Raw genomic sequence first — 144179 nt, 5'->3', positions numbered from 1 at the left:
AATCAATTTCAAAAACTGCCACATTGGGGATCAAATTTCCACAAGAGTTCTGGGAGGACAAAACATCCAAACTCCATCACACATTTTTTTTTCTTTTTTAATTTGGGCTTGCTTTTGGTTTGTTTGGCCTAAGTCCCCATTGTCACTCTAACTTGCCAGAATTTAAACCTGGAAAACTGGCATTTGAGATTAGACATACAATTTTGAGATTGCATTCACCTCCAAATTATTTCATGCACTTCGGATAGTCTCAGTTCCAATGTTCTTTTACACCAATAATGAGCATGTGTTGAGATGCAGTGCAGGTCATTAAAAGTGCTAGCCAAATGCACTTCTAAAGCTAACCCCATTAGGGGAAGAAAAAGAAATAGCATTACAGCACATTGGCCCAAGAGCCATTTCTAACGGTTGGCCCTCAAATGTCTCTCATTAAGAATCTTCCTTTTCCAAGGGCAGGCCTGGGACTCATTTGCTCCTCAGCTTTCAGTCCCTAGTTCAGTGCCAGGTGGTGTGAGGCGCTTCACTGATGTCAGCTAAATGGATTTTTTTGAAAATGTTTGCCCTGAAGAGGTTTGTTAGATCAGTGAGTTCCCAGAAGTCAGATCGATGCCTGAGGACAAAGGATGCTGAACTGGATTTTTACTTTCAAAATGGAATTTTTAAACTATGAGCAGAGACATTGCCTTGAAATTCAAGAAGATGCTCGGTCTGGAGGGTGAGATTTCTGAAAGGGAAGGAAGTGAGCTTTGAGTTCTTGGGTAAGATCTGCACGGTGCTCCCTAGTCCTCCCCCAGAATACTTGGGCCCACGTCACAGTTGGGTGAGGGCTGTGGGGTGAAGGTCAATGCAGAGAGGACCTGCTGATGTCTTCTTACTGGGACATCATTCTCTCTTGCCTAGGTAATTCTTACCTGTTCTTCTGGACTCTGGTCAGATATTCCCTCTTTGGAAAGACTTGAGCCCCAGTCTGGGTTATATGTCTCCTCTCCTCTGAGTTTCCTTGTTCCCCTGCATGTCCATCTGTCAAAAGTAATCACACAGTATTTCAGTCCTCTATTTCCTTCTGATGGAGTTGGATGTGTTGTCCCCACCAAAACTCATGTGGAAATTTGATCCCCAATGTGGCAATGCTGGAAACTGATTGAGTCATGGGGGCAGAACCCTCATGAATGGATTAATGCTCTCCCTGGGGTAGGGGGGAGTAACGAGTGAGTTCTCCCTCTATTAGTTCCTGCCGGAGCTTGGTGTTTAAAAGATCCTGGCACCTCCTCTCCCTCTCTCTTGCTTCCTGTCGCCATGTGATCTGCTTGTACCCACTGGCTGCTGGCCACTTTCTGTCCCAGAATCGTAAGCCAACTAAATCTCTTTTCATTATAAATTACCCAGGCTCAAGTTTTTCTGTTATAGCAACACAAAATGGACTAAAACAGAAAATTGGTACTGAGGAGTGGGGTGTTGCTAAACAGTTAACTGAAAATGTGGATGCAGCTTTGGAACTGGGTAATGGGCAAATTTTGGAGGAGTTTGGAGGACTGAGAAGAAGAGAAAAAGGCAAGGGAAAGTTTGGAATGTCTTAGAGACTTCTGTGGTTGCAAGCAGAATGCTGATAAGAAAGGTGGACAGTATAGGCCATGCGGATGATGAGGTCTCAGATAGAAATGAGGAACTTATTGGGAACTGGGCACAAGATAACCCTTGCTACACCATAGCAAGGAAACTGGCTGCATTGTGTCCATGCCCTTGGACTTTGTGGAAGTTGGAACTTAAGAGTTGTGAACCAGAGCATTTGGCCAAAGAAATTCCTAAGCAGCAAAGCATTAAGGAAGCTGTATGGTTGCTTTTAAGAGCCTGCTCTGAGTTATGGCAGCAGAATCATGATGTAAAGCCTGAATTTAAAAGGGAATCAGAGCATAAAGATTTGGAAAATTTGCAGCCTAGCCATGCGGTAAAGAAGCGGAGAGCTGGCGAACAATGCAAGGGTGAAGCAGGTAAACTAGTTGCTAAAGACATTATCTTGGCAGTGAGGCAGCCAGATGCTAATAGCAGAGAAAATGGGAGGAAAGCCCTGCAGGCATTTCAGAAGTCTGGAAGGGTGCCCCACCCATCACAGACCCTGAGGTACAGAAGGACTGAGTTGTCCCAGAGGACAGACATAGGGCACAGCTGCTCTCGGGAACCTGCTCCTTGCATCCCAGCTACTCCAGCTGGAGTGGCCTCAAGTGTGGTTCATGCAGCAGCCCTGGAGAATAGAAGCCTGAAACCTCAGTGGCGTCCACGTAGTGTTAAGTCTGCAGGCAGGCAGGATGTGAGAGCAGTGGGGGTGTGACAGCCTCCTCCCAGATTCCACAGGATGTATGGAAAAGCCTATGGGCCCAGTCAGAGACCTGCTGCTGGGGCAGAGCCACTGCAGAGGCCATCTACTAAAGCAATGCCAAGCAGGAAAGTGGGGTCAGAGCCCCAACAGAGAGCCCCCACCAGGGCAATGTCTAGTAGAGCCAATGCAGCTGGGCTGCCACCAGGACCCCAGAACTTTGGGGCCACTGGTAACGTGCAACACAGGCCAGGAAAAGCCAAAGGTACCAGCGTGGCCCACTGGGCTGTGCCTGGCAGAGCTGTGGGAACAAGGTAGCCTGATGCGTTGGGGGCCCAGATGCCCAGTTGTGCCCAGGATGCAGGACTTGGAGTCAAAGAGCATTATTTTGGAGCTTTAAGACATAATGTCTGCCCTGCTGGGTTTAAGACTTGTTTGGGACCTGTTTTTTCCTTTTTCTGGCCTATTCCTCCCTTTTGGAATGGAAACGTGTACCCAATGTCTGTTCCACCATTGGATCTTGGCAGTAGGTAAATTTGTTTTTTGTTTTTTTTTTTTTTTTCAAGTTCACAGCTGGAAGGACTTTTGCTTTTGGTCTCAGATGAGACTTTGGCCTTTTAAGTTGGTGCTGGAGCAAGCTAAGACTTTTGGGACTGTTGGGATGGAATGATTGTATTTTTTATGTGAGAGTGACATGAGTTTTGGGGAGCCAGGGTCAGAATGATTGGTTTTAGATGTGTTTTCCCCGCCAAAACTCATGTGGAAATTTGGTCCCTAATGTGGTAGTGTTGGAAACTGATTGAGTCATGGGGGTGGATCCTTTATGAATGGATTAATGCTCTCCCTGGGGGAGGGGGGATTAATAAGTGAGTTCTCACTCTATTAGTTCCTGTGAGAGCTCGTTGTTTATAGGACCCTGGCACCTTCTCTCTCTCTCTTGCCTCCTCTCACCATGTGATCTGCTTGTACCCGCCGCTGCCTGCCACTTTCTGCCATGAATAGAAGCAGCCTCAGGCCCGTGCCAGATGCAGCTGTCCCAGAATCGTAAGCCAGATAAACCTCTTTTCTTTACAAATTACCCAGTCTCATGTATTCTGTTATAGCAACACAAAACGGACTAAAACACCTTCCTAGCCTGTGAGTTCCTTTGAAAAGGACCATGTGTGGTGCACTTTTGTGTCTTTGTGGTCAGCCCAGGATATTCTTGTGCACCTCAGTGTCCCTCCCTCTGCCTCCCCAATTTGCCAATGCTTTTTGAAGACAATGTACTTCTCTGCCCCCACCTCCACCTGCAGTTGCTATTAAGATTTTTTCTTTCTGTTTGTTTCTCAGCAGTTTGACTCTGCTGTGTCTAGAATATGTTTTTCTTGGTATTTATCCTGTCTGGAATCAATTGAACTTTTTGAATATGTAGGTTGGCTTCTTTTATTGTTTTCGGACATTCTTGGCCATAATCTGAGTATTGCTACTGTCCCTTTCTTTATCTCCTCTTTTTCTGGGGCTATAATTACATGTTAGACCTTTTGACAATGTCCATTCATCTTCTTATTTTCTGTTTTGTTTTATCCATTCTTCTTTCTATGCTTCAATTCATGTATTTTTTATTGGCTTGTCCCCGTTCACTTTTCTCGTGTCCTGCTATATCTAACCTGTTGTTAACCTTTCCATTAAGTTCTTAATTTTCAGTTGCAGAATATTAATTTGATTCTTTTTCTTCAAAGATTCTAATTTCCCCTTGAAAATCTACCATTTACTATTCTGCTACTTTTCCCTCTATTTTATTTGACATATGACTCGTTATTATATTAAAGTCCCTGTCTGCTAACTTCAATATCTGCATCCACTCTGGTTCTGCATCATTTGCCTATCTTTTCTCTTCATTACTTGTCATATTTTCTTGACTCTTTACATGTCTAGTAATTTTAAGGGAATGCTGGACATTGTGTATCAAAAGCAAGGATGATCTAGGTGATGTCATTCTCTCTAGGGATGTTGCCTCCTCACCTAAAAATATTCATGCTTAAGTGAAAAAAGCTAAATACAAAACTATCCCTATTAACAAATAGTATGAGGGGATTTTCCCCTCAATCCAATCAGAATTTGAGCAGGACAGGGCTGTCTGGGTTACAGATTTAGTCATACTCAACCTATCTCTGGGGTGTCCCTGTTCCCAGATAATTCCCTCATAGTCTTTTTATTGAGCATTAGGTGGGACTTTGTCTCCTCAGCCCTGAAAGACTACAAGACAGCCAGCTCTGTCCTTCAGAGGTTCCAGCCTAGCTCCCCCACTTCTACCCAAGTAGCTTTAAAACGTGGCAAGTGTCTGGAGCAGGGACACTGGCAGTGTGCTTGAGGCAGGTCTCCTCCCAGTTTGGTCTTCTGTTCCCTAAGCTAAATTCTGCCCTCTAGAAGATTTCCTTCCAGGCCCCCAGCTTCCTGAACAGCATTAGAACTTAGCAAATGTGCCCCAGGAAAAGCAGGCTATGCATCTGAATCCCCTCACGTTTCCTTGGCACACTCTCTTAGTGACAACTCAAATATTTGCTGGTTTCTCTTTCCCCTTACAGAGAAGCCTGATCCTCAGCCCTCAAAAATAAGCAATGGCTGGAGATGGTCAGCACACCCCAGGGTCTCCCAACACTTGAATTTAATCTAATCTAAACCTCATTGCTTCCACAGCTCTTTGATGCCTTTCAAAGTAGAATTTTTGTAATTTATTTAGCTTTTTCCAGGTGCTGCAGTGGGAGCATTGGCCTGCGGTGATCTACTATTTACTCCCAATTAAAAAGTAGAAAAAAGTCTCCTATATAGCTTAGTCATACACTTGTTTTAAAAAAAAATCATATGCCCTAAATGGACAGCTGTGTCTACACTGTGATTACAGCCATAGAATTCCTCAGTGTGAGTGAAGAAGAGCTAGAGAGAAACATGGAAAATTAAGCCTCGTGGGTTGGGGTAGTGGAATGCGGGCCAGTTTTTCCCTGTTTTTGATTTACTTTGATATGATTATAATGTAGTTTAGGGAATTTGATATGATTATAACATAGTTTATGGAATTTCCCAAAGTATCATTTTGGAAACCCAGGCTTGGCTCTTGTAATGCTACCTGAGGTCTGCTTGCAAGACTGTGTCCCAGGTTCCTGTAGATGGGCCACGGCCCTGCCACTCTACCTATTCTGAGTCACCCCAGGTGATTCTCCCCACATCTCATCTGGCTCCCGTTTTCTCCTGATCAGGACTCTTAGAAAGGTGAAGTCTGGGGAGAAGTAACCACATTGATCCATGTGAGTCTCCTGTTCACCCTCTGATGCTTTAGTGGTTCAAGCTCTGGAGTTGGAGCCAGATGTGCTGGAGAAAGGAGAGCACCAGGCCCAGCCTCTCACTGGCCATGTGATACCTGGAAAGCCACTGGCCTTTCTGAGCCCCAGCTTCTTCATCTGCAAAATGGGCATGATACACCTACCTCTCAGGGTTGTTGGAGGACCCAGGGCCATGCCATGTGCAGCTTGCTGGATCTTGGCTGAGTCCACACTAGAACCTTGGAGTCCAGCTGAGTGGCAGCTTCTCATTGCTCAGGGGCATGAGCACATGGCAGCTGCGCAGCTCAGGGCCACTGCTGGAGGGGTGCACACATGGCCCGGAGGATGCTGGGATGATCTGATCAGACACATTGACGTCAGGCCCTTCCACACTCACACGGAACACTAAATGTGGGCAAATGCAGGACAAATGTGCACATTCTCTTGGCGAGTCCAGACCTGGGGACCCTGAGATGAACAAAGGGCATCCCCCCCAGTGGTGAGAGAGGGGTAAACCATCAATGCCAGCATGGACTGGCATGTGCTGGGACCCAGGGGAGGGCTGACACGAGAGGAAGCACACGTGCCACATGCTCCCACAGACCACCCAACCTGCATCCCACGTCCACACACTGGTGCACATCGCACCTGTAAACCCCAGAATTCCGGATGGAGTTTAAGGCATTTGGTGGTCTGAAACCCAAGAGCACGTGAAATATGGTCATAAATGAAGTCAGCCTTGTATATTGTGAAGCCCAAGACACAGGCTGACGTTTTCCTTTATGAGAGTAAACACTGCATACTTTACATTAAGAAGGAAACTGAAACCAAAGATAAAGTAGGAGCCCCATTCTGTGTTGAGATCTACCACATGTCTGAAGTCCTGGATGTAGTTGCTGCAGACAGCGGGGAGTCCACCACGATGCAGCAAGACCATTTCCTATGGCCCAACTGTCTCAGGTGCTATGGAAGGGTGGGGCGGGCTTGGGAGTAGATGGATCTGGACAGTGCCAAGGCCACAACCACAAACACACAGCCTTCCAGGACAGCCCAGGGTCTTGTCTCAGCTTCTTGATGTAAAGCTTTTCTAGTGGTGCCTGCAAGTCTTGTCCAGGCCACCCCCATCCACAAGGCCATGAGGCCAGAGAAAGCATTAAACAAAGAAGAACAAAGCCAAGTGACAGGAAGGAAGGTGAGGAGCAAGCCCAAGCAGAAGAAGCCAAGCCCAGCTGACAAGGTTTGTGACATCAAGAGGAAGCCGCCATGGCACCCTGGGTGGAGGATGCACCTGGACTCGGGGGGACAGACTCACTGCATGATGCCCTGGAGATATGGGACCCCCAGTGTCTCCCTCTGTACAATGGCACAGATTTCCAGTGCATGGGCTATATGAGAACCAAGTGACTGACAATGTGCTAACACATGGCTCCATGAAGACATATCTGTATGTATGTAGCTAAAAATAGTGATGGAAACGCCTGGCCCACCTGCAGAGGCCAAGGCCTCCCTCCCAACCTTTGCTTTCTTTCCGCTGCAGGCACCTCTCCCATCCCATCTCTTCCCAGACAACCCTCCACACTATTTCCAGCTCAAGTTTCAAGCTGTCGGGGAACTCTTCCAAGGTCAGTTCTCCCACCACATCCCCCTCCCACATCCGCTGCCTCCACTTCCTCATCCGTCATAGCTAACACTTATCAAACATGCCAAGCACAGGGCTAGAAGCTTCACATGTGTTATCTAATTTAATCCTCCCAACCCGAGCATGAGGATGACATCATTATTTCTTTTTTACAAAGAAGCCACTGCGGCTCAGAGCAGGTAAGTGACTTGCTGAAGGTCAACCAGCAAATGAGAGGTGGAGCTCATGTCCAAATTCAGGTCTGGGAGGGCAAAGTTGACTCTTAACGATCAATCGGGACACATTTGCCAGCTGTGAGCCAGTGGATGTGGCCTCCAACATCATCCCTTGGCACTCTGTCCTGAGCTTTTTCCTTTAGGGTTTGTTTTACACACTTGTCTCCACCCAGGAAACAGGAGATGAGTTTCTTGAGAGCCATGGCCATACCCAACTGCCGCAGTGCACCCACGCCCTCCTCTCGTGCTCTGCATCCCTGTCCCCCTGGCAAACTCCTGCTGGCTCCAGGCACACATGAGCTCCTGTGAGGGCCCTCCCTGCTCCCCACAGGCCGTTCTCCTTGGGGTTCCCACAGTTCTCCCTGGTCCTGAAATGGCCAGTGCAGGAATCTGTCTCTCCCAGACTGTGAGCTCCTTGAGGGAGCTGAGCCTGACACCTCAGGTTTCCAGTGCCCAGCGGAGAACCTGGCACAGGTTTTTGCTCAGCGTTTGTTGAAGGAATGAATCCAATCCAATGAGGATTGATCCTGAAGTGGCCCTGGAGTTGGAGGGATGAGACCCAGTATTGGTTTTGCTACTTAATAATTGTGTGATTTCAGGCAAGTCCTTTCACCCATTGCAGCCTCAGTTTTCTCATTGGGAGAATGGGGACAATTTGAGACAAAGATAATTGAAGCACTTCATAAACTCTGAGCTGCTGCATAGCTGTGAGGTGAGAGGACCAAGGATCCCAAGCGCAGGGTCCAGGGAGGGCCTCTGGCCTGCTCCTTGTTAAGCAAAACAGGCAATTTTTAATGCTCACGGCAATCATAGATTCTCCTAAGACATGAGTCAATGCAAAAGATTATTAATTTCCTCTAGAAAAACACTATAACAAAGACTCCCTGCACTGACAATTTAGCTTAGCAAGTTTGGTCTGGTTGTACAGGCCCCAGAGACTCCCCTGTACCTGCAGCTGGAAACCATAGGGAAACTTTGGGGCTTTAATGAGAACCATTTATCCTTCCAGTGAAAGGCAGGTGGCTGGGCCAACCTAGACAGAATCTCTTGGTTTCAATGAGTAGAAAGCTACCTTAAGCAGAAAGGGGATTAATGGAAGGATTGTAAAGTGGGGGGCAGGGGGTAGGTGTCTCAAACTTGGCCACATAGTAGCAATTATCTGACGCCCACTGCTGGAGATTCTGACTTAATTGGTTAGGCTCCAGCCTGAGCATCAGGATTTTTGAAAGCTCCCTAGATTATTCTAATGTACAGCCAGATTTGAAACCCCTGGATTCGAGGATCTCACAGAGTCCAGGAATCCAATTAGCTAGGGCTGGGGGTGGGGGCAGGAGCCACAGAGGTCATGGAATATAAACACTTCTTCCAGGGACCAACCCTGCGGTCAGTGAGAAGACTGCAGTTCTCAGAGAAGAGGAAGTCACGGGCTGGGCACAGTCTCCCAAAGGTACCTGCCACGTCCTGCCCCTTGGCGGCTCAGTACCCTCAGCCAGCCTTTTCCCTATGTGTACAAACCTGCTCTGACTTAACTCCTCCTAACTGAGCTTAACTCACATACAACTTCGAAGTTATTAACTTTCCCCCACCAGAGGCAACCAGTCATGTCCAGCTATTGCATCCAAGGCAGTGAAATTGGGACAATGTTCTTTGTGTCCACTGTCTTTATGGGGTGTCTATTTCTCTTCTAGTTCTGTAACCATCCCAATGTCAATCCAGACTCGTAGTTACAAGCAAAGGAAACCTGTCACTATCCTCTCAGTGACAGAGACACAAGGATTACTCAAAGCCCTAACACTTGAAAGCAGTGAGAGGCCCAGAGGGACTCCACCAAGCTAACTCCCACAAGAAAGGAGAGAGTCAGTGCAGCCCTGGGCTCAGGCTTGTCTGTCTTTTATTGTAGTAACAATACCTTGGCCAGGTAACAAGCTGAGTACATATCAAAAGAAGTACAGAAAGGGGTGTGTGAATAGGACAGAAAATGATCTCAGTATTCCCTACTAATGAATCAGAACATCGTCACTGTGTTCAGCGTGTGCTGTTTTCAGCACATCATGCTCTGATTCTGTGCACTTAAAGCTTTTGCCGTCTGTGCACTCCCTACACTAAACAGGCCCTTGCATTCCCCAGAAACCCACTCTGGCTGATGTAAGTAGAATTTATTGAGATGATATTTGGAAGCTCATACAACCATCAGGAGCACTGCAGACCAAGCCTAGGAGCTGGGCCAAAATAGGGACATCTGGAGTAAAGTCAGGACTGCAAGGCCAGTTGGGTAATAACATGGCCACCATGCCACAGCTCCTTGATGCTGGGTGCCACAGCTTACCCCACTGACAGTGCTGGCCCTGGAAAGCCCACGTCCTCGCTGCTGCTGCTGCCACCACCCAACAAAACAGCTTCTCCACCAGCCCAGCTTCTCCCCATCACTGGCTCCCACGTCAGAGTCCAGGGCGGCTCCATCCCGCTGGCTGGCCTGGGTCACAGGGCCAGCACCTCGGCATTACAGGAGGCTGCTGGGGGATAACTGAGATTTTTGTTTCTGCAGTGGTGAGGAAACTGGGCCTCCCAATGAGGTTCTTGAGGAGGGAATTCCTCAAACTTAGGGGAAAAGTTCTGTTATGATTCCATTTCACTGTTCTGCAACCTGGACCAATTGGAACCCCCCCCCCTTTATTTCATATTTAAACTTTCAATTGATATTATCAAACTAGCCTTTAAAAATGTAGTATCAACTCTACCAACAGTGTATTAGAATGCCTGTTCCTTTGTCTTATTTTATCAGTATACAGTGTAGTTGATTTTCATGTCCTTTTACCAATTCCTCCCTCCCCTCTCCCTCTCCCCACTCCATCAACATCGTATCTGTTCACTTATCTTAACAAGTTCAAGGAATTGTGATTTTTGTATCTTCTTCCCGCCACCCACTTGTGTATTTATTTATTTATTTTTAGCTCTCACAAATAAGTGAGAACATGTGGTATTTCTCTTTCTGTGCCTGACTTATTTCACTTAATGTAATGTTTTCTAAGTCCATCCATGTTACTGGGAATGGCAGCATTTCATTCTCTTTTTATAGCAGAGTAGAATTCCATTGTGTGGATATACCACAGTTTCTGTATCCACTCACCTGAGGTTGGACATTTGGGCTGGTTCCAACTCTTGGCTATTGTAAATAGCACTGCAATAAACATTGGAGTACAGGTATCCCTTCGGCAGGATGATTTCCGTTCCTCCGGTTTATTATCAGCAGTAGAATAGCTGGGTCTTATGGTAGATCTATCTGTAATTGTTTGAGGAACCGCCAAACCATGTTCCACAAAGGCTGCACCTACAGCCGTCTGATCTTTGACAAAGGCCCCAAGTCTACACACTGGGGAAGAGACCGCGTCATCAGCAAACGGCGCTGAGAAAACTGGATATCCATAAGCAGGAGAAGGAAACTAGACCCACACCTCTCACCATATCCCCAAATCACCTCAAAATGGATTAAGGAATTAAATATACACCCTGAAACAGTAAAACTCCTCAAAAAATCATAGGGGAAACACTCCAGGAAGTGGGATTGGGTACAGAAGTCAGGAACCCCTTTTAATCACTATTCCTAAGCAGGAGATACGGCCACAGACAGAAGAAACACAATCTGTCCTGAGACAGACAAAAGCCCCTGGCTTCAGCCACTTGATGGTTTTGTTTTCCGTTTTTGTTTTTACCGCAGCAGCACCAATGCTTTACTCTTTTTGACACCGGCTTTTTCTAGTTCCACTTAACTACTATTAGGATGGCCCAAGTACCATGCTGTCTTCCCAGCATTATGATGTCATCCAGCTTTTCTGCTTTCTGGGCTGCTGTCCCTGTGGCATAGGAGCTTGAGTCTGCAAAGCAGAGTGCAACACCTCAAGAGCTACGTTGTAACATGAAAATCAAGGTGTTGGCAGGGCTGGTTTCTTCTGGGGTCTCTCTCTTAGACTTGTAGATGCCGTCTTCTCCCCGAGTCCTCACATGGTCTTCTCTGTATGTGTGTCCGTGTCCTGATCTCCTCTCCTTGTAAAGACACCAGTCCTGTTGGACTAGGGCCCACCCACTGACCTCATTTTATCGTAACTACCTCGGTACAGGCCATATCTCCAAACACAGTCACATTCTGAGGTACCGGGGTAAGGACTTCAACATTTGAATTTGGGGATCGGGGACACAGTACAACTCATAACACTAAGCAATTACTTGGCACTGTGCTGCGTGGGCACTGTGGGGTGGTGAGAAATGGCTCAGGACCCAGACATGCCTGGGTTGCATCCTGGCCCTGCCACTGGTCCATGTGAAACTGGAAGTTTCCTCCAAGATCTGCCTCCCTGGCTGTGAAACAGGGAGACAGACAGGCCTTCCTCATGGGCTGGCTGTGTGAGGGAAATGAGACCAAAGGCCTGGCACACGTGAGGTCCAGGACACATGGAAATCCACATTCTCAGACAGAAGTGTAAGACGGGCCCCCAGTCAGGGAGCTGAGTGCAGCTGGCTTCTGCCAAATTCTTAAGCCCTTGTCACTGCTTTGGGAGAAGTAGCACCCTGTCCACCATCCACCCTTCCTGTGGCAGCCCTGCTCACCTCCCAGCCCCTCCTCTGACCACCCCTGTCCCCACTCCTGCTGAACAACACAACAGCTTGAATTCAAAACTCCTTGTCCAGACCTGTACACTGTCTGCTCCCTTATCTGGGATGTCTGTCACACTCCCTGAGGCCCCGTCCCCTGGCCCTGAACCTGCTTCAGTCCTATTCATCCTCAAGATGGAGTTGGTGCTAGTTTCAGGTCACCTTCTCCAAGAAGTCTTCTTTGACCACTTCCTCAGTGCTTCCTCAGCCCCCAAGATTTCCCCATCACTGTCTGCTCTGATGACAGCAGGGGGTTGTCACTGGATGTGGAGGAGCCCCATGAAGGCTAAGAGTATGTCTGAGGTGCCCAGCATGGGCCTGTCACAGAGGGGTCACTCTTTGCCCACTTCCCGTGAGAATGAACATGGCATTTAGGAGAGCCTTGAACTGGGGTAAGTGCTGTGTGGGAGGCACGGGTGCGAGGGCGTGGGAATTTAAGGAGGGAGCATCTGCTGGTCCTTCAGGACAGCCCAGTAGTTCTATGTATTTTGTGAACATGGAATAACTTGGAATCTCTAATTTTGGGAATTTTCTGCATGGATTGCCCTAGTCATGCAATTGCCCTAGGACCTTCCCAGTGGGGAAAAGACTCTCATGGAGGAGCAGAGGAGGGACTCAGAAGGGACTGTGAGTGGACCCAGGAGTGGAAGAGGGCAGCCCATAGCATGGGGCCAGCTGCCCTGCCAGCACGGACACTATGTGTGCAGCCACACTGGTGGCCATGGCCTCTGTCCCCTCCCTCAACCACAGTCTCCTCGGCATCATCTCAGAAGTGGCTGTGAGGTCACGCATGGCTCTGTCTCAAAGCTGTGTTTCTTACACTCTGCATGGCCAGCTGCTAAGAACGCACCTTCCTCCATTCACCCACGGAACGAGGGCTTAGTGAGCGTCGAAGGTGTGCGCCATAAACGAGGGGGCCATGTCCCGTCCTGCGGGACAGGTAAGAACGTGGGCTCGAGGAGGACTACCTGTAGCTGGTGAAAAGAGGAAGAGACAGGAGACACACAGAATGGAGGCAAGACAAGATTCTGATCAAGCCTCAAAATTTTATTATCAGGCGATTGCTTATATACATAGTGAAGAAGGGGCGGGCTGTCACAGAGTGTGGCAGCTTATGATAGGCAAAAAGGCAGGGGGGTGATAGTGGCGTGGTATGAGAAGAGGAGGTGGGAGGGGTGTTGGCTTGGCGAGCGCGAAATTTTCTGAGGAGGAAGAGAAAGGCTTACATAAAATGGCTGTTATTTGTTAAAAATGGCGGCTATTGTTAAATATGGCTCCCGACATCTCTTCCCTTTCTGTTCAAAGACAGAAGGGAAGGCGAGCATTAACCGGGCGAGGGAGTAGGGTCCTGGCTCCCCCGTGGATTGATTTTTTGAATCCACCATCGTTGGCTCTTAGTATCTTTTGGGGGGAGGGGCAGAGCCGAAATTGATTTTTGATAGATTAGATACCAACCCCTATGCAAGCCAGGCGTGCTCACAGGGAAACCCAGAGGAGGTCGGAGTTCTGTGACCTTCCCTTGTAATATTTTGTTTTACACTCACCCCGGTGCTCATACCCTGTCCTCCCTAAAGGGAGAGGGTAGACATGCCTCTGGTTATCATGTCGTCCCCGTAGGGAGGGAGCCATAGTAGTCTTCTCCCGCGTCCTTTGATGCCAGCCGTTGATAATGAATTTGGATAGGTTTAGAAAGGACGGCATCAACTTGTTTCTTAATTAGGTTGGTGAGATGGCGAAACGCCCAGGGACCGAAGGTTATAAGTAAAAGGAGGCAAAGAAGGGGGCCCAAGACAGGGAGGAGGTAAAGGAGGAGTCCATTAAGTCCAGTCCAGAGCAGGTTTTCGAACAATTCTTTTCTTCGCTTGATGAGGTCTTCTTGGAATTTCTTGATTTTGTTTCAAACAATGCCAGACTTGTTGGCATAGAAACAGCACCGTTCCTGTAAAGCTAAACAGATCCCTCCCTGTTCTGCAGTTAATAGGTCTAATCCTCTGCGATTTTGTAAAACTACCTCAGCTAAAGAATCAATTTGATCTTGTAAATCATTAACAGTTCCAGAGAGGGTTTGAACATCATCAATTAACTGACGAGATAACTTATTATAGGTGTCAACAGCGACTCCTATCCCCGCCCCGCCGGAGGCCACAGCGGTTGTAATCCCCAAGCCTATAAGCAAAGGAATGACTTGGAGAGCACGCCGGTGGCATCCTGTTATAAGGTCAAGGCTAGGAAGAGGGACAGGCTCATCTCCGGGGATGATAGAAATGTCAGGGAGAAGGCTCGCTGGAGCGCAGAGGCCTGTCCAATTAATAGGGAGAAAGGTATGGGCAAGGTTGCCTCCACAAATGAATACCTGTCCTGGAGAAGGGCAGATGGGGGTGGAAATGTTAGTTATGGAATGACAATGGGAAAAGGTGACAAATCCGACATCAACGTCATAGGAATTATTTTGTGAAGGTCCCTGGAGGCAATTAAAGAGATTGAAACTCGAGGGCTGCACTTTGAAAGGGGATGATAGTGAGCACTTGGCAGTTTCATTAAAGGGGACATACGAGGCATTGAACATAGGAATGGCAGTAGGTAGAGGCCTACCAACGGTTAAACATAGCCAGCAGTCTTGTGCAAGGGAGGGGTTAGTGGAGTTTAGTAGAGAGTGGGTAGCGCTGAGGATGTCTTGTATACGTGGACCTAAAGGAATGGCTTTGTTTTTGTTTTTGGCCTGGAAGCGGGACCAGGGACCCAAACCCTTTTGACCTTTATAAGGCCATAAGGGTCTTTCCTGGTGCCATCAATTTTTATGCCTGCAGGGCGCTCAGAAGCCCAAAACGGGTCCCCAGGGTTGTTAACGTGGTACTTGACTGGATTGCAGCTTCCAGAGGAGCATGGAGACTCTGAGGGCCTAAGCAGTTGTAGGGGGGAGGTTGAAGAGGAGGTATGACTGTGGGGACAGCTCCAGTAAGGGCAGTAGCCCTCTGCCGAATTAATACAGCTGCCTGTTTGGTTATGTTTCCAACATAGGTATTTATGAACAGTAGTATAAGATTGTTCCCAGGAACCACAGGAGCCCCAGCCAGTAGCTGGCTTGCAGGCATCAAAGTACACGTCAACAGAGGATTGGTTTGTGGGGTGAAAGAGGGAGGAATTAAGGAGGAAAGGAGCAGGGGCGTGGGGAGGGTTGAGGCCCTCAGCCCAAACTTGGAACTCCCAGTGGCCGTTTTTTGAAGTAGCGGAGGCCTTCAGAGGGTCGAGGAGGAGCAGCAGTATCTTGAGCAGGAGAAGACTGAAGGACATGCTCTGTGGAAAAAGGAGAGAGGTTTCTCAGGGATCCTTCCCTGGGTTGGGTGAGTTATTTTCTTTGGGGGGGTTTACTGGTTTGATTAGACGTTCGGGCAGCCATCGAGGCCCCCCTTCTTGAGTGTCATAGATACAGGCCGAGCCACGTCCCCATATGAGGACCGGGTTGGGGCCCTGCCATTTAAGTGTTGAGGGATTTTTCCACATGACCTGTGCGTACTGGTCATTTGTTTTTTGGTGCCAATGACGATCGGCTGCTGATTTTCCCTGTGCATCAAGTTGTAAGAAATTTAGAGTGAATAGAGCATGGTTAAGGATATTACGCGGTGAGCCTTTGGTGGGGTAGAGACCTGTGGTTTTAAGCTTGTTAATGGTATTTTTTAAGGTTTGATTTGTTCTTTCAACAATGCCTTGGCCCTGTGGATTATATGGGATTCCTGTGATGTGTTTGATGTGCATTTGAAGGCAAAAGGTTTTGAAGGCTTGAGAAGTATATCCAGGGCCATTGTCTGTCTTTAGGACATTAGGTTTACCCAGAACTGTAAAGCAGTGGAGAACATGAGCAATTACATTTTTTGTGGCTTCACCACTTTGGAGGGTGGCGAGGATGAAGCCACTGAAGGTATCTACTGTGACATGGATGTATTTTAGGTTGCCAAATTCTGGAACGTGTGTAACATCCATTTGCCATACTTCATTTGGAAGCAAGCCTCTGGGGTTAACTCCAAGGTGTGGCAAAGATAAAAAGACTACACAAAGGGGACAGTTTCTAACGATGTCTCTGGCTTGCTCTCTGGTGATTTTGAAACGGAGGCGCAGCGTTTGGGCATTTACATGGTGTAGGTTGTGAAATTGTTGGGCACCTTTAAAGGGGTCCTGTAGTAAGGAGAAACAGGCCCGGGTTAGAGTATCGGCCTGTGTATTACCATGAGAGAGGGGGCCTGGAAGATCCGAATGGGCTCTTAAATGTCCAATAAAGAAAGGTTTTTGTCGTGATAAAATTAACAGTTGTAATTGTTGGAACAGAGGTACTGCATTTGTAGAAGGTTTTATGTAGGGAACAGTCTCTAATAATGGGACAGAGAAGGCAATATATGCACTATCAGTATATAGATTAAAGGCCTCATTTTTTAAGAGCTTGAATACTTGTATGATAGCAAATAATTCAACAAGTTGAGCTGATTGATATGGGGATTTTGTAATATATTGTTGGTTATTTACGATATAAGCAGCTGTACCTGAGGAGGAGCCAACAGAGAAAACTAATGTCGCTCCTTTTAGGGGCTTTTGAGAGGTAATTTTTGGGAATGTAAAAGGGTGTAGCCGAGAGAATTGGAGAAGTTTATCAGCAGGGTAGTGGTTGTCAATTTGTCCCTGAAATAGGATCAGGGGAATAGCCCAAGAGTCATCGTTTTGTATTAGCCATTGTACTTGTTCTCTGGTGTAGGGGAGAACAAGATGGTCAGGGTCCCTTCCAAAATGTAGGCAGCTCTTCTCCCTTCCTATTTTGATTAGTTTAGAAACGAGGGTGGTATATGTTGTTAAAACCTTGTTTGGAGATGAAGATAAGTGTACCCATAATAGGGGGCTATGTTGCCAAATAACCCCGGTAGGGGTGCGTGGCGTGGCACAGATTATGAAGGAGAAATGTTGGCTGTAATCTAAGAATGTAACTTGTTGTTTTTGTATAGCAGTTTCTAAAAGTTGGAGTGATTTATGTGCCTCGAAGGTAAGAGCACGTGGCGACAGGGGATCAGGGTCACCCTGTAATATGTCAAAGAGAGGTTTAAGTTCTCCTGTGGTTAACTTTAGATAAGGCCGTAGCCAATTGACATCCCCTAGAAATTTTTGAAAATCATTGAGTGTGTGTAAATGATTAGTTTTTAATTGAACCTTTTGAGTAGTGATGACAGTCAAATTGAGCTCAAAGCCTAAGTAATAATAGGGGTCTTTTAACTGAATTTTATTGGGTGCAATTTGTAACCCAAGGGTGGTGAGTGCCTCCTGTAATTGGGCACAACAATTGAGTACCTCAGGGGTGGTTTTTCCTGCCAAGAGAATATCATCCATGTAATGAATAATATAAATATGAGGCCATTTGTCCCGAAGGGGATCTATAGCTCGTGCCACATATTTTTGGCATAGTGTGGGGCTGTTGGCCATTCCTTGTGGAAGAACTTTCCACTGGAACCTTTGCATTGGCCCTTTCAAGTTGGTTACCGGGAGGCTAAATGCAAAACATTCTCTGTCCTGGGGGTGTAAGGGAATGGTAAAAAAAACAATCCTTAACGTCAATAATGATTATGGAATAATTGGAGGGAATAGCTACAGGGGAGGGGAGCCCAGATTGTAAGGCTCCCATAGAGAACATGGTTTTATTGATCTCTCGTAAGTCCTGGAGTAATCTCCATGTGCCTGATTTTTTCTTAATGACAAATATAGGAGTGTTCCATGGTGACGTGGTAGGTTCAATGTGGCTAGCATTAAGTTGTTCCTGCACTAACATAGTGGCCGCAGTTAATTTAGTTTCAGTTAGTGGCCATTGGTCTACCCAAACGGGGGTGTCTGTTTTCCATTTTATTTTTTCTGCGTGGGGTGCAGGAAGATCAATGGCCATTAGAATAAATTTTGATTTCCTAACCCTTGTCGGTTGGTATTGGGTGTAACTGAAATAGGCTCTTTAATGCCCTGGCTATTTTTTCCTAGTCCCTTGCCAGGGAGAAACCCTTGATTTAGCATTTGACTGGTTACTATTTCGTTTGGGCTACACATGATGACTTTCAATTATGACAGTATGTCTCTCCCCCAAAGATTAACGGGTATTCCTGAGATAATATAGGGTTGTACTTTTCCTGAATTTCCTTCCATATCTGTCCAAGTTAAGATTTTAGAACTTTGTTTTGGGTTGGTACACTGTCCTATACCCTGGAGGTGGGTATAAGAGACTTTAGAAGGCCAAGAAGAAGGCCAATGTTTTTCAGAGATAACAGTAGCGTCAGCCCCCGTGTCTACTAGTCCCTCAAATTTTTTTCCTTCTAAATGTAAGGTTAGTAAGGACCGTTCAGGAGTAATTTGTTGGATCCAGTAGGCATCCGAAGAGCCAAAGGCAGAATCTGACCGGGGATGGGATGAATTGTGGTGATTTTGTGTATTTAGGGGTAATATAAGTAATTGAGCTAGGCGCTGGCCTGTTTTAATAGGGACTGGTCCCGAGATTGTTGACACTAGGATTTTGATTTGTCCTGTAAAATCATTGTCTATAACTCCGGGGACTACGGTTAGACCAGCGAGGGAAGAACTCCCTCTCCCAAGGACGAGTCCAAAGGTACCAGGGGGCATGGGGCCATAAACAGTTGTGGAGAGCATTTGCACACCATGTTCAGGAATTAGTATTGTGTCGGTGGTGGAACAGAGGTCCAATCCTGCGCTTCCAGGGGTGGCTCGTTGGAGGGAGCTAACTCCTGGGCGGGGAGAACCTGTTTCGGGGGGATGAACCATACAGACCCTAGGTTCTGTCCCGAGGATGGGGCCAGGGGTTGGCCCCTTTGGGAGTTTCCCTGTTTCTTAGGTAGGGAATTCCCGTCAATGTCAGTCTTGGAATAGCAATCAGATTCCCAATGTTTTCCCCATCTGCAGCGAGGGCAGACAGTGGAGGGGGGAGGTCGAGGCGGTTTGGCATCAGTCTGTGGAGCAGTGTGAGCCTTAGCTGGACATTCTCGCGAGAAGTGACCGGGCTGTTTGCATGTAAAACAAGTCTTGGATTGTTGTCCCTTGTTGGTCGTTGCGGCAACAAAGGGTTTTAGAGCAGCTCCAATAGCAAGGCCGAGGGTGTGGGAGGCCCCAACCCCAGAGAAAAGCTTAATATAATCAGCAAGAGAACTGCCGCGGTGTGGGTGGATAGTTTCCTGACAGGTGGGGTTGGCATTTTCGTAAGCTAGATGTTTAATGAAGGCGCTTTCGTTTTCGCCTTCCCCAACCAATTGTTCTGCTGCATCAGTTAGTCTGCTAATAAAATCACAATATGGTTCATCTGGTTTTTGACGAACTTTAGCCAAGGAAGTGGTGGCGGGCCCTTTGGGTGGGAGTTGGCGCCAGGCTTTTAGGCCAGTGACCTGAATTTGGGACAACAATCCTGGGGGAAAAGCAGCCTGAATTTCATTAGTTTGATAAGGAGGTCTCCCTAACATCTTGTCCCTAGTCCAAGTTTTAGAAGTTTTATTCTCTGTATTACGCTGTGCCGTTTCCCAGCAGTTTTCAACAAAGTCTGTGCGCCAGAGAACAAAGTCACCCCTGGAGAGTGTAGCCCTAGCTAGGGAAAACCAATCATTTGGTGTTAGCCACCGATCGCTGAGGCCCTCGAGAAGTGCTAGGGTGTAGGGTGCAGTGGGTCCGTATAAACCAACTGCAGCTTTTAAATCTTTAAGATGTTTAAGATAGAGTCTATAATATTTTTGTCCTTGGGAGAAGTTACTCAGGGTTTCAACCTCAGGTTCCTCCGTATCGGAGGCCTCCTCGGTGGAGAGGGGGTCTTGGGTGTCAGGATCATTTTGGTCTTTGGTTTCGCCCTCATCTTGACTGGAATTTATGAGGGCGCAACTGCGAGTGATGGGAAAAGTTAAGACTGGTGGACTGGGTGTCTTCCGTTTTTTGGGTGTGGCATCTTTTAGAAGGAGCAAACTAAGTTCATGGTCAAGGGCTTTTATTTCTTTGACTAATTGGACGTGTTGTCGTTTTTGTTGAAGCGTGGATTTGAGGGAGGAAATTTGTTGGGTCAGGGAAGAATTTATTTGTTGTAGGGGGTTGTTTTGAAGGAGTTTCTCAGGCACAGGGCATCGGGGGCCCACAAAAGGAGGAAATGGTTGAGGGAGGGGATAAGGGGGGGGTTGGTGGGGAGCAGAGGGCGGCAGATGAAGAACTGGCGCAGTAAGCTGCCAGGGATCCTCCTTATCATGATAATGAGCTGCCTGTTCGTCTAAGGTCTCTTGGTCCTCGGGGGGAAGTTGATCGTTATGAGGGGCGAAAGAAGTAAGGGTGGGGTATAATTTTGGTGCTGTTTTACGAGTCTTTTTAGAGGGGTTAGTTTCAGGGCAGATTGTCTGAAGGGTCTTTCCAGGGGGATCTGCATCATGGCTGTTAAGTCCCTCTGGCATGCCTATTACGACAGAGGGGCAAGTTGAGGGGGGGCGAGAACTGTCCTTAAGGGCTGTCTCCCCCACTTGTATTATGTTTTTGATATCTGGGTCCTGAGAATGGGTTTGTAAAATGTCATTAATAAAATTCCAGTAGGAAAAGGTAGACACGGGGACCTCACTGGGGCCAAAAGTACGATAGTAATCATTGAGACAGTCACCAACCCGTTTCCAGTATTTATGATCAATGGTGCCCTCTTGAGGAAACCAGGGGCATACATCAGTTAAGAAATTGAAAAAACTTCGGAGATCTTTCTTTTTAGCCTTAATTCTGTGCATCTTGAGGGAATCCTTAAGCCCCTTAAGGAAGAGCTCGTGAGAGCTCAATTCCTGTCCCATGATAATCACCTACTCACCGGTCCGATGTCCGCTGGGGCGGCTAGTCCAGCAACGATCAAAATTGAGTCTTGTCCCGAGGATTGATCACCCACGGGCTCGAAACGAGCTCAGGAGCTCAGGGTATGCCTGGCCAGGCGTCTTCCGAGTAGGTGCCAGCAATGTTGTTCCGTGCCTTGGGCCCCACGTTGGGCGCCAGAAATGTCCCGTCCTGCGGGACAGGTAAGAACGTGGGCTCGAGGAGGACTACCTGTAGCTGATGAAAAGAGGAAGAGACAGGAGACACACAGAATGGAGGCAAGACAAGATTCTGATCAAGCCTCAAAATTTTATTGTCAGGCGATTGCTTATATACATAGTGAAGAAGGGAAGGGTTGTCACAGAGTGTGGCAGCTTATGATAGGCGAAAAGGCAGGGGGGTGATAGTGGCATGGTATGAGAAGAGGATGTGGGAGGGGTGTTGGCTTGGCGAGCGCAGGCTTTTCTGAGGAGGAAGAGAAAGGCTTACATAAAATGGCTGTTATTTGTTAAAAATGGCGGCTATTGTTAAATATGGCTCCCGACAGGGCCACAGTGCGCCTGCAGACCAGCTCTGCCCTTGGAGGCTAGAGATTGGGGCAGAGAAAAAGTCAACATGTTAGCAAAGAGGTAAAGGAATATGAAGGGGATAAGAGTCATTAAGGGGGCAGGTCACTGCAGGGCAGGGGACAACAAGGTGGGGGGACTTGGTTAGCATGATGGGTTGGAAAGACACTTCGCAGAAGTGGCCTCTTGGCTAACACCTGAAGGACAGGGAGGATCCCACTGAGCAAAGAGGCAGGGAAGGCAGGAGGGTGCTTGGAGGCTCTAAGAACCGTGCAGAGGCCGGGAGCAGCCGCCAGTGAGCAAGGGGAGCGTGGCTGAGATGTGCCTGCAGGGGTGGGCAGAGGCCAGCACAGGCGCTGCTCAGAAAACCACAAGGAAGGGGACAGGTGGAGAGTACCAGCACCATGTGCCAAAGTCGCAGGAGGCTCGTGCTCCAGAGGCGGGCAGCGTCAAAGCCATCTGTCTCCTAACTTGGGAGAAAAACAGTCCGCCTGTGCCAACAGTGATCTTCCAAACAATTGGAGAGCTATTCATCAGGGACAGTGACCTGTTATACTGGTCCTCTGAGATGGGAAAGAGCTGGACTGTCAAGGCAATACATAATGAATGACTTCCTGCTTGGAGGAGATCCTGCGGGTGTTTGTCATCTTGCCCAGGACCCACGGGGTCAGAGGGCAAGCGCCTCCCCGGGCCCCCATTTGCCAAATGGAACCTCTCCAAACACCAGTCTCATTTTTTTGCGAACTACAAGCAAATGTGCTGCTCATCAAGTTTCTGGACTCTTACATAAAGACTCCGAAGGAGAATGATTGAAATTTAGGGCCAGAAACAAGGCTGTCGCTTCTGATAAAATTATAAGAAAACAAAAACCATGTAAGTGGTCATAATTTGAATTTTGCTTTGGTTGCCAGGAAACTCAGGGTCCCCTGAGGTGTAGTAATTATATCACTCCACGTTTCTGGCCCAATTTTTCCTCCCTGTTTCAATCGTTTCCTAAAACAAAAACAAAACCAAAGGTTTCACTGTTCATACATACCATCCGCTTTTGTGTGGTTTTCTTTTGATCTTTAGCCACATGAATGCGGCTTCCACGTAGTCAGAACTGCACATTCATGCTCGCTTCGGTTTTCTGTTTTTTTTCACACAGTATTACTTCACAAATACCGTATTTCTACTTGGGGGTCATTTACAATTCTTTTTTTCATTGATGCATAATCGATTGTACATGTCTGTGGAGTACAGCATTGAATATCAATACCCGTGTGCAATACGTGATGCTCAAATCAGGATAATTAGTGTAGTCAACATTATACAATTTAATTGTTTCTCATGGCCCTTCACCAATTCCTCCCTTATCCTCTCCCACACTTGGGTGGCCTCTTCTCCCTTTTCAACAATTGCACAATATTCCATTAACGCACCGAGTAGTGATATATTTCAATCTAATTGTTCATACCACAAATGGGCTATTGTTGGAGATTGCATTTTTTTCTAGATTTTCACTGTTATAAATAGTACTGCTATTACAAAAATAAATGAGTAAAGATTATGAAAGGAAGTCGTGAAAAGAGAAATACCAAGGGCTAAGATGCACAGGAAAAGGGCACAAACTGTCCGATGATTAGAGACATAGATTGAAACAAGACAGCTGTTTCTTTTGCCTGTGGAAATAGCCCAGACTAAACAACAATGTTCCTCAATGCTGGGGAGGAGGCGGAGAGACCCACAGCTCCTGTATGTCTCTTCCTGACTGTGAACTTGTCAATTTCTAGGTCCAGCGATGACTCTTCTGGGCCATCCATGCTAGAAGCCCTGGAGACACAGCTGAGCCTACAGCTACCGGTCTCACTGCACTGTGATTTATAAGCCTGCAAAATGTAAACGACTGAAATGTCCCATAGTAGGAGAGTGGTTAAATAAATGCATATACAGCTTTCCTACTATCCACTCACTAGATGTGTAATGAAGATTTCTAAGAAGACAGGGATATGTTTATGCTATAGTATTCAGTGAAAAACAGAACCCTAAATACAAAGTCACTTTCAGATAAGCCTGGGACTTGGAGTCAGATGACCTCGATGCAGATCCCAGCATTGTCATATTCTGGTTGTGAGATTCCTGGGTCAGAGACCAGGGACTTCACTACCCATCGGAAAATTGTAGCCAGAGCTGAGCACGATACTGACACAAGTTCCCTGTGTCTCCTGAGTCCTGGGGCGGGAGGCCAAGGGCCCGTCATTGATGCCTACACACAAAATGGACTGCATTACACAGGGGACACTGAACTTGGGGAATTTACCTCTTTCACGGTAAAGTTATCTGGAGAGAGATGTTACTTCCTCCCTCAAGGCTGCTTGCTGCAAATATTACCCTGAGACATGGGTACCTCTGGGCAGCCAGGGTTTTGAATTTTGGGCATACTTGGCAAGAATGGGCAGGGATGCCTGGGGCGCATGTTGGATTGCCTCCCATGACATCTGATTGTAGTTGACTGGGGCTGCAAGAGTTTCAGGGCTTGAATCTTCCAGTTGGTCTCTGAAAGTCAAGGTTTACCCTGAAATGTAGAAGGGGGCTGTTTTTAGTCTGTTTCTGTTGCTTTTAACAATATACCTGGAACTGGATAATTTGTAAAGAAACAATATTTATAGCTTACAGTTTCAGAGTCTGGGAAGTCTAAAGTCTGGGGAACACATCTGGTGACAGCCTTGTTGGTGGTGACAGTGACAAACAGAGCTCTCACATGACAGAATGGCAGAGAACAGAGAGAGAGAGCACCTCATTTGTTTTCCTTTTAAAGCCCTCAGAACCACACCCATGACCGCCGTTAAACCATCAACTTATTAATCCATTCGCTAGGGCATGGTCCTCACAATCGAATCACCTCTTCCAGGTCCCACCTTTCAATTACCACAGAGGATTTCTCACCCTCTTAACACTGTCACAGTAGGGGCCAAGTTTCTAAACCCTGGAACTTTGGGGGACACATTTAAGCTTCAGTGAGTTTGAGGGGACATTCCATCCACAGCAGGGATCAGCCTGAGCTTTGGAGACTGAAATATTCTTGGAAGCAGCCTGGTCCATCTCCTTCCTTTTTTTTTTTTCCTGGTGCCCCTGGCTGGTAGGGAGATCCGAACCCATGACCTCAGTGTTATAAGGCTGTGCTCTAACCAGCTGAGCTAACCAGCCAGCCCCATCCCCTTCATTTTGCAGAGAGGGAAACTGAGGCCCAGAAAGAGACTTGCTCAAGGTCAGGCAGAGAGCAAGTAGGAGGTCAGGACTGATGCTTTCCTCCTCAGTTCCTGAGGGTACATCACTGTTACCACCATCAAAGGTCACTTGGCGGGGCCACTGCACAGATGTATGTTCCTCAGTTCTCACAATCATGTGAAATCCTATCACGGGCTCCATTTTTCAGATGAGGAAATAAGGCACCAAGAGGGTAAGTAACTTGCTCAAGGCCACAGAGCCAGTACGTGGCAGAGCCTGGATTGGTACCTGGGTGGTCTGGGCTCAAAGCCCATCCCTTCCCTGACTCTCAGTCATGGCCTCTAGGAGGTCCTGAGAGTTCTCACGTTGGTGCCTAATTTCCTTACACCTCTTAGTAACCACAGGGACAAGAAGATCTGGAGAGGCCGTGAAGGAGAGGCCTGGGACAAGGACTGGAGTGAGTGTCTAAATTAAAAAGTGCCTTAGAACCAGAGTAAGCTCCCAGGGTTTGGGAAAGGCTGAGGAAGTTCTCTGTGTCCCGCGTCTTCCCCCTCGGTCTCCCTCCCGGCTGCTGCAGGCCTGGCCCAGGCCTTCCCTGCCCAGTGAGCCCCTCCAAGTGTCAAGGGCAGTGCCGATGTCCAGCTGTTTGAATGACAGTCACCCACCCCTACTGTCCCTGCTTCCTCACCCCCTCCCCACTCCCTTCGCAGCCACCCACATCCGGGCCACTCACTCATCCTCAGAAAGAACCCCAGTCACATCAGCAGTGGCCACCCTGCCCTAACTGCAGCAGTGCTTCTCAGGCCTTGCCTCTCTGGCCACTAGCTGCACTGGGTACTCCCAGCCGGAATCACTCACTGAACCCTTCTGCAAATCTCTTTTTCCTGGTTTCCTCCTACCTCTGCCTGTTTCTTCCAGTCTCCTTTCTCAGTCCCCCAGGTCTCCCTTTCCCTGCAGCCACCTTCTCTTGGTCCTCTCAACTATTTCCAGGGCACGCTTATTCTCCCATGGCTTAAAATCATCAAATTAATACCAAAGTCCTAATAAGTCTCCAATCTGTCCCTTGCTCAGAGCACCCCCACTCCCCCACCACCCACCTTGCTATCTGGCACCCCACGCCATCTTAGGTAAAAAGGGAACCGATCATCTTCCTGAGCTGCCCAGGACCTCTGGTGCCTCAAGGCCTTTGCCAAGGCTATTCCCTCTGCCCAGGAAACACCTTGCACCTTGTGCTCATCTTTCAGTGGCCAATCCTGTGTTCCCTCTTGTGGGAGGAGGCCTCCTAACCTCGGAGGCAACCAGCAAGTGGGCCTCTTGTTTTTTTAGCTCTAAAAATTTGGGATCTTTAATTAACTAATTAATTAACTAATTTACATTTACAGGTCATTTTATTTTATTTATTGGTTATGAATATTCATGAGATACAAAGCTGATTGTTACCCCTTGGGCCCAAGATGTGAAGGACAGATCCATACTGGCAGCATGCCCATGTCCCCCACCCAACCACCCCCAACCTCCATCCCCCTCACTCCACTTTGTATCCCAAGGAATGCTCTCTCCCTCTGCAAGTCCAATGCACCACTATGGTCTCTCTTTCCTTCCTTCTTTCTCTCTTCTCTCCCATTTATGAGTGAGCACATGCAGTATTTATCCTTCTGTGCTTTGCTTATTTCACTCAACATAAGTTACTCCAAGCTCATCTATGCTGCTGCAAATGGGAGTATTTTATTCTTTTTTATGGCAGAGTAGTATTCCATGGTGTATACATAGCACAGTTTCCTTATCCAGTCATCCACTGATGGACATTTAAGTTGGTTCCATATCTTGGCTATCATAAAGAGAGCTGTAATGAACATGGGAGTGCAGGTGTCCCTTCGACATGATGATTTCCATTCCTTTGGGTGTATACGCATAAGTGGGATTGCTGGATCGTCTGGAAGATCTACCTGTAGTTTTTTGAGAAACCTCCATACCGTTTTCCATAATAGTTGTGCTATTTACAGTCCCACCTACAGTGTAGGAGAGTTCCCTTCTCTCCACATCCTCACCAGCATTTGCTATAGTTTTAGTCCGTTTTTGTGTTGCTATAACAGACTACCTCAGACTGGGTAATTTATAAAGGAAAGAGGTTTATTTGGCTTACGATTCTGGGTCAGCTATGCATGGGCCTCAGGCTGCTTCTACTCATGGTGGAAAGTAGCAGGGAGCCGGCGGGTACAAGCAGATCACATGGCGAGAGGAAGCAAGAGAGCAAAGCGCGAGAGAGAGGGGAGGTTCCAGGGTCTTTTTGGCAATGAGCTCTTGCGGGAACTAGTAGAGCGAGAACTCACTCATTAATCCCCCCTCCCCCAGGGAGAGCATGAATCCATTCATGAGGGATCCGCCCCCATGACTCAATCAGTTTCCAGCACTGCCACACTGGGAGATCAGATTTCCTCATGAGTTTTGGGGAGACAACACATCCAAACTCCATCAGTTATTCACCATCTTTTTGATTATAGCCAGTCTAACTCTGGTGAGGTGGTATCTCAATGTGGTTTTAATTTGCATTTCCCTGATGAATAGTGATGTTCAGCATTTTTTCATGTACCTGTTGGACATTTGTATGTCTTCCTTTGAAAAATGTCTATTCAGCTCCTTTGCCCATTTTTCAATTGGGTTGTGTTTTTTTTTTCTTTTTTTTTTTCTTTTGTAATTGCTTGAGTTCCTTGGATGTTAATCCCTTGTCAGATGCATAGTTAGCAAAAATTTTCTCCCACTGTCTAGGTTGTTGTTTTACTCTGTTGATTGTTTCCTTTGCTGTACAGCAGAAAATTTTAGTTTGATATAGTCCCATTTGTTTATTTTTTCTGTTGCTGCTTGTGCTTTCGGGCTCATGTTCATAAAGTCTGTGCCCAGACCTAGTTGCTGAAGTGTTTCACCTACATTTTCCCTTAGTAATTTTCTTAGGATCTTGGCAGACCTCAAACTTAGGAGGTATCCTGTGCAGAAATGAATCTTCCGTCTTTTCAGTTTTGATTTTTAAATGTAACATTCGTTCAGAAGAAGGCACATATCATAAGTGCACAGCTTGATTAATTTTCACACACTGATCCTAACCTCGGAACCAAGACCCAGATTAAGAGAACAGATCCAAACTGGCCCTCAGAAAACCCCTCACACTCCGTGCCATCACTAGCCCACCCTCGGGTCCTCTCTCTGCTGACTTCTGAGCTGCTCTTGTCCTTTACATAACTGGAATCACATCCGGCTGGCTCTCTTGCTCTGTCCATGTGTGTGAGATCCATCCCTGTTTCATGAGTGTGCCTCACTCACTCTTCAGAGTTTACAGGACTCCAAGGTGTGATTAAATCTCCACAATGGGTCCATCCTGCTGTTGACCTTGTGTAGTGCCCAATTAGAAGCCATTGAACAGTGCTGCAATGAGCACCGTATACGTGTCTTTTGGCAGTTTGGTGAACATGTGCATGAATTTCTGTTGGGTATAAACCTGGGAGTGGAATTCCTGGGTCACAGATCCACACATCAGCTAAATGGTGTTCCCATGGGTGTCATCCAATTGCTCTGCACCTTTTCCTGCACTAGGTTTTTTTTTTCTCTCTCTCTCTTAAAAATAAACCTATTCGTCGTTCCAATAGTCCAAAGTCGTCCTCAGTAACCACTGACTAGTTGCAGCCATGAATTCCTGCACAAAGAGGTGTCTCCCGCAGGCCCAGTTGCAGCCATGAATTCCTGCACAAAGAGGTGTCTCCCGCAGGCCCAGTTGCACCCATGAATCCCTGCACAAAGACTTGTCTCCCGCAGGCCCAGTTGCAGCCATGAATTCCTGCACAAAGACATGCCTCCCGGAGGCCCCATGCCTCCTCTGCGGCCTCCGTGACTTTCCACATCAAAAGGAATCTGTTTTCCTCTGGGCCTCGGTGTCCCTGACGATCCCACCACATTTTTCCTGTATTGGGATGTTGGTTCAGTGGGTCGGCCCCGCCTGACTGGCAGCCCCTGAGCACAGGGCCAGGTCCCAGCCAGGAACATCCCTGGCGTCAGCGACGGGCCTGCAGACCGAGGGCGACGCGCGCGGGTAAGGGGCGCGGGAAGCCCGAGTGGGCCCCACGGCTGTTCCCCCTCAAGGGACCCCCTCGCTGCCCGCGTCCGGGTCCTGGTCCCTTCCAGCGGAGTCAGGCGGGCAAACTTTGATCCCGCCCCGCCCCCCCCATGGGGATGGGATCGGATATCACGAGTGTGTGGAAGGGGTCTGGGGTGGGGGTGTATCCAGCCGGAAGGCGCCCCTGTCTACGCTCCCCCAGGGGCATAGAGCCTTGGGCAGGTTTCCCCTTTGATGCCTTGTGGGAGCTTCTCCTGGGTGCCAGCACCCACAGCAGCAGCCCTGCCTCTCCCCAGGCAGTTATGGCTCCTTAGGGAAGAGCCCCAGGAATCTCTCTCTGTGGCGCAGAAAGATTCGGCCCGTTCTGTTCTTGGCCATAACTGTAGCCTGGAGAGCCCAGAGGAATCGAAGGTTGGGTCTGCACGGAGGTCCCAGTGTGTGCTCTGAGCCTTCACCCTTCTTCCAGAAGGCTCCCACTGAATGTGTTGGAAGTTCCCCAACCTCACTCTGTGAGAAGGGAAACAGCATTCATGGTCATGGGTTGAGATTTCCACAGATCTTTGTCAACTTAATGTCATATTTTATTTGTTCCCCTGATGGTATTTGTAACTCTGCAAGGCCATTTCTAGACAGCGGCTACTGTTTCCAGCATGGAGGGGCCTTCAGAAGGGCTTTTCTTTCTTTCTTTTTTACAATTTATAAAGAAAAGAAAATTGTAAAGCAGTTTCTGAAATGGAAATCTCATTGCAAATACTTTTTGTAGCTGAATTTTAACATTTTGGTATTCCTTTCTTTTGTTTAGACAGATGATGCTGGAGGATCTTGAAATCTTTAAAACCAGTAAAACCTTAAACTTGAAAACCAGCCTTCTCAAAAAAAGAAAAAAAAAAAGAAAGAAAAAAAGGAAACCAGCTTTCTGTAAGCACAGTGCCATGCCCAAACGATGAAGAGTGTACAGAGAACTCCACAGGGATCTCAATTCTAAAGCATCACCTACTCCCAGAGAGCAATTTGGGGCTGTGGCCCTCAATGCTGGGTGAAAGAGCTCCATTGTATGTGTTTAACTACAATGGGGTGTGACGCTTACACACTTCAGGTACACTTTGTAATGACTGATTCACAGCTACCTCAGGGACCAAAATCGATGGGAAAGGATGTACTGGGTATTCCTGACTCCCATTTGACATGCTCTCTTGCATCAAGGTGCTATTTTCCTAATAAAAGGAAGGAAACTGTGAAGACTGTCCAAGCAACGGTAGTTGACAAAGAGAAAATAAGAACTAGGCTTACATGTTATAATTTCTATGTGGAAACATCTGTTACCATAGAAGGTATTTTAAAGGTATGTTTGTTTCATTGTTTAATAGTAAAGAATGAATGGATACTCCAGGCACTGAATCGACTAGTGAGAAGGGCATGTTTTTAAAAAGAATGACTAGCTCAACAGAGCTTCTTTACAATTATGCCATTTGAGTAACTCCTGTTCCAAAGAAATGGCAGGGTCTACCTGTGTTGCTAACAAGTGTGAAGTGCAAAGAGACAGAAAGCCTTTGCAATGAAGTACAGTTTAGTGTTGTACAAGTCCATTGTATGACCAATAATTGAGAAAGTACAAGTGGGGCACAAGACCACGTTTTAAACTTTAATTAGATTATAAATTCCAAACTTTCCAAATCTTTACTCTGTGGGGCGAGGTCTGACCTTTCTGTTCTTATCTCTTACAGTTTTCTTCCCATGGCCCATATCAAGGGGATTTGCAAAATTTGTAAAGGGCTTGCAGCACTTTAAACGTTTTCAGGATTTACCCACGGAGAAACAGACATGCTGGGTGCGCTGCTTGTGCCAGGGCATTTCTCTGACTGTGACTGTGGCAGAGGCTCGTGCGGTGGTGCAGTGAGAGGTCTTAAAATGAAGGATTCTCTTTGGAAACAAGCCCTGCTTGGTTTGGTTTGCGGCTGCCTATCTTTGATATGACATTTCTTGTCAAGCCTTGTGACACTCCTAGCTGATGGCGCTGCAGCTCCCACAGGTACAGAGAAAGTCAAGAACAAGAAATGTAAGGTTGAGGCATAAAGGGAATGAGAAAGAAGCCAGAGACCTACTGAAACCCTTTCATTTTTTTCTGTTTGAAGTATAAAAAACAAATCTTATTTATCACTCTGGTCAAAAATACAATTTTAACTTCAACCCTATGTGCTCAACTTTTCTTTAGTTTTAACATGGCTTGGTATAATATAAAGAGAATTTTTAGATTGAGTTGCCACTTGGTTGTGAAATCAAGTAAATGATTACTTGAGCGTGTTTAAATTGTTTAAAAAGCAAACATTAAAATTGTTTTTTTTAAGACAATTACAAAATGCAATCAGGCAGATATCTGAATCTGAAAGTTGGCCAGGGTATAGCAAAGTTACAAGCACAGAAGATGCTGTGGAATAAGATATAAAACTAGAAAAGTAAATTAGAGCCCATTTTTTAGAAAAGCTTTGAGGGCCATGCTGAAGGATCTGAGGATATTTTGCTGTAATAAATGAATACAGTAAGTTTTGTTGTAATGCTTGTTTTAAAAGGCTGGTTTATTCCAACATGATTGATATATTAGATGCAATTTGAGCATGATGCACTTCCTACTTATAATTTTCTCAGTGAAGAACACTAGGTCAAGGGGCAACAAAGTATGGTCCTGTTCGTTGCCTCAAGCTAGAACAGTTGTTATTTATAACATTCATATATGTGTATATATGTGCTAAGTAGTTATACAAATATCTACTTAGGAGCTTCCATGCTGCCTCACCAAAGCCTCATGTATCTACTGTGGCCCTTCAAGAAGTTTGCTGAACCCTGCACTAGATGAATGTGGTAAACTCCACCCAGCTGCAGGGAGCTGTGGGAGAATGCACCGAATTCACACTGCCCAGACTCAGATCCCTAGACAACCCTCCTTCCACCCCTAGTGACACCCAGTTCCACAAGCAGACTTCTGGTCCTTTTCAAGATAAAGTGTCACATTAATTGTAGTATTTGCATATTTCTTAACTATTTAATGTGTGCATAACTGGGTATTATTTTATTAGGTTCCTATCTTTTTTTTTTTTTTTTTGAGCATGGTACCCCAACCTTCTATTTCCATAGCTCTGTGGCTTTTATTGTGTGCTTTTGCATAGCACAGTGGTTTTCAGGAATGTAGGCATGCTGTGTTATAACAGAACTGACTGTATTTGGAAGGATCACTGTGACTCTAAGAGTCAAAGTTATGAAAGAGGGAGAAAAGCCCAGGCAAGAGATATGGGGCCACACTGAGCTCATGCAGCATTGAAAGGGACAATTTTAATGTGAAAAGTTGATGTCTTTCAAGATAGAATTAGTAGTAAATGACTTTGATGGTAGTGCCAGTACTAAAAAAAAAGAACAAAGGAGGCCAAACTGGCTTCTGCTACCTACAGTTGAGAAAGTTGCTCTCACTGTACTGGAGGCTCCCTCAGGGCAGGCAGCGAGTCTTTTTGTGACTTAACCTAGTTCTTAGGCACAGAGTGTATTCTTGTTGCATGAAATAGTGCTGTTCAAAAGTGATTCTGTTATCTCAGGAGGCTGTTCCTTGGTGAGCACTTGGCCCCAAAGCAGTCTTAAGTAGAAGATCACCTCAGAATCTTCTTGCTCTATTTTGAAATGGAAATGAATTACTGCTGAAATGTGTGACTTTCCTTCCTACACATAACAATATGTGTAAGTGGAAAAGTCAGCTGTTACTAGAGAAAGCCTGTATTCTTCAAGTTTTCCTTAATAAAAATTATATTTAGAAAAATTTCGATTGCATTGAAGCAGATGTAATTGTTTCACCATTAAAATTTTCTTTGACTTCTAAAATAGTACATTGGAGACATTTTAAATAAGACTTTACTTTTTATTAATGTTTTCAATATGGACGTATAGTTCCTCTGAAACAATTTTCCATAAAACTAGGTTCAACAATATTTATTAACTGCCCTATAACTAGTACATTTAAAAACGAAGAATTTCCCTTAAATATTACTTACAGGTGCAAGGCAAGACCAAAGTGAAGATGATACAGAATTCAAAGTTCTTCTGTCTAGCTTGTTTCAATACAGAAGTTAAAATTATGGTAGAAAATTATACTTTTTTTCCCCCCAATTTAAGCTCATTCAATGCTGACTCGGGTAGAAAACTTTCCCTACTGCAGTGGGGCCTGAACACTCCTTCACTGAAATGAGCTCACAGCCTCTAGCTAGAACAACTCAGATTTTTCCTTAAACGGCACACCAGGTTGGTCCTGCTTGCTCCAGAAGTTTGTTATTCAAGAGCTGTTTGAGTTTCAGAATGGGAACTAAACAACGATTAACCTGACCACTATAGGACTGTCCTGTTTGCTCTTCGAGCTGGCAGGTGCTCAAGGGCACTCTAGTTTCTAATGGGCGTCTCCATGTCTCTTGCTGCTTTGTTGGCCTTCAGGTTCTGGATACTGAGAAAGATCTAGGGTCAAAACTCGGCTGAACATGCAGTTGTCATACTGAAATGGAGAAAAGACAGTTAAAAGCCAGTCCCCATAATAGGGAAAAATACTATTAAAGTAAAATAAGAGCTATTATGAGTCTGGATTCGCAGTAAAAAGGAAACTCTTTGTACCTAAAAAGGTATCAATTATCTGCATTTATATCACTTGTTTTTAAAAATATTATCTGGTATGAGATTTTCCATATCTCACATGGCATATTTCCAGGCGGTTCCCTAACATTCTGTAAATTAATTTTTATCTTAGCTTAAAGGGAAACTCAGGAAGTAAACCCAACTGCCCCAAAACCAAATGACTTCAATTAGTTGCTGCTCTCCATTAGCTCAGGTAAGTATTGTGGATGGCTTAAGAAAGGTGTATTCACAGGCTAAAAGTTACTATCAACCTGGAACTTGTAGGTGGTTCTTTTGTTTTTTCCTATGATACTTTTGGAAGATAAATGGTTCTTTGCTCTACCACGGTGAATTGGTTTTTGCTTCAAACATTCAAACATGACAGAAATATGAACTATAATATTAACAGGTTACTCTCTGTAAGTTAATGTGTACTATTATTTTACGAAACAAAACTATTACTATTCTGTAATTTTCAATTTGCTTCGTTCACTTAGGATATATCTTAAATCTCCGTGTACCGTCATAGGTAAATAACTGAATAGTTACTTTTGTGTCTTATTGGATTAAAAAATCATTTCAGCCTATATTTATTTACTGCAGAAGTCAAACGGTATCTACAAACTTCATTTGGAAATTTTAGTTATAAAAGGAAAGGCCTGCAGCTATAGGAGTACTAAGGTGGGTTTACAGCAGTTTCTCCTCTCCCCGTAATTGAGCTTTACCACTGGATAGACGCCTATTAGCGCATTAGCTCTGGAATAGAACTCTTCTTTTAAGGAAATGATGATCATCTGACACTGTTCTTGAGTCTGCTCTTTGATGTAACTTGATACCTGGGTGGAAATAAAAAGCACATATTTTGTCAGCAAGGAAAGGCCTTGTTTGGACTTTGGGGACAGTGATTCTGCATGTCTCTGAGTCTGCCCATTTTAGGTGATAAGGCACTCACTTGCCTCTCTGGTAATTCAGTAAATCCACCACAATTGCAGACATGGAAATAGTTTAGATTCTAAAATATAAGAGGTAAGTAAAAAAAAATAAACTTCATTAAACCTGTGATCTAAAACTTTAAGAATATATTTTTTTTAAACTTGAATAGTTTAAAGAATACAGCTCTAACTTGAGATACTGTCATGTGAATTAGCCTTTATAATGAGACATTTTATGAGTGAAGAAGAACTGGTATTTAAACTTCCAACATCCTATTTTGCCAACTCAAACCCTGAAGATGGGAAATACACAGCAATTCAGTACGTATCCATAATCCAGTCATTTTGTTAGAGGTGAACTTCGGCTCCTTCAGGAAGCTCAATTCCAAAAGGAAACGAGAATATGAGCAAAATATAATGGACAGAAATGAGCCTCAGTGAACAAACTACTTACAGCTTGGAGAACGACAGAGAAGAACTTAGACTCCCAGTAGCAACAGTCTAATGATACTTGCCCCCTCCCTAGACCTCTCTGACGCCTGGAGTGGGTCTGTGTGTGTATCGGTCCTGGCTGCATCCCAGACACTGGAAACAAGCTTTGGAAGCAGGAACAGCAGTTTCATTTGAGGAGTGAGTCATGAGCTAAGGTGAATGATGAGCGAGGAAGGAAACTGTTCTCGGCAAAGAGGCTGAATTCACAGAAGGAACTCCAGCATTAGAGGCAACTAACTAATCGTAGCTACTATGATGCAGGGCTGAAAAAAGGCTTGGGGTAGTGATAGGAAAAGAAGAGGAGATAGAATGCAAAGATGTACGGCGTGCATTTTGCTTGGAGAGTTACCTATTATAAAAGTCGGGCACCCTGATCACAAGGAGGAGTGGAGGCTGCTTCATAGTTGCTCATAGTACATAAGCGCTCACACTCAATTCAGCAACGGAGTGTCAGGATCATAAATCTCAAAGGGATAATGGAAACTAAGAGGTTTTAATACATAGGATAGGTGCTAATGGGAGTCTTAAGTAAGGCCTACTCCCTGGAGATGTCACCAATGTGAACATCTAAATTTTGCTAAAAGATGTGGATACCTTAAATGCAACCAAAAAAAAAAAAAAGCAGCAGTCCACAAAGATTTCCTGCTCCACAGAATATGGGATACAAAGTACCAAAATTAACCTTCTAAGGGGAGATTTCTCCTAAATGGGTCAGGCCATGGAGTCCAGTCAGCTGATGCAGACTGCTGTCATTCAAGAGAGACAAATCAGGACTTTCTCTTGCTCACGTTTTCTTCTTCCCCCAGTTACCATGAAGTTTCTGGCATAGACTTTTTTGTGTGGTGTGGAGTTCATGTGGTATCCTTATGTATCCTGTGCCATTTTTAAAAAGGAGAGTCCTAGAAAGATTTGAGTTAGATGAATACAACTTGGGAAATGCTGAGAGACTACATTCATGCCATAAGAAGGGATCTCAGGCTGCAGCTTGGCAATGCCCCGTGACTCGCCCAGGCATCTCAGGAGTGAATCAACAGAGAAAGAAATCACGGAGGTCAGCTTCAGAGGCACAGAACCCACTGGGCAGCACCCTAAGACGGAAAATAGCCAAGCTCACAAAACTAGGTTATAAAACAGAATGCCAATTTACAAGTAAGTAATGAGAACTGTATCTGCCAGCATGACCAGGACAGCCTTCTTGTAAGCAGCCATAAATGCAAAGCCCAGGCATTTCTGGAAGGTGGGTGGGCCTGGAATCAGAACCAGGACAGTCTAATTTATCCACCCCCAAAAATGGATGGCCCTGGCAGTAGGACCATGATACTGCAAGTCTGCAGGTTGGAGCTGTCCCTGCTTTGGGCAGTGATGGGCACTGCCAGGGTCTGCCTTTGTCCTTTGTTCATGTTCCATGGCTGACCCCATTCTCCTTTCCCAGATTCAATCTAATTACTGTCAAGCTGTGTGAGCTGCGAGCCTGGGTCTTTAGGTGGCTCTGTACAATCTACCCATTGGTCTTCGAATGCTGCCTAAAATTTCACTGGCAAGTTAAACTGTTACCTTAGCTCCCTCACTGTCTCAAATACTGAAAACAGGATCACGCCCAAGTAAGTTTTGATAAAATTGGAGAGGTAGAATTTTATTTAGTGCTGCTATTCACAGACTTTATTAAACAACTAATTTGGTCCATGAGATAAACCCTGTGCCCTGCCATTAGCTGCCCTCTAGTTCTCAATATCTAGATTTGGGAGAAACAAGTTCTGGCAGTAGTAATGCTGTTGATAGAGCACAGTGATCCTCATCTGACTTCTGTGTTGATTTCCTATCAAATCTTGAGGGTCCCCTAAATCTATAATGAAAACAATCACCTTGTTTTTAGATATTTAACTCAGATTTTTAAAGTATTGATTTTTATTCAGCAATTATCATTGCTTGTCCCACAACCCTGTTTGGTCAAGGTAAACTGCCTTCTGACTGCAATTATAGATATTGTATTGAAAATTAAAAGCAGAAAGAAACTTACTTTGCCAATATTAGTATTGTCCAGGACTGCGTCCACTTCATCTAAAACAAAGAATGGAGCAGGCCGAAAACTAGAAAAAAACAGTAAAGCAAGTTACAATTTTCTATCTGTTTTACAAAGACCTGGAGGAAAGCATTAACAACATTATTCAGAATAAGACACATCCTTTTGGATATTTTTGTCTAGGTAATCAATGACCTTTATGCTGCTAAATCCAGTGCTAATCCTGTGCGACCTATGCAAGGAGTACTCAGTCATCCCTGCTCCTTGAAACACTAGGATGACACAGTCTGCTGCCCTCACCCATTGCTCCCTCTGCATCTCTTCTGCTAACACTTCATCTCTCTGACCTTGAACATGGCCGTGCCCTCAGGGCTCAGGGTTTAGTGCTCTCTGGTCTCTAATTAACTCCCTTGGTGATTTCATCTGGTCTCAAATTTTTAAATACCATCGAAATACTGACACCTCCCAGTACTTCTACCAATCGTTCTGAACTCTTGCCTCACATGTCCAGCTGCTTACTCAACAATTCCCCATCGGGGTCTAACAAGCATCTCACACTCATCCAAAATCAAACTCCTTACCTGCCCTTCCAAAACTACTCCCTCTTGTAGTAAGCTGCCTCTTACTGGCAGCTCTTATCACTCTAGTTGATTAGGCCAAAATCCATGGAGTCATCTGAGTCCTTCACACTCCACGCCCTGTCTGTTAGTAAGTTCTGCCAGCTCAAACTTCTGTTCTCATCCTGGTCCTACCCATCACCATCTTTCACCTTGTCACAATAGTTTTCAAACCCTGTGTCTGCCAGTGCTGCATAAAGCCTATCTTCACACATGCCAGGCTCACTCTGGCCTCAGGGCCTTGGCACTTGCTGCTCCTCACATCTAGAACATTCTTCCCGTAGCTATGTACAACTTGCTCCCATAATTCCTTCAAATCACTGCTCAAATGTTACCTTTTCAAACAGGCCTTCCTGAAACTCTTTAATACCTCAAACCCTTCTATGCTACTCACTATCTCCATTTCCTACTTTTTTTTTTTCCCCTCTATAGGACTTGTGATTTTCTAATATTCTCTATATAAGAGAATTAGTTTACTAATATAGCCGATTTATTATCTGTCTTCCCCAACTAAAATGAAGTATCTCTGAGGCAGGCATTTGGTTTTGTTCGCAGCTGTCTCCCCAGTGTCTGCAATAGCACCTGGCGCACAGTAGAGTTATTAAATATTGTTGAATAAGTGGATGGGGGCGCCACCTAGTGACGGACTTATTCTGCCAAGATTCCTTGTTCAGGACCTGCCTCCTGCTCTCCCAGAGTCCCCCTGCCGTAACGGTCTTTTCTCCCTTTCCTGTGGTGACCTATTCCTTTTCCTTCTTGAGACCAGTGAAGAATGGTTGTCACACTCCTGTATATGTTCCTGGTCATGGAAATAGAGAGGCAGCATTGTCTACAGCTCAGATCTTCGTCTAATGCTGTGAATGGTGAAAGCTATTATTTGCCTTAATTTTAGTTAACTTTTTGTTTCTTGATTTATTTTACAAAGAAACAGTATCACCATCATCAGAGGAAATAAGGAGGTTAAATACTTTTTGAAAGAAATACTTATCTTACCATTCTTTACTAAACAGCAGATCTCTGAATATGGACTAGGAAAATAATGTACAAGTTGGACTTTTTGTTTGTTGTTTTTGTTTCCTGGCAATCCTGATATCACATTTGGCCATTCAAAATATTTTTCTTTCTTTTCTAAAAAGCTGGAATATAGCAACTATTGATAACAGAAACTGAATAAAAATCTGTCAGAGACTGAACTCTCTCTTAGATTTGCTGTCTACATTGTTGCAGGCCTAAAGCATAACTTGAATTGTCTGGCTGAAGCAGAGTTTGGTATCACATTAGTAAATATTAATGAAGACAAATAGTCAATACGTCTTTTATAAGATGGTCTGCTTGGTTTCTGCCCTTACACAAAACTGAGTAGCTTGTTGTGGCCTTACCTGTGCACAGCAAACAGGAGAGCCAAAGCTGCCACACACTTTTCTCCCCCCGACAAATTGTCCATCGGCATAAATCGTTTCCCTGGTGCTATGCAGTTATAGCTAATTCCCTCCAAGTAAGGTTCTTCAGGGTTCTCCGGGCTAAGAAGTGCCTGAAATGCATTTTAGTTATTTAGCAACATTAGAAAAGCAACCAGTAAATTTCAACTTGGGGTTGCCACAGAGTTTAAATGGGAAACATTCTATTGGTTAGGTTTTCCTCAATTAAAAAAAAAAAAATTTAAAGATGACCGGTAAGGGGATCTTAACCCTTGACTTTCTGTTGTCAGCACCACGCTCTCCCAAGTGAGCCAACTGGCCAGCCCAAGGTTTTCCGCAATTTTGATGTAAAAATATCAATGACTGTAAGTAATGGATTTAGTTCTACACGTAATCACAGGCAACAGGGTTGTCTGGTAGAGGAAAGAGGGAAAACATCCTAACATGTACAAGGATCAGGCCTTGCCACCAGACAGCCATTCAAACCTCTGCAGCATATGCCTTTTTCTTAAAAAAAAAAAAAAAAAAAAAGTCTTTATTCAATTAACTCACTGGTTTATTCATCAAATATTTATTGAATGTCAGTTGTGGGTCAGGCACTGTTAATAAAGAGATGATTCCTGTTCTCAAGGAGTTAATGGGTTTATTTTAATCTTACTTTACTGAAAATTAGTATGTTATTTTCAGGTGAAATTCAAAATATCTGATCCAGGACTAAATCTCAGTCATTAAAAAAAAAATAAAAGAGAGAGAGAGAGAGAGAGAGAGAGAGAGAGAGAAAACAAAAGCAGAGCAGGTAGTAAGTCCTGACCTACATCTTTATTCCACACTCAATTCCACAAGTATTTAGTATGGAAATTTATAATACAGTGGGTGGTTACAGCACAGAGGCTGTCATTAAAAGGGACATATGTGGATTCGAATCCTACCTTTAGTTCTTTCCCTCTCACTTGTTACTCTGTTCGACTTCACAAATCAACTGTTTTCCCAAGGTCTTCTACATGACCCTACCTTTACCATAGAGACCTACAGTTTTATAAAATCAAATTAGTACCAGACAACAGGATTTCAGAACTCAAGAGAACTTGGAAACCAAATGATCTAACCCATTCACTTTTTTAGATGAAGAGACAGGCCCAAAGTTCTGTCTAGGCTGGCCAGTCTAGAGTGAATGGGATCTAAAAACAGGTCATTAGAGAACCAATCTTCATGAATTGACTTTGCCCTATAAGCAAGTCACTCAAATAATGTGGCAGTGTTTGTTTATTTCCCATCAGAAAAAAAAAAAAAACCACTGTCAATAATACAAAATTCCCACTAGTATTTTGAGGTGAAAAATACATACTTGGGCACTGTCGTTTCTGCAGAGCTTCTTGTAGATTTGATCAACTGAGATTAAGACGTGCTCAAAACACTTGCTGAAAAGATCGTATCTTCTTTTTTTCACCTGTTCAAACTCTTTCCTACACATTCTGGCTTCCTTTCTGCTGGCCTCAAAAACTAAGAGAGAATAAATATTCTTTATTTTGGAAATCACTGAGGGGACTTCTCTTATTTAGACTTTAAAGCATAAAATACTTTTAAAATTAGATTTCGAGTTTGGTTGTCTCCAGTAAATCTACCTTCAAAATACCTCAATTATAATTAAGGCATGGCTTTTACAATTGATGAGCCCTTTTTCTAATAGGGATAATTTCTAAATAATATTGACAAGTTCTAACAAGTATTTAATGAATTTTACTGGTATTAAAAAATCTGTTCTAAAATAACCAATAAACATGTTTTAAATTAACAATTTTTCAAAAAGGAAGCAATTAGTGATTCAGTATTAAAAGCACACATTAAGACAACAGAGGTAAATATATATAATAAAAAAAGAGAAAAGCAGAATCTGTGTGGGATTGTTGGCAAGTTTTAAAGAAATCATAACACCCGTGAATATGATCTTATTAACAGCTAAATGCAATTTCACCATCTGTGGATTCTTGCAACTTGTCTGTGACAGTCTTTAAGTTCTCCTGGGCTCGTAGGTTTGGGGCTGCTGTCTTGTACAGAACATCTTCCTGGGATGCTATTCGCTGCAGTAGGAATCTAAGGTGGGCCCCGACTTCTTTATCAGTTTGTAGAGCCTATTATTGGCAAAGAACAACAGTGATTGTCATGCCTTTTACATCCAGATTGCTAAGGCAAGGCACACATGCAGGGCCCTTCACCATCTGGCCCTACCAGCTCCCTCTGCGCAGCAACCTCCCCGAAGCCCTCTCTGAGCCCGGAGCTGCAGTCGCACCACAGTGTTTGTAGCTTCCTGAGATGGCTGTGTTGAGTCTGCTGTGCTCTTTTATGGCTCTAGTGTTGTATATGCTACTCTCTTGGAATGCACCTTACCTTCTTATTTGTTAAATTGGCTAAAAAGCACCAATTTGTATATCACCTTTATTTACTCTTTTGTTAAAAATATTGATCATCTACTATGTATTAGACATTGAGGATTCGATGATGGAAACTGTCATCTTTGCCTTTAAAGGGCTCACAGGGTAGTCAGAAATATAAACTGGCATTTACAACAGGGTGAAAAGACCACTAACAGGGCAAGCATAGGTACTACGGGGCAGAGAGAGAACCAGCCCAGCTAGAGCAGGTGACAGCCTGAAACCTGAATGGTGAATAGAACAAACTCAAGGGAGGAGGGAAGAGAAAGTGTGTCGCATGCCCTTCCAGGAAAACTTTCTTCACCTCCCAAAGAGTGTTAATTAATACGTGGTAAAGGTGACATTTTAATTCACTGGGAAGAGAATATTTGAAAAATGCTGGTGAGTAAATTAGTTTACTTGGGCCTTTTTAAAAAATAGATTCTTAACTCATACCATAAACAAAAATAAATTTCAGATGAATTAAAGAGGTAAATGAAAACAAAAGAAAACCATAAACGGGAAGAAAACGTTTACTCAGTAATGAGGTGGGAAAGGACTTTCTAAATAAAAAAGCAAAAGGAGAAAGCACTAAATAGAAGACTACAGAGAAGACAAACGCTTCTTTCTGATTGCCAAAAGGTGCCACAAATACAATCAAAGAGTCTAGCAAATCTAATAAAACATATTAACAACATATGAAGTGAAAAGATGTGGTGGGTATCGCTCCTCAGCATCCACTCTCACTTATTCTTTTCCATCACAGCCCATGCTTTTGACCAGGTAGGCCCATCTCTGCCTCATAGATTCCAGGTAGTAGATAGGGGTGGGCCTGCTTGGTCTAAGGCAGAGACTACCGCCCCCTCCCTCACAGTGATTGGCTCAGGAAGGAACATGTGACTCCATTTAGGCCACTGGGATGAGAAGACTATTACTGGGGCTTGGTAGGAAGAACTGTTCTTCAGTCTTGGAACAGCACCACTACAGAAGGCAGCCTCTCTCCTCTGAAGGTTGTGGCTGTGGGGGGAAAGTGAAGACTGGCTGCAGTATTTTGACCTCATGAGAAATGAGCCAGAGCTGCTTAATTAAGGGACTGTGAAGCTGGATTGCAGGTCTTTGCTCTGCAGCTGTGGAGCAATGGCTACACTATCACCTACGGTACTCTGGAGAAGCCCCAGTACCTACTGGGGGTACTACATTGGCACACTGATAGGGCAAGTTCAGGGTGCTGGATTTGGCTACTTTTGTTATTGCAGGACTTCTCAACCTGACCACAGAAACTTTTCTTTGGCTAGACATGTCATGGTACTAGTGTTCTGCAGAATACACAGAGACATGATGATACAAACATTAGAAAAGTAAATTATTTCCTGCCATTTTGTGATACTGTGATATAATAAATATATCTCTGGTCTTTGTCCTGAATCCTGGCACAGAGTTTCTAAAACCCTTGGAATTTCCTGAGTGACAGAGGTGAGAGGAGCATTTTTCATTATTCATAATAAGCCCCTTTCCAACAAGCCAGAGTTGATGTTGATGAGCTGACTCTTGGAGGATGGGGACTGGTTGCCAGAGGAACCAACTTCAGCCTCTCCTTTCTGGGGAGGGGAGAGAGGCTGGAGATTGAGTATATAATCACCAGTGACCAGTGATTTACTCAATCATGGCTACATAGTGAAGCTTCCACAGAATCCCCAAATAATATGGCTTGAACAGCTTCTGGGTTGGTGAACACATGGAGATGCTGGGAGGGTGGTGAACCTGGAGGGGGTATGAGAGAGGACATGGAAACTCTGCATCCCTCTCCCATACCTGGTCCCATGCATCTCTTCTATTTGGCTGTTCTTGAGTTGTATTGCTTTGTGATAAACCAGTAAATGTAAATAAAATATTCCCCTGAGTTCTCTGAATCATTCTAGCAAACTATCAAACCTAAGGATGTGGTGGGATCCCCCGATTGGTCAGAAGTCAGTTGGTCAGAAGTAGGGGAGGCCGGACTTGTAACTGGTGTCTGAAGTGTGAGCAGTCTTGTGGGACTAAGCCCTTAACTTGTGGGATCTGATACTAAGTCCAGGCAGATAGTGTTGGCATTCACCTGAATCGTAGAATGCCAAGTTGGTATTCAGAGAATCAGAGAATTGCTTGGTATGGAATAAACCCACATATTTCATGTCAGAAGTGTTGTGAGTATAGAAAAACTGTTTTTTCCTTTGTATATTTCAAAAACCATTAGGGGAATCTACTTCAAAAAGAAAAACTCGATCATCGAAATGTCTTCCTGTGATATTTAAATAATATATTCAATATTACTATGAGTTGGAAACAATGGAAATCGTTCAATTACCTTCAAATCCTCACTTAGAGAGCTGTAGTCTATTTCAATGGCTTCTTCTTTTTCATAGACATCATCACCTGTTGCCTGCATACTTTCTGCTTCAGTTCCCAACTGAAAAACATGTGAAACTGCTTTCTGAAATGGTGATCTCTATTCATCTGTCAGTCCCCAGCCCTCCAGCTGCTTGTCAACTCATTCAGATTAAAAGCTAACAATGGAGGCCTTCAAGGCCACGATGACCTGGGCCCTGGTCCCCTTCTAATTTCATCACGCACCAGTGTCCCGTGATCACTCTGCTCCAACCACACTGGCCTTCTTGAGCACAGCAGGCACATGCCCACCTCGGGGCTGGCACACTGCCCTCTGCCTGGACAACCTCCCCTAGATGTCTGCACCACTTCGGGTTTCACCTCCTCTCCTCGCTGGCTGCCTTCAGGCCATCCCTGGTCTCTCCACCTAAAACAGCAAATTCCTCCCCACCAACACCGTATATTCCCTTTCCTCCTTTATTTTTCTCTTTAGCATGTATCAACACCTCACACACAAATATTTTACTTGTCATTTTGTCTGTATGTCTCTGCCCCACCAGAATATGAGAGAGGATTTTTAACCATTGTGTTCACTGCTCTATTCTTAGTGCCTAGTGCAATGACTGACAAAATATACTTCTATTTCCATATATGTGACTCTCTGAACGAAGGAAGGAATAGCAAAGAAGAAACAAACGAGTACTTCTTCAGCTGCAGGCTGGCCTCAGGCCAAAACCAAGAATCACAAATTAACAGGGGGAAAAACAAACAAACAAAGAAAACACCTCTTTTGTAGATATTCTCAGCTAAAACAAACTCAATGAAACTACTTTTGGAATTAAGTCTACATTTTATGGAATACATGTATGTTAAAACAGCTCACACAGAAGTTGAACTTGAATACAAAATGTATCGTTGAAGCCTAAATCTCATGATTATTTTTTATGTGATTCGACATTGTCTTGTATTAAACTTCTATGTAAGTCATCTGGTGCCTTGCTACTCAAAGTGTGGTCAGTGGGCTAGCGACAGCAGGCCTCACCTGGTGGCTGTTAGAAATGCAGACTCCTGGGCAGCAAGATTCCCAGGTGCTTCCCCAGCACATTACGATTTGGGAACCAGTCATCTAGTAAAGTCTCCCCCACAATATAAGAATCTTCTATGAGAACCCTGGCAGGTGAAAGTAACTTACCCTCTGTCTGAACACCTCCAACAGAAGGCAAATGTCAGGTTCTACCTCACAAGTGTTGTAAGACAATACTCCTACAACAATTGTAAGACAATCATTTTTAACTAGTGATCACTGTTCAACCATCAGGAGAGAGACAACTCATATCTAATGCTGTTTTGTTTGGGGCTTTGTAGAATATCTCGTACAGCATCACTATTACACCACCTCCACTAGATGTGCTTATGAAATTCCAATCAGGGAACTCACCAGGAGAGGCCCTCTATCTTTCTACTAGCAAGTGGCCTCTACTCTCCAAATCTAGTGCTCTCCTCAGGACCAGAAAGAACAAGTGTGGTCCACATGAGAGACCTACACCTATTTGAAGAGAATCAGCGTATTCCCTAAGCCTTCACTTCCCAACATGACCTGGTCTAGGTTTTCTTCACTATCCTGGACTTTGAAAAGCATCATGAGTGAATGCAATATTCCACTGTAGCCTCACTAGCACAAAGCCGAGAATTATCTTTTTTTAAAAATAGACTTTATTTTTTTAGAGCAGTTTTAGGTTCACAGCAAAGTTGAGAGGAAGGTTACAGGGGTATCCCATATACCCCCTGAACCACACATGCACGGCCTTCCCCACTGTCATCTCCCACCACAGTGGTGCATTTGTGACAAGTGATGAACCTACACTGACACATCGTAATCACCTAAAGTCCAAAGTTTTCATTAGCATTTGCTCCTCTTATTGTACCTTCTATGGGTTTATATACATGCATAACAACATGTACCCACGGTAAAGGTATCAGAGAGTAGTTTCACTACCCTAAAATTCTTCTGTACTCCATCTGTTTATCCTTCACTCCTGGGAACCAGTGATCTTTTTACTGTCTCCATAGTTTTGCCTTTTCTGGAATGTCATATGGTTGGAATCATACAGTATATAGCCTTTCAGATTGCCTTCTTTCACTTAGAAATATGCATTTAAGTTTCCTCCATGTCGTTTTGTGGCTTGACAGCTCATTTCTTTCTAGTTCTGGATAGTATTCCATTGTCTGAATGTACCACAGTTTATCCATTCACCTACTAAAGAATATCTTCGTTGTTTCAAAGTTCTGGCAATTATAAATAAAGCTGCTATAAACATCCACGTGCAAGTTTTTTTTTTTTTTTTTTTTTTTTTTTTTTTTTGTCTTTTTCGTGACCGGCGCTCGCACCGGCCATTCCTATATAGGATCCGAACCCGCGGCGGGAGCGTCGCCACACTCCCAGCGCCGCACTCTCCCTAGTGCGCCACGGGCTCGGCCCCACGTGCAAGTTTTTGCATGGACATAAGTTCACAGCATCTTTGAGTAAATACCATGTAATGCAACTGCTGGAACATATGGTAAGAGTTTTTTATTTATTTATTTTTTTAAGATGACCCGTACGGGGATCTTAACCCTAGACTTGGTGTTGTCAGCACCACGCTCTCCCAAGTGAGCTAACTGGCCATCCCTATACTGGGATCCGAACCCGTGGCCTTGGTGTTATTAGCACCACACTCTCCCAAGTGAGCCATGGCTGGCCCAATAAGAGTATATTTACATTTTTAATAAACTACCAAAATGTCTTCCAAAGTGTCTGTACCATTCTATGGATTTCTGCAATGAAAGACAATTCCTCTTGCTCCACATCCTCGTCAGCATCTAGTTTTTGTCAGTGTTCTGGATTTTGGCCATCCTAATAGGTGTGTCGTGGTGATTTTGGCCATTCTGATAGGTGTGTAGTGGTGTAGGTGCGTAGCCATCTGCATATCTTCTTTGGTGAAGTGTCTGTTTAGGTCTTTGGTCCAGTTTTTAATCAGGTTGTTTTCTTATTTTTAGATTTTAAGAGTTCTCTATATATTTTTTTCTTTTCTTTTAAAGTTTTAATTTTATTTTACTCACTTTTACTTTTATTGTGATAAAATATACGAAACATAAAATTACCATTTTAGCCACTTTAAACTGTACAGTCCAGTGGCGTTATGTGCAATCACACTGTTGTGCAACCATCACCACCGTCCATCTCCAGAACTTTTCCATCATCCGCACTGAAATTCTGCATCCATTAAAAACTACTTCCCACACCCTCTTCCCCTCAGTCTGTTGACCACTACTCTACCTGCTGACTCTGTGAATTTGTTGACTCTTCTAGGTACTTCATATATGTGCAATAATACAATATTTGTCTTTTTGGGTCTGGTTTATTTCACTGAGCATAAGGTCTTAGAGGTTCATCCGTGCTGTAGCATTGTATCAGTACTTTATTCTTTTAAATTTTTATGTTTTAATTTTAACACTTATTTCTACATCTTTATAGGGTACAATGTGGTGTTTTAATACAGGCACATACTGTACATTAATTCACTTAGGGTAAGTAGCTTAGCTGATGGAGTTCGGATGTGTTGTCCCCTCCAAAACTCATGTGGAAATCTGATCTCCAGTGTGGCAGTGATGGAAACTGATTGAGTCATGGGGGTGGATCCCTCATGAATGGATTCATGCTCTCCCTGGAGGAGGGGGGAGTAATGAGTGAGTTCTCACTCTATTAGTTCCTGCGAGAGCATGTTCTTTATAGGACCCTGGCACCTCCTCTCTCTCTCTCTCTTGCTTCCTCTCTCGCCATGTGATCTGCTTGTACCCGCCGGCTCCCTGCCACTTTCCACCATGAGTAGAAGCAGCCTGAGGCCCATGCCAGATACAACTGTCCCAGAATCGTAAGCCTAATAAACCTCTCTTCTTTATAAATTACCGTTTCACGTATTCTGTTATAGCAACACCAAACGGACTAAAACAAGAGCTTTGTACCTGTTAATCTACCAGTCCCCTCCACCACACTCACCCCCACCCTCCCTTCCTCCTGAGCCTCTGGTAACCAATATTCTACTCTCTACTTCTAAAAAAAATCACAGTTTTTTAGCTTCCACATACGTGGTGTTTGTTTTTCTGTGCCTGGCTTACTTCGCTTAAAATGATGGTCTCCAGTTCCACCCATGTTTGCTGCAGATGACAGGATTTCATTCTTTTTTATAGCTGAATAGTATTCCATTGCACATATATACTATAGGTTTTTTTAATCCATTCATCTGTTGATGGGCATTCAGGTAGATTCCATCTCTGCTAGTATTAACAGTGTTTCAATGAACATGGGAGTGCAGATGTCTCTTTGATATATTGGTTTCAATTCCTTTGGGTATATACCCAGTAGTGGGATGGCTGGGCCATAGGTAGTTCAATTTTTAGTTATCCAAGAAACCTCCATACTGTTTTCCAGTACGGATGTACTAATTTACATTCCCACCACTGAGGTAGTTCCTTTTTCCCCACATCCTTACCAGCATTTGTTATTTTTCTCTCTTTGATAAGAACTATTTTAACTGAAGAAAGCTATCTTGTGATTTTATTTTGCATTTCCCTGATGATTAATGATGTTGAGCATTTTTTTCAAGTGCCTGTTTGCCATTTGTATGTCTTCTTTTGAAAAAGGTCTATTCGGTTTCTATGCCCATTTTTTAATTTCATTGTTTTGCTGTTGAGTTCCTTATATACTTCAGATATTAGTCCCTTTTCTGATATGTAGTTTGCAAAGACTCTCCCATTCTGTACCTTGTCTCTTCACTTTGTTTATAGTGTCCTTTGTTGTGCAGAAGCTTTTTAGTTTGACGTAGTCCCATTTATCTATTTTTGCTTTAGTGACCTGTGCCTTTGTAGTCTTGTTCAAAAAAACACCGCCTACTCCCATTTTGTGTAGCATTTTCTCTATTTTCTTCTAGTAGTTTCATTGTTTCTGCTCTTAAGGGCTCAGTGTCTGACAAACCTGTTGTGGGTACCTAGGACTTGGGGTACAGGTTCACATTCTGTAGCAGGGTTAGATATCGACTGCCCACAGCACCAGGATCTGTGGCTGAGGGCCTCCTGACAGCTTGGGCTCCGTTAGCTGTGACTCTGACCCTGGCAGGCTGAGCACAGCACTAGCTCGACTCTGGGGGAAAAAGGGTGCTCTGGAAGTTTGGACCTGGGGAGCAGAGTACAGCTGCAATTTGAGAACCACATCAAATGGGGCTCAGTTGTCACTCAGTTCCCTGGGGATGAGGCATCTTGTAGTGGTGACTCTAGCTCCTGAAAGGGAGGGACTCAGTACTGTCTCAGTCTTCTGAGGCCAACTGCAGTGGCAGCAAGAACCCAGAATGGAGGGGTGCAGTTTTTCGGGCTTTGGGGGGAAGGGAGCAGCATAGTGCTGACTTCACTCCCTGGGGGAAGGGGTTTCTCAGCAGCTCAGTCTCTAGGTAACGGTCCAGCTGCAGGGATGCAGAGTACCAGAGTTGTCCGGCCCCTAGAACAAGGTGTTTCAGCTCAGCCACTGCTCTGTTTCCCTGGGCTGTGAGGCACTACATCAGCTCAGCCCTGGAATACACAGCTGCTTAGCTCAGCCAAGCAGTTTCTCAACTAAGACAGCAATTCCCAAGGGGCAATAACCCCCTTCAGCTCAGTCTGCAGGTGGACTGGGAGGGGTAGTTTAAGATTCCCCCAAAGGGAGTGTGCAGCTTTGCAGCTTTAGTTCTAGCATGAGGGTGAGGGCACAGCTACCCTTCCCCCTACCCTGGACACCCTCTTGCAACAGTTCCAGTTCTAAGAAGGTGAAGAAGGCTTGTGAGCCACAGAGGGTGGGGTACAGTATCATCTCCTTTACGGGAGCACAACTGTGTAGACTCCAAGCAGCTCCTTCAGCTTTGCTATATTTCAGATTTTTATCAGATATGTCTTTTGCAAATATTTTCTAGAAGTTTGTAGCTTGTCTTTTCGTTCCTTTGATAGTTTCTTCCACGGCAAAAATTTTTAATTTTAATAAACTCCAACTTGTCATTTATTTATTTAGTGGGTCATGCCTTAGGTGTTATCTAAAAAGACACCACCAAACACCTTCTTGTTGTTCTCTGAGCTTTCTGGATCTGTGGTTTGATGCCTGACATTAAATTCAGGAAATTCTCAGTCCTTGTTCCCAATATGTCTTCTGTTAGTTTCTTTCTTCTTTTTCTGGTATTCTCTGCTTACACCGTTTGCAGCTCTTCCACGATTCCTGAATATTCTGTTCTGTTTTTATTCTTTTCTTTTCTTTTTCTTTTTATTGAATCAATTGATTATACATATTTGGGGGATTCGACATTGACATTTGTTGATCAAATCAATATTACTAGCATATATATTGTTACAAATCATACTTATTCTTTATACGCCTTGTTCAATCTCTCCCCCTTACCCTCTCCCTCTACCTCCCCCCTCTAATTACCCTAGATTTCTTCTTTCCTTCTGAAAGAGTAATGGTTACTCTGTTGATTTGTTACCTAGATGATCTATCCAATGCTGAGAGGTGTGTTCAGGTCCCCCAGTATTACTGTAGAGCAGATGCTTCTCCTGTCACTATGGAATAAGCTTTATGGACAGAGACAGCCTCTTCTTTTCTTTGGTCTCTGCTGGTGACTCTCCTTGTGTCAATGCACTCCAAAGGCTGGCAGACCATCTGCACTGTGGTTGTGGCATCTAGCTGCTTTTGTGGCAGCCATGGTTATTGTGGAGGCTGTAGTGGGCCACCCACATGGAAGTGATGTTTTTGGCATGCTTACCTAGTTGGTGGTGACGATGGTCGTGTGCCTGGTTGTGGAAGGGGGTCTGGTCCCCGGTTCCATGCCTTAGGACCCTGAATGGGTCCCATGACACTGGCAGTTTGCCTGGTTGTGGGAGGAGGGTCCCTGTTCTGTTTTTTTATTTTTTCAGTCTTTTTTCTCTTCACATTTTAGTTTTGAAGGTTTCTATGGAGATATCTTCACGCTCAGAGATATCCTTTTCTCAGCCATGTCCAACCTACTAATAAGCCCACCAAAAAAGTTCTTCATGTGTTTTTGGCCTGTAGCATTTCTTTATTGTTCTCTTAGATTTTCCATCTATAATGGATTGAACTGTGTCCTCCCAAAATTTAATGTATTGGAGGCTTAGTCCCCACTGTCAAAGTGTTAAGAGGGTGGGAAATCCTATTATGATAATTGAGAGGTGGGGCGTTGAAGAGGTGAGTAGATTCTGAGGACCATGTCTAGAGAATGGACTAATAAATGTGGTTGTAGGCATGGTTATGAGAGCTTTAACAGGAGAGCATATGACAAGTTCTCTCTCTCAGCCGTTTTCTGCCATGTGAGAACGCTGAATTGTTGTAAAGCCATCACTGAAGACCCTCACCAGATGTGTTCCCTGGACTTTGGACTTCCCAGCTGGAACTGTAAGCAATATATTTTGTTTCCTTATAAATCATCCAGTTCCAGGTGTTTTGTTAAAAGCAACAGAAAGAGACTAACATACCATCTCTCTGCTTACACTGCCCACCTGATCTTTCTGGTTGTCTACCTTTTCCATTAGATTCCTTAGCTTATTAATCACAGTCATTTTACGTTCCTGGTCTGGAAATTCCAAGACCCCTGCCATATTTGATTCTGGTTTTGATGACAGTTCCATTTATTCAAACTGTATTATTTGCCTTTTAGTATGTCTTGGACTTTTGTTCTTGATAGTCAAACATGATGTACTGGGTAAAAGGAACTGCTGTAAACAGGACTTTAGCAATTCGGTGGTGAGGTTTGTGGGGAGGAGAAGCATTCTACACTCCTATGATTAGGTCTCAGTTTTTACAAGCTTGTGTCCATAGACTGAACTTCACAAGTGTTTCTCAGTTATTTTTTTCCCCTTAGGTGGAACAGGGTGGCTAGAGTTGACTGGAGTTGGGTATTTCCCTTCCCTCAGAGGGATCAGGCACTAATATAAAACCCCAGAAGGTTAGGCTCTGGTTAAATAGTTTCACGTGTGGACAGACCTTAAAAACAATGGAATTCTGTGGCTATCAGAATGGTTCCTCTCCTCCTCCCCCTGCCTTAAGCATAAGGGGATTTTTCTCTGATATTCACAATGCCTGGGTCCCCTGAAACCAGACTTTTTTGTCTTTTTATCTCTTAGGCTGGTCCACACTGAACCTCCAGCAATTCAGAAACTACAGTTTAGGTTTTCCTACCCCAGTAGCACTCGTTCCCCATGGAGATTTCTGCTCATGGGTTTCTCCTCTGGTAAAATGTGATGCTGTGTATTCAACTGTCTGTCTCTCCAATTCTGGGGACAGCAATTTGACCTCTGAAGTTACTTCTCTTGAATCTAATAAATTATTGATTTTTCATTTTCTTCAACCGTTTACTTGTTCTTAAGACAGAGTGGCCACTTCCAAGCCTCTACATGCTGAACTAGAAACTGGAAGTCTCACTTTTCTTTTTAGATAATAATTCAATATGAATTCACCTTAAAGTCTTAATTACTATACCTGCTTTGAAATACCTTTCCATAAATATGGAAGTCTTTCATGCTAATAAAGATATAAGTAATTTCACATTGATGGTGGGCATGCTGGAGAATAATTCTGAAGTTTCAGTAACTGAAATAACAATGGGACCAGAACAGCAACACTGTTACTGACCAACATTTATGGAGAAGTCAGTCATTAAAACTGCTTCCTCCTCTATTCCATTCGATAACAAGCCTCTTTTAAATTACCTTGACTTTTAAACAGACATTGTCTTTCTTTCTGTAGTACAATGTGTACTGTTTCTCTGTTCCCACCTACTTCTGCTGCTAACAGGACCCTCTTCCCCTCTTTTCACACACCTGCAAGAGTGAGTACATGACCCAGAATAAACCAATCCAAATTCTCGACAAGATTTTTTTGAGAGAGGGCAGGACAAAGTTTTCTGTCCCCTCTAGTCAAAGCCAGTGGTTTACACCTCCAGCTCTGTGGGGAGAGTTGATCTGGGAAAACAAAGCCAATACATCTCTGGCAGCATTCAAGTTCCGGAATTCAGCTATGCGCGAGACCTCCTCCACTCCACCCCATCCCTTTACTCCTACTTTCGTTCTTTCTTTCTTTCTTTCTATTTTTTTTAATCTTAAAGCTGTTTGAGTTGGGTTTATGTCATTTGTGGCCAGGAAAGGGTCTTCTCCTTTCCTTATCTCCTGTCTAGAAAGTGATATCTATTAAAACAGAGAAAAAAGACAAAGAGTTTTCAGTATAGTATCACACCAGAATTATGCTATGAAAAGTGGGTAATATTAGCAAGAGAAAAGCTTCTTTTATAGATGTTTCATTCTGAATAACCCAAAGGACCCAAGGCCTTTTATGGAGCTGATAACTGGATGGAACTGAGTCCATTTCTGAGTGTCTGGAGGCACAGTAGGAAGGAGAGGAGGACATGGAAGGGAGACCAGAGAGAAGAGATTGACTAACACACTCAGTAAGAACTCACGGATGACTTGAGAGGCAAAATAAATAACTACTTTTCCTATACTCAGGATTAGCTAATAGTAAGACATTCTTTCTGAACTGAACAGTCATCTTTCCCTAACATGAGGGAGAGAAGTAAGGGCACATACTTCCAACCATCCTAAAGTATCCTGTAAAATAAGAATGTGGTGAAAATTTAAGAAAAAAGGCCAATAGGGAAATGTTGACCATTAGTGGGCCTTGGTTTTATCTTGTGATTTCTTGGGTGTCCATTCTCGCCTCTCCCTGCACTCTCACCACGTGGAGATACTCAGTGGGACCTGTTTCTTCCGAGAACCACCTTGATACAGTTGTTGGTGAAGGTGCAGAGCAAGATCCCTCCACACATTACCTACAATGTTACGAGAGTGCAGGGAACTGCTCCTGCTGGCAGGTGACTTGCATACTGCCTGCCGTTCATTGTGCAAAAATGTACTTAACTCCAATAGCTTTAATTCTGTTTTCTTTTGTGTATATAGTATGTAAGTAAGAAACAGAGATCCATCCTGTAGAGCTAAGGAGACATGATTAACAAAAGAGAAAAGAGAAATGCACAAAATGCCTAATCCTCTAGAATGACAACCATTTTGCCCATTTTCCTTCCTGGAAGAAGATGTCTTTCTCACCCCTAAAGGAGTTATAGAACAAAAGAAAGAATAAGCAGTCAAAGGGCATTGCGTTAATTTCCATACAACTGCACATATTTTAAAATCATTTGATAGAATACCTCCACTTCAATGATGTCATCCAACGACCCCAATAAAAGAATTATTTCAATGTCTTGAACTCTGCAATTAAGCAGCATGTCATGTTTCTCTAATCGTTTCTTTTCCAGAGAAGTCTGCATGATTACAACTTCTTTTTGCAACTTTCCCACTTCCCTATAAATACACAGATATGAAAGTGATTTTACTCATTGTGTAAAGTAGCACCAAGGAAGAAAAATGTATGTTATAAACTTCCATGACAAAATATTTTTTCCTATTAGTGCGATAAGCTCTAGTTTCTCATTGATGTTACTCATTTACAAATTAACACTCCAGCAAAAGGCAATAAATGTAAATAGTCAATCCAAGGGAACATTTTTCAATCATAAACATTACTGCTTTAATCAGGGTTAACAAATATACAGTGCTTTCCTAGCTATTTTTAAATCTGTATATTTTTCAAGCTGCATTTCTCCCTTAAATATAAGCTCTACATTTTAGAATCTCAAACCAAGACAAAAAGTCTCTTAGCAAGAAAAATGTCTTACCAACTTAGTTATTACACACATAATTATCCTAAGTTTCTTTACCACCGCCACCACTAATGTAAGGCCTTCTATCTGAAAATAAGGGCTTGGGTTTTACCAGCTGAAACATTGTGGGATTTTATAGGGACCTAGAAAGAGGACTGGGTGGAGGAGAGCGAGGGAGGGAGGGAGGAAGAAGGAAGGAAGGACTATGGTTTTCAAGAATAGGAAAATGAACAAATGTTGTTTAAACTAAATACAAGAATAAAAAAATCAAGACTAAACACACATTAATTCTACTAAAGAATCTTAGACAGAGAACTTTCTGAAACAATGAAGATCTTTGGACAGTGAGGAAAATTGTGAAATGCCGTGAAGCTGAGCAAAACCAGAGTTCATTTCATCTGATCACCCACAGTCCTGTCCGTCCTACAGGAAAGCAGATGTCATTCTGGTACAACATGCCAGCCGGTTCAAAGTGTCATCACAATCATGGCTAATGTATGTTCATCGTGTTCCATGCACTATTCTAAGTGCCATATGAATATTAACTCTTTTAATCCTCACAGCATTGTATAAGGTAAGCACTATTATTATCTCATTTTACTGATGATGAAAGTAAGGCATAGTATGTAAGCTGCAAAGCTGAGACATGACCCCAGGCAGTGTGGCTCTACATTCTACTCTCTGACCCTGTGTGCTCTGTTGCACAGACTACAGGGAATCTCTGTACAGCAGGAAGATACCAGTATTAAGAGGGATTGAAGGTAAGGGACTCAATACAGGTTCATGTTTTCATCCATCAGAAAGAATTATTTACTCTAAACAACTAACCACCTCTCTTGGTTTTCCCCCAAATTAGAATGTTTGGGCTGGCTGGTTAGCTCAGTTGGTTAGAGCATGGTGTTATAACACCAAAGGCCTTGGTTCCATTCCAGCCACATGCAAAACAAACAAACAAACAAAAAAACAACCCAGAACATTTGAAATTTCCAATTGATGGTATACATGTTTAGAAGTCTGGCTAGGTCTTTGCAAATGATGAATTCTTAATTACCTATCAACAGCCAAAAACTTCTTCCGTTCCTCTTCAAGTTGAGTTTGAACTTTGTCAATGTTGGAATTCTGAGTGACAAGTATGTCTTTAAGTTGCTGCCGCTTTGCCATGAGTTCATCCACGATTTGCAGACAGTTTTCTTCAGTCTGAATGGAAAGGAATTGCATTGTAGATTTACCATCTTTTATGTGAATAAGGTCAACAGATTACCTTATTACCAATAAAACCAAACCATTCATTCCACGATAAGTCTCCTTATTCTGTGTGCTGCTCGAACCTCTATCATACATTGTGACACACTCTCATTCTATGCTTTTGGAAACTGGTAATCACCACCTGCCTCCGGCCTTCATTTGGATTCATTACTCAGCTCACTGCTATTTGACTTCTGTTTCCATTGTCCAGTGAAAGTGGTCTTGCTACTATGACCTCTAATATGAAATTAAAGAGACATTTTCCTGACTGTACCTTTTGGACAGCCTTCATCACATCCTCCCTCCTGAAACTCTGGGGCTTCTATGATACCACCTCTTCTGGCTCTCCTCTTAACCTAACTGCTCACCTTCCACAATCCCGTCATTGTTCCACTGCTCTTCACTACCTACCTCCCTGCCTGGGAGTCTCAACCATTCTCATATGGTTTCAATTTACTCCCATAACCAGCAACTCCCAAATCTGTATCTCCAGCCTAGACTTCTCCCCTTATCTACGTACTCTTTAATTACCTGCTGGAAATTGCCATCTAGATGTTACAAAGGGAATTCAAGCTCCAAGATTCCAGAATTTTCACTCCTTAACCTGATTCTACCATCACCAATCATCCAGGTTAGAATTTAGCAGTCACTGGTAGCATCCCCTTTGCCCTTTCTCCCACTTCAACATCCAATAATTCATGAAGCTCTGCTGATTTTACATTTTCTCAAATCTGCCCCCGACTCCTTCTATCACTATTAGGACACTTCAGGAGCTCAACATGTTTATTCAAGGAAGGATGTTATAATTTCAATAGAGAGGCACTTCAGCCACCATTATTACCTTGTTCAGGTTTTCAATGTCTTCTCTACATTTCTGGATAATTTCTTTTAATGTGTTGGTGTTTTTCAGTTTCTCCTTAAGCTGATTGCGACTAAATTCCAGTTGAATATTAAGCCGAGTTTTTTGATTTTCGAAGTCTAATCTGGTATAATAAAGTCAAGCATTATAAGTGTTAAGCAGAGTACACTGATTTTTTTAACTGTTTCTTATGGAATTTTCAAAACAATAAAAAACTGGGAGGAATACTATAATGAACCCCCTTGTAGCTCTCACTCAACTGTAATAATTATCAATTTTTGCTCAATCTTGTTTCATCTTTAACCACACTCACCGCCCCTTCCCATCTGGCCTCATGTAATTTCAATTCTGTAAATATTTTCATATGTATCTCTAAAGTGAAATGAATTTTAATTCATAACCATAAACTATTACAGATATAAAAGAAAATAATCACCCAGAGTCACAGAAAAAAAAAAAATCACAAGGGATATTAGAGATTATTTTGAACAGAATGAAAATAAAAATACAACATACCAAAATTTGTGGGAAATGGCTTAAACAGTACATAAAGTGAAATACATAGCTTGAAATGCTTATATTAGAAGAGAAATATAAAATACATAATGTAAACCTTCATCTTAAAACGTCAGAAAAGGAGTAAATGAAAACAAAATAAGTAGAAGGAAGGAAACATTCAACAGCAGAAATGAATAACATAGAAACAGACAAACCACAGAGAAATCAATAAGACCAGGACCTGTTCTTATAAAGGATCAATAAAACTGATACACTTCTAGCTAGATATTAGGAAGACAGGACAAATCACCAATATCATAAATGAAAGCACATCAGTATAGACCTTGAAGACTTTAAAAAGGATAGAAAATATTGTGAATAACTTCATTAATAAATCTGACAACTCATAAAATACACAAATTCCTTGAAAAACACAAACTACCAAAGCAAACCAGTGGCAAAAAAAAATAACTAGAATTATACTAAGTCTTATGAAGGAAACTAAAATTAGTAATTAAAAAGCTTTCTGTTATTGCCTGTCCTATATTGTTTATTTCTTTAAATCACTCACTTTTAAAATTCAAGAAATCTTATTTTTAATAGGATATTCTCATTTATTATTATTAATGGAATATTTAGTTTTAAAAGAAAACATTTATTGTATATCATTTGACATAAATTGTAAATGCTAGTAAAATTAAAAACTGTAAAAAGCAAACAAAACCACAAGCCTTCCCACAAAAAAGGTGAATGGCTTTGGTTGCCTCATTTGCAAATTTTACTAAACATTTAGGGAAGAAACAATACCAATTCTATACAAACTCCTCCAGAAAAAAAAGAAGAGGAGAGAACAATTCCCATCTCATTTTATGGGTCTGGCATTACAATGATACCAAAACATGACAAAGACATTACAAGAAAACTACAGATGAGTGCACTCATAAACATAGACGTAAAAATCCATAACAAAATTTTAACAAGTCAAACCCAAAAAACATGTGAAAAAGATCATGACCAATTTGGTTCATCCCAGGTATGGAAGGTGGATTAATATTCCAAAATTAATCAATATAATGTACTATCATATGTATTTACTATTAATAAACTAAAAAAAAACCCAACCCAACCATACAATCATCGCAATAGGTACCAGAAAGAGTATTTAAAAAAATTTACTCATTTATGATAAAAAATGTCTATAAAGTAAGAATGGAAGATAGCTTCCTTAATCTGATAAAGGGCATTCTGAAGTTCATATACTTAATCATGAAAGACTGAATGCTTTTCCGCTATGACTGGGAATGAGGCAGGATGTCTGTTCACACCACTTTTATTCAACATTGTACTAGAGTCCTAGCAAGTACAATTAGGCAAGAAAAAGAAATAAAAGATATACTAACTGGAAAGGCAGAAATAAAACTTTTTTTTCACTGACAATATGACTATGTAGAAAATCCTAAGTATCTATAAATGAGCTACCAGAAATAATAAATAAATTTAGCAAGATTTCAGGATACAAGTTCAAATAACAAAAACCAATTTTATTTCAATATACTACCAACAAACAATTTTAAATTGAAAATTTAAAACAATTCCATTCACAGTAGCATAAAGATATGAAATACTTTGGAATAAATAAATGTTAACAAAACATGCACAATTGTTTAATGAAAACTAAAGACCATTTTTTTTTCCGGTAGTTATTATCAAAAAAACCCTAAAGTCCATTAATGAGAGAAATTAAGAGAGACCTAAATAAAGACCGATACCATCCCCTTGAATTGGTATGTTTAAGATGTCAATTCTTTCCAAGTTGATCTGTAGGTTCAACACAATCTCAATGAAAACCTTAGCAGGTTTTTTACAGCAACTGAAAAGCTTATCCTAAAATGTACATCGAAATGCAAAGGACCTAGAATAGGTACAGGCTTGACCTTTCTTGTCCAATATCCTCAGTGCCTAGAATTGTGCCTGGCAGATGTTTATGTGTACCTTTTTGAATTTTGGCATCAATATTATGTTTATTTCAGAAAAAATGCATTTCCTCCTCTTCTACACACTGAAACAGTTCAAATATTGAACATGTGTTTAAACATTAAACACTGACATTACTCATGCCTTTAAATTTTGCTGGGATGATTCATCTGTGAAACCATATATGCTTGGTGCATGTGGGGATGGGGTGGGAAGGAAGCATTTTTACTTTCTTTTCCTATGGTAACTGGCATCCTTAGATTTTTCTATCTTGTTTTGGGTAACTTCTAGTAATACATTATTGAAAATTATCAATTTTACCTGCATATATGGATATTTACAGACAACCAAGCAAATTACTGTTAAATTATTCTTTTAATAACTGGTACATGTGTAATTATGAGCCCATTCTCTGATTTTGTATATCTGTGCTCTCTTTTAAAAATTATGGAATGAAAGAACTAGATCTCTGTATAATATGATTTTTTACTAGCTATTTCTGGAGGAACTAAAATAAAAACCACCTCAGGCATAAATCCTCTAAATTTTGAAATAATACTTATTACTTTTACCTGCATGGAAGTTGCTTACCAACGGCTTAATAAAAATACCTTTTTTGATCAATTTCTTGTTGCTGTTTAAAATGTTTGTTCTCAAATTCACGAATATTTTCCACACCGATTTCTTCACAGAAGCATTGAAAAATATCATCTTCTACCTTTTAAATGATTTTAAAACAGGTTTAATAATTTTAGGAAACATATAGACAAATGCTTAAATATAAATTTTCCCCCTTACATTTTTGTGGATTAGGTCAAAAACTAATTCTACCAAACATTACTGTACTCTGAGGAGCCAGTGTTTTCTCTTCCTTTAATTCCATAAACTATGTCCATCTATTTTCAAATTTCTTATTCAGAAAACCAATAAAGAAAGCTTGCAATTGGCCTTATTAAGTGTTTTGGCTTTATGAAGTGTTTAATATCAAATTGGAAAGATTTAGTCACTTACTTTAGTCACACCAAAATATAACATTCTATGTAAACAGAGAAAACATTCTTTCATATGAGTAATGTTATAGCATCTTAGACAGTATAAAAACAAGAGGAATAGAGCATAGAATTAAGAACCAAAAAGATTTGGAACAGGCCGGCCCGTGGCTCACTAGGGAGCGTGTGGTGCTGATGACACCAAGGCCATGGGTTCGTATCCCATATAGGGATGGCCAGTTGGCTCACCTGGGTGAGAGTGGTGCTGACAACACCAAGTGAAGGGATAAGATCCCCTTACCAGTCATCTTTTTGGGGAAGAAAAAAAAAACAGATTTGGAAAAACTAGAATGAGCTAAATCCAACAAAATAAAATTTAACTCAAATATTTTTAAAGCCCTACATGTAGGTATAATTGTAGGATGAGAGAGACCTGTCTTAACAGAAGGACATGTTAAAAACTTTTAGATTTTAGTTGAATGTACATTAAATATAAATGTGATAAGATCGATGCAGTAGATCGATCCAATTAGCACAAGTAGATAATCCAAATCGTGGAAAGTTATATGCACAGCGTTATATGCATGAGACTCTGAACTGATCAGAAAATATTTTGACATTATGCTCTGTTCTGGGCATTGGCAAACAACAGAGCATCCAGAGGATGTATACCAAAACTGGCCTTAAGTCCACGGTAATATGAAATTGATAAAAGAAATTAGGGATATTTAACCTGGAGAAGAGATAATTAATGAGCAACAGGAGTCTGGTTTCAAATCACGTGATAAAAAGCAGAACTAAAAGCAATGGATGCAAGTTACAGAGTGATGATATGACAAATAACTCTTGGAGGATCAGAGATACTCAACAGTGGAATAAGTTAAATTAGAAATTTCCTGACACTTTATAAGCACAGGCTAGGTAACCAAATTAGTCTTGCCCCAAGAGCCAAGCACCACGCCTGGCATTTAGTAGATTTTAGAAAAAAATAACTATTGAGTAAATGAGGAACCTTAAAAGTTAATGTAAATGACAGTTCTCTACCCCTTGGTGTCAAGGACAGTGGGATAAAGGAAGAGACTTTAATTTTGACAATGGGCAAGGAGAGGTTGGATAGAAGGCAGTGTGCACTGGTCATTGTATCTTGAGATGAGCAATAGCGGTTCTCAAAAGATACAAGGAAATTAATTTGGCAAACCAATAAAACTTAGCTTACATGTTGTCTCTGATAGGGCATTGTTAACTAGCATCCTTTGCTTTAGCCCATATACAAGGAGTCCTAAATCTGGTGTCTGGTCTAGAACTATATTCTATATGTCATTCAATAATAAATATAACATTTATGACCTTATCGATCTTTTCTTGAAATTCTTTAATTCTTTGTTGTCTTTCTTTGATTCCTTCACTCAACTTAGTACATTGAGACTCAATATTTTGTAGTTCACTTTGTAGCTGAGATTGTTCCTAATAACAAAGGAGAAAACATTTTTAAACATGCATGAAAGGTGCCTTTTAGAATAAAAGAGGTAGGTTTTTTTTTTTTCAAGATGGCGGCGGCTGCAGCGGCTGGCGCGGAGTAGCTGAGGTGGAAAAGGCGGCCACTGGGACTCAGGCAGCCGGAAAACTTGTGGTCCTTCCTCTCGCCATCTCTTAAGGGAGGACTGCTGCTGCTGACCGGTCGTGGGGGGTGACCGCCACTTTGCCCCCGGCAGGAGAGGCTGCCTCATTTACAGACAACAGCTTTAAAGTGTGGAGCAGGAAAAGAACTGTTTCTTAGCTGCAAAAGTGAGTCTCGAAACAGGGAACACGGCGCCAGGGCTGCTGTGGATGCAGCCAGGATCCCGGAGGCCGGGGCCGCGCTGAAGGCGGCCAGCTGCCCTATTCAGGATTCGAGGTTTCAGGCCGGCATTAAAGAAGATTCCTGGGAGCGCCCGAGCCGCGCCGCGACTGAACAGCCCGAGGCGGCAGCGGCCCAGAACTGGGAAAGGCGGCAAACCAGAGACAGAGAGCGAGCACCCGACCTGGCACAGCACTGTGAGTGATCCCTGGCACAGCTCTGTTCGGGGGGTGGATGCCCAAGCGGCCCCCGCCTGCACCACCAGCCCACTCACCGCTGGTGCTGCCTCCATTTTCCCAGGTGCGGGCAGCTCCGCCCTGCTCGGCCATCACTGAGCCCTCCCACTTGCTGGCCTGGCGCCAGGCTTTCCGGAGCCTGCGGACCGGCCTTGGCTCCTACTCCCTCCGCGGTTCTCTGGCGGGGCTGGTGGCGGAGGGCGTCCCGGGCCAGTTTCGGGAGGGCAAGGAAGTACGGGCGGGCCGACTGTCACTCCACCATACCCTGGACTCCGGCCCCAGGTAAACTCCCTGTTACTGGGAGGCAGATACCATCTGTGCGGCCACCAGTTTGGAAAAAAGCCTAACGAATTTCTGGTTGGGAATAGTGTGGTAGGAGAGTTCCCAGGTCCGCTTGAACCTGCCGGAGACCAGGCTGCAGGTGGGCGCTAGACTCGGTTTATACTGGGGGGATACAAAGGTGAACAAGACCCGAGAAAGATCTACATAGTGCCACAAAGGCACCCAGAGAGACCGGTCGTCTGTGCGCAGCAGAAACCTGGTAGACTTCCTGGGCGAGGCGGTACCGAGCAGGGTCTTGAAGGCCCAGCTGTTAGACGAGGGGTGCAGAAGACACGCCCCAGCCCAGCACAGTGCGCACAGAGTGGGGAGACGTGCGGCCAGGGAGGCGGAGACTCGACAAAAACCACACACCCGGTGGGGTCGCTACTGCACGATCTAACAGCCTGGGCCAGAGCACACGGAACAGGGAGAAGTCCTGCACAGGAAGTGAAAGCTCAACAGAGATCACACACCCTGTGGTACGTGACCCACCAGCCCAGCAGAGTCCAAGCTGACCAGAAAGGTGGCTCCCCGGAGAAGCCCAAGACCCGAGGCAACCACACACACAAGGCACTAGAGGCCAACTGAGCAGTCACGGAGGGAGCCATACGAAATTGGCAACCACAGCAACATCCTAGTTAGTCATTAGTCTCAAACCGGTGGACTGTGAAACCCCCGGCCACAATGAATAAACACCAAAAAAAAGATACCAGAAATACAAAAAATCAAGAAAGTACACCACCAAAAGTTAATAAATCTCAAACTCTAGATCCTATAGAACAAGAAGCCCTTGAAATGACTGACAAGGAATTTCGAGTGATAATTCTAAAGAAACTGAATGAGATACAAGAAAACTCAGCTAGACATCATGATGAAATGAGGAAAAGTATACAGGATCTGAAAGAGGAAATGTACAAGGAAATCAATGTCCTGAAAAAAAAATGTAGCAGAACTTGCTGAACTGAAGAAGTTATTCAACGAAATAAAAAACACAACGGAGAGTTTAACCAGCAGGCTTGTCGAAGTTGAAGAGAGAACCTCTGAACTTGAAGATGGGCTGTTTGAAATAACACAAGCAGACAAAAAGAAAGAAAAAAGAATCAAGGACATTGAAGAAAATCTGAGAGAGATATCAGACAACCATAAGCGATCAAATATCCGAGTCATGGGTATTCCAGAAGGGGAGGAAAATGGAGATTCCATTGAAAACATATTCAACAAAATAGTGGCAGAAAACTTCCCAGGTATAGGAAAAATCACAGATCTTCAGATCCAGGAAGCTCAACGATCTCCAAACGTATTCAACCCAAAAAGGCCTTCTCCAAGACATGTCATAGTCAAATTGGCAAAACTCAGAGACAAAGAGAGAATCTTAAAAGCTGCAAGAGAGAAGCGTCAAATCACCTATAAGGGAGCCCCAATCAGGTTAACATCAGACTTTTCATCACAAACCCTAAAAGCTAGAAAGGAATGGGATGATATTTTCAAAATACTAAAAGACAAAGATTGCCAGCCAAGAATACTCTACCCTGCAAGGCTATCCTCCCGAAATGAGGGGCAAATAGTATATTTCTCAGACAAACAAAAACTGCGGGAGTTCACTACCACAAGACCACCCTTACAAGAAATCCTCAAGGGAGTACTGGGTTTGGTTCCTGAAAAATAACTAGCACTGCCATAAAAACCCAAGAAAAATCTAAACCCGCTAGTATAATAAAAATGGCATTCATGAAGAGAAAACAAGCTAACAAAAACACTATCTACAACCTAAGGAACCAACAAACACAGAAACCAAACAGTAAATCAGAAAGCAAGGAACAAAAGACACTTAAGACAACCAAACAACCAATAAAATGCTAGGAATAAATCAACACCTTTCAATAACAACTCTTAATGTAAAAGGCTTAAATTCCCCAATTAAAAGACACAGACTGGCTGACTGGATCAAAAAGCAGGACCCAACTATATGCTGTCTACAAGAGACCCACCTCACCCATAAAGATTCACACAGACTAAGAGTGAAAGGATGGAAAAAGATTTACCATGCAAACAGAAAAGAAAAACGAGCTGGAGTAGCTATTCTTATATCTGACAAAATAGACTTTAAACTAAAAACCATAAAAAGAGACAATGAGGGACACTACTTAATGATAAAAGGACTGATCCATCAAGAAGACATAACAATCATAAATATGTATGCACCCAATGTTGGAGCAGCCAGATTTATAAAACAAACTCTATTAGACCTAAAGAAGGAAATAGACACTAATACCATAATAGCAGGGGACCTGAACACTCCACTGTCAATATTAGACAGATCATCTAGGCAAAGAATCAGTAGAGAAACACAAGATCTAAACAAGACTCTAGACCAATTGGAATTGGCAGATATCTACAGAACATTCCACCCAACAACCTCAGAATATTCATTCTTCTCATCAGCACATGGATCATTCTCCAGGATAGATCACATATTAGGTCACAAATCAAGTCTCAATAAATTCAAAAAAATTGGAATTATTCCATGTATCTTCTCAGACCACAATGGATTAAAACTAGAAATTAATAACAAACGAACCTCTGGAAACTATACAAACACATGGAAATTAAACAGCATTCTACTTAATGACATATGGGTCCAAGAAGAAATCAAGCAGGAAATCAAAAAATTTATTGAAACTAATGAAAACAATGATACATCATACCAAAACCTGTGGGATACTGCAAAAGCAGTATTGAGGGGAAAATTTATTGCATTAAACGCTCACTTCAGAAGAATAGAAAGATGGCAAGTGAACAACCTAACACTTCACCTTAAAGAACTAGAAAAACAAGAACAATCCAAACCTCAAGTTAGCAGACGGAAAGAAATCATTAAGATCAGAGCAGAACTGAATGAAATTGAAAACCAAAAAACAATTCAAAAGATCAACGAATCAAAAAGTTGGTTTTTTGAAAAGATAAATAAAATTGACAAACCATTAGCATGGCTAACAAAAAAAAGAAGAGAGAAGACTCAAATAACAAAAATTAGAAATGAAAAAGGCGATATTACAACTGATTCATCTGAAATACAAGGAATCATTCGAGACTACTATAAACAACTATACGCCAACAAATTTGAAAATCTGGAGGAAATGGATAAATTTCTGGACACACACAAGCTCCCAAAACTGAACCGTGAAGACGTAGAAAATTTGAACAGACCAATAACAATAAAGGAGATTGAAGCTGTTATCAGAAGACTCCCAACAAAGAAAAGCCCAGGACCAGATGGATTCACAGCAGAATTTTACCAAACATTCAAAGAGGAATTGACACCGATTCTTTACAAACTATTCCAAAAGATTGAAACGGACGCAAATCTCCCAAACTCATTCTATGAAGCAAACATCATCCTGATACCAAAACCAGGTAAAGATATAACCAAAAAAGAAAACTACAGGCCAATATCCCTGATGAATATAGATGCAAAAATCCTCACTAAATTACTAGCAAACAGAATACAGCAACACATACGAAAAATTATTCATCACGATCAAGTGGGATTCATCCCAGGGATGCAAGGTTGGTTCAACATACGCAAATCAATAAATGTGATACACCATATTAATAAACTCAAACACAAGGACCATATGATCATCTCTATAGATGCTGAAAAAGCATTTGATAAAGTTCAGCACTCATTCATGACAAAGACCCTCTATAAGTTAGGTATAGAGGGAAAGTATCTCAACATAATTAAAGCCATATATGCCAAACCCACAGCCAATATCATCCTGAATGGGGAAAAGCTGAAAGCTTTTCCTTTAAGAACAGGAACTAGACAAGGATGCCCACTCTCACCACTCCTATTCAACATAGTGTTGGAAGTACTAGCCAGAGCAATCAGAGAAGAGAAGGAAATAAAGGGCATCCAGATTGGAAAAGATGAAGTCAAACTGTCCCTGTTTGCAGATGACATGATCCTATATATCGAACAGCCTAAAACCTCTACAAAAAAACTGCTAGAATTGATAAATGATTTCAGCACAGTAGCAGGATACAAAATCAACACTCAAAAATCAGTAGCATTTCTTTTCTCCAATAGTGAACATGCAGAAAGAGAAATCAAGAAAGCCTGCCCATTTACAATAGCCACCAAAAAAATAAAATACTTAGGAATTGAGTTAACCAAGGAGGTGAAAAATCTCTATAATGAGAACTACAAACCACTGCTGAGAGAAATTAGAGAGGATACAAGAAGATGGAAAGATATCCCATGCTCTTGGATTGGAAGAATCAACATAGTGAAAATGTCCATACTACCCAAAGTGATATACAAATTCAATGCAATCCCCATCAAAATCCCAAAGACATTTTTCTCAGAAATGGAAAAAACTATCCAGACATTTATATGGAACAATAAAAGACCACGAATAGCCAAAGCAATGCTCAGCAAAAAAAATAAAGCTGGAGGCATAACACTACCTGACTTTAAGCTATACTACAAAGCTATAATAACCAAAACAGTATGGTACTGGCATAAAAACAGACACACTGACCAATGGAATAGAATAGAGAATCCAGAAATCAACCCACACACTTACTGTCAGCTGATCTTTGACAAAGGAATCAAGCCTATTCAGTGGCGAAGGGACTGCCTCTTCAGCAAATGGTGCTGGGACAACTGGATATCCATATGCAGGAGAATGAAACTTGATCCATACCTCTCGCCGTATACTAAAATCAACTCAAAATGGATTAAGGATTTAAATATACACCCTGAAACAATAAAACTTCTTAAAGAAAACATAGGAGAAACACTGCAGGAAATAGGACTGGGCACAGACTTCATGAATACGACCCCAAAAGCACGGGCAACCAAAGGAAAAATAAACAAATGGGATTATATCAAACTAAAAAGCTTCTGCACAGCAAAAGAAACAATTAAAAGAGTTAAAAGACAACCAACAGAGTGGGAGAAAATATTTGCTAAATATACATCTGACAAAGGATTAATATCCAGAATATATAAGGAACTCAAACAACTGTACAAGAAGAAAACAAGCAACCCAATTAAAAAATGGGCAAAAGAGCTAAGTAGGCATTTCTCTAAGGAAGATATACAAATGGCCAACAGACATATGAAAAAATGCTCAACATCACTCAGCATCCGGGAAATGCAAATCAAAACCACATTGAGATACCATCTAACCCCAGTTAGGATGGCTAAAATCCAAAAGACTATGAACGATAAATGCTGGCGAGGCTGCGGAGAAAAAGGAACTCTCATACATTGTTGGTGGGACTGCAAAATGGTGCAGCCTCTATGGAAAATGGTATGGAGGTTCCTCAAACAATTGCAGATAGATCTACCATTCGACCCAGCTATCCCACTGTTGGGAATATACCCAGAAGAATGGAAATCATCAAGTCGAAGGTATACCTGTTTCCCAATGTTCATCGCAGCCCTCTTTACAATAGCCAAGAGTTGGAACCAGCCCAAATGCCCATCATCAGATGAGTGGATACGGAAAATGTGGTACATCTACACAATGGAATACTACTCAGCTATAAAAACGAATGAAATACTGCCATTTGCAACAACATGGATGGACCTTGAGAGAATTATATTAAGTGAAACAAGTCAGGCACAGAAAGAGAAATACCAAATGTTCTCACTTATTGGTGGGAGCTAAAAATTCATATATAAATTCACACACACACACACACACACAGACACACACACACACGCACACAAACCGGGGGGGGGGGAAGAAGATATAACAACCACAATTATTTGAAGTTGATATGACAAGCAAACAGAAAGGACATTGTTGGGGGGGGAGGGAGAAGGGAGGGAGGTTTTGGTGATGGGGAGCAATAATCAGCCACAATGTATATCGACAAAATAAAATTTAAAAAAAAAAAAAAAAAAAAAGAATAGACAGGAAAGCCCCCCAAAGTTAGAAAAATTGGCAAGTGATAAGTATAAAACAAAATGTGGCATAAGATAAAATTGGATTCTAAAAATTGAGGGGAAGACAGTCTTTAAAAAATTTGTCGAGATAACTGGATGGCCATTTAGAAAAATATAAATGGATCAGAAACTATAAAAAAAAAAAAAATAGAATAAAAGAGGTATCCATGAGTTAAGAGGAATTCAAGTATAGTTGGATAACAAGATTAAGTACCATTAAAATAATTAAAGGACAATAATATAACCTCAATCATAAGGTAAAGTATCTAAAAAGTACATGATGCTATCTACAGAATCCCTGAAAGTCTGCTGTCGTTCTAATTTCCATTACATTTTGTGTAAGTCTGCAGTACCTGGTAAGAGGCAGCAAGGTGCTTCTTTTTAATCATCTCTAGTTCACGCTGTGAATATTTGAGTCGTGTTTGAGTTCCTTGTATGAGAGTCTGTATTTGTTTCAAATCTGTTTCCTTGCGGAGTGTCTTCCTTAAATCCTAAGAAAGAAGAGATATAAAAGAACATTTTACAGTAGAAAAGCACTTTCACTTTTCAAAGTAATAATTCACTGATTTTTTACATACAACCCCCCTCCTTCTGATAAGAGACCTGGCATTTAAGTACATCAGCCATCTGGAGTAACCAAGATGCCATACGAACTTTTCGAAAAACCAATACACATTCTAACAGGGAAGAGCTAGGTATGAAAAATGAAGAACATGGAGTGGACGTGTTCCCCTCGACACAGAGAAACGGCATCGGCAGGATGGCGTGACTCACTGCCTCACTTTTCATGCATCCTTGTCTTTTTACCTGCCTCCCCCATTCCCTCCTCCCTTCCCTCACCTTATTGCTAACACAAATTAACTCCCTCGTATATGTTCTGTATTTTTACTCGAAGTCCTTAGGACATATAAGTATACGAAGTGTATATATATTCACCTATATACGTTGGTTTTTCAGGCTTGTTTGCAAATTTAGAATCATATGGATACTGCTTTTCTGCATTTTTCTTTTCTCACTCAATTACTCACAAAAGTCAACTGATAAAGCTCTAAATTCATTCTTTCAATGGCTACATATTATTCCAGAGTGTGACTGTACCAAAATTATTCAATTACTCTCTTACTAATGGGCATTTACTTTGTTTCCAGGTTTTTGCAACCACAAACAATACTACAACATACCTGAATGTATACCCTCAAGTTCTGATGTTTTTATTTCCATTCAATAAATTCCCTGGGTGAAATTCATGGGTCAAAAGTTTTGTTTTTGTTTTTTTTTTAAAAGATGACCGGTAAGGGGATCTTAGCCCTTGGCTTGTTGTTGTCAGCACCACGCTCAGCCAGTGAGCTAAATGGCCATCCCTATATGGGATCCGAACCCGTGGCGTTGGTGTTATCAGCACCGCACTCTCCCAAGTGAGCCACAGGCCAGCCCTAGTATTCACGTTTTTATTTTAATAGCTGATACTGAATTACTTTCCCCAAAGCTGTAACAATTCTCATTTCTATAAATAACGTGAGTACTCTTTTCCTTACATCTCCACTGGCATTAAGAATTTTATACATATATTTACTTTTCCATGTCTTATTGATAGGCATAAAGTAATCTTAATTTGCATTCCCCTGAGTACTATGTTCTATATCAAACATTTCTTCATGTTTTCTGGCCATATAGATGTCTTCTTCATTGAATTATCTAACCCTATCCCTTGCCCAGGTGTTTCTATCACAATGTCTTTTTCATGTCAATTTGCAAAGAGTTCTTTAATAGGATACAGCCTATCGTCTTCATTTAAAACTTATGTACATTTTAAAACAACCAGGCAAATTGTACACAATTTGATCGCATTGAAATTCAAAACTTCTAGGGGCCGGCCCGTGGCTCACTCGGGAAAGTGCGGTGCTGATAACACCAAGGCCATGGGTTCAGATCCTATATAGGGATGGCCGGTTAGCTCACTGGACAACACGGACAACACCAAGCCAAGGGTTAAGATCCCCTTACCAGTCATCTTTTTAAAAATAACAATAAAAATTATTTTACATTCATTTTTTAATCCATCTAGAATTTATGTGTGTCATAATATGGGGCACAAAATTACTTTGTGAGTACAGAGATAATTACTTTGTGGGCACAAAAATCATCTATCCTTTTACCTCTGAACTGAAATGTCATCTTTGTTATATACAAAACTGTCAGATATACTGGGCTCTATTTCTGGAATTCCTAGTTTTACTAATCTGTCCATTTCTATGCCAATACGACATCAACTAGATTAAAATGGTTTCTCAGAGCATTCTGTGTGCTGGCAGGGGAAGTCCTACCTCACTCTCTTTTATTATATATATATATTTTTACTAGTCTCAAGAAAATTCATGTGTAAGAACTGAAGATCATTTTATCAATTAAAAAATCCTTGGTACTATTTTAATTAAAATTGCATTCATGTTATATATTGAAGGTCTTCTAACCTATGAATATAGCATGTCTTTCAGTTGTTTTATGTCTTTCAATAAGATATAGCTTTCTTTTTAAATTAAAAAAATTTTTTTCGTTGTACATGTTTATGGGATAGTTTTTTGTTTCAATACATGCATATATTGTACAATGACCTAATCAGAATAGTTAGCATATCCACCACCTAAACATTTATTATTTCTTTGCGGTTATAACATTCAAGGTCCTCTTTTCTGGCTGTCTTGAGATATACCATACAACATTATTAGCTATTGCCACCCTAGGGCACCAGAACTTATTCTTCCTATCTAACTGTAACTATGTACCGGTCTGCCAACCTTTCCCCAGTCCCCTGTCCCCTCCCTTTGGTAACCACTATTCTACTCTCTATTTCTCTTCTTTTGTCTTTTTATTTTTCTTAATTGACCCATGATAATTGCTTATATTTATGGAGTTACTGTTCCTTCATATTTACATTTATTCCTATTGTGAGCAGAATACTTTTTCCCTTTTTAGATGCAAAAATATAAACTATGCCTTTATATTCATAAGGGAAGTTAGTTTTTAGTTTTGTTTTTTGTACTATCTTTATATTTAATATTAAAGTTATACTATCTTTGTAAAATGAACTGGGAAGTTTCCATATTTTTCATGAGTTAGAATGGTTTACATAACATTAGAATTATATCACATAGACCTCAGCCAGCTCTAAACCCAGAGTCTTATTTTTTTTTATTTGCGGTAAAATACACATAAAATTTAATATCTTTACCATTTTTAAGTGTACAGTTTACTGTTTAAATATTGAATGCCCTGCAATAATCTCCAGAAAGCTTCATTCTGTAAAACTGAAACTCTAAGTCCATTAAACTACTCATTCTCCATTCCCTCAGCCCACTGTACTCACATGTGTATACCACATTTTTATCCATTCGTCCACTGATGGACACTTCTTGGCTTGCTCCTACCTTTTAGCTATTGTGAATAGTGCTGCTATGAACATGCGTGTACAAATATCCCTGAGACCCTGCTTCCAATTCTTTTGGGTAGACACCGCAAAGTAGAATTGCTGGATCATTCTATTTTTGAGGAACCACTGTACTATTTTCCACAGAAGCTGCACCATTTTATATTCCTTAAGTCTTTTTCAGTGGTAGATCATCCAACTATTAGTGGCTTTAAATGTATTGTTTTTTTCTTTCCCCCACATGAAAGCAGTGCAAGGTGATGCAACTGCCCAACAATAGCACCAACTCTCAGTTTCTTAGTACAACGGCTTTTATCTCATGCTTGCTTTTCTCTTGGTGCAAGATTGCTGCTGCAGCTCCAGGGCTCTTAACTGTGTTCTAGGCAAGTAGAAGAAAATGCAAAAAGTAACACTAACACTTCTATATATATCTCACTGGCTAAAACTGTCACATGGCCTCCCCTTGCCACAAGGAAACTTGGGAAATCAACTTGTCTTGCTTTTCATGTTTCTACAATAGAGGCAGGCAAGGAAGGAAGAAATTTCACTAATGCCTGCTACTGCATCAAATATCCCACATTTTTTTCTGTCCAATCTTGGTAATTAATATTTTCTAAAAATAATTTCTTCCAGATTTTCAGTTTTTTGAACTATATAGTTATTTGCATCTAAGATTCTTTAAAGTTTTTTTAATTTTCTCGTTCCTGATCACATGTTTGCTTCTAGCTTTTCTTTCCTTCATTAGGGTTTCAGAGTTTATCTATTTTATTAGTTGTTCAAAGGAAACAGCTTTTAGATTCATTTGTCCCTTTTCTGAGTTGTAATTAATTTCAGCTTTGAAAAATAAAAAAGTCTTGTTATTTTGTGGTTGTTCTAATTTCTCAAGGTGAGTAATAAGTTCTCTTGTATTTCATCTTTCTTCTTTAATAATTAAGACATTTTACTCTTGATGTAGCTTTCACTGTGTCTCAAAAATAATGGTAAGGGACGGCCCGTGGCTCACTCTGGAGAGTGTGGTGCTGATACACCAAGGCCACAGGTTCGGATCCCATATAGGGATGGCCGGTTAGCTCACTGGGTGAGCGTGGTGCTGACAACACCAAGCCAAGGGTTAAGATCCCCTTACCAGTCATCTTTAAAAAAATAAATAAATAAAAATTAAAAAATTAAAAAAAATAATGGTAGGAAGTATATTCATCATTTTCTAGACATTTTATAATTTGCCGCTTGATTACTTCTTGAAGTGTACTTGAAAACTACAAGTACACTTAATTTCTACGTTGTCAAAGACTTTTTTGGTCACTATTTTTTATTTCATTAAATTATGATCAAGGTGACCTATAAAAATGTCTACTGTTGAGGTTTCCATTGTGATCAGCATATGATCAGTTTCTCTAAGTGTTTCATGGGTATTGTTAATTATACTTCACATTTATTGAGCACTTATCATTGTTCTCTGCAGGTTCTATCTATTAACCTACTTAATCCCCTTAACAAGGTTATGAAATAGGTGTATTATTATTCCCATTCTATTGATGAGGAAACTAAAGCATAAAAGCCTGCCAGTAACTTCGAGTCATACCGCTAAAATGTTTCACTACAAGTTTCATCTTTATTAAGAAGTATTCTCACTTGAAATATTTAGGTGCTGTGTGCTGCAAACTGGTTTATAATGGAGAGCTTTGTTTCTTATCACATAACATCTTCTTTGTTCAATTCATTTAATAAATATTTATTGAAAGCACCCTAAAGAACAGCAGCCCCACAAACTACTTGTTCAGCAAATAATTAGCTTCATGGGATTCGAGAAGACCAGGCATACTCATATGGGACTAATGTTCAATTTACTCTTAGGATCCCCATGTCCTGATTCTTCCCCAGGTGCTCTTTACAGATGAAGAGGAAGAAGCTCTGCATCAGTTTTTCTGAGCAGCCTCCCCCAGAACCCAAGATATCATTCCCACCCAGCTGTCACTTGGATCAGGTGAGACACAGAGGTGGGAAGTTAATATGGACATGGATAGAACGCAAGTCATTTCACATTGCCAGCTTCTCACAACTTTCTCTGGGCCTAGGCCTAAATTTATAAAATTTCTAAAAGCTGTATATTTCTATACCTTAGACTAAAACATAAAATCTGGTCTTATGCTTACAGAAAAAGATTAAAACATGCTAAGTAACCTTGCTAAAAATCAAGTTATTGATTCAGTCCTTGAGTTTTTGATTCAATCCTTCAATCAATCAAAAACTGGTAATTTGTACACAAGAAAGAAGAAAGCTAAATAGGAAAAATATATTATCTTGGAAGCATTCTATCAATTTACTATCTAAAGTTGACATTTCAAGTATGTGGGGGGAATTACACTATTCAACAAATGATACTTCTATAAAATGACAAGTCCATTGGTAAAAATAAGGGTGGATACCTAGTCATCAAAATAAATTCAAAGGGAATAAAAAAATGTAAATGTTAAATATGCAAAAGCGCTAGAAACATTATTAAATTTCTTTTGTGAGCTTAAGAAAGAATTACATCTTTCTAAGCATGATATATTACAAAATTCAGAAATTATAACTGATTAATAAATTTGGCTACATAAACATTAAAAACACATGTATGACAAAAAAGAATAAAGTCAAGCGTCAAACATAACTAGGAATAAACTGTTGATACACACACGACAAGAGTATCAAAAACACTAGGCTAAGTAAAGAAAGCATGGACAAAATCTTCTTACTATATGATTCCATTTAAATGAAAGCTTAGAAGAAGAAAAACTATGACAGAAAGATTTCGTTTACAGGGCATAGAGGGCCTAGAGGAGGGGACTGACTGTAAAGGAGCAGAAAGGAATGTGCGGGGGATGTTGGTAATGGAAATGTTCTATGACATGGTTGTGGTAGTGGTTACATAATGACATACATTTGTCAAAATATATTCAATTACACATTTAAAATTGGTACTGTTATTGTATGCTAATTATACCCAATAAAGCTAATTAAAAAGTCTAACAGAAAATATTTACCACAGAAGAGTATATGACTAAGGGGAGATTTACTTATACAAATAACGTAAAATAGGTAATAAAAAAAAAACCTAATAGAAAAATGTGCACAGAAAATAAACACACAGTTCTTCACAGAAGAAAAAATTACAAAGAACCTACAAATCCACAAGATGTTCAACCTGTTATAATTTAAGAAATGAATATCAAACTAGATTACAGTTTTCTATCAATCAAATTGACAAAGATTAAAATATTTACTAATACCCAGTGCTGCAATCTAGGGCCATGCACGCCCTACTACAAGTTTTCTTTTGATGAGAATTTAGCAATATCTATCAACATTTTACTTATTTATATTTTTGGTGGCTAACTTGTACAAGGATAGAACCCTTGACCTTGCTGTTATAATACTACACTCTAACCACCTGAGCTCATTGGCCAACTGTCTATCAACATTTTAAGTACACGTATTCTTAGACCCAGAAATTCCACTTATAGAAATTCATCTCTGAGATGTAGTTATACAAATAAAGACATAATACCAACATGCATTTATAGAATGCTTCATAAGCCAGGAATTGTGTTAAGTATTTTATCTGAATTATTTGATTTATTCCTTATAATAACACTAAATGGTAGCTACTTTTATTATCCCCATTTTACGGATGGGGAAACTAAGGTACAAAGAGGTAAGGTAACTTGCCCAAGGTCACGCCACTACTACATGGCAGTCAAGATTCAAACCCAGGCAGCTTGGCTATAGAATTTACTCTTAGGTACTATGTTATTCTCCATCTGTAAAGAACATTTAACGTTGCACCATTTGTAACAGCAAAATACAAATCAAGAGGAGACTGGTTAAATATAACCCCATAATAAAATATCAGGCAGAATTCATTAAAAAATAAAGTAACTTTCTATATGTGAAAATAAAAACATGTCATTTTATGGTATTAAATTAAAAAGCTTGCTGTGAACACTACTTTAGCAAAAATCCATTTTAAAACAAAGAAAATTAGAAAAATAATACATATACTTGCATATACAGAGAACACTTCAGGAGGCTAAGCATCAAACTATGTTTAGAAAATACCACTGAGATACAAGAATGGGTAAGGGAAAGATTTTTATTTTTATTGCATTCTGCATTATTTGAATATTTTAAAATTATAGGCATGGTACTGTTACTACCAAAAAAAAAAAAAAAACCCAAGACCCAACCTGGTTTAAAAACACACTAGCTTATTCTACTAGTATTTTATAACTTTTATGACATGGATTTACCTTCAGTTCTTGGATTAGCTGGCTTCTTCTTTCTCTTAGATTCGTTAACTCTTTCTCATCCCAGCATCTAGCCTTGTATTTTAAATCACTTGACCCTCCAGAGATCACCCCAGATTTTAAAAATAATGTTCCATCAAGAGCCACTGTCTGTAAAATTAAAAATATTTCACCTTGAAAAAATGTACATAAAGAAGATAAAAATAAGGACATAATGTAGCAATTTGTACAGATGAAAATTTGAAGATGAGAAAAACCACTTACTATACTTTACTAATAAAATATGTAGTTCATGAAGTGACACCAACCAAGAAACAAACCACAAATACAAAACTCTTTTCACTAAGGCCCAAAGTAATTCTAGGCAACAAATTAACAGCTATTATAAAGATTCAAACTAAGTTGAACATCAGTTCCAAACACATTCAACACTGGGGAGCAAAAACTAAGAATATTTATATTTAGTATCAAATAGTTTGCATTACATAGTCCTGTATCTTGAGGATTCTTGTCATATATGTTAATGGCATATTTTGAAAATAGCCTTAATAATATTAGGATACCAAAAACATCACTCTCTCCAAAATGGATGTGAAAATGGAACCAAGAAAAAAAAATAAATGGGGACAAGGTATATAATACAGCCTGAAATTTATAGTCCTGTTAGTAAGCATGTGCGTTATGGAGTAAGTGAAAGGCTCCACTACTTCCCTGCTTCTAAATTGTTCTCAATAAAGCATATTTAACCTCTACACTGTGTGTACTAGTAATGTGTATGTCAATGTCTCTAATATGACAACCTTCAAAGTCCTGTGTGTGTGGTCCAAGATGATTCGTAGAGTTACAGCCATAGTGTCTGTGTTTCAAGAAAGAAGACAGGAAGGTAGAGTCAGGGTAAAAGGGTCCTATAAGGAAGCTTTCCTAGCAGGCCCAGCAATGACTACCATTTACATCCAGTGGCTACACCTAGATTGCTACACAATGAAATCAAGATCCGTGAGTAAGGGAGAAGTAGAGAGAAATATTAAGTAGGCAGTTGTCTCTGACACAGACAGGAGGTAGCCAGGGAAAGGGCAGCGGTGGCATGCTGGCAGGAGAGGCATAAAGGCATAAAATGGATTGTGCATGAGTGTGCACGTGTCACAAGGATGGGATGGGGAAAGAAGGAATATAAAAGGGTTTGGAATTCCTGGATGAGTTAAGGAACAACTTACAGACGAGGCTAGTAGACAGGCCAGATCTTTGTAAGCCATCTAAGAATGTGTGTGGAATTCCATTGAGGACTAGAGGAGCTTATAGAGAGAGCTGAGGAGGACTGGCTGTGAACACTCTGACACCGAACAGAAAGAGAGAAATGTCAGAAAGGAGACTTAGATAGACCATTCTGGCAACTATTTGGAAAATGCATTGGTCCAGCAAGGCCAGAGATGATGGTATAAATTCAGCCAATAGTACTGACGGTGAAGAAAAGGAAAAAAGATTTAAGAAATATTTAGGATACATTATAAGAAGAGCCTGGGGATTGTTTGGAAGTAGAGGTTAGGAAAGACTCCCTGGGGAAGGAGAGTCTTTGTTTGGCTAGAACAGTATTATCAAGAATTGAGTTGAAGAATACAGAAGAGAGATCAAGATTTAGAAAAGAGAACAGGAATTTCATTTTAGACATGCTGATTATATAGCACTTGTGGGCTAGTATTTTACTTATTTATAACGTGCACCTTGGCTATTTTGTTAAAGAATTTAATTCTTATAGATTACAAAAAAATTAAACATGTTAATATTCAATCAGACAACTACAAATACTAATTAAAATAAATGTACGAAATTATACTAGGTGGAAAAAGAACAAAGTATAATTAATAATTTAGAATACTATAATGACTAAATTCTAATACTGTAACCACTAAATTCAATTAAATAAGAAAAAGATAAAATATTCAATACATGATATTGGGGCAAGTAATTAAACATTTAGGGGAAAAAAGCTAATACCCACATCTAACAAGGCACATCAAAATAAATTCCAGACAAGGGCTGGCCCATGGCTCACTTGGGAGAGTGTGGTGCTGATAACACCAAGGCCACGGTTTTGGATCCCTATATAGCGATAGCTGGTTAGCTCACTTGGGAGAGCGTGGTGCTGACAACACCAAGTCAAGGGTTAAGATCCCCTTACTGGTCATTTTTTTTAAAAAATTTAAAAATAAAAAGTAAATAAATAAATTCCAGACAGACTAAAATTAAAATATAAAATGAGACCATTGAAGAAAAGTAAACTTATGTAAATATATATTTAATCTCATAGTAAAGACCCAGTTATATATGTAAAAATAACACTTACAAATATAGTTGATTAGAAAATAACATATTAACATATATACTATAATACTCATTAGTAGTTCTCTATAGAGTATGGTTACCAGATATGGCAAATAAAAATACAGGATGCCCAGCTAAATTTGAATTTCAGATAAACAAATAATTTTTTTGCATAAATATGTCCAAATGTTTTACTTGGCAACTATCTTAGGGGATGAGTTGTGTTTTTTTCTTTTTGAGCTTCTGTTTTCCAAAGTTTTCTAAACTGAAAATTTATTAACTTGTATTTCTGATGTATAACACCCAAATTATAACAGAAAATAAAATCTATGGGAGCTTTCTTGTAGAGAAGAGAGAGAAAAATATCTAGAATTTTGAGCTAATAAGAATCTGCCAAAATAAACATAAGTTCTGGTGCCTACTCTCTCTTCCGAACTGTGATACATGGGCAAGTCAATTTTGCGTCTTTTAACAGGGTGTACAATGATTTTCTGAAGTTCTTTTTACTTTATTGCTGCAGTGGCTGATGCTGTTTTTACTGCAACTATTCACTATTGTACACCACATGCACTGACACAATGCTTTTATGTCATTTTGATTTGATGTAGTTATTATTTCCATTTAAAAAAATGGGGCTTGCCCCATCAAAAAACCAATGACAGTCTCCACAGAAATGGAAAAGACAATCTTACCTTTCATATGGAAAAACAAAAGACCCCAAATAACCAAAGCAATCCTGAGCAAAAAAAAAAAAAAAACAAAGCCGGAGACATAACCCTGCCAGACTTCAAATTATACTACAAAGCTGTTGTAACCAAAACAACATGGTACTGGTGTAAAAATAGACATTCAGACCAGTGGAGTAGAATAGAGAACCCAGAAATTACTCTTCAGGCTTATAGCCATCTGATATTAGAAAAAGGCAACAAAAATCTACATTGGGGAAATGATTGCCTCTTCAACAAGTGGTGCTGGGAAAACTGGATATCCACATGCAGAAGAATGAAACTAGATATGCATCTCTCACCATACACTAAAACCAACTCAAAATGGATTAAAGACCTAGGTAGAAGACCCAAAACTAAAAAAGTACTAAGGGAAAATATAGGTGAAATACTTCAGCAGTTAGGTCAGGGCACAGGCTTTATGAACATGAGCCCAAAAGCACAAGCAGCAAAAGAAAAAATAAACAAATGGGAATATATCAAACTGAAAAGTTTCTGCACAGCAAAAGAAACAACCAACAGAATGAAAAGACAACCTACGGAGTGGGAGAAAATTTTTGCCAACTATGCATCCGACAAGGGACTAATACCCAGAATATACATAGAACTCAAGCAATTATACAGTAAAAAAATAAATGACTCAATTAAAAAATGGGCAAAGGAGCTGAATAGACATTTTTCAAAGGAAGACAAACAAATAGCCAACAGATAACCACAGGAAATAGGTACTATCATCTCACCAATATTAGCTGAGAAAACTAAAATTAAAGGTTTAGAAACTTGCCTAAAGTCACATAATTACTAAGTAGCGTCACTGGTCTTATTTCAGAGCTTATGCCCTTAGCACTATGTTACACTTCATCACAAATGTAGTTAAAACCAAAAAAAAAGTGACCGAATTTGAGGAATTTAACATTGCTCAACTAAATACAAACTCTATTCAACTGAGAGTGAAACAATACTTATTTTTAAAACCAAAATTATTCCCTTGAGAGACATGTATTCAGTAATCTCATTTCAATTGCGCGTTCATTAAATTCAAATGTGTTAAACCTTGAATGTGTAAAAGGCAGTATCTCCATTCAGCTACGGAAGAATTAACCGAGAATGAAAATAAGCACTTAAAATCTTTTCTGGTATTCAAAAACACACGTACCATATAGGTACATGCAGAGAAAATCTGAGGTTCAGCAAATACATTTATTCCGTAGAAAGTAAATAATAATAAGAAGAAGAATAACTTCTTTAAGATATAATTACAATAAATCTATTTTCCAAAATAAAATTTATGATGTTAGGTCTGCTACAGAAGTTAATTTTTTAAAAACTCAACTGAATATTACGAAAACTAATGAAGCCATAACCACGTTAGGTCTCATGCTGGTTTGACTTATAATAGAGAACATACGAAAGCACATATATATATATTTGTTTGTGGAATATTAGTCTTATAAATACTGCTTCAGTTTATCCAAAAGTACAATCCAGTACAACCCATTTCTTACTTTCCGTCTTTCAGGTCCATCGAATGCAATATGCCTGGCTTCTTCCACAGTCTCACAGACAAGGCCATTTCCACACACAAATTGAATCACTTTCTTGATCTGAGGAAACTGAGTCCTTATGACATCAATCACCATTTTACAGCCTTTAATCTCCCTTAATCTTTCATTGATTGGCTTGACCTAAAAGGTTTAAAAAATACTTGATATATTAGATACACTAAAACTAAAACCAAATGATCATTACATTCTTTCTCACAAAACATATATAGGTGTGACAGCAAATGACAAATAGTGTGCACTTACATATAATAAAAGTTTGACAAGAACATTGTGAACTATATCCCACCATTGGCTCATGTAATATTAAAAATAAACCACGAAAAACCAGAAGACTTAATTTCAAGATTCAACTCTGTCACTAACTAGTTGGGACAAAACAATGCATGAGAAGTGCACTATGCTCTCAACAACATGACACCTAGCAGAAAATAATTTCCTTTTAGATATGTGTCAAAAGAGAGGTACAATACTACATAACTTAAAAAAACAATTTAGGATTAAATGATCAGGATAGGCTACAGACCTTCTTAGTCATGACCCTTAGGTTGGGTCCACAAAAAGATCAAAAAATATCTACAATGTATTAATGAAAACCTGCAAGTAAGTTATCTCACTTTTGTGTAACAAAGCAAAACAAAGCAAAAATGCTATGTATGACCACAATGTGTACACGTGTGCGTGTGTTATATACATACACACATACACATGAGGATATATACTTAGGAATACACACTTGCATAAATTGAGTGTACGGGAGCAATCTAAAGTAGTTACTATTAAGGAAATGGGCACTGAAAAGGGATAAGAATATTCCCTTTATATATTTGATATAGTTCAATATGCGATTTTTTTAAAAAGGAGTTTGCCTTAAAAAAATCTTAAGTTAGGAATAAGTAAAAGAGGATTTTAACAGGCAGATGAATTAGGGCTAAGAAGTTTTAGGAGGCAGAAGGTCTAAGCAATAGTGTATTAGTACAATGGGCAGCTGGCACTTGCTGAGCCCCTCCTCTGTGCAGGCACTGTGCCAGGTGGTTTCCCAGTAATGATTCCTTGCAATAATCCAATAAGGTAAGAATTAATTCTTCTACTTCATAGATGAAGAAACTGATGCCCAGAAAAATTATGAACAAATTAGTGAGAGCAAATTAGAAGTAGGGCTGAGATGTAAACTCAGGGCACTCCAACTCTAAGGCATGGGCTGTTAACCACTATGCAAACTGCCTGCAGTTCAGGGTCTTGACTGCCAGATCAAATAGAACATTATCTTTGGTAGGCAATAAAAAATCACAAAGGACATCAATTATGATATGATAGAGTTTCTGCTTCAGGAATTTAGACCCTGGATATGGGAACATATCTCAACACATACCTCAAGCCACAAAATTTAGCCTGCCCCACCAAGAGCTGACACACTGGACCAAATATTCGCAATAGAGACTGAGTTGACATTTCACCAACAGACCATACATCCTATTCATCTCCTATCCAAATGGTCTCTAACTTACGATGGTTCAAGGTATGATCGTTTGACTTTACGATGGTGTGAAAATGATATACATTCAGTAGAAACCGTACTTCAAATTTTGAATTTCAGTCTTTCCCTGGCCTAGTGGTGTGTGGTGTGGTGCTCTCTTGTGATGCTGGCAGGGGCAGCAAACCGCAGCTCTCAGCCAGCCACGTGATCAAGAGTAAACAGCCGACACCCTGCAGCGCACCCTGTTGCTAAGCTATGAGGTTCCGTAGGTTAGGTGCATTAAATGCATTGTCAACGGATGATATTCTCAACTCACGATGGGTTTACCGTGACATAAACCAATGGTCAATTTGAGGAGCGTTTGTATTTTGTTATAGAACAAAATACATTGCTGGATAGTATGCCGAGTGGTGTACTGCTAGAGCAATGACATCAGAGTCACCAAGATAGAATTATGACAAAACTAGATTAGGAAAAAAATGATGCGATATCAAGAAAGATAGCAGCTACTTGATATTATTCTTTGCCTGCCACTACATTAACACAGCCATGCAAATCAAGGGCTAATTGGCAACAATGTTTTTCAGTCACTACCATAGTTTTAGGCAATAAAGACATACTATAACAGACAAGATTTTATCACTACTAAACACCAAACATTACAAATTTCTTACCTCCAGGTAATCTAGAGCAAGGAATGTCTCAGGTTCAGCTCTTTCCTCCTTCAGAAATCGAATACAATCTTTTGCTACCTTTTCAGAGGCTACAACAATGGCAACGATGTACTGGCCAAGAAGCTTAGTAACAGCCAGCTGGTATTTCTTATGAATAGGATGACACAGGTCAACCAGTCTTCCAAACTTAGCAGGTTTCAAGAAAGGAGAGAAAAACAAATACATTAGTGAGGAACATATAGTTTATTGTTTTCTAATGTAACAAAGCAACATAGACAAAAAGTAATTTATGAAATTATAACATCCTAATTATTCACATGGACCTAAGTTTTACCTTATCAAAGTACTCAAATATTTTCTAAAACTATAGTAATTAAATAAAATTCATTCATTCCCTATTTATTGAACAAGAAACTATGAGGCACCTACTACGGGCAGGTACTGAGCTAGACACTGGATAAACATTACTGAATAAAACAGATACTCTCTGACCTCACAGAATTTTCAGTCTAGTAAGGAAGAAATACAATCAATAATCAAATGCATGTACAAAACAGATCTAGTCACTGTGACCAAAAAAAGAGTGCTCTGAGAGCATATAGAAGAGACCAGATTGGCCTAAAAAGTCAGGGAAGGCTTCACATGAAGAAGCGTTATTTGAGCTTCTTCAAATAGAAAGATATGAAAATAGTCCAGAATTAGACTGAAGTTCAAAAACTTTACTAGAAAATGTCTGAATGTAGCAAAAGTCTCTAGAATATCTGAAGATTTAATAGTATTTCTTTGGACTCTCTTCCATTTATTAGGTTCTACTTCAGGAACACAATTTCCCTATGATAGCTCACCATAGGTTTTCATATTTATTATCATTGCTCTAAGTGTTTAAATCTCTTTGTTTTTTTGTTTTCCATTAACCTGTGACTATCACAAGCCGTTCTTCTGGGTCAAGAATTTGATTTTCAGCTGTGCAGCTCATTCCTTGCTGTGTTAGCATTCCTTGCTACTTCTTATTAATTTATTTATTAGTCCATTTAATTTATTAATGAAATGCTAACTAATTATTATTCAGTAATAATGTTTGTTCTTAATTTGTTTTCTTAGCTCTGCGTTTTCCTTTTCATTTTATTGTTTTCCCTCATATTTGAACCTAGTTTTATGAATTCATGTTCTATAACTTTCTAGGCTGGACTCTAGGACCTCTAAATATTTTTAAATATTTTATTTATCTTTATTATTATGTATACTTATAGCTGTAGCTGCCATAGTGATTTTTTTATCTTGCTTGGGTTTAATGTGGGCATCTCTGTTTATTTTCATTTGCTGTAATAACATTTTCTTTTTTTTTTTAAGCCTACAATACCTGGTATATACAGGTGGTTTCCTATCCAAGTACTAACCAGGCCCAACCATGCTTACCTTCCGAGGTCAGACAAGATTGGGCGTGGTTAGGGCGGTTTGACTGTAGACAAACAACTTTTTCTTGATTACCTTTCCCAAAGAACTGAGAAGCCTAACTCCTTTGAGCAACAGTTGATGGAATAAGTACTTCCTATTCTATCCATGTTCCTTACCACCTCAGGGATTGGAGGGCAGGGTAAGTGAGAGCTCAGCTAAGGCTTTGTAAGATTACGCTTTGTTTGAATATCTGAGTTCTGCTCTTTCTTCTGACTTTTTAAATTAATATCCTATACCAAGGTTCTTCTACCTTGGGGGAGGAGGACAAATCCCATTGTGTAAAGAGAGCTTCAAAATGGCCTCTCAACTTAATGAGGAGCTGTAGAGTCTTCATTTTCATCACACAGCATTAGAGCGTCACATTTCCTGATTCACCAGTTTTTTAGTCTCCCTCCCTCAAGTCAGAAGGGCAAAAAAATATATATAAGTTTGCTTCTTGCTAGATTAAGGGTATACCAAGTGAGAATGCTTTTTTTTTTTTTTTTTTAAGATGATCGGTAAGGGGATCTTAACCCTGGAATTGGTGTTGTCAGCACCACACTCTCCCAATGAGCTAACCGGCCATCCCTATATGGGATGCGAACCCATGGCCTTGGTGTTGTCAGCAACACACTCTCCCAAGTGAACCATGGGCCGGCCCTAAAATATATGTTTTTCTTTAATAAGTTTTATTTTTATTTTTTGGCAGCTGGCGGGTACAGGGATCTAACCCTGTGACCTTGGTGTTACAAGGCTGTGCTCTAACCAACTGAGCTAACCGGCCAGGCCCAAGTGAGAATTCTTAGAAAATAGTCAACTTATCACTTTGGCTTATGCAGAGTTAAAAACAAGTAGTGCTATATTTCAATTTTTTTTTTTAATACTGGACTATCACCATTTTCTGAAGTTTATGACATTTTAGGTTGATTGGTTTTTGAACTGATATGTTAAAGTTTTTCTCATTTTGTTAGAAAGTGGGGAAAAAAGATTCTGTGACACAGGGTTACTCCTCCATCATTATCCAGATGTCAAAACCACATGTAAGAGTCAGAAAGCCAAAAAGGATACTGTAAAGAAGATGAAGATGGGTGGCCAGAGAGGTACAAGGAAAACCATGACAGTGTGGTACCATGGAGGCCAGTGGCAGGTGTTTCAAAATAGATCAAGAGGTTAACAGTATCAAATGCTGAAAACAGGCCATCATAACATGACTGCACAGTGTACAATGATGTTAGTGACAAGCAAGTCAGATGCCCCATCCCTGATACCAAAGGAAATAATGCAGTGAGGGTGACACCCCCCAAGTAATATTGTATTTTGGTTAATAAAATACATTAGCAATACTAGATGCATAGTTAGAGAATAAAAATATAAAAATGATGTCTGCTGAAAAAAATATTTTTTAAAAAAACCTGAAACAATGAAGAACATGAGGTTTGAGTCCATGTATCTGGGAGGCACAAACTCCTTCATGGCACCCATGTCCTTTGGGGATCCAGGCAATAACTCAGACTTTTTGGGTACAGTGTTCTTGTCTATGCTTTTCCCCATTAATTACTTATGTAGAGACACTACTGAAAGGAATTGACATTTTACCCTAATTATTTACTGTTATATTTTAAATATAAATTGTCAAGCACAAAACTTAAAGATTCCTGAAATAATTTTGCTTCCTAATAATGGTATATTTATAATTCCAAATAAGAATGTAGTTTTTCAAACAGGAAAGCTTAGCCTTGTTTTAATTGTTCATTCTAATTACCACAGAATCTGGGTAAAGTCTTTTAAGGCGATCCAGAATCTCTGCTCTCTTTTGCTGACGTCTTCCCTCTTGGTTATCAATTCCAGCATTCTGCAGTTCACTTCCAATGCGATCCAATTCTTCATTAACCTCAGACATCCTTGATTTTGTTTTTCCAATTTCATCCACTAGGGCTTCCTCTTGCTCTTTCTTCTCTTTCAAGCAATCCCTTCATAATAACAGCAACAAATTATATAGCAAAAAGAAAAACCGAAATTAAGGAATTACCAGATACAAAGCACTTATCTGACATTGCAAGGGAATGGAGTAGTGCTCTATTAATATTGAAAAGATAAAAAAATATAATACAATAAACCTAATATCAAATGAGGGCAAAAACAATTCTGATCGTTCTTTGTTGATCCAAAAGATATGTATTTCTGCGCACTGAAATATAACGATAGATCACTATAACCAGAGCAATCCTCATGAGCTTAATAATAAGGAAATGCCCATTAAAAAGAAACTCTTAGTGGCAGAATACTTGGGTTGTATGAGGAGTCTTCAAAAAGTTCATGGAAAGATTCGTAGTATCTTTTAATTCTATTTTTCCACGAACTTTCTGAGGTACCCTTGCATTAGCTTTCATGACATAACCCACTACTTTTATTAAAAGTATCAATGCCAAAAGAAAGTTAAAGTTTCACTACTGTTACACATTTATATTTTCAAAATTTAAAGATTACGTTTATTATGTAGTTAAGGATAATCTTTAACAATCTTCAATGAAATGAAAAGCAATGGAGGAAATAAAGAAAAAAACAGTGGAAGAGTGAGAACTTTATAACAGTGGGAGCATTCATTTGATGTGCAGAAATAACCAGGCACTTGAGAGATAAGAAAGCTGAGTGTCTTTTTACTCTACCTACATGCATGTCTTTGTATACTCCTCCAACTTCCCTATTCGTTTTTCATGATCTTCTATTTGCTCTTTTATTTGTTTTAGATTTCCCTGAAATAGGAAAGGAAACCTGAAATCAATTACAACAATTCCTAACAAATTAAATTACATGCCTAACACATACTATAACATTGTGAGCTGTTGTAAATTTGAAATACATCAAATATAACTATACAAAAATATTTATGAGAGCAAATTTTAATTTTGAAAAGGCAGTGTGGTATAGAGCTTTGAAGCTGCATAGATCAGGGTTCAAATCTTGACTCCACCATGTGCTGGACATTTAATCTCCAGCTATTTCATTCAGGTAGCTTCAAAGTCCAAGAAGATTATTTCCAATTCATTCAATAAATATTTATTCACTGGCTACCATGTGATAGGAACTAGAGATACGATAATGAACAGGACAGAGACCTTGCATTCAAGGAGTAAAGTCTGGTAGGAGAGAGACAAATAAGTAATTATAGTAGAGTGGTTTAATGTCAAAATCATATGGGAACTTTCAGGGCAACTTATAGGATTTTGGGGAAAGGACTTCACAAAAGACTTGCTCTATTCATTTTATCATTAAATCCCATATGTAGTAGCCTCCAATTAGTTTCATGTCTTTAACCTTTCCCACACTTAATTCATCCTGTGTACTTTAACAAGATTGATCTGTCTTACTCCATTACTAAATGATCTAAAACCAGGAGTGTATGAAAGTAAAAGCACAGTGCTTTTTCAGTATACCACCAAGAAAGAAAATACCAGTTTTCAGGTGGAAAAAGACAAGCTTATTCCAAGATAATTAACCTGTTTTACTCACTTATCACACAGTTTTACTGAACAAACCTGCACTACTCAAGGTGCCAGAGTTATAAAAATGAGCCAGACAGTTCTTTTGCTGTAGGAGCTCACGCATGTTGAAATTAGAGTCCCCATACTGAAGTTCTATTATGTCACGTAAGAATTCCATCCAGAGAGGGAAGAACAAGAGTCGTCAATGAGGAGAGTACCAAGCTCAGCCAGCCTGGAAGAGGCGCTTCTGCGCCTTTAATCTGGCCAGTCCCAGAGCCTGTGTCATGCTAGACGGTCATTACTTTAACATGCCAGGTGGGTCTGTTAGGGGACACCACCTAGGGGCCTGGGACAAATTTCAGACTTGGCTTAGGTGGAAGAGTAGGATTTACTGGAGAAAAATGTAAAAGACCAGGGTTAACAAGAGAAGAGAAGGCGTGGGTCCCATTTGCTCTCACCATCCCACAGGAGGTGTGTCAGGACCTGGGTGCTCTGAGGGACGCATAATGTGGGATAATCAGACTACACTGGTACTAGGCATTCTGGACTTGAGATGCTGCCTGATCATGCTAGTTGTCTGAGAAAATCAACTATTACTTAGCACCAGAGATCTTGGGACCTGTGGAAAGTGACAGAGCCTCCTATCTGTGAATGGAGTCATCGGTCCTGTGGAAACTCAGTTTGGGTACAGCTCTTCCCCATCTCTCTCCACCTGAGTATGTTATTTCCTTTTTATATTCAAAAGGCAACATCAATTCAACCAACACTCGACATCTACTGAGTGCAAGGTTTACAATGGACATGATTATGAATCCTGCCTTGAAGAAGCTTCCAATCTAGTAGAGCTGTACCAATCAATTGTAAATTCTGTGCAATCTGATAAAAGCCCTTAGACAGTTACAGATTAAGAACAATGGATACTTATATGAGGAAGAAATTATTTTCAGCTCTTTTTTGGAAGTGGGGTGGAGAGAAAATGAGGGCAAGGGAAGGCTTTGTGGTATAGGTAACTATATAACTTAACATTTGAAGATGAATAGGTTACTCCAGAAAGAAATTAACATGCACAAAGGCAAAAATGTGAAATATGTATTTTTAGAAATCAGTGTGTACTTTTATAATGTGATACAAATTATCCAATTATACAAATGTTTTAAAAATATTTCCTGCTCTGTTACTATCTTTGTTTTTCTCCTGGCACAAACCGCCATCTCTTCTACTCACAGGACTATCATATACAGCAACTTCCATATTTGTATTTTCATCTCCCAAATCGCAAACACTAAAATGAGATGGTGTACTATAAGGGTGAAGGAGATTCACTCTGAAGACAAAGTGTCTGGAATTAAATCCCAGTTCCTCCACTTATGACCTTAGCCAAGTTAGCTTAATCATTTTGTCCTTTGATCCCCTCATCTGTAAATTACAGTAATCCAACAAATATTTATTGACTATCAGCTGTGGAAAAGGAACTATTCTTGGTGCTTGGGATGCATCTGTGAATAAAACAAATATCCCTGCTCTCGTAGAGTTTACATTGTAGAGGAGGAAGGCAGACAAATATATTTTAAATATAAAAGATCACCTAAATAATACTAAGCAGCATATCAGGTAATACAGAAAATTTTTAATTGCTTATGTTTGATGTAAATCCATTTATATATTTAAATATTAGTACAAAAAGCGAATAAAATGTCACTGAGGATAATCCCAAATCATCACGGCACAAACTGAGGTACCTGAACTTCACCATGCCTCCCCTTTTCAAATGCCAGCCTGTCTTCCTCCACCTTCTGTTCCCACAGCAGGTTTTCCAGTTGTTGCGCCATTACAGCTACTTTCATTCTTACTTGATCCTTAAGTTCGTTATAATGATCCACCTGTAAAAATAGCATTGAAACATTGCTAACTCATTTAAAGAAACATGACGGGAAATTCTTTATATGATACGAGCAGATAATCTTATCAAAAGATTGTTTTATATGCATTGCATCATATTGGCCATCTTATACAGGTAAAATAATGTGAACATAATATAAAACCCTCTTTATTTAAAACCTTATATAGAGCAACAAGGTATTCAAAACAAATCCTATAATAACATTTCTGTCAGAAAATCTTAAAAGAGAAAGGGGAATCTAGAAAAAATGATATATTACTTTCTTACTTATATAGTCAATATTACTTTGGTACATATAGTGTGACATAAGATTATCATAAAATGAACAAAGAGATAAATGATAAAAATTTAGTTGAGAAAATATCCAAAACTCCCAGCTACGTATACTTGGATATCTACTCTTGATTTATTACAATTAAATCCCATATACTAAGTTGGATATTAATTTATCACTGAACATTTTAAGTCACCTTAAGTAACCGATTTCCCTCCTGTCAATTAAATGATGTCTCTTCAAAGCCGCGTATATCTGACCTTTAAGTTTTTATAATATCATGAGAGGAGAACAATAACTACCTTAAAAACAATAACTTAATTACCTAACTTCTATACTACAAAATGACATCATGTAACCTTGTTGAAGTAATTTCTAGGACTTTAACTAAGAAGTGTTATAATGCCATCTAATCTTATAAAAAATAGCTTAGTCTGAAGAATAAATTTAGATTCTGTGTATAGGCTGAAAAATTTAAATCCCCATAATTTACATTCTGAGGATACTCTCTTAAAGTATCAAACAGAGAGAACATCCTTTAAATGTTTTCTAATTGAAAGGAGAAGTGGAAACAATAGACAGAAAAGATTTGTCATATGTTGAATTTTTCACCCGACTGGCTTCCAGTTCTATGTCTCGAACTTTATGTATGATTTCTTCCTCAATCTGCTTTTCAAAACTTCTCCATGCACGATCTAAATCAACCAGCTCTGTCTCCAGGGCTCTTATGTCATCTTCCTCTTCAGAACATTGTTTTTCACTGTCCTTTATTGATTTCTTAGCAATATCTAATTTTTTGAGGTGGTGAGAAGTATTTTCTTTGGCTTTAATGTATTGAGGCCTCTTCTGAATTAAAAGTGCTTCAAGAGATCTAAAAAGAAAAAAAAGTTTGCTTTAAAGAAAATTATTTTTTTTAATATATAAAGGGAAGAAGTCCTTTTGATTAAATCACATTAAAAAATAAATTCTAAAAATTAACTTTCAGACTATAAGCAGATTAGTGGCTGCCAGAAGTTGGGCGAGGTCAGGTAGAGGGTTAAACAGATGAAGCATAGGGCACTTTTTAAGAGTGGTTAAACTACTCTGTATGATATTGTGATGACACATGACACTATGAATTTATCAAAACCTATGGAACTTGACAGCACCAAGGGTGAACCTTAATGTAAGCAAAATTTTTAAAAAATCACTTAGAGGGATCCTAGACGGAATAGAATGTGACAAAAGAATTACAAATGTTTAAACAACCATACTGAGGGGTTGTACTCCAGTTATAAAGTTGCTTCCTATGGAGGTATGGGTGAACAATTCTGATACTGCTATACATCATTACCGGACTAATGCAAATGGATGACAGATTGCGGAAGCCAGGTTTCTCACTGTTGAATTGGGAGGTTATAAATAAGCAAGAGAAGGCTAGAGTGATCCATGTGTTAATGGATTAAAATGGAGAGACAGTATGAACTCATGTTTAGTTCAATGAAGATACAGATGACGATGTATGGAAATATTTAGATATGTGTATTTACAAGAGTTACTCTACACACACATATTTCCCAGTTCTGTCAGCTGAGACGCCTAGAAACAAGGACATCCAGAAGCAAAGAGCACACCTAGCACCCAGATGTTTAGTTGCTAATATGAATAAAAGGACCAGAACTCCTTGAAGAAATTACTGACCCCTGAGCAAGCTCATATAGACTAGGGCAGGCCAATTCCAGGACTGGCCCCTATAAAATGAGCCTGGAACATCTTGTAGTGCCAAAAAAGTAAGGAATTGCTCCAAAACCAAAATCACTATGATGGGGACATGTCAAAGGCACATGGGAGCCAAATAAGAGTTCTCGATAATCTAAACTGCAGTATTCTCAGCAACAGAATAAGCAATGTAGTATTAGATTATAACCACAAATATCCACAAATCCATACTGATAGGAATAAATAATTGAATAAACAAATAAGAGACGAATCTCCCATGTAGACGAATTCTATATAAATTATGTAGATGCTCTGCCCTTGACAGGTAGAACGAACCTCCCCGTTCCTCAGGTTTGGGCTCTGCCTAGTGACTTCCTCCCAAAGACTATAGTATGAAAAGGCAGAAGATAAAAGAAGACCTTTGTAACGGAGAAACCTGACAAAGTCAGGTGATCCAGGTCAACATGAATAGCGATATCATGTTGATATTACATAACATAGAATATGATATATCCTGTATCATCTATAAGATGTTGACATTCTGATACCATATGTTGAGAATGGCATTTTCTTTCTGTGGTCTTCCTACCCAAAACTCACAACCCCAGTCTAATTATAAGAAAATTATCAGACAAATCCCAATTGAGGGACATTCTACAAAAAACCTGACCAATCGAACTCATCAAAAACAAGAAAAGGCTGAGAAAGGGTTATAGCTTCAAAGAGAAACTGAAGGAGACAGACAACTAAATATAATACAGTATTCCGGATTAGAATAAGGACATTAGGCAAAAACTCAGAAGATAGGAATAAAGTATGAACTTAAGTTAATAATAATGGCCCAATACTGCTTTATTAATTCTGACAAATATATCACACTAAGATGTTAATAACAGGAGAGACAGTGTAGGGAATATAGGAACTCTGTACTATCTTTATAATTTTTCTGTATATTTAAAAGTATTCCAAAGTAAAAAGCTTATTTCAAAAAGTCAACGTTCAAAGTGTCATTTATTTTTTATTTTCTGTCAATCTACATAAAACCCAACTATTACTACCTAATTTTAAAAACTCACTTTACTTCTTTTTCTGTCTGTTGTAGTTGTCTGGTTAGCATGCCACGTTCCTTTTTCTTGGCTTTAATTATGTTTGCATGATGAGAAAGAGACTGTTTTCTGACACTCAAATCCTTATTCACACGCTCTAACTCAGAATTCAGAAAACGAATTTTCTTCTCATTGTGATACAGTTGGAAAAGGTGTAGTTGTATCTTGTTTAATTTCAGTTCTTCACGGAGACTCTGGTAACGCTCTGCCTATAAAACAGTACAATTCAACAGTAGTAAAAAGTGAGGATATTTAAGCTGACCTTTCATAAACCCAACGACTGTACCAATAAATGATCTCTAACGAATTTTCATTTATGTCACTAAGAAACACTATTCTTGCCAAAAGTAGCATTATTTAGGGAAGGTTGCTGAATACACTTCTAAATTAAACCAGGAAACCATTAATTTTGTATTCATGCACTCAGTGGTGTGCTGGTAAGAACAATGGAGTGGCACCCCTAACCCGGCTCCTAATCCCATTTCTGTCTTGAGGAGTTTGGCAAGTCCATTAACATTTCTAGCATCAGCCTCCTCATTTGTAAACTGAAGGAAGAGCATCATGTAACTTGTACGGTCCCTAGCAACTTTAAATTCAAGGATTCCAGGTAAAATTCCTGCTACAGGAAGTGATTTTCCTACTGATGGAACTAATAGGACTATTATAGTTCTTAATTATAGGTAAAGAGGAAGAATTTCCTTAACACTGATGCTATTAATAAAGAAATAAAGGAATGAAGTCTATCAAGAGGAGAGCTCCTAACCAATGAAGAATTTCAAGTAACAACTAAATGGTCATCCTCCAGGATGTTGTAAAAAATTAGGAAGTTGGCCTATTCTAATTGTCCTTATCATGTTTCAACTTCTGTAATTTTATAAGTTATTTCACTACACTGTGACTACTGCAGTCTTTCACTGCTGCCACCCCTTTTTACTGACAAAACGAAGGACACGTATACACATGAAAAAATATGAAGAAACAGAGATTTTCCACACTGTAGTGGACTGCATTGTGTCCCCCCAAATCTCACTGAAGCTTGAACTGTATTCCTCAACTTTTATATATTAGAAACTTAGCCCCACTGTGACTGGTAAGAGGGTGGGAAATCGTATTATGGTAATTGAAAGGTAGAGCCTTGAAGAGGTGATTGGATTGTAGGACCAGTGCAGTGGTAAAAACGGTGGTGAGGGGTGTGGTTCTGAGGGCTTTAAAAGAAGAGGAGAGTCTGTCTCTCTCTCTGCATTCTCTTGCTTCCTCTCACCATGTGATCTGCTTGTCCCCACCAGCTGCCTGTTGCTGTCCACCATGAGTAGAAGCAGCCTGAGGCCTACACCAAATGCAGCTGTCCCAGAATCATAAGCAAATAAACCTCTGCTCTTTATAAATTACCCAGTCTCAGGTATTGTTATAGCAACAAACACAAAACGGACTAATACAACCACTAATAAGAAACATATCCACTTCTCATTTATTTCCTTAAATATTTATTGAGTATCTACTATGTGCTAGGCCCTGTTCTATGTGCTGCTGGGAGTATAGTGAAGAACTAGACAGACTGTCCGTGCTCTTGTAAAGCTTATATTCCAGTTATTTGAATAGGGCGGGGTGGAGGAAGAAGAATCAGAGAATAAACAAACAAACACATAATAAGCAAGATCATTTTGTACAGCAATATATTTTACAAAAGAAACAATACAGGGTGATGTCCAAGAGGGGATGCTAATTTAGATTGGGGCAGGGGGTGGGGACGGTGGACAGCAAATGCCTGCTTGAGAAAAGAAAATGGCTTTTTTATAAAGACTTGTATGAGAGTACCAGCCATGCAAAAAACAAGCATAAAGTTATCTAGGCAGAGGAAGTAGCAAAAGCTCCAGGATAAAAGGGAGCTTAGTGTATTCAACATATAACAAAGGTAACAGGGTAGCAAAATAGAGGAAGTTAAGTTTTGAGAGGTGAACACGGACCAGATCAGTAGGCAGGAAAGGAGACTAGATTCTCAGAGCAGTGGGAAGCACTACACTGGAAGGTTTTATTCAACGGAAAGACAGGATGATTTGCATTTGAAAAAGATCACTCTAAATGCAAGCGATTACCAACCATAGACAAGGCACACTATTCAGGACCTCAAAAAGTTCATGGAAAAAGGGAGATAAAAAATAATACAAATCTTTCCACTAACTTCATGACCCCTCATACTAGGCATTGTGAAGGGCACCGAGAAATACCACAGCATTTTAGGGGTCCCCAAAACCCTTTTAGAGAGTCCCTGATGACAAAACTATTTTCTTAATAATACTAAGACATCAGTTTCCTTTTTCAGTGTGTTGACATTTGCACTGATGGTGTAAAAACCAATGGTGGCTAAAACTGCTAGGCCTTAGCACAAAAAGATTTAATGCTAAGTATTTATGAGAAGTTAGCTGTCTTCTATTAAGCCAGACATTAAGGAGACCATATAAATGCAAAATAATGTTGCTCTTCTAATTAATTTGTTTGGAAAATGTAGTTATTTTTCATAACAATGTTATTTATGTTAACATGTAATGAGTTTATTATTGGTATTTTTTACATGGACCATTACATCTAATTTTAAAATTTCTAGTTTTGATTTCAAATACAATAAGGATTGGGAAATAAAATCCATGTGTCCAAAAACTCTTTGTGGTCCTCAATAGTTTTTAAGTGTGTAAGGGGGTCAAGATCCAGAAGTTCCAGAGCCTCTGCTACATAAGATATAAACCTATCAAGCGTGTTTTTAGTCGAGAAAATCAGACATTTTTGTAGTTCAGGCTGACCTGCCTATTTGGGATTAAGAACCCAAATACCCAAATAGTGAAAGAGATATCCAAAAGTTTATCTTTACTGAATATTGGGCTTTATTTTTCTTATATTTTTAAGGAAATCTTCTTAGTAATTCCAAGCCAATACCTAGCAATTCTAATAGAAAGTTTTTGTATCTAACACTTACTTGGTTACATCTTCATGACACCTTACCTCTTCTTTCTCTAATTTTGCTTGTTTGCACTCTGCAGCTAAGTTTTTTTTCTTATTAAAATTAAACTGTGCATCCTCTTCAGCTTTTTGTAACTTTCTTTTCTTTTCCTCATATTCTCGTATCAGTTCTCCTGAGCCGCTGATTTCCTCAAAAAACTGGGTTCTTTCTTTGGGTTTTTTCATGGCAATCGACTCTACAGTTCCCTTTTTAAAAAGTAAAGCACACGAACATATAAAATATAGTGATGTATTTTCAGAACTATGAATCCAGTGAACTTCTACAGCTACTTACCTGAAAAACTAGGCAGTTTCGTGCTTTGGCAATTATGCCTATCTTCTCCAACTCTGCTGTGTAAGCAGAACGACTCACGGGATTATCATCAAAATGAAATTCTGAGCATCCCCCTAATATTAAAGGATAAATATAAATAGGAAACATAAATATCAGACATATCTCCACAACCAATGAAGTTTAATAAAATTATTTTTGTTATTAAAATGGCCAGGCATGCAATAATATAATCATATACATGTTAATAATTGCATTTAATCAGCCAACAAATATTGAGTGTGTATTAGGAGGGTACTTCAGAAAGTTCATGGAAAAATAGAATTGAAAGATAACACAAATCTTTCTATAAACTTTTTGCAGGACCCTCGTATATGCCAAGGACTATTCTACAGCAGTGAACAAAACAGATAAATGTTTCTGATCTCAAGGAGCTTATATCCTAGTCAGAAAGACAAACAAAAATAAGATATGCAAGAAAAATAAATAGTATGTGAGAAAGTCGTAAGTGCTAAGGAGTAAAAATGAGCTGGGAAGGTAGAATGGAAGTTTCTGTGTAGGGGGAATAGGCTTTGCAATTTTAAATAGGGTGGACAAAGTAATCCTTACTGAGATGGTAATGTTTGAGTTAAAAAATCTAAACAAGTGAGAAAACTAGCCAATGAATATATCTGGGGGATAAAGTGGTGAGATATTTAAATTACACATTAAGGTACAAGTGTACAATAAGTACTTCTAAAATCATCTATGATTGAATTTGGGGAGGTTAATAAGACAGCATTTATACATTAGAAATATTCTGGTGGACACTGAATATTAACAACAAAACAAAAACAAAAACACCTATTTATAGAGGCTCTGTGAAATCCTAGCACAGGATAAAAAAAAAAAAAAAAACATAAGCAACGCTCAATCTTGTTTATTCCGACAACACAGGGAATTCATGAATAAATCACAAAATACAAATTCAAACATTTCACTCAAGTTGCTTTTCTAGGTAAGAAAAACTGTCTATACAAGCCAAAAGTATGCATGTAATTAGTTCATCATATGAAAACCAGATAAACATTAAGAACCTCACGAAGAACTTTTATAACTTCTCTGTCTTTAAAGTAGGCTCCTTATATCTTAACCAAATATCCAGATATCAAAATGCTATTTGACAGGAGGGGGATTTGAACAAATACCAGGGTACGTCAAAAAGTTTGTAGAAAGATTTTGAAGTACCCTCGTTATGTCTGCTTAAGGAAGAGTCTTAGTGGAGAATCAAATAGGTTCTGTTACTTGCCTCTGAGATTTTCTATTGAAGAGGAAAAAAAAATACCTTCTAGTTCACTATGCCAGTAGAATAACAATAATCACCCTTCAAAGAAGGTAAAAACAGGCAATCTGACTTAATCTTAAAAAATCAAATAACATAAGCAAAAATCTACAGAAAATACCTCGGATAATCCTTGAAAATGTTTTCTCCTCTCCGCTTTCCTCCACATACACAATTTTTACACTTGCAGAAGAAGAAACAGGTTTTCCAATATGTGCTCCATGAATAAGTTCTTGAATATTTTTCACTCTTAAATTAGCTGTTTTCACTCCCATTACGAAACTAAGTGCATCCATTACATTAGATTTTCCTTGGGAAGGAAAGAGAGAAAAATTCATTCATTCTTAAATATAATAAGCCTTGACCAGAGCTGAAGAAATCAGGACATGACTGGAAATGAAATACAGCCCATACACATGTCTAAATAGTTCTGTCTTGTCAATGTTCAAAATGCATGTGACTGAAAATTTTTACTTAGAGTACTTGTTTCTCCTATGCAGCTATGGTAGGTAGCTAAATTAAGAAGTCTATATTTAAGGATCTAAATCCCAGCTCTTTTCATTATTAGCTATTACACCACAGATGATCATTTAATGCCTCTGAATTTTCAGTTATCCTTATTTTATAAATATGGAAACTATCACCTAAAGCATCAGTGCAGCACTAAGCCCTCTCATACTGAAAAAAAAAAATAATAATAATAAGGCTAACTAAACCCAGGTTCTTCCCAACGGTTAAACTAAGGTTGCTAGAATATTTATCATTGGTATGAGATGGTGCTACGAAAAGTTATACAGCAGGCCTGAGACTGCTATCCTTTGAAAGTCCTACTTACAATGCTGGCTGGCAACTGAAGACTGGGATTTGGATTTGGGGAGAGTTTCTACCATCTCCTGATCAGAATGGCTCATGGTGCCTAAAATGTTTGTGCAAACAATGTGATTTATGGTAACACCTGCGTTCTTTCTAGGAGTCTGGAATTTTGGTATGTGCTAGGCAGAGAGGACCTGTGTGACCATCTCCCTATCAAAACTGAGGCTTTAGTGAGGTTCCATTGTAGGAAACATTTCACACCTGTAAACTTGTTACTGGATGACTTGAGTACTACATGACTTCAGTGGATGAGGACTCAGAATCCTGCACCTGGTTTCCTCAGACTTTGCCCCACGTGCCTTTTCCCTTTGCTGCGTTTGCTTTGTATCTTTTCACTGTAATAAACAGTCCTGAGTATAACAATGTGCTGAATCCTGTTAGTTCTCCCAGCCAATCACTGAACCCGGGGGTAGTCTTGGGGATTCCCCACCCCAACGGTAAATTTGTTATCCAACCATGAGCCCATAATTTCCTCTAAGACAATTCCCAAGGTGCAATATTCATGAAGCTATTACCATCTCTATTTATTTATTTTTTCTTTCTCACATTCCTTCCCGCACATCCACAAACAATTTAAAATTTCAGCGCCAGAAGGAGGAAAGTAACATAAACAAAGAGAAAGGTATATCGTCAGCCACTAGAAATATGGCTTAGTTTTAGAGATTAAGGATCTTTCCAAAAAGAACAAGTAGTTAGCATGCTGCAAATTTATTTAGCTAAGTCTCAGTTAACCAATAGGTATAAAATGTGGCTTTTGGGGAGCTGTTGTAAGACAGTGCATGTATGGACAAAATGAACATTCATGGAATTGAATTACTAAGTCTGACAGTAACAGAGCTAAAAAGAAACTTTTTGCTCAATCCTTATTTAAATTCTGCCTCAAATACTTCCCCACCCAAATTCACTCATTCAATTAATATGGTCCGTGACTAATGAAGGTGATATTCTGTCAAGAGTCAGAGAGTAGGGCCGAGCCCGTGGCGCACTTGGTAGAGTGCTGCGCTGGGAGTGCGGCGATGCTCCCGCCGCGGGTTCGGATCCTATATAGGACTGACCAGTGCACTCACTGGCTGAGTGCCGGTCACGAAAAAACGACAAAAAAAAAAAAAAAAAAAAGAGTCAGAGAGTAAACAGAAAAGACAATTTACATGTTGTAATAGGTATAAGGAGATAAACTGTTTGATGAACTAGGGAGTAAGAGAGGCAACTTCAGATAGGATGGACAGAAAACATTTATGAAGTGCCTACCTGCAGCTAGTGTTAGCTTAACAATCATGTCGAAAAAATGAGCCAATCAAGTTAGGTTTTATAATCATCAGATTGGGGACTTCTACTGTAAATAATTTAGAACCAACCTCGGGAAAATGATTCTGAAAGAGTTATCTCTTAGGCTATCATCACTTGATAAAGACGGATCAAGTATTCAAAGATATAAAAATTATACTATTATTCTCTAAGTCCCTTTTCATTTCAATTCTACATAACTGTCCCATTCTTCTGCTTCTTTACCACCCTTCTACTAGTTCAAATCCTCCTTACTTTTAAGAAATTCCTTATCTGCACTCTTCAACTTTCAATCTCTTGTCCCCTCAAATTCATTCATTTATTCTGCAAACATTTTCTGAACACCTGTTTTTCAGGTACTTTGCTAAGTACTGGGCTAAAAACACAAACGTGGGGAGATCCAATCAAGATGGCAGAATAGACAGTCTGCAGCGTCACTCTCTCCCACCAATCAACTAAATTTACACCTATAAAAATGTAATATCAGCCAAGGTGAAGCAGCTGGAGCTCAGGGGAAGAGGAGGAGAAACCTACGGAGTTCATGAAGGCAGGAGAAACTATGAGGAGAGAAAGAAAAAGCTTCTCTGAGCATTTCTGACCGTGGCTGCTATAAGGCCAGAGCTGCTGAGCGCATGGAGAAGGAGCCGGCAGAAGCCGCAGCTGTGCCCTTCAGATGGAGTTACTTGGAGGCAGCAAGAGAGAAGAGGGCCTTGGCGGCCCCCAGGACAGCAAGACCCCTAATAGGGATCACGTGGACCCACGCAGGAGCGAGGAGTCAGAACAAATGTAAAAAGGGAGCCACTCAGAGGCCGGTGAGTCATCGCAAGGGACTGGGGCAGGGCCTATCCTATGGGAAGTGTTTAGAGCATGGGGGTGGGGGAGGCGGGCTCACTAGGGGAACACTGGGACAGCAAGTACAGCTGATCTGCCCCCCAATCAGCACAGGACAACTCAGAGGAGACTGGTCAGGAATGCAGAATTGCATGGGGTGCAGCTTGATGAACAATCTCAGGCCCAGATCAGAGATTCTACAGAACACAGATCTACCAGGTCTCTGGAGAGCCGGAAGTAACTATAAAGTCAACCATTATAACCTGTGCTGCACAAAAAGCCTTCCCTAGGGAAACAGCAGCAAAGTAGCAATTTAAGCAACCACACAGCTCAAGTACTGGTTCCCACAGGATGTTCCCCTGTGTTAGAAGCAAAGGACAAAAAAATTAATTCCGGGCCAGACACACCACCAGCACCTTGGGGCCTGCCTGGGAACTGGAAGCTTGGTTCTGGGGACCGGACCCCACTCCCACTGCCAAGCAAACCGCACCAGTGCTTCAGGGTCAGCCTGGGGACCTGAAGCATGGAGAAGGGGACTGGTCCGCTTTCCCACAACCAGGCACACCATGCCAGCACCTTGGGACCCGCCCAGGGACCCGAGGCAAGAAGAAGGGGACCGGACCTCTCTGCCACAACCAGGCACACTGAGCCAGCACCTTGGGGCTCACCCAGGGACCGAGGGTATGGAGTTGGAGACCAGACCACCCTCTCACAACCAGGCACAATGTGCCAGCACCTCAGAGCCTACCCAGGGATCCAGGGCATGGAGAAGGGGATCGGACCTCTCTCCCACAATCAGGCACACCATGCCAGCACCTTGGGACCTGCCTGGGGACCTGAGCAAGGAGAAGGGGAACGGACCTCTCTCCCACAACCAGGTACACTGCGCCAGAGCTTTAGGGCCTGCCTGGGGACCTGAGGCATGGAGAAGGGGACTGGACATCTCTCCCACAACCAGGGAAACCAAGCCAGTGCCTTGGGGCCCGCTCACAGTCCCATGGAATGGAGAAGGGGACCAGACCCTCCTCCCACAACCAGGCACACTGCACCAGTACCTCGGGGCCCACCCAGGGACCTGGGACATGGAGAAGGGGACTGGACCCCTCTCCCACAACCAGGTACATGGCGCCAGCACCTTGGGGCCTGCCCAGGGACCAGAGGCATGGAGAAGGGGACCAAACACACCCCACAACCAGGCATACCGCCAGTGACAAGGAGCATGCCAAAAACAGCACCTCCACGTGTGTGGCCCACCACAGCCACCATAATAACCATGGTTGCTGCAAAAGCAGCTAGACGCCACAGCCACCACGCAGATGGTCTGCCAACCACTGGAGTGCATTCAAACAAGAAGAGTCACCAGCAGAGAAAAAGAAAAGAAGAGGATGTCTCTTTCCACAAAACCCATTTCAGAGTGACAGAAGAAGCATCTGCTCTATGATAATATTGGGGGACCTGATCACATCTCTCAGCATTGGACAGATCATCTAGGCAACAAGTTAACAGAGTAACCATTATTCTTACAGAAGGAGAGAAGAAATCTAGGGCAATGAGAGGGGGGAGGGGATGGGGGAAGGGGAGAGGTTGGACAAGGGGCATAAAGAATAATTACAATTTGTAACAATATATATAATAGTAATAGTGATTTAATCGACATATCTCAATGTTCAACCCCAAAAACATGTATAATCCATTTTGATTCAATAAATAAAATAAATTTTAAAAAATACAAACATGTAGATTTTCACTGTTAAACAAAATTTATGGGAGGCCATATTTTGGCATAGCCTCCAGCACTAGGCCCCAGCAGAACAGACCAAATCAAAACAGAGTCACTCACAGAAGTACCACATAATCACACAGAAACTTTAAGGAAGCAGGCAAATCCCAAAATAGACCAGTTTTTCCTGAAAGTAGGAGATTCACAGCAACCGTTAAGAAAGAGTTCAGCTAACCTGAGTCGGCATAATAAGGAAGTCTCTACTTCAATGCTCACAAAAAAGTAACCTATAGTAACCTGATGTTAACCAATCCACTTCGTTTTAATTTTTCTGTTTCCTTGGTCCCACCTTAGAAAAACAAGCTGTTCCGTTATGACCATTCTGTTATGCTTTGTAGAATGTTGTTCTGCCTGATTCTATAATCACAAATAAAAGCCAATTAGATCTTTAAACTAATTTTTCTGTAATTTTATGTTTTTACTCCTCCAAGGTGCTTACAGTGCACAATGTCAATTTTTATTGAACCCTATTTTGTGCCAGACACCTCACATCTGTTATTTTGTCTGTACAACAATCTTAGGAAACAGAGATTTAATTTGCATTTTACAAATAAAAAAACAGAAGCTCAAAGTCAAACAACTCAAGTTTTGGAGTGATGGGTCTGATTCCAAAACCTATACTCTTTCCACTAAAAGAAGGAAATTCTAACACACTCTCTTTAATAAGTCCTAAGATAAAATGAACACAAAGTATTATAGAGAGGCACTTAGAAGCACTAATGACTGGAGGCTCTGAGTAGGCTTTACAGGAGATAACTGTGGGCTAAGTCTTCAAGGGTAATTAAAAGTTTAGAGAGGGGGATACAGAGGGTAAAATACCATTCAGGAAAAGAGAAAGCTTGGTCATAGGTACAAAGAAGTGAGAGACCATGGTACCATTCCTGTAAGAAAGCAAGTAATTCTATGTAGGTAGAGCAGAGCTTACAAGGTTGGGAATCCTAAGAGAGAAAGGTGAGGAAGTTAAGTAAGAATTACAATAGGCTACATTAAAGGAATTAAACTTTATGTTGAAGATTATGTGAAGCCACTGAAGGAGTTTTTTGTTTTTGTTTTTTTTCCCCCAAGTATAATTTATAGAGATTTCTCAGACAATAACCTAACAGGAAAATGGGCAAAGGACATAAACAGCAATTCAGAGAAAAACACAAAAGGCCCTTAACCATATGAAAAGATGCTCAAACTCACTCACAACAAGAAAAATGTCCAGAATAGGTAAATCCATAATGACAGAAAGTAGGTGCTGAGGGCTGGGTAGAGAAGAGATAACAGACAGTGAATAATACTAATGGGTACAAGGTTTCTTTGGGGGTGATGAAAATGTTATGGAATTACATTACATAGTGATTTGTTGATGGTTGTACAACTCTGTGAATAAACTAAAAACCATTGAAAGTGCACTTTAAAAGGATATATTTTATGATATGTAAATTATATCTCAATAAAGCTGTTGTAAAAAAAAATATCCAAAAGAGTACGTCATGTATTTTCTAGCCCTGTACACTGAAATGGTTCAGAACCAATGTGATCCGAATGCACTGAGTACCTCTAGTTGCCACATGGTGGTCTCTAACACCTTTCCTACTAAAAAGAACGAGAAGTCATTGGAGAACTAGCTAATTCCAAGTCTGAAGCAGGGAAAATTGAAGATAAGCCTGGGAACTAGGACATCATACTTCAGAAAGTAAACAGCACGTGAAGCAGCTTGAAGGAATTCCAACTGAATGAAATTATGAAAATATGAGCATCAAAAATGATTTTGGTGGATTAAAACACACTGCGTCAATGAAAATCCATGAGTCCGTAATGTACTAACAAAACAAAAAGAGAAAAATACATTTTCACCATTTGAGGCAGCTATGAAAAACCTTTCGTTTGAAAATATTAATTAAAAGGAAAGGGGCAAGCATTTATCCTGTTTTTCCAGTGTGAACTGTATTTGTATTTATTTATTATTTTTGTGTGTGTGTGACCTCCCCCATCAGCCTCCCTCTTCGGATCTGAATTGTACTTTAGGTTGATCAAAAAACCCCAGTTATCAAAGGAAAGCTCTTTTTCACAGGGAAATACCATCCCCTGCATGTAGAAAGCATGACAGAATTAGAAAAACCTAATTTTGCAAACCTTACTGAAATGCTGACTCAAAGACTATTCACTGGCATTAAAACCATCAGGTACACGGTCAATAGAGAACATTTTTATAACACCAAAGTAACACTGGACTTTCTAGTTAGAAAGAAGGAGAAAAACTACACAATAGAGAAATCACTGTCACCATCCTAACCCAGGGTTCAATCTTAAGCATTACTGAGGGTAAAACAAGCGGATATTATGTGATATAATGCAATGTGAAGTACACAATATCAGCTATGATGGAGTCTAGCCAAAAATGTTTAATTTAATCCATCAACTCTTTAGATGTATATTCCACTTCACAGAAATAGAGTGGAAAGGGAAAGAAACTCAATGACACCATAAGGAAGCAATCAGACAAACCCAAATATTTGTGGGAAAACTTTATTCTAATCTCTTGAACAACTCAGTGTTATAAACAAAAAGTCTGTGCTAAATAAAGAGAGTTAAGGGATGTCACAACCAGATGCAGTATGTGGTTCTAGTTTGGAAAATGGTTTGGTTAAAGAACCTTTTAGAGTCAATTGGGAAATCTACATTTGAGCTGTGCAACAGATGAAATGAACATTTACTAAAAAGGCAAAGATAAGTGCCTGAAAATAATGTTAGAAAACAGTATGCACTGGATAATCCCATTTTCATTTCTTAAAAGTTTGCATTAAGAAAGTCTTTATGGATATGGCCCTAGGTATTAGAGTAGTAATCTCTGAATTGTGGGAATATGATCATTTTACTCTTTTCTAATTTATTTTTATTAGCATATTCATTGTTACAAATCACTTATTTTTTATGCCCCTTATCCAATCTTCCCCCTCCCCCTCCCCATTTAACTTTTTTATTCTTGTTTGTTTTCTAATTCTACACAAAGCATATATACAGCTTTTGTAATGATAAAAGATTATTTTTTAAGAATTCAGCAGCCATTATGAATTATCAAAAATGTATTTTTTTAAAGTAACACTTTCCTGGTTAGAAAGTAAACCTTACAACATAGGGAATTGGGAAAACATAATCATCTGAAAATCACACCATTCAGAGAAAACCTTGTTGATGGAAGTGAATACTGAATGTTGTCAAGTGCCTTTTCCTCATCTATCAAGAAAAGAAAATGGATCTTCTTTCTTGCAGAAACATATTAAGACTACTCTGGTAGCAACATGCCACATGGATTTAAAGTAGGATAAGCCTGAAGGTTGGGAACTCAGCAAACAGGTTCCTGCATTAATCTAAAAAAGAGATGAGAGCCTGAGTAAAGTGATGGTAGTGACAATAAAGAGGACAGGGCTATTAAGGGTGGAGAAGTGGCATGATTGGTAATATACTGGCTGTAACAGGGAGAACTTATCAAGGATGAAGGAAAATTCATCAAGGTGGTAGTCATATGAAATCCTGGGAGAAAAGCATTCTAAGCCCAAGGACCAGCAAAAGCTAACACTCTGAAATGGCAATGTGTTTGGCCTATGCAAGAAAGGCAAAAAAAGAAGCAATTCTTACCCAAGTATAGTAAATGTGGGGATTACAACTTTATATTCTATTGCTTCCCTAGATATGCACTACATGCTGGCCAGTTTGGAATATTAGCTGTCCCACAAATAGACTTTCACAAAACCCTAGAAAAATACTCTACTCTTTGAGTACCACTCACATGCCACCTTCTCTGGAAAACCTTTCCTGATCTACACCTCTTCCTATCCGTACCTCCCCAAATCAAATGTTTTATTTTCCTAGTGTAAAGTTTCATAAATACTTTTATCTGGCCTTCTAACTCAATTAGTGTGCTAGTCTCTCTTTTTTTTTTTAAAGGAAAACATTTTATTAATAATCTTTTATAATGATTACACATTAAAATATTTTGTATCTATTGGATTAAATATATTAAAATCCACTTCACCACATTGTTTCAGGAGATGACCTAGCCAAGGAGAAAATGATGACTGTAAGAGAGCGATCTGCAAGGTGGCAAATAGAATGGACGGAACTATTAATTCTAGAACACTTGCCCTCAAGATTAAGCTCATGAAATAAATTCACAAACTGAGCAGTTTCTATCTTAACTAAATTGAATATAGGTTAAACTATCAGTCAATTAACTTTAACTTATTTGGTAGAAGACAATAAAAAAGTTAAGTAAAAGTCTAACAAAGAGACAATAAGCAAAGTCTTTCTTTAAAAAATGTAACTAGCCTTGCTGAAACAGGGCCGCAAAAAACTGGTTTAAGACTCAAGAGTTGTTTCTCTCCATGGGAATCTTTAGTAAAAGGCAAAAGATTTACACAATCTGAAGAGAAACCAGAGTATCTAGTGTTATTTTCTTACACTCCCTGTACCTTAGGAACAGAAGCTGTCTTATTCTGTATATCTTCTTTTGCTCCTAGCACTATATATATGCAACAACTATTTGCTGAATCTAACTGATTGGAAAACATAAAGGTCAAGATTAAAATTGAATTTTTTCCTTTACTACCCTCCCAAATTAAGAACATGTCGAGTTTTGGCAGGTGGTGACAATACGAAATTATCATAAAAAGAACGACCAACTAAATTAAAATATAACAGGAAATGATCAATTGGCTTAACAAAATCTATCTGAATGTGCCAGTAATTCTGTGAGATTAATAAAAGATCTATTAACAAGAGTTCAAATGAATATAAATGAATTACCACCCTTTAAATTAGTCACGGATGAGTACTACATTGAGTTTTGGACTTCATATGGCAAAAAGAATGTGAACAGCCAAGACAAAATCCAGTAATAAGTAAGCCCAAAATTGTTGTGGAGAGATGGTATTGAAGGCAAAGCTGAAAGAATCCATGACTGGCTTTATGTGGTTACAAACACAGTCCCTAGGTTACCAGTGATTCTCAAGAGGAAGCTGAGCTTCCAGGGCATGTGGGTCCGGGGAAGGGCAAGAGGAATTTGTAAAGGTATTTTCACAGTAACCTTAAGATATGTTTTTAATCATAATCTGTATTTTTAAATTAAGATAAGATTATTTTTAACTTAAGTTTGGCACTAGTTTTAAAAGGTTCAAAACATCATTTTGACAAGATTTGAATAGTAATGGACATGCAGTTTAGGTGGACTGAAGTTCAAGACCTTATGCAGATACTCATTCTAAGCATCCCACTATTGGAGTTACAAAATATAATTGAGCAACCTGTCACATAACCACCAGTAAAAGGTGAAGAACGTTAGGGTAAGAACGCAAAAGTATTTATAGTAATCTTTTCAATGTCTCTGATAACACAATAAAGTATGAATGACGACAGATATTACATATGAAGAGGCAAATTTCAAATGTGTAAATATTTGTGAGCTCAGGTGTTCTTTCACACATACTGAAAGTGCAAAGGAAAACATTAAACATGAGCTACTTTTATAAGGCAACATAAATTTCACACCAGTTCCGCAATAATTATACTCCAGATTTTGTATGCCAGGAAAGCACAAATTTAAGTGTTCTATTTATATCTGCCAAGTAAATTAGTTTATTGAGGTTACCATTAAACTCAAATCTGATTCCTGGGCTAAGGAAGGAAATCTAGGCTGAGAGAGCCAAAGGGAAGAGGCACTGTTAGGAACAATCTGGAGGCAACTATCATTGTAGGCCCCGCTGCACCTGCTCCAGGTCATGACTCCTCCAGTCTCCCATCATAGTGCCATGTGGAGCCTGGCAGGGCCTGGATTCAACTGGTCGACTTACTGGCAGACCTTGGCAACTCACTGGGCCTCTCTGAACCTCACTTTCCTCAACTATAAAATGGGGATGACACTTATTTGCTGGGATTAAACAAAAATAGTGGTGCCAGGAACTTAGTAAAAGTTCAATAAATAGGGTCATTATCACGATATTCCTGGTCAAAGGTTCCTTGGATCCAAATGGTTGTTCAGGCTCCTTGGAGCCAATGACCCGCTTGAGATCTCCCTCCCACTAAATCTTTGGATGAGAAGGGGAAGGGGACTAAAGGAAAGGGTGACTAGGGCTGAGGGCAGAAGAAGCCCACAGAGCAGGAGAAGCCGGGGCAAAGGAGAAGAGGGCCAGGGCAGAGGCGAGGTGGAGGGCGGGGGCAAGGCCCCAGCCCGAGGGGTGGTGGTGGGCAAGGGCGAGGCCCCTGCCCGATGGGGAATGGGGGTGGAGGGCGAGGAGTGTGCCCGAAAGGGAATGGGGGTGGCGGGCAGATGAGTGCGAGGAGCCACTCTGATGGGGATGGGAGAGGCGGGCGAGGAGCCAGCCCATGGGTGATGGGCGTGGAGGGCGAGGAGCCAGCCGAGGGGAATGGGGGAGTTGGGCGAGGAGCCGGCCCATTGTGCATGGGGGTGGAGGGCGAGGAGTCGGCCCAACGGGGAATGGGGGTGGAGGGCGAGGAGCCAATCCGTGGGGGATGGGCGTGGAGGGCGAGGAGCCGGCCAGACGGGGATGGGCGTGGAGGGCGAGGAGCCGGCCAGACGGGGATGAGCATGGAGGGCGAGTAGCCAATCCGTGGGGGATGGGCGTGGAGGGCGAGGAGCCGGCCAGACGGGGGTGAGCGTGGAGGGCGAGGAGCCGGCCAGACGGGGATGGGCGTGGAGGGCGAGGAGCCAGCCAGACGGGGATGAGCATGGAGGGCGAGTAGCCAATCCGTGGGGGATGGGCGTGGAGGGCGAGGAGCCGGCCAGACGGGGGTGAGCGTGGAGGGCGAGGAGCCGGCCAGAAGGGGGTGAGCATGGAGGGCGAGGAGCCTACCTTGCGGGGATGGGGGTGGCGGGCAAGGAGCTGGCCTAAGGGAGAGGAGCCTACCCGATAGGGATGGGAGTGGTGGGTGAGGAGCCGCTGGAGGGGTATGGGTGTGGCGGTCGAGGGCTGGGTACTCAGGGTGGAGCTGTTGGGGACTGGAGGCCCCCCGCAGTCCAGGCCGCATGGCCGCCCTCACACCCCCTCAGTCCCCTCAGACAAATTGTTGCCGACTGGGCTGGGTGGAGGAGTTCTGGTCCCACCCCGAGGTGCCCAGTTACCAGAGCCGTTGGGGCCGATGATGCAGGTGAACCTCTTGAAGGGGCCGATGATCTGGCGGCCCCGCCACGACTTGAAGTTCTCCACGACCAGCACCTGCAGGAAGCCCATGGCGGCAGCCTCCTCGCCTCAGCCGCGTCCTCGCGTTTGGCGGGAAAAGCACGGGAAGAGCCTCTCCAAGTCTCGCGAGGCGAGAGCGAGACCGCGGGGAGCGCTGCGCCGTTCCTTAGCAACCAACCAGCGTTGGCGTTTTGGCACCCTGGGCGACGTGCTGGAAAGCGGGTCTGAAAACCGCGGTGCAGACGTGCATCCCACCAGCACAGCCCCCTAGGGAGCCAGCCTCTTCAGGGCCACAGCTTGCTTCGTTTTTGTTGTCTTTTTTTCTTATTTTGCATCTTGTAAAAATCGCTTAGCATTTCCTGTCGATTCCCGCAGCCATGGAGGTGGCCCTGCCCAGGGACCTGGAGCAGCCCGCTAGCCTGGCCAAGAGGAGACACCCGGAGCTGTGCAGGCAGTGACGGATCTTCAACGCCAGGAACAGGATCGTCGGGGAGAAGGGGCCTGAGAGGGCGAGGGAGGCAGATGGCGGGAGAGGGGAGGGGATGACCCTTAAAATGAAACTTCTGGTCCAGGCACAGCTGTAAATGGCACCAGGTTTTGTCGGGGTGCGGGGGTGGGAGTAGGAGGAAGAGTTCGATGTATTGACTTTGTTGAAGATGGGGGAGAACCTCACAGGCCGAATAATGCACCCAGTTACCTGCCAGGAGGGCACATGGCGGCCTGGAGCAGGCCGGGAGCTTGTCCGGAGTTAGTGGCGGACAGAGACTAGAATGCGGTTCTCCCCGCTTCGAGTCAGACTTAATACATTGCCTGGGGTGCCTTCGAGTCCGTTCATGTGACAGATGCTGGTGGAGTTCTTCTTTTGTGGCAAGCCGGAGCCGGGTGGTGGAGATGAGGAATAAAAGTCCCTGACCTTGCAGAGTTCATGGCTCGGCAAAGGAGGCGGGCACTGAAACGGTCACATTAAAATCAGGGGAATCAGTGCAGTGAGGGAGGGGGCACTGGGATGCCACGCCGCAGAGACTGGGGTTGGGAGGGGAAATCAAAGCAGCCTTACGAGAGGAGGTGATGCCTACACATGTTCTGAGGGTGAGTATCTGTTAACCAGGAGAGAGGGGGAAGGAAGCTCTGGGGAAAGCTGAGGGTTTAGGCTGAAGAACAAAATATAAGCAAAGGTATCCAAGTATGAAAAGGCCTGATATGTTCCTAAGACAACTTGTTTATAGTGGGGCAAGGCCAAAAAGATAAGTAAGATGGTTCTCTATTGACTGAAATTATCTGGCTCTAACCCCTATCTCTGGTTTCCCATCCCCAGGGAGACACAGGAGCCTGGGATGTTCAAGTTCATGACCAGAAGATAAAAGAAGCAACTGAAAAAGCTAGACATGAAACCTTTGGTGAGCATTTCCTGAACGCTTACCTATCGATTTAGGGCTGTGTTCCTCTATCCCCTATCTTCCCCTATCTTGACAAACAATTTCAACAATTGTTGGAACATCAGTTTTTTAAAACACCATAAGGATTTTTAAAATTAAAATTTTTTAAAATTAACAAAAGGAGGATATGAAATTGTACATGCACTGGCCTATCGATTAAGTTTTTAGAATTGTGTTTTTTATATACATAGGTAACGCTCCTCTCACCTCATAATTTTCCTCTTCTTTCCTCCTCAGAAGTGTGCATTATTCACGTGCATTTTTCTATACTTGTTCTATTTGTGTATGTATCCATAACAATGTACAATTTTTTGCGTGTGTGTTTTTAAAATTTAGGCAGTATCCTATTGATTGGATCCTTTTGCAATGTGTTTTTCTTTCATTCAGCATTCTATTTTCGAAATTAATCCACAATCTACATATTGAAAGTATTCATTTTAATTGTTTTACGACATTTTGTTAAATAAATTAAGCACACTTTCTTTGTTCATTCCCCTGCTGATGGCTGGTTTAGATTTTTTCCCCATTTTCTTTATCATTGCAAACACTGCTGCGATGACTGTCTATGCATTATGTCCCTAGTGCGCTTGTGAGAGAGATACCTAGGAGTGAAATGGAAGGTTCTTAGGTCGGCATGCTTTCCATTTTATGGGATATGGACAAATTGCTTTATTTTAAATATACCAGGTAATGCTCCCACAAGCAGTGAATGAGGGCTGTTGTTTCCCCACATCCTTACTAATAAGTGCTATTATGGCATTTTAAATATTTTGCTTCCAATGCACTGAATGTTTCCCATCTTGTAAGGCTGATCATCTTTTCACAAGTTTATTGATCCCTCGTGTTTCCTTATTGTGATTTGCCTGTTCTTAACCTTTGCCCATTTTTTGGTTGAGGTGTTTGGGTTTTTAAAATTTATTTGTAAGTACTCTTTGTATTTTCAGGACATTAATCCTTTAATGTTTGTGTTTTTGTTTTTGTTTATTTTTTGGAGGATTGCTTTACTTTAACAATCACTGAAAGTTATTATTTTAAGTGAATTCAAATTTATTTTTTCCTCTGAATCTTAAGCTTATGGATATGTTATGTCTCTTCTAGCTGCTGAAATGAGACAAAATGACAAAATCATGTGTGTATTAGAAGACCAGGAAAGGAGAGATAGGAAAAATCTCTGTAGAGTTATCAGTGACTTCCAACAGAGCTTTCAGAAGCCAGAAACTCACCGTGATTTTGATCTATCTGACCTCCTAGTCCTTAAGAAAGATCTTCCAGCCCGGCAGTCAGATAATGATATTCGGAGTACAATATCGGGAATGCAGAAATTCATGGGGGAGGATTTAAACTTCCATGAGAGAAAGAAATTCCAAGAGGAACAAAACAGAGAATGGTCCTTGCAACAGCAAAGGGAATGGAAGAATGCTCGTATTAACCAAAACCGTGCAGGTAACGAAACAGGAGAGATGAATTGCTCTCAGTGCTCACTTCAGCAATCAACCCCCCGGTTTTTTCGGGGTTTTTTGTTTTTGTTTTTTGAGTCCTACTAATGTGCACAGTCATATGCTGCTTTGTCTGTGTGGGGAAAGGGAAGTCAGAGCCTGCACCCCAGGAGGGAAACATCCCAGCCACACGTCAGTCATGCAGGAAACACTTCCTGGGTGTGTGTCTGTGTTGGGGCCCCAGCTGGGAGCATGTCAGGGGATGAGGGCATGATAAAGAGCTTCGGTGAAGATAAGGCAGGGAGCTGGGACGGGGAGTGGTGTACTGTGCCCTCATGAGCTGCTCCTCTCTGCGTGTTAATTTGCAACCTTCTTAGCTCAGTCTCTCTCAGCCTCCTCTTTTCCCACTCTCCTCTCCCTGAGTGATGTCTCCACAAATCGTCTGAACCCACACCTACCAGACTTCTGCTCTCTCCCCCTCCACTGAAACTGCCTGGCCAACCTTTCCAGTGACTCCATATTGCCCAATCCATGGTCAGTTTTTTGTCTTCCTTTTAACCTATCAGCAGCATGTGAGAGTCAATCCACTTCTCTTTGAAATCTTTAGGCAATTTGGCTTCCAGAACACCGTACTCGTGCTGATTCTCTTTCCGTCCCAGCCCCTTGGTTAGCTCCTCCTCATTTTCTGAGGTTGCACACCAATGCTCTCTGGGCCTCTCCTCTATCAGCTAAACTCCTCCCCTGGGGGATCTCATCTATACTCAGAACATTAAACACCACTTATAGGCCAGCATTTCCCAAATTTATAACTTCAACCTGGACTCTTCCCTGAATCTGGCTCATGAAACCATCTGACTGTTCCTGGGTGTCTAATAAACATGCCAAAGTCAGTATAAGTCCTGTGGCACACTCTCACCTCCCCAGTCCTGGCCTTCTACCACCATCAATGGCAACTCCATTCTTGTAGCTGCCTAGCTCCCAACCCAAGTCATCTTGACTCCTTCCTTTCTCTCACACCTCCACTCTACCAGCAAATCACCTCGAATTTCAGCTGCTTTTTGCCACTTCCATCATTACCCCTCTGGATTAAGTTATCAGCATCTCTCATCTGCATTATTACAATAGCCTCTAACTGGTCTCTGCGCTTTTGCTCTTAACCCACTATAGTCTCTTCTCAACCCAGTAGCCAGACTGATTCTATTAAAAATGAAGTCAGATTCTTTGCTCACATCCCGCCGGTGGCTTCCTGTTTCACTCACAATAAAAGCCAAATTCATTTCAAGAACCTACAAGGCTGCTGACTAGACAGCTCAGTTGGTTAGAGCACGGTGCTGATAACACCAAGGTCCGGGGCTCAATCCTTGCACCAGCCAGCCGCCAAGGAAAAAAAAGAACCTACAAAGGCTTCACAGCCTGGCCTTATCTCCTAATATGCTGCCTTCCACTCACTCCATTCTCTCCAGGTGTCTTCCTTGCTGTTCCTAGAACATGAGTGTGAGGCTCAATTCTGCCTCAGGGCCTTTGCACCTACTGTTCCTGCCTTTTAGAAACATCTTTCCCCAAATATCTGCATGGCTTACCCTTCTCCTACTTTAGGTCTTTGCTTAAATGTCATCTTATCAGGGCATCTACTCTGACCCTCCATTTTAAACCCAGTTCCCACCCCCACTCCCACCCCCACATTCCCTATCTCCTTCCTTGCTTGATTTTTCTCTACAGCCTTGACCACTGATACACTATATGGCTTATATATTTGATGTCCCTCTCCCCAGTTCCATATCCTAAGCTCAGTGAAGGCAGAGGACTTTTGTCTGTTTTGTTCACTGCTCTACCATTAGTTCCTGGAATATAGATAAATGTGTTGACATAATCCTCTTGAAGAGCTTTAAAAACCTCAGCCATCTCTCAGGTGCTCCAAATTTCCATCTTTGACCGAGAGCATTTGTTTCAGCATTGGACTCGGTCCTTGAACAGCCTCTTTGACATCTCATCAGACGTCTCACAACATATGGGAAACACCCCCAAATTTGTCCTTTGTACCTGCTCCTCCTTCCATCTTTCTCCTCCATCAGTGGCTCTTCCTTCCTTTAAGCCAGAAACCTGGGGTCATCCTTAACCCTGCCCCCTTGTCTTTGCACCAACTTCAACTCTTGACCCTTCTCCCTCCTGCGTATAGTTTGAACTTTCCACTTCTCCCCATCCCTGCTGTCCCCACTGTGATAAGAGCCACCACCTTTTCTTACCTGGATGGGCCACTGCCACTACATTTCCAACTGTCTTCTGCTTCCCTTCTTGTGCCTCTCTGGTTCATTCTCAACATAGCGGTCAGAGAGACGATTTTAAATAATGTCAAGCTGAAGAGTGATAACCCACCCCCTCCATCCCAGCTTAAAACCCTCTCATGATGTCCCACTGCACATGGAATCAAATGCAAAGTCCCCCCATAGCCACAGGCTCTGCATGCTGGGGCCTCTGCCCACCCTCCAGCATCGACTTGCACCCCTCACCCCACTCACTGTGTTCCAGCCATTCTGGCTCTCTCACTTCTGGATCCTGCTGAATCCTTTCCCACTACCTTTGCACCTCCACTCGACCAAATTTTTTTGTCCTTAAGTCTCAACTTAAATGTCATTTCCTCCTAGAGAAGCGATCTCTTACTCCCCACCCCCCAGCTATCTAAGTCAGGCATTCCCAACTTTCTCTCTCTTAGCTCCTATGCTGTTCCTCTGTAGCACTATCTCAATTTGCATTAATATATTTATCTGGGGTTTATGCGTTAATTGTCATCTCAGTTCCTCAACAGTAGGTTCCAGGAAGGCGGAAAAACCCTTTATGCTTCTGTCGCCACTAGGCAACAGGTGGCCCATGTAAGGCCCCTGATCACTATGTGTCGAATGATGCATATGAAAGGGGAAGAGCAAATGAAAGGGGAGAGATGAGGCTGAAGGTGAGCAGAGCTAGAAATTGAAGGCTAAAGGGTCCAGTCTCTGTTTTTGGCAATAATGAGGAGACGCACAGGGCACAAGCACCGTGGGAAGAACCTTCTCATCAATGACTTTTTCTTTCTTTTCAAGAGGTGTTATTCTGCCTCAAGAGTAAGGACATAGAGGCTCAGAGAGGTTAAGTGATCGTTCAAAGTCGACAGAGTTAGAAATGCCTGGGCCGGGATGTAAGCCTGCTCTGTTGGACTCCAAATCTTTACATTTTGCTGCTTGGGCCCTCCATTTGAAGACTCCTCCACCTCCTCCTCATTGGCCTGGCAAAGTCTTAATGCCATTCCACAATATCTGTCACGTGACACCCCTTCCTCTGTGGAGTCCTCTTTGGTTTCTGCAGCCCCTTTTTCTGAGCTCCCACCATCCCTGCCCGCTGTAAGGATGTAGCTGCCTCCTGATAGACTGGGCATAGCAAGGGGCACACCACTAACCTGTCCCAGGACCACAGCAGGCATCACTCATCCATAGCAGACGCCACCAATCCATAGCACTGGTCACTAGCACTCATTGAGTGCCGGGCCCCGATCTAAGAGCTTTACCTGAATGAAGTCACCTAACTTTCCCAGCAGCCTTCGGAGACAGGTCCTGTCGTTATTCCCCTCCCCATTGATGGGGACATGGTAAGAGGTGAAGGTGTGACAACCGCGCTGCAGGGTGCTCTGCACATCAGGGAAGGCGCTCTTGGCAGGCACACTAGGTCTGATTGAGTCTTGCCTCCTTTCAGAGGACTTCCACACAGAGACAAGGCTGCAGTTTGATGAAACAGCCAGGCACCTACAGAAGCTGGAAAGCGCCACCAGAAAGGCAGTTTGTGCAGCTATGAAAGAGTTCAACAGAACCAGGTATATATGCCCGGGCATGGCCATGGCGTCTGGAGGGGTGAACACAGCCGCTTCCCAGAGCTCCCGGCCTCCCCAGGGTCCTGAGCTCAGCTCACTTCCTCGGTCACTCCACCAACCCTGATGGAGCCCCTGACAGGGGCTGCCCAGTTACAGAGATGGATGAGACCTAGTCCCTGTTCCTCAGCTCTGAATGTGGGAGCGAAACCTGCAAAACTAGTCATGCCTCCTGGGGAGGTCAGCTCACCTTTCCAAGCCTGGGTTTCTACTCCTGTCACAAGAGGACAGTCATCTACCTAGACTGCCACCACCTGGCATGGCTCTGATGCCTGGAACTGGCGCCAGTTCTCCTCCACACCTCTCAGAGTTCCTCTCCACCTGAGCAGGCACATAGGCGCTCCTTAACAGGAGCAATGACCGCGAGGAGGGGCAGGGGGGAGATTGGCACGGGCTTGGAGGGTCTCCTGACAGCTCCCTCCTCCTCTGTAAATTCTGCCCACCTTCCTCACAAACACTCCCCTCGCTTTCAGCTTTCAGTTCAGCTTTAAGGTGCTTTACGTTCTCTATTCCTTTTAGAAATTAGACCCCCGCCCCCCAGGTTTTCTTCTCAGATGCAATTATATTTCCTGGGTGGGTGGGGGCTTGTCCTGGGTTCGTTTGTGAGATTAGCTAGATGACTAGGACTGTGGTCTCCAAAGAAGAGTGTTCAAGACGGTCTGTTGGAGAGCAGGAAGAAAATGTTAGAACTTGGCTTCATATTTATTTTTAACCCCATCATTTAAATTTCCTGTGTACGTGTTTAATTTATAAAGCACAGGCTATTTTTATGGTATAGCAGTAGCACATGTGGACTACATATATTGGAGACAGAAGCTCAAAAATGTTCTACTGATGGGGGCGTGTGATCAAAAGTCCTGGAGAGGCTGGACCAGAGACCAGAGAATGCTGGATTTCAACAGCGGGGAGAGGAGCAAGGCGGGCAAAATGCTGGTGACGGTGAGAACTGAAGGGTAAAACAAGACAGCCAGAGCCCAAAGTCACCAACCAGCAAACCGGAAGGGTTCTTAGAGGCCACCTGATCCTTGCCCTTCATTTTACAGAGGGAGCCCAAAGAAGGGTAGCCGTTCACTGGAGGCCACGCAGCAAATTAATAGCAAAATGGGGCTCTTGACAGTGAGTCCTCTATTGGCAGGTCATCCGTTCATTCACCGTTCACCTGTTCACTTATGAGTTCAAAAGTTGTTTATTGGCCCCTTCCTGCTGGGCACTTGATGTGGTTTTTGCTAAACCATGTTCCCTCATTGATTAATTGATTGATTCATTCACTCCATACAATTTTTAATGAGCATCTACAATGTGCCGGTACTTTCAGACCCCCCAGCCCTCACGTGATGCCTCAGGGCAGCGCCAGCACAAACGCCCCTGCATGTGGCAAACTGTCCTTTGGCCTTTGCAGCTGTGTTCCTAACTAGAATTAGGCTTTGTTTATTAGCCTGGGATGTTAATACCAGGTTCTAGATAACTAGCCTCAGAAGAAAATTCCAAGCAGGTCAGTCCAATTCAGCAGGGGGGACACACACTTGAGGGCCTCCAGTTCTCGGCATGGGTGCCCATTTCATCAGAGAGGCACTGCGCAAGTGTCAAGGGGTAGCGTGCAGGCTCTGGAGCCCAACTGCATGGGTGCGAGGCAAGGCTCTTCCCTGCAGCCGTGGGCAACCACTCACGGGCCTCAGTTTTCTCATGTGTAGAACGAGGATACTGATAACACCCACCCGTGTCAGTGAGAACAAGCTAACTCTTGCTGGGGTAATTGACACCCCCAAATCTCATGGCTTACAACACACAGTTGAGGTTCGGCTCATGCTGCACATCCGTCGCAGGCTGGCTCTGGGGCCTCTCCTTGTCATCTGCACCGTGGAGCCCAGGCCCTGGGACGTGGCAGCTGCCAGCTAGCAGATTCTGGCAGCACAGGAGACAAGGAACACGGCCAGTCCCACCCTGGCGTCCTCCCAGAAGTGGCACAACTACTCTGCTCACATTTCATTGGTGAACTAAGCCACGTGGCAACACTCACTCTAAGTGGGCAGGACATGCCCAGAAGGAGCACTGGGATCTTGAACAGTCAGCAGGAACGGCTCTCCCACTCGCGCGTAAGGCGGGAGTGAGGATTAAACTCGGTGATACATGTAACAGGTTAGAACAGTTTGGCACATTCTCAGGACTCAGTAAATGCCAGCCATTACCTTTATTCCTAGCAACTTTAGGTGCTATTATTAGTTGCTGTGTTTGGCAATCCTTCTAGAGAGGCATGATTAACCCAATTTAACTGATAAAAAAACAGGCTTAGAGGGGTGGGCTGACTTTCTTAGGGACGTCCAAGTACTAAGTGGCAAGCCCTGGATTTGAATTTGGGCCTGTCCAGCTGCTAAGTCTATGCCATGTGACACTAACGTGAGCCCCTGTGGTGTGCCGGCGCCTTGCAAACTGCTCTGCCTGTCTGTTACTAAGGAGAACTGTTTGACACTGGTTAATGTCTCCTAATCCATCTCCTGACTTGACAGAGAAATGACTGCAGCTCAGAGAGGGGAGGTGACTAGCTGCAGGTCACACAGACAGGCCCCCACCTCCTATCCCCAGAGATTTGAACAGCGATTTGCCCAGGTCTTTATTTGTACCGGGGGCTGTAGCTGATGCCATCAGGACCACTGCACTGACAGTGCATTTTCCACCTTTTAGAAGTCACCACTGTTGTGATTCACTCTGTTGCATGTTTTTTGCAACCCATAGATGTCCAGGGGTTGCCAGGGCCATAGGAGGGTCACAGAGCCCTGCCCTGGGGAGGCGCCAGTCCAGTGTGGATGGCAGCCTAACCCAGGGAGGCAGCTCCCTGCTTTGGCAAATAGGCACCAAGACTTGAAGCTCTTATGCACACACCCAACAGGTAGCAATCCCCTCAGCTCAGCTCACCTACCCAGCGGTGCTCAGCCAGCCAGGGGTCCAAGGGCCCTCCCTATATCCACGCCTGACAAGTCTAACCCCCCACCTGCTCCCTACTGCTTTTAGTGCATACTTCCCTCAAGGACCCACCCCCATGAGTGTTACTGGCCTGTGCCTCAGAATCCCCCTGGAGCCACTCAGAGCATCTTCCTTAGTGTCTTCCCCTGCTTAGGCCATGGAGGCAGCAGAAAAGAAAAAGCGAAAGAGAAAACAAGAACAAGAGGACAACCTGGCCGAGATCTCCAACCTGCTGTGTGGGGACCTGCTCTCTGAGAACCCACAGCAGGCAGCCAGCTCCTTCGGGCCCCACCGCATGGTCCCCAACCGCCGGAAGGGCATGACCCAGGAGCAGCTGGAGCAGATCCGCCTTGTTCAGAAACAGCAAGTCCAGGAAAAGCTGGTACCTGCCCTGCTCCTCTCACAGCCTCTGTGCCCCCGCTGCCTTCCACACAGGCATCTATCAGAGTGGCCGTGACACCCCACCCTGGGAGCTGCCCTCAAGGAGTTTCCCTTTCAGTGGGGGGAGACCACAAGAGCCTGATAATCCCAAACACATGGAATGTGGTGTCGGGGTGAGGACTGCTTAGTGAGGAGGACAGGTAAGGGGGATTGAGAGTGCTGGGCAGGGACAGGGTGGTCGTGGGACTGAAAGGCGACATTGGAGCAAAGACCCCAAGAAGGGGAGGGAGTGAGGCATGCAGCTATCCGGGGAAATGACAGCCCGGCAGGGTGAGCTGCAAGGGCCAAGGCCTTGAGGCAGGACCAGGCTTGACCTGTTCAGACAGGAGTGAGAGCTAGTGGTCGAGATGAGAGATGATGCGGGCATGGACCAGAGTGCTGGCAGTGCGGGTGCTGAGAAGTGGTCAGATCCAGGATCTGTTTTGAAGGGAGAGCCTACAGGACGGGTGTGATGTGAAAGAGAGGAGGTCGGAATGACTCCAGGCCATTTGACCTGAGCCACTAGAAGGACGAAATTGACATTTACAGAGATGGGGAAGATGGTGGAAGCAGCAGGTTTGCAGGGAGTGGAAATCACAAGTACAATTTTGGATATGTTAAGTGTGCAATGTCCCTTAGACATTTGTTTCTGTTAGGATTGTTCGGCTGAATGTGGCAGAAAACCACAAATAACGCATCTTAAACAAAATAGAACTTTATTTCTTGGATGTGGACTAAATCCTTAAGAAAACAGCCTAGGGATTTTATGGCAGCTCTATGGTTATTGACTGATATTCTACTGTCCTTGGCACCTGGGTGTCACCTCACAGTGCAAGATGGCTGCCTGAGTGCCAGCCATCACATGCATATTCCAGCTACCAGGAAGGAGGAATGGGAAAGAACATTTTAAGGAAACTTTCACCTACATTTCATTAGACCACAGCTAGTCACAAGGTTGCTCCTAACGGTAAAGAATGTTGGGAAATGTAGTGTTTAGTCCAAGTGGTGAAGTGGTAATTCTTTTATTAAGAAAGAAGGAAAAATGGCTACTGGGGGACTGGTAGTATTTTCTGCCACAACCTCCAGGTAAAGTCCAGTAGGCAGCTTGATATATTCCCTGGGATTCAGAACAAGGTCTGGGCTGGAGACATAAATGTTGCAGTTGTCACCTACAGGGACTATTTAAAGTAGCAACCCTGGATGAGATCTCGAAGGGAGTGAGTGTAGAGAGAAGAAATCTGAGGACTGAGTCCAGGGACCCCCCTCACCAGCACCAATAATGAAGAGAAGAGCGAAGGGGTCTGAGAAGGAGGCCAATGGGAGGAAAGTGTTTGGGAGGGAAGAAAGGAAGGAAGGAAGGGGAACCCCTGGGCCAAACGTTCAGCAGCAGGCTGAACGCTGGATCCAGCACCATGGTGGACACTGCAGGCTGTCGGGGCAACTTTGGTAGAGGAGTGGGGACAACAGCCCGTCTAATGGGCCCAAGAGAGAACAGGCAGGAAGGAAGGGGAGATGGCAAATGCCCAACACTTGAAGGTGTTTGCTGTGAAGGGCGCAGAGAGAGGAGGTGGTAGCTGGTTGGACACGTGGGGTCCAGGGAAAGTTTTGTTTGTTTGTTTTGATTATAGAAATAACAGCATAGTTGTCATTCAGCAGGAGTGATGCAGTAAGAGAGCGGGAAAGTGATGGCGGAAGACAGACTCGCTGCAGGGGTCCCTGGGGTGGTGGGAGAGCAAGAGACACAGAACACTAATTGAGGACTTGGCGTGGGTAGGAGCTCAGACCCATCGTCCGAGGCCATGGTGGGGCGGGGGAGGCATGAGCACAGTCACAGGAAGGGGCGTGGGAGGGGGAGCCTGTGGAGCTTCTCTTCCAGAGCCCCAATTTCCTGCTGAAGCAGGAAGTAAGGTCAGAAACTCGGGGCAGGGGTGTCACAGCAGAGATTTGAGGGCAGAGAACAAAGTGCCCAATGGTCATCTAGGAGAGCTGGAAAGGGAGTGGCCTGGGGGAAGGAAGCAGGATGGCCCAGCAGTGGTCATGACCTTGAAGTGACCCCAGAGAGCACTGTCAAGTGTGTTCCCCGGCCACGCTCAGCTGGCAGAGGAGAGTTGGGATCCATCACGGTCAGGGCTTGCCCAGCAAGTGTGACCAAGTCAGAGGCTCAGGGCCAAGAGTGACGGCCAGGGAGTGCCTGCCATGGATGCTGGGCAGACGGAGGAGGGAGATGAGGACAAAGAGATGACAGAGAAAGGGGGGAAAGTGGGCAGTCAGTAGACTGCAGGTCATGGGGAGGAGTGGAATAATCGTTGTAATCAGGGTCCTGGAGAGAGGGAGCGGAGAGGCAGGTCAGAGGGGTGGCACTTGGAGGTGAGACAGGGAGCGGTGACAAGCTGAGGGCAGAGGTTCCCAAAGTGTAATCTCCAGTCCAGCAGCATCACCTGGGTGTGGTTTAACAAGCCCCCCAGGGGATCCTGATGCCCCTCAAGGTCAAGAACTGCTGGTAGGATGTGACCGGGGGGGTGAGTAGCTGGAGAGTCAGGACTGGGTCTTTGGAGAAGAGGCAGGAGAGCTGAGGAGCCAGGGACAGGAAAGGGCCATGACTGCGTGTGCTGAGATCACTTAGATCCAGCGGGAGAGAGATTTGAAGAGGATCTCAAACCTGCAAGGAAGAGGCGGGACTGCCCCCGGACCCGTAGATGACTGCTGCACTGGGGAGGTGGTCGCCACAGTCTCAGAGCTTCCAAGCTGGCGGGTTCAGGGAGGAAGAGGGGCAATGACAGCAGCCTGGACAGGGCACAAGGAGCAGGTGTGACAGCTCGCTCCATGCTCACCTGCAGACCAGGGGTACAAGTGTGCAGGAGACGGGGCAGGGAAGGTCAGGCCTGGGGCAGCTGGGGCGTTAGGCTTGGGGAGCAGCCCAAGGGGGACAGATCACTGAGGCTGGAGTCGGATGCAGGGCCATGTTCTGTCCTTCACTCCTGCAGTTCAGCCCGGACCATCTGGCAAGGAAGGTTGACCATTGTCCTGAATGCAACATTTTTGTCCAATTTTTAATCTTTGTAGAAAATTAAGACAGAAAAGCAGAAAGAGAAAAAACACACATTAAATGTCACCCCTCAGAAATATTGGTCCCCACCCCTTGTGTGCCTCTCCCTTTAAATGTCCTTTCTTCACGTCTCCTTTTCTGTGCATGGAGGTAATTTGGAAGATTGAGGTGATACAGAGAATAGTTGGGCTGTCTGCCTTGCTCTTAGTCCTGTGCCAGTGTCATTCCATATTTGTGACTAGGAGGCATGTGGGATGACACAGGGCACCTGCAAGCAGCCTCACTTTACAGGTGAGGACACTGAAGTTCACAGGAGCAAGATGACTTGCCTTGGCGGGGACAAAGCTGGGCGCCAGCCTCCCTTTCTGTCCTGGGGTTGGAGCTGACCCAGGCCTGTGGCACCCCACATGACGCCAGTGTTCAGCTGGGTGGAGCAGCAGCCTCTGCTCGCTGACTGCTGACCAAGCCGGGGGACCCTCCTGAGGACCTGGCAAGGGAAGACCCTGAGCTCAGCCTTGCATGTGGGAGCGCTAGGATGACTGCTGGGATTGAGTCCCTGCTGTCCCTTTAGGAGTAAGAGGGTGGGGAAGCGGCTGGACCACATGGAATGAAGGCAAGTTGGGGATCTCCTCTGACTTCCTGCATGATGTTGGCCACCTACCTGCCCCTTCTCTGAGCCTCAGTTTCCCCATCTGTAAATTGAGAGGCTCAGCCTCCTAGGTGATCCCCTGGGCTCTTTGGCTCTGGGGAAAGGTGGCAGTGAGTCATCTCTGCTCCCGCCAGAGGCTCCAGGAAGAAGAGCGCCAGCGAGACATGGACTGGGACCAGCGGAGGGTTCAGAGTGCTCACGGGCCACCTTGCTGTTTGAGTGGCAGCAGCAGCGCTGGCAGCGCGACCTGAGCAGGGCTCTGGACAGCAGCAACCTCAGCCTGGCCAAGGAGCAGCAGCTGCAGTGAGTGCCGGGGGGCAGGGCGGGCAGGGGGCCAGGCGGAGGGGGATCAGGCAGTGGAGGTCAAGGATGGGGAAGGGGCAGCAGGGGAAACACCCCGTTCTGGATGGTTCTCATCTGGGACTGGGGAACTCAAAGTGGGCAGACCCTGGGCCATAGGTCACTGGTCTGCACATGGGGTGCACTGAAGGAGGAACCAGTGGGTACCTGGAGCCCCCAGGAAGGGCACCGAGTCAGCCTGGGGAGTCGAGAAAGCTTCCTGGAGAAGGCATCGTGGCTGAGACCCGGGAGGAGGATGGTGCCGGTGGCCACTGCACGGAGGGCTCTCCAGGCAGAGAGAGGGCTCCCAGGCTACCTAGAGCAAGCCTGGAGTTTCTTCCTTACAGGCTGGAGTAGTTCAGAGTTCCAGCTACAGGAAAATGTCAAATGCATATAAATAAGCAAACTTGTAACTGAAAACACAGTATTTATTTACTTATTCATGTATTTATTTATCAAACTCTGGTGGTCTGTTGGGGGCCTAGCAGTGACATTAAGAGATGATCTGACAGATCAATGGGGTAAGGAAAGCATCTTATGATCACAGCATGGATATTTCATTTTAAGTTACCTCCAAGTGTCCCTGGTGCCAGTCTCTTGCCTAACTACAGTATAAGATGACCCTCGCTTGTGAAGAGCAGTTGAGGCGGATTATTTTTTTGACCTCATTAGGGTTGAAATGAATTCTGAATTTTGGGGATAAAACACTGACAAATAGGGGTGGGCTTTTTTAAAAAAGTGCAGAAAGTAGAACATTAAGGAAGTACACACATCTGCTGATCTTTTTTTCTCCCTTTGTTTTATTATCAGGAAAAAATATATGAATGAGGTCTATGCAAATCAACCCACAGAAGACTATTTCACACAATTTAATACAAGAAGCCGGTAATAATAATAATAATAAAAAAATCCTCATTCCCCTCATTAATGTAAGAAGTGAGGCAAGCTTAAAAAATTTTTTTATTAAAAGAAAAAAAAAAGAAAGAAAAAAAAAACGCTCCTTGATCCAGAGGCACCCTTCACTTTATTTGTCCACTGTGGACAAAACATTTACTAAACCTCTCCCTTCTATTTCTGTGAGGAGCCTTAGTTTCTGTGCAGCTCAGCTCCCTGAAGTTCTCAAGTGCAGCTCTGGGAGCTACGGACACAGGAGGACCTGATGTGGCCCTGCTAAAGACTGTTCTAGATAGAGAGGGCGTGTGAGGTGGACCGTGCATTTCTTAGACTCCAAGTCAAGCTGCTGGAACAGCTGACACTTGCAGGTGCTCATGGTGCAAGGCATTGTTCCAGATGCTTCACTTAGAATGAACTAATTTGATTCTTGCAACAGCAAAGGTGGGTATTTTTACCACTCACATTTCCTAGTTGAAGAGCCCGAGTTACAGACACGTTAAGTGACGTGTCCACGATCACACTGCTAAGAAGTGGCGGAGTGTGGGGTTAAACCCAAGGAGTCTGGCTCTCCCACTTCACCCTCCTGATTCCAGTGACAGAGACTCAAGACAACAGTGGCTTGGACAAAGCAGAAGTTTTTACTGCTTGCTCTTGTAGCTATCCCAGCTGATACGGAAGCTCCTCTGAGCAGTGTGGCGGGGCCCAGGCTCCTTCCAGCTTGTGCTCTGCCCTCCCGCATCCCACACGCTGTTCCCTTCCTGTGGTCCAGATGCGGCTCCAGCTCCCAACGTCATGCCACACTGGCCAGCAGGGAGGGGAAAGGGGAAAAAGAAGGGGTGGTGACATGCTACTTCCCTTCAAGGACGTGGCATGGAAATGGTACATATCACCTCTGCTCACATCCTGTGGGCCAGGACTTAGTTATGTGACCACACCTAGTTGGGTGGAGGCTGGGAAACATGGCTGGCTGACCATGCAACCAGCCATCATTCTATAATTATATAAAAAATGGAGTACATATTGGGGCACAACTAGCCGTCTACCACAGCCTTGTAGGGGAACTAGGAATTTGCTGGATGGGAGGTGAGGGCATTCTACACTGAGGGGGTACTATGTCTAGCAGCAATGGGGGTCTCCAGATCCAAGACCCAGGAATGACTGGATCCCCCTCTGTCACCTCTTCTTTCTCCACATGGATTTCTTGAAGGGCCCTCTGCACAGGGCCAGTGACAGATAGCAGCGCTTGGTGGCACTTTGTCATTAGCTGAGATAGAGCTACATACTCCAGTGCAAGCTCTAGCTCACTTCCCCTTCCATCTAAACAGCCCTAGTTCTTCCCATGCTTGGAAACCCAAGCCTGAGGACTGGTTGTTTCCCTGGGTGGACAAATTGGGGTTAGCCAGCATAAACAAAGGCCTGCGGTATCCAAGAAAGGAGACATGACCAGGACATTATCTGCTGTGGTCAGCGTGGAGAGGACCTGGGGGGCAGGCGTGGACTGGGGGTGTAAGGAGAGATGCCTGTGGCCAAGGGTAGAGAAGCAGGCAGGGCCAGATGGGGGAGGCCTTGTAATTAAATGCTGAAGGCAAAGGGGAGCTTGGAGGAATCGTCGGCCAGGCAGAGACAGGCCCTGGGGTGTGTGTTGCAGAAAGATGGCTCCAGCAGCAGAATGGGCTCAGGTCACCTGGGGGCTGCCAAGGGAGAGGCAAGCTCAGAAGACAAACTTACTGCCTCCCGCTGGACCCAGGCTCACATGGATGCACATCACCGTGGGAAGGCAAAACATTTAACAAATGATCAAACTTGATAAAGGGTTCAAATCCAGAGCTAACCTGGTCATGCCACCACCCACAGGCTGGGGTGGGACTGGAGGTGGGACCTGGTGGCACAACCAGGAGACGAGGCACTGCCACAGCTGAACTATGGTTCGTGATGTTGTGCCAGGGGTGGGAGAGCAGGAAGGTGAACTTATCAGCACCTGCTCTGTTAACCTCGCCTCTCAAATCCCTCCTGGGACGCCAAAGGCAGTGCAGCCACCTGCAGGCAGCTCAGAATCTCCACAGGGCCCGCTCTGACCTGAACTCATGCCGGCAAGCGTAGGAGACAGCCATGTCTATCCATTACAAGTGCATTTCCTACGAATCACACCATCGCCACCACTAACAGCTGCTGGTCTTCAACGCCAGGTGTGCAGTGCTCCTGTTGCCGAGGAAACCAGGAAGGCCAGGTTGTTCCTGACCCCTAAGGTCATGAGGGCAGTTTGCCCACTGGGGCTATCACTCTTGGCAGGAGTTGTGAACAGGTGCCCTCGGAGGCCTGTATTTCACAAACACCTGGCATGGCCCAGGGTCCGATGGTAGGCCTGAAATAGACCAGATGTTTGGAGAATCTTCTGGTTCATCCCATGACTTAGCTTGGGCCTCAGTCTCCCCTGGGTCTCCGAGAACTTAATCTCGGATCTCTGCCCAGCCCATGTCTCTGTTATGAAACTGTCCATGGGCACAGGCAAGAAGGGAGTGAGCTCTGGGAGGCTGCTGCAGCCATAAACATTTGTCAAGAAAGATTCCAAAAGGAAGGCCAGGTTGAAAACGTGCTTGCTTTAAGTGCGCCCTCTGCTGGTGACCAGCAGCACAACGTGATCCCCGTGGTTCTCCCAGCAGGAAGATGAACCGAGCTGTTGAACTACGAGCCCCAGGCCCTGTGCTGGGCAGGTTCTCACAACTCCCATGACACCGCTGGACGCTGTGCTGCCATCCTGCCGAGAGAAAACAGGATATGCCGAGAGAACAGAGGGTATGTGATTTACCTCCAGCTGGAAGGCAGAGTCAGGGCCAGGTGTGGGGCCCTCCCCACTACTCTGCTCTGAATGGCCTGTTAAGATTTTACAAATGCAGTCACACGTGCTCCAGAGGGTTATTGCTTTTGTTTGTTTTTTTAACTTTTTTCCCACCAACATTTTATTATAAAAAATTTTAAACACACAGAAAAGCTGGAAGAATTGTACAGTATAAACTCATATAGTCACTACCTAGATTCTACAAATAATATTTTGCTATATTTGCTTCATCAGCTATCTGAAGATTGTTTTTTAAAAGTTCTAGTTATATGCTGCTTAGAAAAGACACATCTAAAAGAAAACAGCACAGAAAGGTTAAAAATAATAGTATTCAAAAGTCATTTGAATTTACCCAAATGACTTATATCCACACAAAAACCTGCACACGGGTGTCTATAGCAGCTTTATTCATAATTGCCAAAACTTATAAGCAACGAAGGTGTTCTTGATAGGTGAATGGATAAACAAACTGTGGTACATCCATACAATGCGATATTATTCAGTGATAAAAAGAAAAGAGCTGTCAAGCCATGAGAAAACATGGAGGAGGCTTAAATGTTTATTGCTAAGTGAAAGAAATCAGTCTGTATGATTTCTATAATATGACATTCTGGAAAAGACAAAACTATGTGGACAGTGAAAAGATTAGTGGTTGTCAGGTTCGGGGGAGGGAGGAATGAATAGACAGAGAGCAGAGGATTTCTAGGGCAGTGAAACTACTCTGTAATACTGTAATCGTGGACCCATGTCATTACACATTTGTCTAAACCCATAGAATGTACAACACCAAGAGTGAGACTAATGTAAACTATGGACTCTGGGTGATGATGTGTCCATGTTGGTTCATCAATTGTAACAAATGTACCACTCTAATATGAGACATTAATAATAGGAGAAACTGGGTGTGTGGGGGGAGAGAGTATATGAAAACTGTATACTTTCCACTCAGTTTTTCTGTAAACAAAATTGCTCTAAAAAATAGTCTCATAATTTTAAAAAATGAAGCCATAAAATAACTAGGAAAAAAAATGTCATTTGCACATAGTTCTTTATTTTGAGTTCAAGTTCTCATGTTCAGAATAATGAGAAAGGACTCAAAAATAAAGGATTGGCCCTCTAATAAATAATGTAAAGACACTTTCTTGGAGCATCCATGTTACTCCCGGACTCTCCAATCTGCTCAAGTTGAGTAACATCTCAAATTTTATGGTTCTTTAGGCTACATAGTTACATAGTGTAGAGTCTGTACAAAATAAATTTGCAGAACCAGATATTCAGTGATGTGAGGGCATAATCCTAGAGCTGCATTTCATTGTCTGCACCCTCTTATTCCTAAGTCCTACCCTTAATAACTTCTGGCATTTACCTGCTGTGTTGGAGACAAAGACATCTCATTGACATGACATCACCAGGTCCCTGCAACTACCCTATGAGATAAACAGGCAGTTACTTATTACCTTCTTTCACAGATAAGGAGACAGGTTCGGAGGGACAACATTAGGTCATAGAACCACAACAGGCTGAGGGAGGATTCAAACCCAGGTCTCACTGACTCCTACTTCAGTGCTCAGGCCACCTGCCCCCCTAGAAAGTCCCAGCCCAAGACACACACACCCCCAGACTGAGGTGATGCTCTTGCTCTGGGACCTGGCCTAACCTAGCGACGTCTCTCTGTTGAAGGACCAGACAATGCTTTGCATTGTAATTAGTGCTTCCATCTCACATTCCATGTCATGATGGGCACAGTGCGCATGCTCTTTCTGTACCAAGCACTGCACTAAGTGCATTCCTTAGACATATCTCAGTTCCTTGCACCAATCCTCAGAAGTCAGGATTATTGTCTTTTTCACAGGTGAAGTCACCGAGGTGGGGGACTTCTTACAACAGAATGGCCTATATGGCAGAGTGAATATCCTAAAAAGTCTGTTCACTACAATTCAACTAGATCTTGGATAAATGATAACAAGCATTTTATGTGCATTGATGAGCTCAAAAGAGCAAATGAAACTACGAACAGTCACATTCACACACTAAAAACCAGTGAACTAAAATCGGAACAGAGAGCAGTCACAAGAAATAGAAGCTGGGGCTTCCCTGGTGGCAAAAAATGAGAGGCCTTCATAAAGGGGGAGCATCAAAACTGAGACCACTGCATTAATCTGGGACCTTGGAAGGTGATTACACCCTCAGAGAAAGCGGGGATAGAAATAAGAGTGCTGGAAACTGATGAGTCTTCAGTGTGGCTCTGGGATAGTAATAATGATGAGGATGATGATGGTGATGGTTATAACAGTGATGATGGTGGTGATGATAGTGGTAATAGAGGTGGTGGTGGTGGTGATGGTGATGTTCATGATGGTGATGATGGTGATGATGGTGGTGATGGTGGTGATGGCATTGGTGGTAATAATGTTGATGATGGTGCTGATGGTGATGATGGTGATGGTGGTGGTGATGGTGATGATTGTGGTGATGGTGGTGATGGTGGTGGTGATGGTGAGGGTGGTGGTGGTGGTGGTGGTGGTGGTGGTGGTGGTGATGATGATGGTGATGATAGTGGTGGTTATAGAAGTGATGATGATGGTGGTGGTGGTGATGGTGATGAGGGTATTGATGATGATGATGTGGCGATGGTGATGATGATGGTCATGCTGCTGATGGTAGTCCTTGAGAATTAATACTCTTTGCCCACTTTATATGGCCCCAGAGTTTCACTTTATTCAAAGAGGTGAGAGAAATCCCCAGCAGATAAATGAAACTGAAGTGTTCTCAGATTAGTTTGCCTCCATGGTACCTACCAAAAGCTAGCACAAATCATCTCTGGAAGAAATCAGGCTAAATTTAGACCCCTCAGGATTCTCCCAGATTAAATTCAACCAAAAACAAGCTCACACAAACAAAAAACACACAAGGAAACAAGCCACATGAGTAAATATCAGTAGAAACAACCATCCAGATTTGGATCTCCCCAGAACTTTTAGTAATGTTCTTATATATCGCTGTTTCAATAAAGTAAGCGTCTTTTGCTTCGAGCCTTGATAGAATTACCAGTACTAGATTCCCTCTTCTGCTACAAACAACAGAAAACTGGACAAAATAGATGAATCAACTGTTTTCAGACATTGGACAGTGGACAGCACAGGACTGTGATCTCTGAGAGAAGGAAAACAAACAAGGTGAGCTGCACAATTACCCAGTACTTCTCCCTAGAGGCGTTGTGCCCTGGCAGAGGGAGGGGACCCTAAGCAGAATACACTGGTCTCACTGAGTTCAGAGGTGGCTGGAATTTGTGGGGCAGAGTAACCACATGACCCAGCAATTCCACTCCTAGGTAAATATCCAAGAGAATTGAAAACATGTATCCACACAAAAACCTGTGCATGAATATTTTGAGCATCATTACTCATAACAGCCACAAACTGGCAACAATCCAAATGTCCATCAATTAATGAATGGATAAACAGAAGGTGGTATATCCATACAATGGAATATTATTCAACTGTAAAAAGAAATGAGGTACTGATAAATGCCACAACATGGATAAACCTTGAAAACATGCTTAGTGAAAGAAGCCAGACATAAAGGGTCACATATTGTATGATTCCGTTTATATGAAATATCCAGCATAGGCAAATCCATAGAGACAGAAAGCAGATTATTGTTTTTCCTGGGGCAGGAAGATAGGGGCTAATAGCTAAATGGTATAGGGTTTCCTTTTGGGGTGATGAAAATTCTGAAATTAGTAGTGATGGTTGGACAACTTTGTGCATATATTTAAAGCCACTGAATTGTATTCTTTATACACCTTTTTGTACAAGGTGAATATTACGGCATGTGAATTATATCTCAGTTTTTTAAAACCCCATGAGATATCACTACACAGCCACTAACTAGCTGAAATTAAACAGACTGACCATACCAAATGATGGTCAAGATGCAGAGCAAATGTAACTTTAATACATCATTGGTGGGAAAGAGGCAGTTTTTACAAAGTTAATCATTCATTTACCTGACGATCTAGCTATTCCAAGAGAAATGAAAACATATGTCCACATAGAGACTTTCACAGAAATGTTTGTAACATATTTATTTATAATAGCCAAAAACTGGAATCAACCAAAATGTCTATCAACAAGTGATTGGATAAACGAATGCTGTTATGTTCATACCACTTGCCAATTAAAAGAAACAAACTGCTGATACACCCAACAGAATGGCTAAATCAGAAACCATAACCAGAAACACTGAACCAAGAGAACACAACATACAATTCTATATATGTGAAGTTCCAGAATCAGCAAGAATATTCTATCAGGGTTTGCCTGGACAAGGCAATGGGGGTTGCCTGCAAAGGGGCACAAGGCTACTTTTTTAGGGTGATGGAAAGTTTTGTCCCCTCTGTGTCTGGCAGGGCTGCTTTCCTTCTTTTCCTTCTCTAACAGAAGAATGAATCTAAAGCCCCCAGGGCCATCCCCTAGCATGGGCCCAGAATGGGGACATGGATGGGGAAGTGAGCAGATGGAATGCCTGGGATTAAGAGTTTCTTTTCCTTTTTACCAGGCATTCTAGAAAGCTTTCCAAACATACTTGTTCTAACAGTGCCAGAGAAGAGACTCCAGCCCTATCGTCCACAATTACTATGGACAGAACATTCCAAAGCCTATTGAAGAAAGGAGTGGCTAGGCCCATCTCCTCTCCACCAGGAGGAGCTGTGAATTAATCACCCTTGAAGGTTCCCACTGGAGCTCTTGGGCTCACAAATGTGGCTCTGTTGACGGGATACCCAGTGGGACCTGGCAGAGCCTGAGGACAGTACTCACAGCCATGTGGGCCTGCTGGGAATGAGAACAGGAGCCAGACAGCCACCACTACATCTCTCACCCAACATCACTCAGTGTCCTTGGCTTGCTCATCTGGTGAGAGGCCCAGCACCACCTGGCCCTATCTCCTCGTTCTTAACTCAAATTCACAGCCAGGGAGTCTTATCAGCCAGGCTCATCTTTTCACATAGGCAGTCCAAAGGTCAAGCCCCATCTTCCCCAGGGGAGGGTCTTGTGGCTCAGAGTGTAACCGTAGGTAAAAAGGGCGGTGGACTTGCAGCAACAGTAAACATGCACAGCAAAATACGCTAGTAGTATTTACAGCCTCTGCTTGTTGAGCCCAACACAATGCTGACACAGCATATATTATGAAAGCCTTCACAAGTCTGGGAGGCCTTATTACCAGTTCCGTATCCCACATGAGGAATTGAGGCTTAGAGAGGCGAACTAACTTTCCCAAGGTCCCAGAGCCAGTTAAAGGTGAAGCCAGGTATTGATCCCAGTTCTGACTCTAAAGTCCCTGCAAACTGTGACAGTGTCCACAAGGTAATGGTCAGCAGACCCAGGTAATGAAGACAGGTGGCAACTCCCCAGTATATTTTGCTAGCCCAGCCTGCCCTGAATTCAAGCTCAGTATCCATCTACCTACTAGATAGTTCTACTTAGATACCTAATAGCTAGTCCAGATTAACGTGTCCAAACAGAACTGGTTTCCCTCTACCCCAAACCTGTCCCTCCAAAGTCTTCCCAATCTCAGTCAACAGCAGCCCCATCTTTCCAATTGCTCAGGACAGAAAGCTTGGATTCACCACTGGGTTTTCTCTCTCACACACATACACATCCAATCCATCAACAAATCCTGTTGGCAAAAATTCAACATGTGTAGCAAATCTGACCACTTCTTCACCACCCCCACAGCGATCACCTTGGTCCAAGCCTTTACCTCCCACCTGGACTACTGCTTGGCCTTTTCCCTGGTGTCCCCACTTCACCCCTTTCCACCCATGTTCTTTCTCAATGCTGAAGCCACAGAGACCCAGTTAAAATGCAAGTCAGACTATCTGTTCTTCTGCTCAAATCTTCCTATGGCTCCCAACTCAGGGTAAAGCCAGAGTCCTTGTGGTGGCCTGCGAGGCCATATGACCTCACTTCCTGCTGTGTATCTCTCTGATGCCTCTCCTACTGACCTCCCTGTTGCTCACTGTGCTCCAATCACACTCTCTTCTTTGCTATTCATTGAGCAGCCAAACACATTCCTGCCTTGGCGGGGCCTTTGCACTTGCAAATGCTCTTTCTCCAAATGGATAGCCACGTGGCCAACTCTATCACTTCCATGGGGACAGCTCAAAAGTTACCTTCTAAGTGAGGCCCCTCCCTGACCCCTATATAAAATGACAACATCCCTCCTCCCCAGCACTCCTCCCGCCCTGCTTTACTTTTCTCCATGACACTTATTGCCTGATATTATCATCTGTCCTTGCGCCCACTGGGATGTAAGCTCCGTGAGGGCAGGGACTTTGCATTATTCACTGCCATTCCCAGAGCCTTGAACAGCACGTGACATATATTTGTGCATGAATTACTGAACTGTGGGGCGTGAGTTTCATAGCCTGCCTAAATGCCCAGGGAGGGTTCAGGCGAAATGAAGATACTCTGGAGAGCAAGAAAGGTGGATCCTCCAGGGACCTCTTTGTATGATAATTGAGGAGCTGCCAGGGAAAAACTCTGCCTAGAGGAACTGACAGCTCAAGCACATGCCAGTGTGGCATAACTTGATTGATAATAGGGGGAGCTGGGCCCAGCTGCATGGGGCTCCTGTTAGAGATGCAGGGGAGGGCACTGAAGTCCACAGGCCAACATCCCTGTGAGGCATAGGGGCACCAAGTTAACATGACCTGCACTGGCACCCAAGACTTGGCCCAAGGTGTCCAGGAGCATGACCAGACAAGCCTAGGTGCGAAGGAATATGATACCCACCTCCTGGGGGGGAGAGGCCATGCCAAAAGCCAGCACAACACAGCTTGAGTCACATCCGACCTCGCACTCACATTCTGGCCCTGGAACTAATGTGTTAAAGCTGCATTTTGCTTCCACACGGATTTAGGAGGATTGGACATGGCTTCTGCCCCAGAAAGCTCTGGAAGGGGGAGAATCATTCATTCATTTGATACGCATTATTGACAGCATGCCAGGCACAGCACTGGGCCCTGTGCTGCAGCAATTAACAAGACATGTAGTCTAAGGAGTCAGGGGGCAGGGGTTGGAGACAGAAATAAATAAGCAAATAAATACATGGAAAGATCGATTCGAACAGAAGTAAAATCTACCTGGAAAATAGCTACAAGAGAGAAATGTTCTATCCTATGTTTTTATTGGTGACTGGGATGAAGCCCTAAAAATATGCTCCTCAGGTCTTCAGGTGATCAGAGCCAGAAATCAGGACTCACACCATCTAACGTGCAGCAAAACAGAATTTAATAGTGACAAGTTGCCGAGATCTGGAATCAGGTTCCCCAAAACATGTGCACAAACTCAGAACGTCCAGAGTCTCAGGTCATGTAAAAATGATTGGGAGGATTTTGTTGACCGAAAGTCAAGGATGATGCTGCTATTCATTCCCTCGTTCATTCAACACATTTTGACTGGATGCTTATGGGGCCAGGTACTGCTCTAGGCAGTGAAATTACAAAACAAAACAAAACAATACAATTCAAAACATAACCTTGCCCTTACGGAGCTTACATTCCAGGATCCAGCGAAGACATAAACAATGAACAAGTAAAGTCTATGTATACAGTGGTGATGGTAGTAAAGAGCAGGGAAGGAGGACATGAGTGTGTTTGGGGAGGGGGTACTGCAGGTCTGGGTAGGGTGACCTGTTTCACTGAGCTCCCCGGGGAGCAGACTCTCACCCAGAGATCAGTGTACAGGGCACGTATTAGAAAGTGCAACTGGGATGGACATATATCGGAGGAGGGGAAGGAAGCAGGACTGGGCAGAGGGAGAAGCTGAGCTTTGTGGCAGGCCCGATAAGGCCTCAGCCCCACATTTCATCTCAGATCATGGCTGGAGGCCAGACTGTTAGACTCCACATCAATCAGTCCCCGGATGAGCCTACCCCTGGAGGGAGGTGTGGCCTTGGACAGGCACTTTTCATCAACTGAGGCAATCCTCGAAGAGCACTGAAAGCTCATGGCCACCCCCCAACAGCCTGGGAACAAGTCCCTCATTCCCGAATAGAAATCACAGTGTCTACCACACCAGGGGAGGCTTCTGCAGGAAGGGGACATTTAAATAAGATCCTGCAGGGGTGAAGGCAGAAACCTCTCTGGACAGAGGGAACACAAGTGCACAGGCCCGAGGAAGGATGATGCTTGGAGGCTGGAGCAGCAGAGAGGGGGCCGGGAGGCAGCAATCCTTTCAAGCAGGGAGGCTTTGTAAGGACTTTGTTTTTTCCTGGAAGGCTGATTGGCACCTTTGGTGGCTTTTGAGCAAGGAGCAATTTGACTTGCATGATGAAATGACCCGCCTGGCTTCTGTGATGAGATGAGAATACAGGGGAGAAGGGAGAGAGAGAGAGGCCAGAGAGGACCAGGCTTCAGTAATTACCCGGGCTGGGAACGACAGGCTCAGACCCGGACAAAGCAGCAGAGGTGGTGAGAAGCATCTGCTGCTGGACAAACTGAAGATGGAGCAAGTGGACACACTGACGGATTGGATGTGGGGTGTGAAGGGGGTCAAGGATGACTCCAAGTTTGGGGACTGAGCCACTGATTGGATGGAGTTGGTGTTATAAAAACTGATGTCTTCTTCCAAAGCGATCTATTGGGCTGGGCCCACTGGGCAGGGCCTGCTCTGGGCGTTAGGTCAACCCTCCTCCCGCCCTTCCTGCCCCTGCCATCCAGTGGGGGAGACACCAGGTAGCAGATGCTTTAACCATTCACCTGAGGCAGGGTTGTAAGAATAGAGGACTAGAGGGACCTTGTGCAGGTGAGGAGTGGAAACAGACCCCACTGCCCAGCTGTGGCCTTGTTTCCTCTTCTGGGACACATATTTTATGAACAGCATTGACAGATTAATGCATTAAATAAGACCCGCTGATAAGTCTAATAACTACCCTGATTTGAAGTACACATGGTCATTATGTATGGGCAAAACGGTCACAGGTGCTGCTAATGCTCCTCTGAAATGTTCTGTACCTTCATAATTGAAGGACTTGCTACACTTCAGTTATAGGCTAGTAGAAATAAAGAGGCAATTTTTCCCCGTTCTATTTCACAGAATGCCCCCCCCCCCCCCGCATCCTGTCCATGGATCTCTTGGGAATCTGTGGACCCAGGTTAAGGATCCCTGTATTGCACCCATTTTGCTGATGAGATGAGTAGACTGAGACTCAGATAGGTAAAGGGATTTGCTCATCTTTGAGCCCCAAAGCCTACTTCAGCCTCCTGCCCTCCACCTGTAAATGGCAGACAGCCCTGCTCATATGGCTGGCTGCTGGGAGAAGTCGGTGCGGTGTATGTGCAGCCACTCCTGGGGTCCTGAGATCACCTCATTGATGAGCGGAGGGCAGGCCGCAAGCAGGCCCTGAGCACTCGCCCTGCAGCTGTCAGCGTCCTGATGATTTGAGGCTGTTTTCAAGGAGCCCAGGCCTCATTCACGGGCTTGGGCTGCAAGTTGGCAAGCTGAGCACTGGCCCGGCTGGTGGCCTAGGCCCAGCTGTGTGGGGCGGGGAGCTGGCTGGTCACTGAGGCACCAGCAGGGAAGAAGAGAGGCTTCCACAACCTTGACTCAATCCCGCCAGACAAGCAAGCCTCAGAGGAGAAAAAGAATTGAATCAATCTCTCAGTTCCTTTCATGTGACCATGTGCACAAGGTGAATGGCATGGGAGATGTTAAAAGAGAGGCGTCAGGCTTTGGGCCTGGGCTTCCTGCATGTGGAATTAGCTGCACGTGGTCCATTCTCTCTTGCCTCCTCTCCAGGGTATCCTGAGCCATCCCTGGCCCAGCCACAACTGTACAGAGGCTCTGGAGGCTCCTGGGTTTCCCAGGGCTGAGCCTGTCCCCTCTCAGCCTCAGTGCCCTGAGGGGACTCAATGGAGACCCATTGTTAGAGGAGCCTGTATAGTCCTCATGCAAGGGTGGGAGCTGGGGGCTGCAGAGGCAGGAGAGGAGCCGAGTCCTTGGGGCTGTGGGGAGATAAGGGAGCAGCTGGTAATCCCCCAAACTGGGTTTCCCGCTCCTCTGCTTCATGTGACTTCAGACAAGTTGCTTTACCTCTGAGAGGCTGTTTCCCTGGCTGTAAAATGGGGATCATTACATCGCTCAGAAGGACGGGAAAACAGGGTTAATCGGCATGAAGTCACATCCCCTGTTCTCAGATACCTGCTCTGCCTCTCACTGGCCATGTACACTTGGAAAAATGACCTACATTTCCCAAGGTCAAGTTTCCACATCTATAAAGAGGGAATAATAAGCATATCATTGTCCCAGGACTATTCTGAGAATTAAATAAAATAACTCATTAAAGTGCTTGGCACATAGAATGAATTTAACAAGTTGTTATGTAAAAAATACACTTTGGGGACATCCAGGGCTCATGAGTGGAGAATGCCATGCCGATGATGATATTTGGAAGGCCCCATATCACTAATATAGAATTTAAACATAGGGAAGTATACAGCTCCCCATTAAAGCTCGAAGCATGAGTTCCATGTAAATATTTTTTCCATTTCTGTCTTAGAGAAGCCATCCCTCCCAGTAATAAGGTCTTGGAAACTTTGGGAAGAAATGTCAAATGACAAAACCTAGCATGAAACAACTTGTGGCATTTGCCTGTTTCTTTTCTCAGTCAACAAACCCTCAGAGCACCATCTGTGTACCCAGCCAGATGCATGCTGGCGCTGAGAGGCCGGGGGGGTGGAATGTCCGGTCCTCGTTCTTGAGGGGTTCACCATAGAAGGCCATTGGGCCTTCCCGGCTGAAAGTTCAGATGAATAGCCTAAAATTGACCAAGTGGCTGGCTTTCTTCCACTCAGAAACACATTGGAAAGTGGATATTCTACAGGAGTTATCCAACAACCATTTCTTGGAATCGTAAATGTCTGAGGGTTGCTGCAATACTTGAGATTGTCTTGTTTTCTTTATTCACGGAAGCCAAGATTTTATGCTACATCTGTGTGAGTATCTTTTGTTAATAAGAACCAAATGTTGTTGGTGGGAATGAGTGGAAATTACACTTAGGATCAGAATGTGGGGTTTGAGATTCCCTTTTGGAAGGCAGCACTGAGGAACAAACACACAAGACGTTCTCCCTGTAAATCACCCCAGATGTTGCAACACCCAGTCTCCTGCCCCCTCCCGGCTTCAGGAAGACTGGCATGGAGCATCCTGGTCACAGGTTTCCACGGGTTGGTAGTAAATATCCCATAGCTCAAATTAAACCTCCTGCCCCATCTCTCCTCTGAACTTCTTTTTCTGCTACTAGAAATCTCCACCTGCGTGTCCTACAGGCACATGCAAAATGAATTCATCATTTTCCCTAAACCTGCTCTTCTATCTGCAGACAGCACATTGACATAAGTCACCACCTGGTCCTTGGTGAGAAAACTGGAAATCATTTCTGATCCGCCCAGCCCCCATGCTGCCCCCACGTCCATCAAGTGCTGACCCTTCTCTCTCTGATTTGGTTCCCCCTTCTTCATCCACTTGCTCCTGTTTTGGTTTGGGGTTCCCACTGCAGATCCTGGACCATTGCAGCAGGCTCCTCTTACAATCCCCCAACAGTATGTCTCCCACCCCTTCAATCCCACCAAGATCCCATCTAGCCATGGCTCTTTTGAGAACTGAATTGGAACCTGAATCCTGCAGTTTCCTCCACTTGAACTCCACCATTGAAGGAAAATATAAATGACATCAATATAAACTCATATCTAGAAGTTAGTGAAATGGGAGACCTTCCAGGAACTGACCAGGACTCTCAGGAAGCAGACGCTCTTCCTTCCTCCTGTCTATCATGTCCTGGATAATGGAACTGATGGTCTGGTGGCAGGGTCTGGCACCTTTACTGGGCAGGTCCCTGAAGGACATGGAGGTGACTCAGAGGCAGTCCCTGCCAGTGAGGGGCTCTGAGGATGGGTAGAGGATGACTGAAAGGAAGGTTTCCAAAAGGGACCAGAAAGGGGCAGACCCAGCTTCAGAAGGACTTTGGAAGGCAGGCCAAAATTTGGACTGATGCCCATGGGCTGGGATGTTGGCAGAGCATCAGCAGGACAGTGGACGAGCAGTGCTGGGCTTTCAGAAGAGAAGGCTACAGGCCACAAACTCTCCCACACCCCTTTTCCAAATTTTACCAGCCTCTCACTTGGGCTTTGCACTCGAGAATCAGAAGGGGGGATAGAGACCGCCCTGGGCCCCACCATCCCTCACCTAGAATTGACTTCTTGGGTCTGGGCCAGCATCTCCACAGTGCTGGGAGTGTCTGTTCTGATTAATAACAGACTTGTGTGCATTTGCTTGGTTATGCTTTGTTTTTCAAAGGTGGCCAGCAAATAAATATTTGCTGGGTACTTGAATGGCCCCTGTTTCTCTAACATAGCTCCCCTCCCAGTCTGCCCTGAGATTCCCAAAGGGCAAAGCTAACAAGAGCTAGATGTGGGTTTTGTCAGCTTGGTGATATCTCTAGTAGAACAATAATAATAACCAATGCTTACTGAGCCCCTACTATGTTCTACACATTTTGCTTGGATTATTTCATGTCATGCAGACAGCAACCTGTGAGCTCCACACTCTGGTGATTTCCCTTTGCAGGTGAGAAATCAGGGCCTAGTCAGCTAGGTCACAGGCCCAAAGTCACATGGTCAGTGAGGGTTTGAACCCAGGGGATCTCACTCCAGAAAGCATGCTGTGAAGTATTATGCCGTGCTGCCTGGGCTCCCTGCTCTAGCATGGCACATTCGTACTGCTCATTCTCTTTCTGTCCTCTCCCCAGTAGATCAAAGACATGAGCCGCCAAGCCCTCTAAGCCTATGAACAACTGGAGCGTAGAGTCTAAGGCAACTGTGTTGCACAGAGCCCGGAGCACAGTTGGAACCAAGGTGGCACTCAACGAATGTTTGCAGAAAGAGTGCAGAGGTGACTCACCTACTCAGACACCAAGCAGCCCCCACCCTGCCAAACCCAGCCCTCCCCCATGCCGCACCCCTTGTTTTGTTTTGCTTGTTTGTCTCTGGTTATACCAATACCAGCACCCCTTGGGCAGCTGTAAATTGACATCTGAGAAGGGAAGTCCTTGCTTATCCGTTCATTTAATGTAAATGACCTGTCACCCTTTCCAAATGGCTGGAAGGATTGCTGCTCCCTACCAGCCGTCAGCTCCATGGTCAACAACATTTGTTGAATACCCATGAAACATTCAAATGCTTCAGTGAATTCGTCATAAATCAGTGTGTGGTTTTGCTTTGGGAAAGTAGGTGTGGGCTTTGGGCACAGGAGGGTCATCCCAGAACTGATGGTGGGGTGGCCCCGCACAAAGGAGGCCATCCTGAAGGGCCCTCTTCCAGCCAGCCCTACTGCAGTCACTGCCTTCTCCGTGGGGCACTGAGTAATTGGTTCTGCATGGTGTTTGTTACAGTTTATGTTGAAACCAAAAAGAAGGAACTCGGCGTGGAAGGCCCTTGTCAGAGACCACATGGTTGACTCCCTCTTGGCATCTCCGCTAACCTGTTCCCAATTAGGGAACTGGGGGGGCACAGGGCCTGGCGTTTATTTGTGAAACTCTTTGACCAAATTCTGCCTCCAATGGCCCTTTTTGGAGACGTATTTTCTTTTTTCTTTTCTTTTTTTTTTTTTTTTTTAAAGATGACCGGTAAGGGGATCTTAACCCTTGACTTGGTGTTGTGAGCACCACGCTCAGCCAGTGAGCGAACCGGCCATCCGTATATGGGATCCGAACCCGGGGCCTTGGTGTTCTCAGCACCACACTCTCCCGAGTGAGCCACGGGCTAGCCCAGAGACGTATTTTCTTTTTAAAATGCAGACTAAAAAAGCCCCATGGAAGTGAGAAAGACCAAGAACTTGCAGTCGGAAGGACTGGAATATTATTGTTAAACCTAGTCCCTCTGTACCAAGCTGTGCCCCGTGCCAAGTTTACAGGCTGACACTCCTCCAGCTGGATGCTTGCAGATGTCACTGGCCACACTATTCAGAAAGAGCTAAATGGAAATTTGGGAAGAAGCACTGTTTTCTTCCAGGGCTTGGGCACCATTTTTGCCATCTACAAAAATACACTTTTCTATATTTAGGCAATGCTATTCACAGGCCTCTCTCCCTTTTTTAAAAACTCAAGAATGTTTCTCAGTGTGTTTTTGCCATTTAATATTTTTCCCTACCACCTGGAGAAATTGTCAAGCACTCACATCCCTGAATCAACTTTTCCTGCAGCTTGCTAATTAAAATAAACCTCTGGCCACATTATGACGCTCTGACGTAATTTAGGGGTCAGTGGAAAATATTTGTGTGTATTTTCCACACTTCAGTAGCTCTTTGCTGGCATGGACGGGCTCCTGCTCCGTGCCAGGCACTGGGTTAGTTGCCACACACACATATTCGCTCATTACAGTCTCTGGTCCACTGTGTGTGCTGGGAACTGTGATCATCACAGATGAGAAAACTGTGCTCCAGGGAATCAAGCCACTTGCTTAGGATTCCATAGCCACAGAGGTGCTGGGGGACGGAGACCTGAATCCAGGATTGTTTGACTCTAAGTGTACCCGGTACTCAGCTTGGAGCTGGAGAAGAGACACGTTTGGGATAGTCACTCCTGAAGTTCAGCAGATATTATTTGAACTTAGAATTCCATGGGTGTCTGAATAAATGCTCCTGGAAATGTGTTCCATGGAAAAAGCCCTGACCTGGGAGCTTGAGGGTGTGGTCCTCTCTCCTAACACACTCCCTGCCCCCACCAACACACTCTGAGAAGTGTGCTTTTAGCCTCCAGCCTTCACTCCAAAGTGAAGATGATAGTGAAGTCCCCTTCACTGCTCCCAGAGGCCCAGCACTTCAGGTGTGAGTTAGGAAAAGCCCCCCCGGACCGCGCCTGCCCTGGTGCAGGCTCTCTGGGTGGGTGCAGCGCCACGCCCAGGCATGCAGTTGGCCCACTCACAGCAGGTGGCATCCAGGTGCCAGTCGCTCCTTGGCCTGGCATCCGAGTGCAGGAAACAGCTTCTCACCATGCCAGCTCTGGCTCCTCTGCTGGGAGGTCATCAGTCTTGCAGGCTATGTCTTCCTGAACCTGCCATTCAGCCTCTGGGCCTGACAAAAGTGATGACAACACAGTGACACTTTCAGTTGATGTAATAGTCAGGGTTCTCCAGAGAGAGAGAGAACCAGTAGGAGACGTATAGACATACATATTGGTATAGGTATAGGTATAGGTATAGGTATAGGTATAGGTATAGGTATAGGTATAGGTGTAGGTGTAGGTGTAGGTGTAGGTGTACATGTACATGTAGGTATATGTATAGGTATAGGTATAGATATAGATATAGATACAGATATAGATATAGATAGATATAGATATAGATATAGATATAGATATAGGTATAGGTATAGATATAGATATAGGTATAGGTATAGGTATAGATATAGGTATAGGTATAGGTATAGGTATAGGTATAGGTATAGGTATAGATGTAAGTGTAGGTGTAGGTGTAGGTGTAGCTGTACATGTAGGTATAGGTATAGATATAGATATAGGTATAGATATAGATATAGGTATAGGTATAAGTATAGGTATAGATATAGATATAGGTATAGGTATAGGTATAGATATAGGTATATGTATAGGTATACGTATAGGTATAGATATAGATATAGATATAGGTATAGGTATAGATATAGGTATAGGTATAGATATAGGTATAGTTGTAGGTATAGGTATACGTATAGGTATAGATATAGGTATAGGTATAGGTATAGATATAGTTATAGATAAAGATATAGGTATAGGTATAGGTATAGATATACGTATAGTTATAGATATAGGTATACGTACAGGTATAGATATAGGTATAGATATAGGTATAGGTATAGGTATAGGTATAGATATAGATATAGGTATAGGTATAGGTATAGATATAGGTATAGTTGTAGGTATAGGTATACGTATAGGTATAGATATAGGTATAGGTATAGGTATAGATATAGTTATAGGTATAGATATAGGTATAGGCATAGGTATAGATATAGGTATAGGTATAGGTATAGGTATAGGTATAGATATAGATATAGGTATAGGTATAGGTATAGGTATAGGTATAGGTATAGGTATAGGTATAGGTATAGGTATAGGTATAGATGTAAGTGTAGGTGTAGGTGTAGGTGTAGGTGTAGCTGTACATGTAGGTATAGGTATAGATATAGATATAGGTATAGATATAGATATAGGTATAGGTATAAGTATAGGTATAGGTATAGGTATAGATATAGGTATAGGTATACGTATAGGTATACGTATAGGTATAGATATAGATATAGATATAGGTATAGGTATAGATATAGGTATAGGTATAGATATAGATATAGGTATAGATATAGGTATAGGTATAGGTATAGGTATAGGTATAGGTATAGGTATAGGTATAGGTATAGGTATAGATATAGGTATAGGTATAGGTATAGGTATAGATATACGTATAGTTATCGATATAGGTATACGTACAGGTATAGATATAGGTATAGATATCGGTATAGGTATAGGTATAGATATAGATATAGATATAGGTATAGGTATAAGTATAGGTATAGATATAGGTATAGGTATAGGTATAGGTATAGATATAGGTATAGGTATACGTATAGGTATAGATATAGGTATAGATATAGATATAGATATAGGTATAGGTATAGATATAGGTATAGGTATAGATATAGATATAGGTATAGGTATAGGTATAGATAAAGATATAGGTATAGGTATAGGTATAGGTATAGGTATAGTTATAGATATAGGTATACGTACAGGTATAGATATAGGTATAGATATAGGTATAGGTATAGGTATAGGTATAGATATAGATATAGGTATAGGTATAGATATAGGTATAGATATAGGTATAGGTATAGA

At 42.6% G+C, this 144179-nt stretch overlaps 1 protein-coding gene, 1 non-coding gene and 1 pseudogene across 2 annotated transcripts; 1 reads left to right on the top strand and 2 right to left on the bottom strand.

Moving 5' to 3' along the window:
* Positions 1–33244: 33244 nt before the first annotated feature.
* On the bottom strand, positions 33245–109380 carry LOC134368549 (structural maintenance of chromosomes protein 1B-like). Its single transcript, XM_063084983.1, has 25 exons — positions 109272–109380; positions 97502–97690; positions 96063–96175; positions 95771–95974; positions 92747–92985; positions 90585–90843; positions 89538–89678; positions 86987–87069; positions 86079–86286; positions 82883–83068; positions 80675–80854; positions 76129–76275; positions 68766–68903; positions 61404–61520; positions 59679–59785; positions 56578–56719; positions 55543–55688; positions 53979–54132; positions 43694–43795; positions 40914–41070; positions 40287–40441; positions 38903–39054; positions 36904–36973; positions 34188–34298; positions 33245–33346 (listed from the first exon to the last, which is right to left on the bottom strand). The coding sequence occupies exons 1-25, from the start codon at positions 109378–109380 to the stop codon at positions 33245–33247; spliced, it is 3711 nt and encodes a 1236-aa protein (XP_062941053.1).
* Positions 106460–106576, bottom strand: LOC134368743 (U5 spliceosomal RNA). The gene has a single exon (XR_010022454.1). It is a non-coding gene; the product is annotated as a U5 spliceosomal RNA (small nuclear RNA).
* Positions 109381–109706: 326 nt separating the features above from the next.
* Positions 109707–124394, top strand: LOC134368548 (RIB43A-like with coiled-coils protein 2; annotated as a pseudogene).
* Positions 124395–144179: the final 19785 nt, after the last annotated feature.

Source organism: Cynocephalus volans, chromosome X (assembly GCF_027409185.1).
Source record: "Cynocephalus volans isolate mCynVol1 chromosome X, mCynVol1.pri, whole genome shotgun sequence".
Classification (NCBI taxonomy): Eukaryota; Metazoa; Chordata; class Mammalia; order Dermoptera; family Cynocephalidae; genus Cynocephalus; species Cynocephalus volans.
The sequence above is the reverse complement of the archived record's forward strand: the minus strand, read 5'-3'. Positions and strand labels throughout refer to the sequence as shown.

Coding starts and splice junctions, on each gene's coding strand:
- LOC134368549 (XM_063084983.1), bottom strand. CDS start 109,380: ATGGGCTTCCTGCAGGTGCTGGTCGTGGAGAACTTCAAGTCGTGGCGG. Junction 86,287..86,986: donor GAGTATACAAAGACATGCAT/GTAGGTAGAGTA, acceptor GTTATTATGAAG/GGATTGCTTGAAAGAGAAGA. Junction 61,521..68,765: donor ACCTTGCTGCCTCTTACCAG/GTACTGCAGACT, acceptor CTTTGTTATTAG/GAACAATCTCAGCTACAAAG.